The sequence below is a fragment of the Heterodontus francisci genome, chromosome 45, assembly GCF_036365525.1.
Source record: "Heterodontus francisci isolate sHetFra1 chromosome 45, sHetFra1.hap1, whole genome shotgun sequence".
NCBI lineage: Eukaryota > Metazoa > Chordata > Chondrichthyes > Heterodontiformes > Heterodontidae > Heterodontus > Heterodontus francisci.
Genome location: NC_090415.1, coordinates 16469979 through 16614157, shown reverse-complemented (window position 1 = coordinate 16614157; position 144179 = coordinate 16469979).

Below are 144179 nucleotides of genomic sequence, written 5' to 3'. Positions count from 1 at the left end.
ATCGAGGGGTTCGGGGTGGTTTATATTTAGAATAACAGACACCCGGGAGTGAGTTACAGACTGGAATCTAATCGAGGTGTTCAGGTGGTTTATATATAGAATAACAGATACCCGGGAGTGAGTTACAGATTGGAATCTAATCGAGGGGTTCGGGTGGTTTATATATAGAATAACAGATACCCGGGAGTGAGTTACAGACTGGAATCTAATCGAGGGGTTCGGGGGGTTTATTTATAGAATAACAGTTACCCGGGAGTGAGTTCCAGACTGGAATCGAATCGAGATGTTCGGGTGCTTTATATACAGAATAACAGTTACCCGGGAGTGAGTTACAGACTGGAATCTAATCGAGGGGTTCGGGTAGTTTATATCTAGAATAACAGATACCCGGGAGTGAGTTCCAGACTGGAATCTCTTCGAGGGGTTCGGGGATGTTTATATATAGAATAACAGTTACCCGGGAGTGAGTTAGACACTGCAATGTAATCGAGGGGTTCGGGTGGTTTACATATAGAATAACAGTTACCCGGGAGTGAGTTACAGACTGGAATCTAATCGAGGTGTTCAGGTGGTTTATATATAGAATAACAGATACCCGGGAGTGAGTTGCAGACTGGAATCTAATCGAGGGGTTCGGGGGTTTATATATAGAATAACAGATACCCGGGAGTGAGGTACAGACTGGAATCTAATCGAGGGGTTCGGGGTGGTTGATATTTAGAATAACAGACACCCGGGAGTGAGTTACAGACTGGAATCTAATCGAGGTGTTCGGGTGGTTTATATATAGAATAAGAGCTACCCGGGAGTGAGTTACAGACTGGAATCTAATCGAGATGTTCGGGGTGGTTTATATTTAGAATAACAGAGACCCGGGAGTGAGTTACAGACTGGAATCTAATCGAGGTGTTCAGGTGGTTTATATATAGAATAACAGATACCCGGGAGAGAGTTACAGATTGGAATCTAATCGAGGGGTTCGGGTGGTTTATATATAGAACAACAGATACCCGGGAGTGAGTTACAGACTGGAATCTAATCGAGGGGTTCGGGGGGTATATGTATAGAATAACAGATACCCGGGAGTGAGTTACAGACTGGAATCTAATCGAGGGGTTCGAGTGGATTATATATAGATTGACAGATGCCCGGGAGTGAGTTACAGACTGGATTCTAATCGAGGGGTTCAGGTGGCTATGTATAGAATAACAGATACCCGGGAGTGAGGTACAGACTGGAATCTAATCGAGGGGTTCGGGGTGGTTGATATTTAGAATAACAGACACCCGGGAGTGAGTTACAGACTGGAATCTAATCGACGTGTTCGGGTGGTTTATATATAGAATAAGAGCTACCCGGGAGTGAGTTACAGACTGGAATCTAATCGAGGGGTTCGGGGTGGTTTATATTTAGAATAACAGACACCCGGGAGTGAGTTACAGACTGGAATCTAATCGAGGTGTTCAGGTGGTTTATATATAGAATAACAGATACCCGGGAGTGAGTTACAGATTGGAATCTAATCGAGGGGTTCGGGTGGTTTATATACAGAATAACAGATACCCGGGAGTGAGTTACAGACTGGAATCTAATCGAGGGGTTCGGGTGTTTTATATATAGAATAACAGATACCCGGGAGTGAGTTGCAGACTGGATTCTAATCGAGGGGTTCGGGGGTTTATATATAGAATAACAGATACCCGGGAGTGAGTTACAGACTGGAATCTAATCGAGGGGTTCGGGGGTTTATATATAGAATAACAGATACCCGGGAGTGAGTTACAGACTGGAATCTAATCGAGGTGTTCGGGGGTTTATATATAGAATAACAGATACCCGGGAGTGAGTGACAGACTGGAATCTAATCGAGGGGTTCGGGGTTTTATATATAGAATAACAGATACCCGGGAGTGAGTTACAGACTGGAATCTAATCGAGGGGTTCGGGTGGTTTATATATAGAATAACAGATACCCGGGAGTGAGTTACAGACTGGAATCTAATCGAGGGGTTCGGGGGTTTATATATAGAATAACAGATACCCGGGAGTGAGTTACAGACTGGAATCTAATCGAGGTGTTCAGGTGGTTTATATATAGAATAAGAGCTACCCGGGAGTGAGTTACAGACTGGAATCTAATCGAGGGGTTCGGGGTGGTTTATATTTAGAATAACAGACACCCGGGAGTGAGTTACAGACTGGAATCTAATCGAGGTGTTCAGGTGGTTTATATATAGAATAACAGATACCCGGGAGTGAGTTACAGATTGGAATCTAATCGAGGGGTTCGGGTGGTTTATATATAGAATAACAGATACCCAGGAGTGAGTTACAGACTGGAATCTAATCGAGGGGTTCGGGGGGTTTATTTATAGAATAACAGTTACCCGGGAGTGAGTTCCAGACTGGAATCGAATCGAGGGGTTCGGGTGCTTTATATACAGAATAACAGTTACCCGGGAGTGAGTTACAGACTGGAATCTAATCGAGGGGTTCGGGTAGTTTATATCTAGAATAACAGATACCCGGGAGTGAGTTCCAGACTGGAATCTATTCGAGGGGTTCGGGGATGTTTATATATAGAATAACAGTTACCCGGGAGTGAGTTAGACACTGCAATGTAATCGAGGGGTTCGGGTGGTTTACATATAGAATAACAGTTACCCGGGAGTGAGTTACAGACTGGAATCTAATCGAGGTGTTCAGGTGGTTTATATATAGAATAACAGATACCCGGGAGTGAGTTGCAGACTGGAATCTAATCGAGGGGTTCGGGGGTTTATATATAGAATAACAGATACCCGGGAGTGAGGTACAGACTGGAATCTAATCGAGGGGTTCGGGGTGGTTGATATTTAGAATAACAGACACCCGGGAGTGAGTTACAGACTGGAATCTAATCGAGGGGTTCGGGGGGGTATATGTATAGAATAACAGATACCCGGGAGTGAGTTACAGACTGGAATCTAATCGAGGGGTTCGAGTGGATTATATATAGATTGACAGATGCCCGGGAGTGAGTTCCAGACTGGATTCTAATCGAGGGGTTCAGGTGGCTATGTATAGAATAACAGATACCCTGGAGTGAGGTACAGACTGGAATCTAATCGAGGGGTTCGGGGTGGTTGATATTTAGAATAACAGACACCCGGGAGTGAGTTACAGACTGGAATCTAATCGAGGTGTTCGGGTGGTTTATATATAGAATAAGAGCTACCCGGGAGTGAGTTACAGACTGGAATCTAATCGAGGGGTTCGGGGTGGTTTATATTTAGAATAACAGACACCCGGGAGTGAGTTACAGACTGGAATCTAATCGAGGTGTTCAGGTGGTTTATATATAGAATAACAGATACCCGGGAGTGAGTTACAGATAGGAATCTAATCGAGGGGTTCGGGTGGTTTATATACAGAATAACAGATACCCGGGAGTGAGTTACAGACTGGAATCTAATCGAGGGGTTCGGGTGGTTTATATATAGAATAACAGATACCCGGGAGTGAGTTGCAGACTGGAATCTAATCGAGGGGTTCGGGGGTTTATATATAGAATAACAGATACCCGGGAGTGAGTTACAGACTGGAATCTAATCGAGGGGTTCGGGGGTTTATATATAGAATAACAGATACCCGGGAGTGAGTTACAGACTGGAATCTAATCGAGGTGTTCGGGGGTTTATATATAGAATAACAGATACCCGGGAGTGAGTGACAGACTGGAATCTAATCGAGGGGTTCGGGGTTTTATATATAGAATAACAGATACCCGGGAGTGAGTTACAGACTGGAATCTAATCGAGGGGTTCGGGTGGTTTATATATAGAATAACAGATACCCGGGAGTGAGTTACAGACTGGAATCTAATCGAGGGGTTCGGGGGTTTATATATAGAATAACAGATACCCGGGAGTGAGTTACAGACTGGAATCTAATCGAGGTGTTCAGGTGGTTTATATATAGAATAAGAGCTACCCGGGAGTGAGTTACAGACTGGAATCTAATCGAGGGGTTCGGGGTGGTTTATATTTAGAATAACAGACACCCGGGAGTGAGTTACAGACTGGAATCTAATCGAGGTGTTCAGGTGGTTTATATATAGAATAACAGATACCCGGGAGTGAGTTACAGATTGGAATCTAATCGAGGGGTTCGGGTGGTTTATATATAGAATAACAGATACCCGGGAGTGAGTTACAGACTGGAATCTAATCGAGGGGTTCGGGGGGTTTATTTATAGAATAACAGTTACCCGGGAGTGAGTTCCAGACTGGAATCGAATCGAGGGGTTCGGGTGCTTTATATACAGAATAACAGTTACCCGGGAGTGAGTTACAGACTGGAATCTAATCGAGGGGTTCGGGTAGTTTATATCTAGAATAACAGATACCCGGGAGTGAGTTCCAGACTGGAATCTATTTGAGGGGTTCGGGGATGTTTATATATAGAATAACAGTTACCCGGGAGTGAGTTAGACACTGCAATGTAATCGAGGGGTTCGGGTGGTTTACATATAGAATAACAGTTACCCGGGAGTGAGTTACAGACTGGAATCTAATCGAGGTGTTCAGGTGGTTTATATATAGAATAACAGATACCCGGGAGTGAGTTACAGACTGGAATCTAATCGAGGGGTTCGGGTGGTTTATAGATAGAATAACAGATACCCGGGAGTGAGTTACAGACTGGAATCTAATCGAGGGGTTCGTTTGGTTTATATATAGAATAACAGATACCTGGGAGTGAGTTACAGACTGGAATCTAATCGAGGGTTTCGGGTGTTTTATATATAGAATAACAGAAGCCAGGGAGTGAGTTACAGACTGGAATCTAATCGAGGGGTTCGGGGGTGTTTATATATAGAATAACAGATACCCGGGAGTGAGTTACAGACTGGAATCTAATCGAGGGGTTCGGGTGGTTTATATATAGAATAACAGAAGCCAGGGAGTGAGTTACAGACTGGAATCTAATCGAGGGTTTCGGGTGGTTTATATATAGAATAACAGATACCCGGGAGTGAGTTACAGACTGGAATCTAATCGAGGGGTTCGTTTGGTTTATATATAGAATAACAGATACCCGGGAGTGAGTTACAGAATGGAATCTAATCGAGGGGTTCGGGAGGTTTATATATAGAATAACAGATACCCGGGAGTGAGTTACAGACTGGAATCTAATCGAGGGTTTCGGGTGGTTTATATATAGAATAACAGAAGCCAGGGAGTGAGTTACAGACTGGAATCTAATCGAGGGTTTCGGGTGGTTTATATATAGAATAACAGAAGCTAGGGAGTGAGTTACAGACTGGAATCTAATCGAGGGGTTCGTTTGGTTTATATATAGAATAACAGATACCCGGGAGTGAGTTACAGACTGGAATCTAATCGAGGGTTGCGGGTGGTTTACAAATAGAATAACAGAAGCCAGGGAGTGAGTTACAGACTGGAATCTAATCGACGGTTTCGGGTGGTTTATATATAGAATAACAGATACCCGGGAGTGAGTTACAGACTGGAATCTAATCGAGGGGTTCGTTTCGTTTATATATATAGAATAACAGATACCCGGGAGTGAGTTACAGACTGGAATCTAATCGAGGGTTTCGGGTGGTTTATATATAGAATAACAGAAGCCAGGGAGTGAGTTCCAGACTGGAATCTAATCGAGGGTTTCGGGTGGTTTATATATAGAATAACAGATACCCGGGAGTGAGTTACAGACTGGAATCTAATCGAGGTGTTCGGGGGGGTTTATATATCGAATAACAGAGACCCGGGAGTTAGTTACAGACTGGAATCTAATCTGGGGGTTTAATGGTTTATATATAGAATAACAGATACCCGGGAGTGAGTTACAGACTGGAATCTAATCGAGGGTTTCGGGTGTTTTATATATAGAATAACAGAAGCCAGGGAGTGAGTTACAGACTGGAATCTAATCGACGGTTTCGGGTGGTTTATATATAGAATAACAGATACCCGGGAGTGAGTTACAGACGGGAATCTAATCGAGGGTTTCGGGTGTTTTATATATAGAATAACAGAAGCCAGGGAGTGAGTTACAGACTGGAATCTAATCGAGGGTTTCGGGTGGTTTATATATAGAATAACAGATACCCGGGAGTGAGTTACAGACTGGAATCTAATCGAGGGTTTCGGGTGTTTTATATATAGAATAACAGAAGCCAGGGAGTGAGTTACAGACTGGAATCTAATCGAGGGGTTCGGGGTGTTTATATATAGAATAACAGATACCCGGGAGTGAGTTACAGACTGGAATCTAATCGAGGTGTTCAGGTGGTTTATATATAGAATAACAGATACCCGGGAGTGAGTTACAGACTGGAATCTAATCGAGGGGTTCGGGTGGTTTATAGATAGAATAACAGATACCCGGGAGTGAGTTACAGACTGGAATCTAATCGAGGGGTTCGTTTGGTTTATATATAGAATAACAGATACCTGGGAGTGAGTTACAGACTGGAATCTAATCGAGGGGTTCGGGGGGTTTATATATAGAATAACAGATACCCGGGAGTGAGTTACAGACTGGAATCTAATCGAGGGGTTCGGGGGTGTTTATATTTAGAAGAAGAGATTCCCGGGAGTGAGTTACAGACTGGAATCTAATCGAGGGGTTCGGGTGGTTTATATATAGAATAACAGATACCCGGGAGTAAGTTACAGACTGGAATCTAATCGAGGGTTTCGGGTGTTTTATATATAGAATAACAGAAGCCAGGGAGTGAGTTACAGACTGGAATCTAATCGAGGGTTTCGGGTGGTTTATATATAGAATAACAGAAGCCAGGGAGTGAGTTACAGACTGGAATCTAATCGAGGGGTTCGGGGGTGTTTACATTTAGAAGAAGAGATACCCGGGAGTGAGTTACAGACTGGAATCTAATCGAGGGGTTTAATGGTTTATATATAGAATAACAGATACCCGGGAGTGAGTTACAGACTGGAATCTAATCGAGAGGTTCGGGTGGGGGGGGTGGTTTATATATAGAATTAACATATACCCGAGAGTGAGTTACAGACTGGAATCTAATCGAGGGGTTCGGGGGGTTTATATATAGAATAACAGATACACGGGAGTGAGTTACAGACTGGAATCTAATCGAGGGGTTCGGGTGGGGGGGGGGTGGTTTATATATGGAATAACAGATACCCGGGAGTGAGTTACAGACTGGAATCTAATCGACGGGTTCGAGTGGATTATATATAGAATAACAGATACACGGGAGTGAGTTACAGACTGGAATCTAATCGAGGGGTTCGGGTGGGGGGGGGTGGTTTATATATGGAATAACAGATACCCGGGAGTGAGTTACAGACTGGATTCTAATCGAGGGGTTCGGGTGGGGGGGGGTGGTTTATATATGGAATAACAGATACCCGGGAGTGAGTTACAGACTGGATTCTAATCGAGGGGTTCTTTTGGTTTATATATAGTATAACAGATACCCGGGAGTGAGTTACAGACTGGAATCTAATGGAGGGGTTGGGGTGGTTTATATATAGAATAACAGATACCCGGGAGTGAGTTACAGACTGGAATCTAATCGACGGGTTGGGGTGGTTTATATATAGATTGACAGATACCCGGGAGTGAGTTACAGACTGGATTCTAATCGAGGGGTTCAGGTGGCTATGTAGAGAATAACAGATACCCGGGAGTGAGTTACAGACTGGAATCTAATCGAGGGGTTCGGGGTGGTTTATATTTAGAATAACAGATACCCGGGAGTGAGTTACAGACTGGAATCTAATCGAGGGGTTCGGGTGGTTTATAGATAGAATAACAGATACCCGGGAGTGAGTTACAGACTGGAATCTAATCGAGGGGTTCGTTTGGTTTATATATAGAATAACAGATACCTGGGAGTGAGTTACAGACTGGAATCTAATCGAGGGGTTCGGGGGGTTTATATATAGAATAACAGATACCCGGGAGTGAGTTACAGACTGGAATCTAATCGAGGGGTTCGGAAGGTTTATATATAGAATAACAGATACCCGGGAGTGAGTTACCGACTGGAAACTAATCGAGGGGTTCGGGTGGTTTATAACTGGAATAACAGTTACCCGGGAGTGAGTTACAGACTGGAATCTAATCGAGGGGTTCGGGGGTGTTTATATATAGAATAACAGATACCCGGGAGTGAGTTACAGACTGGAATCTAATCGAGGGGTTCGGGGGGTTTATATATCGAATAACAGATACCCGGGAGTGAGTTACAGACTGGAATCTAATCTGGGGGTTTAATGGTTTATATATAGAATAACAGATACCCGGGAGTGAGTTACAGACTGGAATCTAATCTGGGGGTTCGGGTGGTTTATATATAGAATAACAGATACCCGGGAGTGAGTTACAGACTGGAATCTAATCGAGGGTTTCGGGTGGTTTATATATAGAATAACAGATACCCGGGAGTGAGTTCCAGACTGGAATCTAATCGAGGGTTTCGGGTGTTTTATATATAGAATAACAGAAGCCAGGGAGTGAGTTACAGACTGGAATCTAATCGAGGGGTTCGGGGGTGTTTATATATAGAATAACAGATACCCGGGAGTGAGTTACAGACTGGAATCTAATCGAGGGGTTCGGGTGGTTTATATATAGAATAACAGAAGCCAGGGAGTGAGTTACAGACTGGAATCTAATCGAGGGTTTCGGGTGGTTTATATATAGAATAACAGATACCCGGGAGTGAGTTACAGACTGGAATCTAATCGAGGGGTTCGTTTGGTTTATATATAGAATAACAGATACCCGGGAGTGAGTTACAGAATGGAATCTAATCGAGGGGTTCGGGAGGTTTATATATAGAATAACAGATACCCGGGAGTGAGTTACAGACTGGAATCTAATCGAGGGTTTCGGGTGGTTTATATATAGAATAACAGAAGCCAGGGAGTGAGTTACAGACTGGAATCTAATCGAGGGTTTCGGGTGGTTTATATATAGAATAACAGAAGCTAGGGAGTGAGTTACAGACTGGAATCTAATCGAGGGGTTCGTTTGGTTTATATATAGAATAACAGATACCCGGGAGTGAGTTACAGACTGGAATCTAATCGAGGGTTGCGGGTGGTTTACAAATAGAATAACAGAAGCCAGGGAGTGAGTTACAGACTGGAATCTAATCGACGGTTTCGGGTGGTTTATATATAGAATAACAGATACCCGGGAGTGAGTTACAGACTGGAATCTAATCGAGGGGTTCGTTTCGTTTATATATATAGAATAACAGATACCCGGGAGTGAGTTACAGACTGGAATCTAATCGAGGGTTTCGGGTGGTTTATATATAGAATAACAGAAGCCAGGGAGTGAGTTCCAGACTGGAATCTAATCGAGGGTTTCGGGTGGTTTATATATAGAATAACAGATACCCGGGAGTGAGTTACAGACTGGAATCTAATCGAGGTGTTCGGGGGGGTTTATATATCGAATAACAGAGACCCGGGAGTTAGTTACAGACTGGAATCTAATCTGGGGGTTTAATGGTTTATATATAGAATAACAGATACCCGGGAGTGAGTTACAGACTGGAATCTAATCGAGGGTTTCGGGTGTTTTATATATAGAATAACAGAAGCCAGGGAGTGAGTTACAGACTGGAATCTAATCGACGGTTTCGGGTGGTTTATATATAGAATAACAGATACCCGGGAGTGAGTTACAGACGGGAATCTAATCGAGGGTTTCGGGTGTTTTATATATAGAATAACAGAAGCCAGGGAGTGAGTTACAGACTGGAATCTAATCGAGGGTTTCGGGTGGTTTATATATAGAATAACAGATACCCGGGAGTGAGTTACAGACTGGAATCTAATCGAGGGTTTCGGGTGTTTTATATATAGAATAACAGAAGCCAGGGAGTGAGTTACAGACTGGAATCTAATCGAGGGGTTCGGGGTGTTTATATATAGAATAACAGATACCCGGGAGTGAGTTACAGACTGGAATCTAATCGAGGTGTTCAGGTGGTTTATATATAGAATAACAGATACCCGGGAGTGAGTTACAGACTGGAATCTAATCGAGGGGTTCGGGTGGTTTATAGATAGAATAACAGATACCCGGGAGTGAGTTACAGACTGGAATCTAATCGAGGGGTTCGTTTGGTTTATATATAGAATAACAGATACCTGGGAGTGAGTTACAGACTGGAATCTAATCGAGGGGTTCGGGGGGTTTATATATAGAATAACAGATACCCGGGAGTGAGTTACAGACTGGAATCTAATCGAGGGGTTCGGGGGTGTTTATATTTAGAAGAAGAGATACCCGGGAGTGAGTTACAGACTGGAATCTAATCGAGGGGTTCGGGTGGTTTATATATAGAATAACAGATACCCGGGAGTAAGTTACAGACTGGAATCTAATCGAGGGTTTCGGGTGTTTTATATATAGAATAACAGAAGCCAGGGAGTGAGTTACAGACTGGAATCTAATCGAGGGTTTCGGGTGGTTTATATATAGAATAACAGAAGCCAGGGAGTGAGTTACAGACTGGAATCTAATCGAGGGGTTCGGGGGTGTTTACATTTAGAAGAAGAGATACCCGGGAGTGAGTTACAGACTGGAATCTAATCGAGGGGTTTAATGGTTTATATATAGAATAACAGATACCCGGGAGTGAGTTACAGACTGGAATCTAATCGAGGGGTTCGGGTGGGGGGGGTGGTTTATATATAGAATTAACATATACCCGAGAGTGAGTTACAGACTGGAATCTAATCGAGGGGTTCGGGGGGTTTATATATAGAATAACAGATACACGGGAGTGAGTTACAGACTGGAATCTAATCGAGGGGTTCGGGTGGGGGGGGGTGGTTTATATATGGAATAACAGATACCCGGGAGTGAGTTACAGACTGGAATCTAATCGACGGGTTCGAGTGGATTATATATAGAATAACAGATACACGGGAGTGAGTTACAGACTGGAATCTAATCGAGGGGTTCGGGTGGGGGGGGGTGGTTTATATATGGAATAACAGATACCCGGGAGTGAGTTACAGACTGGATTCTAATCGAGGGGTTCGGGTGGGGGGGGGTGGTTTATATATGGAATAACAGATACCCGGGAGTGAGTTACAGACTGGATTCTAATCGAGGGGTTCTTTTGGTTTATATATAGTATAACAGATACCCGGGAGTGAGTTACAGACTGGAATCTAATGGAGGGGTTGGGGTGGTTTATATATAGAATAACAGATACCCGGGAGTGAGTTACAGACTGGAATCTAATCGACGGGTTGGGGTGGTTTATATATAGATTGACAGATACCCGGGAGTGAGTTACAGACTGGATTCTAATCGAGGGGTTCAGGTGGCTATGTAGAGAATAACAGATACCCGGGAGTGAGTTACAGACTGGAATCTAATCGAGGGGTTCGGGGTGGTTTATATTTAGAATAACAGATACCCGGGAGTGAGTTACAGACTGGAATCTAATCGAGGTGTTCAGGTAGTTTATACATAGAATAACAGATACCCGGGAGTGAGTTAGAGACTGGAATCTAATCGAGGGGTTCAAGTGGTTTATATATAGAATAACAGATACCCGGGAGTGAGTTACAGATTGGAATCTAATCGAGGGGTTCGGGTGGTTTATATATAGAACAACAGATACCCGGGAGTGAGTTACAGACTGGAATCTAATCGAGGTGTTCGAGTGGATAATATAGAATAACAGATACCCGGGAGTGAGTTACAGAATGGAATCTTATCGAGGGGTTCGGGGGGTTTATATATAGAATAACAGATACCCGGGAGTGAGTTACAGACTGGAATCTAATCGAGGGGTTCGAGTGGATTATATATAGATTGACAGATGCCCGGCAGTGAGTTACAGACTGGATTCTAATCGAGGGGTTCGGGGTGGTTTATATATAGAATAACAGACACCCGGGAGTGAGTTACAGACTGGAATCGAATCGAGGGGTTCAGGCGGCTATGCATAGAATAACAGATACCCGGGAGGGAGGTACAGACTGGAATCTAATCGAGGGGTTCGGGGTGGTTTATATATAGAATAACAGACACCCGGGAGTGAGTTACAGACTGGAATCGAATCGAGGGGTTCAGGTGGCTATGCATAGAATAACAGATACCCGGGAGGGAGGTACAGACTGGAATCTAATCGAGGGGTTCGGGGTGGTTTATATTTAGAATAACAGATACCCGGGAGTGAGTTACAGACTGGAATCTAATCGAGGTGTTCAGGTGGTTTATATATAGAATAACAGCTACCCGGGAGTGAGTTACAGACTGGAATCTAATCGAGGGGTTCGGGGTGGTTTATATTTCGAATAACAGACACCCGGGAGTGAGTTACAGACTGGAATCTAATCGAGGTGTTCAGGTGGTTTATATATAGAATAACAGATACCCGGGAGTGAGTTACAGATTGGAATCTAATCGAGGGGTTCGGGTGGTTTATATTTAGAATAACAGATACCCGGGAGTGAGTTACAGACTGGAATCTAATCGAGGGGTTCGGGTGCTTTATATACAGAATAACAGTTACCCGGGAGTGAGTTACAGACTGGAATCTAATCGAGGGGTTCGGGTAGTTTATATATAGAATAACAGATACCCGGGAGTGAGTTCCAGACTGGAATCTAATCGAGGGGTTCGGGGATGTTTATATATAGAATAACAGTTACCCGGGAGTGAGTTAGACACTGGTATGTAATCGAGGGGTTCAGGTGGTTTACATATAGAATAACAGTTACCCGGAAGTGAGTTACAGACTGGAATCTAATCGTGGGGTTCGGGGGTGTTTATACATAGAATAACTGATACCCTGGAGTGAGTTACAGACTGGAATCTAATCGAGGGTTTCGGGTGGTTTATGTATAGAATAACAGATACCCGGGAGTGAGTAACAGACTGGAATCTAATCGAGGGGTTCGGGTGGTATATATATAGAATAACAGTTATCCGGGAGTGAGTTACAGACAGGAATCTAATCGAGAGGTTCGGGTGGTTTACATATAGAATAACAGATACCCGGGAGTGAGTTACAGACTGGAATCTAATCGAGGGGTTCGGGGTTGTTTATATATAGTATAACAGTTACCCGGGAGTGAGTTACAGACTGGAATCTAATCGAGGGGTTCGGGTGGTTTATAACTGGAATAACAGTTACCCGGGAGTGAGTTACAGACTGGAATCTAATCGAGGGGTTCGGGGGTGTTTATATATAGTATAACAGTTACCCGGGAGTGAGTTACAGACTGGAATCTAATCGAGGGGCTCGGGGGTGTTTATATATAGTATAACAGTTACCCGGGAATGAGTTGCAGACTGGAATCTAATCGAGGGTTTCGGGTGGTTTATAACTGGAATAACAGTTACCCGGGAGTGAGTTACAGACTGGAATCTAATCTGGGGGTTCGTTTGGTTTATATACAGAATAACTGATTCCCGGGAGTGAGTTACAGACTGGAATCTAATCGAGGGGTTCTTGGGTGTTTATATACAGAATAACAGATACCCGGGAGTGAGTTACAGACCGGAATCCAATCGAGGGTTTCGGGTGGTTTATATATAGAATAACAGATGCCAGGGAGTGAGTTACAGACTGGAATCTAATCGAGGGGTTCGGGGCGTTTATATATAGAAGAACAGATACCCGGGAGTGAGTTACAGACTGGAATCTAATCGAGGGGTTTAGTGGTTTAGATATCGAATAAAAGATACCTGGGAATGAGTTACAGATTGGAATCTAATCGAGGGGTTCTTTTGGTTTATATATAGAATAACAGATTCCCGGGAGTGAGTTACAGACTGGAATCTAATCGAGGGGTTCGGGGGGTTTATATATAGAATAACAGATACCCGGGAGTGAGTTACAGACTGGAATCTAATCGAGGGGTTCGGGGTGGTTTATATTTAGAATAACAGACAACCGGGAGTGAGTTACAGACTGGAATCTAATCGAGGGGTTCAGGTGGTTTATATATAGAATAACAGATACCCGGGAGTGAGTTACAGATTGGAATCTAATCGAGCGGTTCGGGTTGGTTTATATTTAGAATAACAGACAACCGGGAGTGAGTTACAGACTGGAATCTAATCGAGGGGTTCAGGTGGTTTATATATAGAATAACAGATACCCGGGAGTGAGTTACAGATTGGAATCTAATCGAGCGGTTCGGGGTGGTTTATATTTAGAATAACAGACAACCGGGAGTGAGTTACAGACTGGAATCTAATCGAGGGGTTCAGGTGGTTTATATATAGAATAACAGATACCCGGGAGTGAGTTACAGATTGGAATCTAATCAAGGGGTTCGGGGGTGTTTCTATATAGAATAACAGATACCCGGGAGTGAGTTACAGACTGGAATCTAATCGAGGTGTTCAGGTGGTTTATATATAGAATAACAGATACCCGGGAGTGAGTTATAGACTGGAATCTGATCGAGGGGTTCGGGGGGTTTATATATAGAATAACAGATACCCGGCAGTGATTTACAGACTGGAATCGAATCGAGGGGTTCGGGGGGTTTATATATAGAATAACAGATACCCGGGAGTGAGTTACAGACTGGAATCTAATCGAGGGGTTCGAGTGGATTATATATAGATTGACAGATACCCGGGAGTGAGTTACAGACTGGAATCTAATCGAGGGGTTCAGGGTGGTTTATATTTAGAATAACAGATACCCGGGAGTGAGTTACAGACTGGAATCTAATCGAGGTGTTCAGGTGGTTTATATATAGAATAACAGATACCCGGGACTGAGTTACAGACTGGAATCTAATCGAGGAGTTCGAGTGGTTTATATATAGAATAACAGATACCCGGGATTGAGTTACAGATTGGAATCTAATCGAGGGGTTCGGGTGGTTTATATATAGAATAACAGATACCCGGGAGTGAGTTGCAGACTGGAATCGAATCGAGGGGTTCGGGGATGTTTATATCTAGAATAACAGTTACCCGGGAGTGAGTTCCAGACTGGAATCTAATCGAGGGGTTCGGGGGTGTTTATATATAGAATAACAGTTACCCGGGAGTGAGTTACAGACTGGAATCTAATCAAGGGGTTCGGGGGTGTTTATACATAGAATAACAGATACCCAGGAGTGAGTTACAGACTGGAATCCAATCGAGGGGTTCGGGTGGTTTATATATAGAATAACAGATACCCGGGAGTGAGTAACAGACTGGAATCTAATCAAGGGGTTCGGGTGGTTTACATATAGAATAACAGATACACGGGAGTGAGTTACAGACTGGAATCTAATCGAGGGGTTCGGGGGGTTGAGATATAGAATAACAGATACCCGGGAGTGAGTTACCTACTGGAAACTAATCGAGGGGTTCGGGGGTGTTTATATATAGTATAACAGTTACCCGGGAGTGAGTTACAGACTGGAATCTAATCGAGGGGTTCAGGGGTGTTTATATATAGTATAACAGTTACCCGGGAGTGAGTTACAGACTGGAATCTAATCGAGGGGTTCGGGTGGTTTATAACTGGAATAACAGTTACCCGGGAGTGAGTTACAGACTGGAATCTAATCGAGGGGTTCGGGGGTGTTTATTTATAGTATAACAGTTACCCGGGAGTGAGTTACAGACTGGAATCTAATCGAGGGGTTCGGGGGTGTTTATATATAGTATAACAGTTACCCGGGAGTGAGTTACAGACTGGAATCTAATCGAGGGGTTCAGGGTGGTTTATATTTAGAATAACAGATACCCGGGAGTGAGTTACAGACTGGAATCTAATCGAGGGGTTCAGGGTGGTTTATATTTAGAATAACAGATACCCGGGAGTGAGTTACAGACTGGAATCTAATCGAGGTGTTCAGGTGGTTTATATATAGAATAACAGATACCCGGGACTGAGTTACAGACTGGAATCTAATCGAGGGGTTCGAGTGGTTTATATATAGAATAACAGATACCCGGGATTGAGTTACAGATTGGAATCTAATCGAGGGGTTCGGGTGGTTTATATATAGAATAACAGATACCCGGGAGTGAGTTGCAGACTGGAATCGAATCGAGGGGTTCGGGTGGTTTATATACAGAATAACAGTTACCCGGGAGTAAGTTACAGACTGGAATCTAATCGAGGGGTTCGGGTAGATTCTATATAGAATAACAGATGCCCGGGAGTGAGTTCCAGACTGGAATCTAATCGAGGGGTTCGGGGATGTTTATATCTAGAATAACAGTTACCCGGGAGTGAGTTGGAGACTGGAATCGATTCGAGGGGTTCGGGTGGTTTATATACAGAATAACAGTTACCCGGGAGTGAGTTACAGACTGGAATCTAATCGAGGGGTTCGGGGGGTTGAGATATAGAATAACAGATACCCGGGAGTGAGTTACCTACTGGAAACTAATCGAGGGGTTCGGGGGTGTTTATATATAGTATAACAGTTACCCGGGAGTGAGTTACAGACTGGAATCTAATCGAGGGGTTCAGGGGTGTTTATATATAGTATAACAGTTACCCGGGAGTGAGTTACAGACTGGAATCTAATCGAGGGGTTCGGGTGGTTTATAACTGGAATAACAGTTACCCGGGAGTGAGTTACAGACTGGAATCTAATCGAGGGGTTCGGGGGTGTTTATTTATAGTATAACAGTTACCCGGGAGTGAGTTACAGACTGGAATCTAATCGAGGGGTTCGGGGGTGTTTATATATAGTATAACAGTTACCCGGGAGTGAGTTGCAGACTGGAATCTAATCGAGGGGTTCGGGTGGTTTATAACTGGAATAACAGTTACCCGGGAGTGAGTTACAGACTGGAATCTAATCGAGGGGTTCGGGGGTGTTTATATATAGTATAACAGTTACCCGGGAGTGAGTTACAGACTGGAATCTAATCGAGGGGTTCGGGGGTGTTTATATATAGTGTAACAGTTACCCGGGAGTGAGTTGCAGACTGGAATCTAATCGAGGGGTTCGGGTGGTTTATAACTGGAATAACAGTTACCCGGGAGTGAGTTACAGACTGGAATCTAATCTGGGGGTTCGTTTGGTTTATATACAGTATAACTGATTCCCGGGAGTGAGTTACAGACTGGAATCTAATCGAGGGTTTCGGGTGCTTTATATATAGAACAACGGATACCCGGGAGTGAGTTACAGACTGGAATCTAATCGAGGGGTTCGGGGGTTTTATATATAGAATAACAGATACCCGGGAGTGAGTTACAGACTGGAATCTAATCTGGGGGTTCGATTGGTTTATATACAGAATAACTGATTCCCGGGAGTGAGTTGCAGACTGGAATCTAATCGAGGGGTTCGGAGAGTTTTATATATAGAATAACAGATACCCGGCAGTGAGTTACAGACTGGAATCTAATCGAGGTGTTCAGGTGGTTTATATATAGAATAACAGATACCCGGGAGTGAGTTACAGACTGGAATCTAATCGAGGTGTTCAGGTGGTTTATATATAGAATAACAGATACCCGGGAGTGAGTTACAGACTGGAATCTAATCGAGGGGTTCGGAGTGGTTTATATTTAGAATAACAGATACCCGGGAGTGAGATACAGACTGGAATCTAATCGAGGTGTTCAGGTGGTTTATACATAGAATAACAGATACCCGGGAGTGAGTTACAGACTGGAATCTAATCGAGGTGTTCAGGTGGTTTATATATAGAATAACAGATACCCGGGACTGAGTTACAGACTGGAATCTAATCGAGGGGTTCGGGTGGTTTATATACAGAATAACAGTTACCCGGGAGTGAGTTACAGACTGGAATCTAATCGAGGGGTTCGGGTGGTTTATATACAGAATAACAGTTACCCGGGAGTGAGTTACAGACTGGAATCTAATCGAGGGGTTCGGGTAGATTATATATAGAATAACAGATACCCGGGAGTGAGTTACAGACTGGAATCGATTCGAGGGGTTCGGGTGGTTTATATACAGAATAACAGTTACCCGGGAGTGAGTTACAGACTGGAATCTAATCAAGGGGTTCGGGGGTTTTATATATAGAATAACAGATACCCGGGAGTGAGTTACAGACTGGAATCTAATCGAGGTGTTCAGGTGGTTTATATATAGAATAACAGATACCCGGGAGTGAGTTACAGACTGGAATCTAATCAAGGGGTTCGGGGGTTTTATATATAGAATAACAGATACCCGGGAGTGAGTTACAGACTGGAATCTAATCGAGGTGTTCAGGTGGTTTATATACAGAATAACAGATACCCGGGAGTGAGTTATAGACTGGAATCTGATCGAGGGGTTCGGGGGGTTTATATATAGAATAACAGATACCCGGCAGTGATTTACAGACTGGAATCGAATCGAGGGGTTCGGGGGGTTTATATATAGAATAACAGATACCCGGGAGTGAGTTACAGACTGGAATCTAATCGAGGGGTTCAGGGTGGTTTATATTTAGAATAACAGATACCCGGGAGTGAGTTACAGACTGGAATCTAATCGAGGTGTTCAGGTGGTTTATATATAGAATAACAGATACCCGGGACTGAGTTACAGACTGGAATCTAATCGAGGGGTTCGAGTGGTTTATATATAGAATAACAGATACCCGGGATTGAGTTACAGATTGGAATCTAATCGAGGGGTTCGGGTGGTTTATATATAGAATAACAGATACCCGGGAGTGAGTTGCAGACTGGAATCGAATCGAGGGGTTCGGGTGGTTTATATACAGAATAACAGTTACCCGGGAGTAAGTTACAGACTGGAATCTAATCGAGGGGTTCGGGTAGATTCTATATAGAATAACAGATGCCCGGGAGTGAGTTCCAGACTGGAATCTAATCGAGGGGTTCGGGGATGTTTATATCTAGAATAACAGTTACCCGGGAGTGAGTTGGAGACTGGAATCGATTCGAGGGGTTCGGGTGGTTTATATACAGAATAACAGTTACCCGGGAGTGAGTTACAGACTGGAATCTAATCAAGGGGTTGGGGGGTTTTATATATAGAATAACAGATACCCGGGAGTGAGTTACAGACTGGAATCTAATCGAGGTGTTCAGGTGGTTTATATATAGAATAACAGATACCCGGGAGTGAGTTACAGACTGGAATCTAATCAAGGGGTTCGGGGGTTTTATATATAGAATAACAGATACCCGGGAGTGAGTTACAGACTGGAATCTAATCGAGGTGTTCAGGTGGTTTATATATAGAATAACAGATACCCGGGAGTGAGTTATAGACTGGAATCTGATTGAGGGGTTCGGGGGGTTTATATATAGAATAACAGATACCCGGCAGTGATTTACAGACTGGAATCGAATCGAGGGGTTCGGGGGGTTTATATATAGAATAACAGATACCCGGGAGTGAGTTACAGACTGGAATCTAATCGAGGGGTTCGAGTGGATTATATATAGATTGACAGATACCCGGGAGTGAGTTACAGACTGGAATCTAATCGAGGGGTTCAGGGTGGTTTATATTTAGAATAACAGATACCCGGGAGTGAGTTACAGACTGGAATCTAATCGAGGTGTTCAGGTGGTTTATATATAGAATAACAGATACCCGGGACTGAGTTACAGACTGGAATCTAATCGAGGGGTTCGAGTGGTTTATATATAGAATAACAGATACCCGGGATTGAGTTACAGATTGGAATCTAATCGAGGGGTTCGGGTGGTTTATATATAGAATAACAGATACCCGGGAGTGAGTTGCAGACTGGAATCGAATCGAGGGGTTCGGGTGGTTTATATACAGAATAACAGTTACCCGGGAGTAAGTTACAGACTGGAATCTAATCGAGGGGTTCGGGTAGATTCTATATAGAATAACAGATGCCCGGGAGTGAGTAACAGACTGGAATCTAATCGAGGGGTTCGGGGATGTTTATATCTAGAATAACAGTTACCCGGGAGTGAGTTGGAGACTGGAATGTAATCGAGGGGTTCGGGTGGTTTACATATAGAATAACAGTTACCCGGGAGTGAGTTACAGACTGGAATCTAATCAAGTGGTTCGGGGGTGTTTATACATAGAATAACAGATACCCAGGAGTGAGTTACAGACTGGAATCCAATCGAGGGGTTCGGGTGGTTTATATATAGAATAACAGATACCCGGGAGTGAGTAACAGACTGGAATCTAATCGAGGGGTTCGGGTGGTTTACATATAGAATAACAGATACCCGGGAGTGAGTTACAGACTGGAATCTAATCGAGGGGTTCGGGGGGTTGAGATATAGAATAACAGATACCCGGGAGTGAGTTACCTACTGGAAACTAATCGAGGGGTTCGGGGGTGTTTATATATAGTATAACAGTTACCCGGGAGTGAGTTACAGACTGGAATCTAATCGAGGGGTTCAGGGGTGTTTATATATAGTATAACAGTTACCCGGGAGTGAGTTACAGACTGGAATCTAATCGAGGGGTTCGGGTGGTTTATAACTGGAATAACAGTTACCCGGGAGTGAGTTACAGACTGGAATCTAATCGAGGGGTTCGGGGGTGTTTATTTATAGTATAACAGTTACCCGGGAGTGAGTTACAGACTGGAATCTAATCGAGGGGTTCGGGGGTGTCTATATATAGTATAACAGTTACCCGGGAGTGAGTTGCAGACTGGAATCTAATCGAGGGGTTCGGGTGGTTTATAACTGGAATAACAGTTACCCGGGAGTGAGTTACAGACTGGAATCTAATCGAGGGGTTCGGGGGTGTTTATATATAGTATAACAGTTACCCGGGAGTGAGTTACAGACTGGAATCTAATCGAGGGGTTCGGGGGTGTTTATATATAGTGTAACAGTTACCCGGGAGTGAGTTGCAGACTGGAATCTAATCGAGGGGTTCGGGTGGTTTATAACTGGAATAACAGTTACCCGGGAGTGAGTTACAGACTGGAATCTAATCTGGGGGTTCGTTTGGTTTATATACAGTATAACTGATTCCCGGGAGTGAGTTACAGACTGGAATCTAATCGAGGGTTTCGGGTGCTTTATATATAGAACAACGGATACCCGGGAGTGAGTTACAGACTGGAATCTAATCGAGAGGTTCGGGGGTTTTATATATAGAATAACAGATACCCGGGAGTGAGTTACAGACTGGAATCTAATCGAGGGGTTCGGGGGGTTTATATATAGATTGACAGATACCCGGGAGTGAGTAACAGACTGGAATCTAATCGCGGGGCTCGAGTGGATTATATATAGATTGACAGATACCCGGGAGTGAGTAACAGGCTGGAATCTAATCGAGGGGTTCGGGGGTGTTTATATATAGTATAACAGTTACCCGGGAGTGAGTTACAGACTGGAATCTAATCGAGGGGTTCGAGTGGATTATATATAGATTGACAGATACCCGGGAGTGAGTTACAGACTGGAATCTAATCGAGGGGTTCAGGGTGGTTTATATTTAGAATAACAGATACCCGGGAGTGAGTTACAGACTGGAATCTAATCGAGGTGTTCAGGTGGTTTATATATAGAATAACAGATACCCGGGACTGAGTTACAGACTGGAATCTAATCGAGGGGTTCGAGTGGTTTATATATAGAATAACAGATACTCGGGATTGAGTTACAGATTGGAATCTAATCGAGGGGTTCGGGTGGTTTATATATAGAATAACAGATACCCGGGAGTGAGTTGCAGACTGGAATCGAATCGAGGGGTTCGGGTGGTTTATATACAGAATAACAGTTACCCGGGAGTAAGTTACAGACTGGAATCTAATCGAGGGGTTCGGGTAGATTCTATATAGAATAACAGATGCCCGGGAGTGAGTTCCAGACTGGAATCTAATCGAGGGGTTCGGGGATGTTTATATCTAGAATAACAGTTACCCGGGAGTGAGTTGGAGACTGGAATCGATTCGAGGGGTTCGGGTGGTTTATATACAGAATAACAGTTACCCGGGAGTGAGTTACAGACTGGAATCTAATCGAGGTGTTCAGGTGGTTTATATATAGAATAACAGATACCCGGGAGTGAGTTACAGACTGGAATCTAATCGAGGGGTTCGGGGGGTTTATATATAGAACAACGGATACCCGGGAGTGAGTTACAGACTGGAATCTAATCGAGGGGTTCGGGGGTTTTATATATAGAATAACAGATACCCGGGAGTGAGTTACAGACTGGAATCTAATCGAGGGGTTCGGGGGGTTTATATATAGATTGACAGATACCCGGGAGTGAGTAACAGACTGGAATCTAATCGCGGGGCTCGAGTCGATTATATATAGATTGACAGATACCCGGGAGTGAGTAACAGACTGGAATCTAATCGAGGGGTTCGGGGGTGTTTATATATAGTATAACAGTTACCCGGGAGTGAGTTACAGACTGGAATCTAATCGAGGGGTTCGGGGGGTTTATATATAGAATAACAGATACCCGGGAGTGAGTTACAGACTGGAATCTAATTGAGGGGTTCGAGTGGATTATATATAGATTGACAGATACCCGGGAGTGAGTAACAGACTGGAATCTAATCGAGGGGTTAGGGGGTGTTTATATATAGTATAACAGTTACCCGGGAGTGAGTTGCAGACTGGAATCTAATCGAGAGGTTCGGGGGGTTTATATATAGAATAACAGATACCCGGGAGTGAGTTGCAGACTGGAATCTAATCGAGGGGTTCGGGGTGGTTTATATTTAGAATAACAGATACCCGGGAGTGAGTTACAGACTGGAATCTAATCGAGGTGTTCAGGTGGTTTATATATAGAATAACAGATACCCGGGACTGAGTTACAGACTGGAATCTAATCGAGGGGTTCGAGTGGTTTATATATAGAATAACAGATACCCGGGAGTGAGTTACAGATTGGAATCTAATCGAGGGGTTCGGGTGGTTTATATATAGAATAGCAGATACCCGGGAGTGAGTTGCAGACTGGAATCGAATCGAGGGGTTCGGGTGGTTTATATACAGAATAACAGTTACCCGGGAGTGAGTTACAGACTGGAATCTAATCGAGGGGTTCGGGGATGTTTATATATAGAATAACAGTTACCCGGGAGTGAGTTGGAGACTGGAATGTAATCGAGGGGTTCGGGTGGTTTACATATAGAATCACAGTTACCCGGGAGTGAGTTACAGACTGGAATCTAATCGAGGGGTTCGGGTGGTTTATATATAGAATAACAGATACCCGGGAGTGAGTAACAGACTGGAATCTAATCGAGGGATTCGGGTGGTATATCTATAGAATAACAGTTATCCGGGAGTGAGTTACAGACAGGAATCTAATCGAGGGGTTCGGGTGGTTTACATATAGAATAACAGATACCCGGGAGTGAGTTACAGACTGGAATCTAATCGAGGGGTTCGGGGGGTTTATATATAGAATAACAGATACCCGGGAGTGAGTTACAGACTGGAATCTAATCGAGGGGTTCGGGTGGTTTATAACTGGAATAACAGTTACCCGGGAGTGAGTTACAGACTGGAATCTAATCGAGGGGTTCGGGGGTGTTTATATATAGTATAACAGTTACCCGGGAGTGAGTTACAGACTGGAATCTAATCGAGGGGTTCGGGGGTGTTTATATATAATATAACAGTTAAACGGGAGTGAGTTACAGACTGGAATCTAATCGAGGGGTTCGGGGGTGTTTATATATAGTATAACAGTTACCCGGGTGTGAGTTGCAGACTGGAATCTAATCGAGGGGTTCAGGTGGTTTATAACTGGAATAACAGTTACCCGGGAGTGAGTTACAGACTGGAATCTAATCGAGGGGTTCGTTGGTGTTTATATATAGTATAACAGTTACCCGGGAGTGAGTTACAGACTGGAATCTAATCGAGGGGTTCAGGGGTGTTTATATATAGTATAACAGTTACCCGGGAGTGAGTTACAGTCTGGAATCTAATCGAGGGGTTCAGGGGTGTTTATATATAGTATAACAGTTACCCGGGAGTGAGTTACAGACTGGAATCTAATCGAGGGGTTCAGGGGTGTTTATATATAGTATAACAGTTACCCGGGAGTGAGTTACAGACTGGAATCTAATCGAGGGGTTCAGGGGTGTTTATATATAGTATAACAGTTACCCGGGAGTGAGTTACAGTCTGGAATCTAATCGAGGGGTTCGGGGCTGTTTATATATAGTATAACAGTTACCCGGGAGTGAGTTGCAGAGTGGAATCTAATCGAGGGGTTCGGGTGGTTTATAACTGGAATAACAGTTACCCGGGAGTGAGTTACAGACTGGAATCTAATCTGGGGGTTCGTTTGGTTTATATACAGAATAACTGATTCCCGGGAGTGAGTTACAGATTGGAATCTAATCGAGGGGTTCGTGGGTGTTTATATATAGAATAACAGATACCCGGGAGTGAGTTACAGACCGGAATCCATTCGAGGGTTTCGGGTGGTTTATATATAGAATAACAGATGCCAGGGAGTGAGTTACAGACCGGAATCCAATCGAGGGTTTTGGGTGGTTTATATATAGAATAACAGATACCCGGGAGTGAGTTACAGACTGGAATCTAATCGAGGGGTTCGGGGGTGTTTATATATAGTATAACAGTTACCCGGGAGTGAGTTGCAGACTGGAATCTAATCGAGAGGTTCGGGGGGTTTATATATAGAACAACAGATACCCGGGAGTGAGTTGCAGACTGGAATCTAATCGAGGGGTTCGGGGTGGTTTATATTTAGAATAACAGATACCCGGGAGTGAGTTACAGACTGGAATCTAATCGAGGTGTTCAGGTGGTTTATATATAGAATAACAGATACCCGGGACTGAGTTACAGACTGGAAATTAATCGAGGGGTTCGAGTGGTTTATATATAGAATAACAGATACCCGGGAGTGAGTTACAGATTGGAATCTAATCGAGGGGTTCGGGTGGTTTATGTATAGAATAGCAGATACCCGGGAGTGAGTTGCAGACTGGAATCGAATCGAGGGGTTCGGGTGGTTTATATACAGAATAACAGTTACCCGGGAGTGAGTTACAGACTGGAATCTAATCGAGGGGTTCGGGTAGATTCTATATAGAATAACAGATACCCGGGAGTGAGTTCCAGACTGGAATCTAATCGAGGGGTTCGGGGATGTTTACATCTAGAATAACAGTTACCCGGGAGTGAGTTGGAGACTGGAATGTAATCGAGGGGTTCGGGTGGTTTACATATAGAATCACAGTTACCCGGGAGTGAGTTACAGACTGGAATCTAATCGAGGGGTTCGGGTGGTTTATATATAGAATAACAGATACCCGGGAGTGAGTAACAGACTGGAATCTAATCGAGGGATTCGGGTGGTATATCTATAGAATAACAGTTATCCGGGAGTGAGTTACAGACAGGAATCTAATCGAGGGGTTCGGGTGGTTTACATATAGAATAACAGATACCCGGGAGTGAGTTACAGACTGGAATCTAATCGAGGGGTTCGGGGGGTTTATATATAGAATAACAGATACCCGGGAGTGAGTTACAGACTGGAATCTAATCGAGGGGTTCGGGTGGTTTATAACTGGAATAACAGTTACCCGGGAGTGAGTTACAGACTGGAATCTAATCGAGGGGTTCGGGGGTGTTCATATATAGTATAACAGTTACCCGGGAGTGAGTTACAGACTGGAATCTAATCGAGGGGTTCGGGGGTGTTTATATATAGTATAACAGTTAAACGGGAGTGAGTTACAGACTGGAATCTAATCGAGGGGTTCGGGGGTGTTTATATATAGTATAACAGTTACCCGGGAGTGAGTTGCAGACTGGAATCTAATCGAGGGGTTCAGGTGGTTTATAACTGGAATAACAGTTACCCGGGAGTGAGTTACAGACTGGAATCTAATCGAGGGGTTCGTTGGTGTTTATATATAGTATAACAGTTACCCGGGAGTGAGTTACAGACTGGAATCTAATCGAGGGGTTCGGGGGTGTTTATATACAGTATAACAGTTACCCGGGAGTGAGTTGCAGACTGGAATCTAATCGAGAGGTTCGGGGGGTTTATATATAGAATAACAGATACCCGGGAGTGAGTTGCAGACTGGAATCTAATCGAGGGGTTCGGGGTGGTTTATATTTAGAATAACAGATACCCGGGAGTGAGTTACAGACTGGAATCTAATCGAGGGGTTCGGGGTGGTTTATATTTAGAATAACAGATACCCGGGAGTGAGTTGCAGACTGGAATCTAATCGAGAGGTTCGGGGGGGTTTATATATAGAATAACAGATACCCGGGAGTGAGTTGCAGACTGGAATCTAATCGAGAGGTTCGGGGGGTTTAGAGATAGAATAACAGATACCCGGGAGTGAGTTGCAGACTGGAATCTAATCGAGGGGTTCGAGTGGTTTATATATAGAATAACAGATACCCGGGAGTGAGTTACAGATTGGAATCTAATCGAGGGGTTCGGGTGGTTTATATATAGAATAGCAGATACCCGGGAGTGAGTTGCAGACTGGAATCGAATCGAGGGGTTCGGGTGGTTTATATACAGAATAACAGTTACCCGGGAGTGAGTTACAGACTGGAATCTAATCGAGGGGTTCGGGTAGATTCTATATAGAATAACAGATACCCGGGAGTGAGTTCCAGACTGGAATCTAATCGAGGGGTTCGGGGATGTTTATATCTAGAATAACAGTTACCCGGGAGTGAGTTGGAGACTGGAATGTAATCGAGGGGTTCGGGTGGTTTACATATAGAATCACAGTTACCCGGGAGTGAGTTACAGACTGGAATCTAATCGAGGGGTTCGGGTTGTTTATATATAGAATCACAGGTACCCGGGAGTGAGTAACAGACTGGAATCTAATCGAGGGATTCGGGTGGTATATCTATAGAATAACAGTTATCCGGGAGTGAGTTACAGACAGGAATCTAATCGAGGGGTTCGGGTGGTTTACATATAGAATAACAGATACCCGGGAGTGAGTTACAGACTGGAATCTAATCGAGGGGTTCGGGGGGTTTATATATAGAATAACAGATACCCGGGAGTGAGTAACAGACTGGAATCTAATCGAGGGATTCGGGTGGTATATCTATAGAATAACAGTTATCCGGGAGTGAGTTACAGACAGGAATCTAATCGAGGGGTTCGGGTGGTTTACATATAGAATAACAGATACCCGGGAGTGAGTTACAGACTGGAATCTAATCGAGGGGTTCGGGGGGTTTATATATAGAATAACAGATACCCGGGAGTGAGTTACAGACTGGAATCTAATCGAGGGGTTCGGGGTGGTTTATATTTAGAATAACAGATACCCGGGAGTGAGTTACAGACTGGAATCTAATCGAGGTGTTCAGGTGGTTTATATATAGAATAACAGATACCCGGGACTGAGTTACAGACTGGAAATTAATCGAGGGGTTCGAGTGGTTTATATATAGAATAACAGATACCCGGGAGTGAGTTACAGATTGGAATCTAATCGAGGGGTTCGGGTGGTTTATGTATAGAATAGCAGATACCCGGGAGTGAGTTGCAGACTGGAATCGAATCGAGGGGTTCGGGTGGTTTATATACAGAATAACAGTTACCCGGGAGTGAGTTACAGACTGGAATCTAATCGAGGGGTTCGGGTAGATTCTATATAGAATAACAGATACCCGGGAGTGAGTTCCAGACTGGAATCTAATCGAGGGGTTCGGGGATGTTTACATCTAGAATAACAGTTACCCGGGAGTGAGTTGGAGACTGGAATGTAATCGAGGGGTTCGGGTGGTTTACATATAGAATCACAGTTACCCGGGAGTGAGTTACAGACTGGAATCTAATCGAGGGGTTCGGGTGGTTTATATATAGAATAACAGATACCCGGGAGTGAGTAACAGACTGGAATCTAATCGAGGGATTCGGGTGGTATATCTATAGAATAACAGTTATCCGGGAGTGAGTTACAGACAGGAATCTAATCGAGGGGTTCGGGTGGTTTACATATAGAATAACAGATACCCGGGAGTGAGTTACAGACTGGAATCTAATCGAGGGGTTCGGGGGGTTTATATATAGAATAACAGATACCCGGGAGTGAGTTACAGACTGGAATCTAATCGAGGGGTTCGGGTGGTTTATAACTGGAATAACAGTTACCCGGGAGTGAGTTACAGACTGGAATCTAATCGAGGGGTTCGGGGGTGTTCATATATAGTATAACAGTTACCCGGGAGTGAGTTACAGACTGGAATCTAATCGAGGGGTTCGGGGGTGTTTATATATAGTATAACAGTTAAACGGGAGTGAGTTACAGACTGGAATCTAATCGAGGGGTTCGGGGGTGTTTATATATAGTATAACAGTTACCCGGGAGTGAGTTGCAGACTGGAATCTAATCGAGGGGTTCAGGTGGTTTATAACTGGAATAACAGTTACCCGGGAGTGAGTTACAGACTGGAATCTAATCGAGGGGTTCGTTGGTGTTTATATATAGTATAACAGTTACCCGGGAGTGAGTTACAGACTGGAATCTAATCGAGGGGTTCGGGGGTGTTTATATACAGTATAACAGTTACCCGGGAGTGAGTTGCAGACTGGAATCTAATCGAGAGGTTCGGGGGGTTTATATATAGAATAACAGATACCCGGGAGTGAGTTGCAGACTGGAATCTAATCGAGGGGTTCGGGGTGGTTTATATTTAGAATAACAGATACCCGGGAGTGAGTTACAGACTGGAATCTAATCGAGGGGTTCGGGGTGGTTTATATTTAGAATAACAGATACCCGGGAGTGAGTTGCAGACTGGAATCTAATCGAGAGGTTCGGGGGGGTTTATATATAGAATAACAGATACCCGGGAGTGAGTTGCAGACTGGAATCTAATCGAGAGGTTCGGGGGGTTTAGAGATAGAATAACAGATACCCGGGAGTGAGTTGCAGACTGGAATCTAATCGAGGGGTTCGAGTGGTTTATATATAGAATAACAGATACCCGGGAGTGAGTTACAGATTGGAATCTAATCGAGGGGTTCGGGTGGTTAATATATAGAATAGCAGATACCCGGGAGTGAGTTGCAGACTGGAATCGAATCGAGGGGTTCGGGTGGTTTATATACAGAATAACAGTTACCCGGGAGTGAGTTACAGACTGGAATCTAATCGAGGGGTTCGGGTAGATTCTATATAGAATAACAGATACCCGGGAGTGAGTTCCAGACTGGAATCTAATCGAGGGGTTCGGGGATGTTTATATCTAGAATAACAGTTACCCGGGAGTGAGTTGGAGACTGGAATGTAATCGAGGGGTTCGGGTGGTTTACATATAGAATCACAGTTACCCGGGAGTGAGTTACAGACTGGAATCTAATCGAGGGGTTCGGGTTGTTTATATATAGAATCACAGATACCCGGGAGTGAGTAACAGACTGGAATCTAATCGAGGGATTCGGGTGGTATATCTATAGAATAACAGTTATCCGGGAGTGAGTTACAGACAGGAATCTAATCGAGGGGTTCGGGTGGTTTACATATAGAATAACAGATACCCGGGAGTGAGTTACAGACTGGAATCTAATCGAGGGGTTCGGGGGGTTTATATATAGAATAACAGATACCCGGGAGTGAGTAACAGACTGGAATCTAATCGAGGGATTCGGGTGGTATATCTATAGAATAACAGTTATCCGGGAGTGAGTTACAGACAGGAATCTAATCGAGGGGTTCGGGTGGTTTACATATAGAATAACAGATACCCGGGAGTGAGTTACAGACTGGAATCTAATCGAGGGGTTCGGGGGGTTTATATATAGAATAACAGATACCCGGGAGTGAGTTACAGACTGGAATCTAATCGAGGGGTTCGGGTGGTTTATAACTGGAATAACAGTTACCCGGGAGTGAGTTACAGACTGGAATCTAATCGAGGGGTTCGGGGGTGTTCATATATAGTATAACAGTTACCCGGGAGTGAGTTACAGACTGGAATCTAATCGAGGGGTTCGGGGGTGTTTATATATAGTATAACAGTTAAACGGGAGTGAGTTACAGACTGGAATCTAATCGAGGGGTTCGGGGGTGTTTATATATAGTATAACAGTTACCCGGGAGTGAGTTGCAGACTGGAATCTAATCGAGGGGTTCAGGTGGTTTATAACTGGAATAACAGTTACCCGGGAGTGAGTTACAGACTGGAATCTAATCGAGGGGTTCGTTGGTGTTTATATATAGTATAACAGTTACCCGGGAGTGAGTTACAGACTGGAATCTAATCGAGGGGTTCGGGGGTGTTTATATACAGTATAACAGTTACCCGGGAGTGAGTTGCAGACTGGAATCTAATCGAGAGGTTCGGGGGGTTTATATATAGAATAACAGATACCCGGGAGTGAGTTGCAGACTGGAATCTAATCGAGGGGTTCGGGGTGGTTTATATTTAGAATAACAGATACCCGGGAGTGAGTTACAGACTGGAATCTAATCGAGGGGTTCGGGGTGGTTTATATTTAGAATAACAGATACCCGGGAGTGAGTTGCAGACTGGAATCTAATCGAGAGGTTCGGGGGGGTTTATATATAGAATAACAGATACCCGGGAGTGAGTTGCAGACTGGAATCTAATCGAGAGGTTCGGGGGGTTTAGAGATAGAATAACAGATACCCGGGAGTGAGTTACAGATTGGAATCTAATCGAGGGGTTCGGGTGGTTTATATATAGAATAGCAGATACCCGGGAGTGAGTTACAGACTGGAATCTAATCGAGGGGTTCGGGTAGATTCTATATAGAATAACAGATACCCGGGAGTGAGTTCCAGACTGGAATCTAATCGAGGGGTTCGGGGATGTTTATATCTAGAATAACAGTTACCCGGGAGTGAGTTGGAGACTGGAATGTAATCGAGGGGTTCGGGTGGTTTACATATAGAATCACAGTTACCCGGGAGTGAGTTACAGACTGGAATCTAATCGAGGGGTTCGGGTTGTTTATATATAGAATCACAGATACCCGGGAGTGAGTAACAGACTGGAATCTAATCGAGGGATTCGGGTGGTATATCTATAGAATAACAGTTATCCGGGAGTGAGTTACAGACAGGAATCTAATCGAGGGGTTCGGGTGGTTTACATATAGAATAACAGATACCCGGGAGTGAGTTACAGACTGGAATCTAATCGAGGGGTTCGGGGGGTTTATATATAGAATAACAGATACCCGGGAGTGAGTTACAGACTGGAATCTAATCGAGGGGTTCGGGTGGTTTATAACTGGAATAACAGTTACCCGGGAGTGAGTTACAGACTGGAATCTAATCGAGGGGTTCGGGGGTGTTCATATATAGTATAACAGTTACCCGGGAGTGTGTTACAGACTGGAATCTAATCGAGGGGTTCGGGGGTGTTTATATATAGTATAACAGATACCCGGGAGTGAGTTACAGACTGGAATCTAATCGAGGGGTTCGTTGGTGTTTATATATAGTATAACAGTTACCCGGGAGTGAGTTACAGACTGGAATCTAATCGAGGGGTTCAGGTGGTTTATAACTGGAATAACAGTTACCCGGGAGTGAGTTACAGACTGGAATCTAATCGAGGGGTTCGTTGGTGTTTATATATAGTATAACAGTTACCCGGGAGTGAGTTACAGACTGGAATCTAATCGAGGGGTTCAGGGGTGTTTATATATAGTATAACAGTTACCCGGGAGTGAGTTACAGTCTGGAATCTAATCGAGGGGTTCGGGGCTGTTTATATATAGTATAACAGTTACCCGGGAGTGAGTTACAGACTGGAATCTAATCGAGGGGTTCGGGTGGTTTATAACTGGAATAACAGTTACCCGGGAGTGAGTTACAGACTGGAATCTAATCTGGGGGTTCGTTTGGTTTATATACAGAATAACTGATTCCCGGGAGTGAGTTACAGATTGGAATCTAATCGAGGGGTTCGTGGGTGTTTATATATAGAATAACAGATACCCGGGAGTGAGTTACAGACCGGAATCCAATCGAGGGTTTCGGGTGGTTTATATATAGAATAACAGATGCCAGGGAGTGAGTTGCAGACCGGAATCCAATCGAGGGTTTCGGGTTGTTTATATATAGAATAACAGATACCCGGGAGTGAGTTACAGACTGGAATCTAATCGAAGGGTTCGTGGGTGTTTATATATAGAATAACAGATACCCAGGAGTGAGTTACAGACCGGAATCCAATCGAGGGGTTCGGGGGGTTTATATATAGAATAACAGATACCCGGGAGTGAGTTACAGACTGGAATCTAATCGAGGGGTTCGGGTGTGTTTATATATAGAAGAACAGATACCCGGGAGTGAGTTACAGACAGGAATCTAATCGAGGGGTTCGGGTGTGTTTATATATAGAAGAACAGATACCCGGGAGTGAGTTACAGACTGGAATCTAATCGAGGGGTTTCGTGGTTTCGATATCGAATAACGGATACCTGGGAATGAGTTACAGATTGGATTCTAATCGAGGGGTTCGTGGGTGTTTATATATAGAATAACAGATACCCGGGAGTGAGTTACAGACCGGAATCCAATCGAGGGGTTCACGGGGTTTATATATAGAATAACAGATACCCGGGAGTGAGTTACAGACTGGAATCTAATCGATGGGTTCGGGTGTGTTTATATATAGAATAACAGATACCCGGGAGTGAGTTACAGACTGAAATCTAATCGAGGGGTTCGGGGGGTTTATATATAGAATAACAGATACCCGGGAGTGAGTTACAGACTGGAATCTAATCGAGGGGTTCGGGTGTGTTTATATATAGAATAACAGATACCCGGGAGTGAGTTACAGACTGAAATCTAATCGAGGGGTTCGGGGGGTTTATATTTAGAATAACAGACACCCGGGAGTGAGTTACGGACTGCAATCTAATCGAGGGGTACTTTTGGTTTATATATAGAATAACAGATTCCCGGCAGTGAGTTACAGACTGGAATCTAATCGAGGGGTTCGGGGGGTTTATATTTAGAATAACAGATACCCGGGAGTGAGTTGCAGACTGGAATCTAATCGAGGGGTTCGGGGTGGTTTATATTTAGAATAACAGATACCCGGGAGTGAGTTACAGACTGGAATCTAATCGAGGGGTTCGGGGTGGTTTATATTTAGAATAACAGATACCCGGGAGTGAGTTGCAGACTGGAATCTAATCGAGAGGTTCGGGGGGGTTTATATATAGAATAACAGATACCCGGGAGTGAGTTGCAGACTGGAATCTAATCGAGAGGTTCGGGGGGTTTATATATAGAATAACAGATACCCGGGAGTGAGTTACAGACTGGAATCTAATCGATGGGTTCGGGTGTGTTTATATATAGAATAACAGATACCCGGGAGTGAGTTACAGACTGAAATCTAATCGAGGGGTTCGGGGGGTTTATATATAGAATAACAGATACCCGGGAGTGAGTTACAGACTGGAATCTAATCGAGGGGTTCGGGTGTGTTTATATATAGAATAACAGATACCCGGGAGTGAGTTACAGACTGAAATCTAATCGAGGGGTTCGGGGGGTTTATATTTAGAATAACAGACACCCGGGAGTGAGTTACGGACTGCAATCTAATCGAGGGGTACTTTTGGTTTATATATAGAATAACAGATTCCCGGCAGTGAGTTACAGACTGGAATCTAATCGAGGGGTTCGGGGGGTTTATATTTAGAATAACAGATACCCGGGAGTGAGTTGCAGACTGGAATCTAATCGAGGGGTTCGGGGTGGTTTATATTTAGAATAACAGATACCCGGGAGTGAGTTACAGACTGGAATCTAATCGAGGGGTTCGGGGTGGTTTATATTTAGAATAACAGATACCCGGGAGTGAGTTGCAGACTGGAATCTAATCGAGAGGTTCGGGGGGGTTTATATATAGAATAACAGATACCCGGGAGTGAGTTGCAGACTGGAATCTAATCGAGAGGTTCGGGGGGTTTATATATAGAATAACAGATACCCGGGAGTGAGTTGCAGACTGGAATCTAATCGAGGGGTTCGAGTGGTTTATATATAGAATAACAGATACCCGGGAGTGAGTTACAGATTGGAATCTAATCGAGGGGTTCGGGTGGTTTATATATAGAATAGCAGATACCCGGGAGTGAGTTGCAGACTGGAATCGAATCGAGGGGTTCGGGTGGTTTATATACAGAATAACAGTTACCCGGGAGTGAGTTACAGACTGGAATCTAATCGAGGGGTTCGGGTAGATTCTATATAGAATAACAGATACCCGGGAGTGAGTTCCAGACTGGAATCTAATCGAGGGGTTCGGGGATGTTTATATCTAGAATAACAGTTACCCGGGAGTGAGTTGGAGACTGGAATGTAATCGAGGGGTTCGGGTGGTTTACATATAGAATCACAGTTACCCGGGAGTGAGTTACAGACTGGAATCTAATCGAGGGGTTCGGGTTGTTTATATATAGAATCACAGATACCCGGGAGTGAGTAACAGACTGGAATCTAATCGAGGGATTCGGGTGGTATATCTATAGAATAACAGTTATCCGGGAGTGAGTTACAGACAGGAATCTAATCGAGGGGTTCGGGTGGTTTACATATAGAATAACAGATACCCGGGAGTGAGTTACAGACTGGAATCTAATCGAGGGGTTCGGGGGGTTTATATATAGAATAACAGATACCCGGGAGTGAGTAACAGACTGGAATCTAATCGAGGGATTCGGGTGGTATATCTATAGAATAACAGTTATCCGGGAGTGAGTTACAGACAGGAATCTAATCGAGGGGTTCGGGTGGTTTACATATAGAATAACAGATACCCGGGAGTGAGTTACAGACTGGAATCTAATCGAGGGGTTCGGGGGGTTTATATATAGAATAACAGATACCCGGGAGTGAGTTACAGACTGGAATCTAATCGAGGGGTTCGGGTGGTTTATAACTGGAATAACAGTTACCCGGGAGTGAGTTACAGACTGGAATCTAATCGAGGGGTTCGGGGGTGTTCATATATAGTATAACAGTTACCCGGGAGTGAGTTACAGACTGGAATCTAATCGAGGGGTTCGGGGGTGTTTATATATAGTATAACAGTTAAACGGGAGTGAGTTACAGACTGGAATCTAATCGAGGGGTTCGGGGGTGTTTATATATAGTATAACAGTTACCCGGGAGTGAGTTGCAGACTGGAATCTAATCGAGGGGTTCAGGTGGTTTATAACTGGAATAACAGTTACCCGGGAGTGAGTTACAGACTGGAATCTAATCGAGGGGTTCGTTGGTGTTTATATATAGTATAACAGTTACCCGGGAGTGAGTTACAGACTGGAATCTAATCGAGGGGTTCGGGGGTGTTTATATACAGTATAACAGTTACCCGGGAGTGAGTTGCAGACTGGAATCTAATCGAGAGGTTCGGGGGGTTTATATATAGAATAACAGATACCCGGGAGTGAGTTGCAGACTGGAATCTAATCGAGGGGTTCGGGGTGGTTTATATTTAGAATAACAGATACCCGGGAGTGAGTTACAGACTGGAATCTAATCGAGGGGTTCGGGGTGGTTTATATTTAGAATAACAGATACCCGGGAGTGAGTTGCAGACTGGAATCTAATCGAGAGGTTCGGGGGGGTTTATATATAGAATAACAGATACCCGGGAGTGAGTTGCAGACTGGAATCTAATCGAGAGGTTCGGGGGGTTTAGAGATAGAATAACAGATACCCGGGAGTGAGTTACAGATTGGAATCTAATCGAGGGGTTCGGGTGGTTTATATATAGAATAGCAGATACCCGGGAGTGAGTTGCAGACTGGAATCGAATCGAGGGGTTCGGGTGGTTTATATACAGAATAACAGTTACCCGGGAGTGAGTTACAGACTGGAATCTAATCGAGGGGTTCGGGTAGATTCTATATAGAATAACAGATACCCGGGAGTGAGTTCCAGACTGGAATCTAATCGAGGGGTTCGGGGATGTTTATATCTAGAATAACAGTTACCCGGGAGTGAGTTGGAGACTGGAATGTAATCGAGGGGTTCGGGTGGTTTACATATAGAATCACAGTTACCCGGGAGTGAGTTACAGACTGGAATCTAATCGAGGGGTTCGGGTTGTTTATATATAGAATCACAGATACCCGGGAGTGAGTAACAGACTGGAATCTAATCGAGGGATTCGGGTGGTATATCTATAGAATAACAGTTATCCGGGAGTGAGTTACAGACAGGAATCTAATCGAGGGGTTCGGGTGGTTTACATATAGAATAACAGATACCCGGGAGTGAGTTACAGACTGGAATCTAATCGAGGGGTTCGGGGGGTTTATATATAGAATAACAGATACCCGGGAGTGAGTTACAGACTGGAATCTAATCGAGGGGTTCGGGTGGTTTATAACTGGAATAACAGTTACCCGGGAGTGAGTTACAGACTGGAATCTAATCGAGGGGTTCGGGGGTGTTCATATATAGTATAACAGTTACCCGGGAGTGTGTTACAGACTGGAATCTAATCGAGGGGTTCGGGGGTGTTTATATATAGTATAACAGTTAAACGGGAGTGAGTTACAGACTGGAATCTAATCGAGGGGTTCGGGGGTGTTTATATATAGTATAACAGTTACCCGGGAGTGAGTTGCAGACTGGAATCTAATCGAGGGGTTCAGGTGGTTTATAACTGGAATAACAGTTACCCGGGAGTGAGTTACAGACTGGAATCTAATCGAGGGGTTCGTTGGTGTTTATATATAGTATAACAGTTACCCGGGAGTGAGTTACAGACTGGAATCTAATCGAGGGGTTCAGGGGTGCTTATATATAGTATAACAGTTACCCGGGAGTGAGTTACAGTCTGGAATCTAATCGAGGGGTTCGGGGCTGTTTATATATAGTATAACAGTTACCCGGGAGTGAGTTACAGACTGGAATCTAATCGAGGGGTTCGGGTGGTTTATAACTGGAATAACAGTTACCCGGGAGTGAGTTACAGACTGGAATCTAATCTGGGGGTTCGTTTGGTTTATATACAGAATAACTGATTCCCGGGAGTGAGTTACAGATTGGAATCTAATCGAGGGGTTCGTGGGTGTTTATATATAGAATAACAGATACCCGGGAGTGAGTTACAGACCGGAATCCAATCGAGGGTTTCGGGTGGTTTATATATAGAATAACAGATGCCAGGGAGTGAGTTGCAGACCGGAATCCAATCGAGGGTTTCGGGTTGTTTATATATAGAATAACAGATACCCGGGAGTGAGTTACAGACTGGAATCTAATCGAAGGGTTCGTGGGTGTTTATATATAGAATAACAGATACCCAGGAGTGAGTTACAGACCGGAATCCAATCGAGGGGTTCGGGGGGTTTATATATAGAATAACAGATACCCGGGAGTGAGTTACAGACTGGAATCTAATCGAGGGGTTCGGGTGTGTTTATATATAGAAGAACAGATACCCGGGAGTGAGTTACAGACTGGAATCTAATCGAGGGGTTCGGGTGTGTTTATATATAGAAGAACAGATACCCGGGAGTGAGTTACAGACTGGAATCTAATCGAGGGGTTTCGTGGTTTCGATATCGAATAACGGATACCTGGGAATGAGTTACAGATTGGATTCTAATCGAGGGGTTCGTGGGTGTTTATATATAGAATAACAGATACCCGGGAGTGAGTTACAGACCGGAATCCAATCGAGGGGTTCACGGGGTTTATATATAGAATAACAGATACCCGGGAGTGAGTTACAGACTGGAATCTAATCGATGGGTTCGGGTGTGTTTATATATAGAATAACAGATACCCGGGAGTGAGTTACAGACTGAAATCTAATCGAGGGGTTCGGGGGGTTTATATATAGAATAACAGATACCCGGGAGTGAGTTACAGACTGGAATCTAATCGAGGGGTTCGGGTGTGTTTATATATAGAATAACAGATACCCGGGAGTGAGTTACAGACTGAAATCTAATCGAGGGGTTCGGGGGGTTTATATTTAGAATAACAGACACCCGGGAGTGAGTTACGGACTGCAATCTAATCGAGGGGTACTTTTGGTTTATATATAGAATAACAGATTCCCGGCAGTGAGTTACAGACTGGAATCTAATCGAGGGGTTCGGGGGGTTTATATTTAGAATAACAGATACCCGGGAGTGAGTTGCAGACTGGAATCTAATCGAGGGGTTCGGGGTGGTTTATATTTAGAATAACAGATACCCGGGAGTGAGTTACAGACTGGAATCTAATCGAGGGGTTCGGGGTGGTTTATATTTAGAATAACAGATACCCGGGAGTGAGTTGCAGACTGGAATCTAATCGAGAGGTTCGGGGGGGTTTATATATAGAATAACAGATACCCGGGAGTGAGTTGCAGACTGGAATCTAATCGAGAGGTTCGGGGGGTTTATATATAGAATAACAGATACCCGGGAGTGAGTTACAGACTGGAATCTAATCGATGGGTTCGGGTGTGTTTATATATAGAATAACAGATACCCGGGAGTGAGTTACAGACTGAAATCTAATCGAGGGGTTCGGGGGGTTTATATATAGAATAACAGATACCCGGGAGTGAGTTACAGACTGGAATCTAATCGAGGGGTTCGGGTGTGTTTATATATAGAATAACAGATACCCGGGAGTGAGTTACAGACTGAAATCTAATCGAGGGGTTCGGGGGGTTTATATTTAGAATAACAGACACCCGGGAGTGAGTTACGGACTGCAATCTAATCGAGGGGTACTTTTGGTTTATATATAGAATAACAGATTCCCGGCAGTGAGTTACAGACTGGAATCTAATCGAGGGGTTCGGGGGGTTTATATTTAGAATAACAGATACCCGGGAGTGAGTTGCAGACTGGAATCTAATCGAGGGGTTCGGGGTGGTTTATATTTAGAATAACAGATACCCGGGAGTGAGTTACAGACTGGAATCTAATCGAGGGGTTCGGGGTGGTTTATATTTAGAATAACAGATACCCGGGAGTGAGTTGCAGACTGGAATCTAATCGAGAGGTTCGGGGGGGTTTATATATAGAATAACAGATACCCGGGAGTGAGTTGCAGACTGGAATCTAATCGAGAGGTTCGGGGGGTTTATATATAGAATAACAGATACCCGGGAGTGAGTTGCAGACTGGAATCTAATCGAGGGGTTCGAGTGGTTTATATATAGAATAACAGATACCCGGGAGTGAGTTACAGATTGGAATCTAATCGAGGGGTTCGGGTGGTTTATATATAGAATAGCAGATACCCGGGAGTGAGTTGCAGACTGGAATCGAATCGAGGGGTTCGGGTGGTTTATATACAGAATAACAGTTACCCGGGAGTGAGTTACAGACTGGAATCTAATCGAGGGGTTCGGGTAGATTCTATATAGAATAACAGATACCCGGGAGTGAGTTCCAGACTGGAATCTAATCGAGGGGTTCGGGGATGTTTATATCTAGAATAACAGTTACCCGGGAGTGAGTTGGAGACTGGAATGTAATCGAGGGGTTCGGGTGGTTTACATATAGAATCACAGTTACCCGGGAGTGAGTTACAGACTGGAATCTAATCGAGGGGTTCGGGTTGTTTATATATAGAATAACAGATACCCGGGAGTGAGTAACAGACTGGAATCTAATCGAGGGATTCGGGTGGTATATCTATAGAATAACAGTTATCCGGGAGTGAATTACAGACAGGAATCTAATCGAGGGGTTCGGGTGGTTTACATATAGAATAACAGATACCCGGGAGTGAGTTACAGACTGGAATCTAATCGAGGGGTTCGGGGGGTTTATATATAGAATAACAGTTACCCGGGAGTGAGTTACAGACTGGAATCTAATCGAGGGGTTCGGGGGTGTTCATATATAGTATAACAGTTACCCGGGAGTGTGTTACAGACTGGAATCTAATCGAGGGGTTCGGGGGTGTTTATATATAGTATAACAGTTAAACGGGAGTGAGTTACAGACTGGAATCTAATCGAGGGGTTCGGGGGTGTTTATATATAGTATAACAGTTACCCGGGAGTGAGTTGCAGACTGGAATCTAATCGAGGGGTTCAGGTGGTTTATAACTGGAATAACAGTTACCCGGGAGTGAGTTACAGACTGGAATCTAATCGAGGGGTTCGTTGGTGTTTATATATAGTATAACAGTTACCCGGGAGTGAGTTACAGACTGGAATCTAATCGAGGGGTTCAGGGGTGTTTATATATAGTATAACAGTTACCCGGGAGTGAGTTACAGTCTGGAATCTAATCGAGGGGTTCGGGGCTGTTTATATATAGTATAACAGTTACCCGGGAGTGAGTTACAGACTGGAATCTAATCGAGGGGTTCGGGTGGTTTATAACTGGAATAACAGTTACCCGGGAGTGAGTTACAGACTGGAATCTAATCTGGGGGTTCGTTTGGTTTATATACAGAATAACTGATTCCCGGGAGTGAGTTACAGATTGGAATCTAATCGAGGGGTTCGTGGGTGTTTATATATAGAATAACAGATACCCGGGAGTGAGTTACAGACCGGAATCCAATCGAGGGTTTCGGGTGGTTTATATATAGAATAACAGATGCCAGGGAGTGAGTTGCAGACCGGAATCCAATCGAGGGTTTCGGGTTGTTTATATATAGAATAACAGATACCCGGGAGTGAGTTACAGACTGGAATCTAATCGAGGGGTTCGTGGGTGTTTATATATAGAATAACAGATACCCAGGAGTGAGTTACAGACCGGAATCCAATCGAGGGGTTCGGGGGGTTTATATATAGAATAACAGATACCCGGGAGTGAGTTACAGACTGGAATCTAATCGAGGGGTTCGGGTGTGTTTATATATAGAAGAACAGATACCCGGGAGTGAGTTACAGACTGGAATCTAATCGAGGGGTTCGGGTGTGTTTATATATAGAAGAACAGATACCCGGGAGTGAGTTACAGACTGGAATCTAATCGAGGGGTTTCGTGGTTTCGATATCGAATAACGGATACCTGGGAATGAGTTACAGATTGGATTCTAATCGAGGGGTTCGTGGGTGTTTATATATAGAATAACAGATACCCGGGAGTGAGTTACAGACCGGAATCCAATCGAGGGGTTCACGGGGTTTATATATAGAATAACAGATACCCGGGAGTGAGTTACAGACTGGAATCTAATCGATGGGTTCGGGTGTGTTTATATATAGAATAACAGATACCCGGGAGTGAGTTACAGACTGAAATCTAATCGAGGGGTTCGGGGGGTTTATATATAGAATAACAGATACCCGGGAGTGAGTTACAGACTGGAATCTAATCGAGGGGTTCGGGTGTGTTTATATATAGAATAACAGATACCCGGGAGTGAGTTACAGACTGAAATCTAATCGAGGGGTTCGGGGGGTTTATATTTAGAATAACAGACACCCGGGAGTGAGTTACGGACTGCAATCTAATCGAGGGGTACTTTTGGTTTATATATAGAATAACAGATTCCCGGCAGTGAGTTACAGACTGGAATCTAATCGAGGGGTTCGGGGGGTTTATATTTAGAATAACAGACACCCCGGAGTGAGTTACAGACTGGAATCTAATCGAGGGGTTCGAGTGGTTTATATATAGAATAACAGATACCCGGGAGTGAGTTACAGATTGGAATCTAATCGAGGGTTTCGGGTGGTTTATATATAGAATAACAGATACCCGGGAGTGAGTTACAGACTGGAATCTAATCGAGGGGTTCGGGGGGTTTATCTATAGAATAACAGACACCCGGGAGTGAGTTACAGACTGGAATCTAATCGAGGGGTTCGGGGGTGTTTATATACAGAATAACAGATACCCGGGAGTGAGTTACAGACTGGAATCTAATCGAGGGGTTCGGGTGTGTTTATATATAGAATAACAGATACCCGGGAGTGAGTTACAGACTGGAATCTAATCGAGGGGTTCGGGTGTGTTTATATATAGAATAACAGATACCCGGGAGTGAGTTACAGACTGGAATTTAATCGAGGTGTTCAGGTGGTTTATATATAGAATAACAGATACCCGGGAGTGAGTTACAGACTGGAATCTAATCGAGGGGTTCGGGGGGTTTATATATAGAATAACAGATACCCGGGAGTGAGTTACAGACTGGAATCTAATCGAGGGGTTCGGGGGTGTTTATATATAGAATAACAGATACCCAGGAGTGAGTTACAGACTGGAATCTAATCGAGGGGTTCGGGGGTGTTTATATATAGAATAACAGATACCCGGGAGTGAGTTACAGACTGGAATCTAAACGAGGGGTTCGGGGGTGTTTATATATAGAATAACAGATACCCGGGAGTGAGTTACAGACTGGAATCTAAACGAGGGGTTCGGGGGTGTTTATATATAGAATAACAGATACCCGGGAGTGAGTTACAGACTGGAATCTAATCGAGGCGTTCGGGTGGTTTCTATATAGAATAACAGATACCCGGGAGTGAGTTACAGACTGGAATCTAATCGAGGGGTTCGGGGGTGTTTATATATATAATAATAGATACCCGGGACTGACTTGCAGGCGAGAATCCTGCGAAGTGTGCTGGGGCAAATGTCATCCCTCAGAGAGCCTCACGAAAGCAGATTATCTGTTCAGGTATCTCATTGATCACTTTCGCATCCTGCTGTGAACCAATGGGTTGCACAGATCCTCCATGATCACAGTGAGAGCAGGTGCAGGTGCATCTCAAACGATGTAAATCCCTTCCGAGCTCAAGCACGTCCATGTCGCAATACAACATCTTCATTCATCTCTTTATCTCCGGCAGTGCTGGAATTGGAATTGGTTTCCATGGAAACAGCGAGATTCATGATGGGATGACCCAGACAACATATTCACTGATGATTGTGAACCGCACCCTTGCAACCATGGAGAAACTGGTGAGAAACGCAATCAGTAACGGAACCCACACATACAATCCATTGCATGGCCCATCACCACTCTCCCCATCACTGACTCTCCCCACACACATAATCACCCACAGCCCATCTCCACTCTCCCCATCACTGACTCTCCCCACACACATAATCACCCACAGCCCATCTCCACTCTCCCCATCACTGACTCTCCCCACACATATAATCACCCACAGTCCACCTCCACTCTCCCCGTCAATGACTCTCCCCACACACATAATCACCCACAGTCCATCTCCACTCTCCCCATCACTGACTCTCCCCACACATATAATCACCCACAGTCCACCTCCACTCTCCCCGTCAAAGACTCTCCCCACACACATAATCACCCACAGTCCATCTCCACTCTCCCCGTCACTGACTCTACCCACACACAGAATCACCCACAGTCCATCTCCACTCTCCCCATCACTGACTCTCCCCACACACATAATCACCCACAGCCCATCTCCACTCTCCCCATCACTGACTCTCCCCACACACATAATTACCCACAGTCCATCTCCACTCTCCCCATCACTGACTCTCCCCACACACATAATCACCCACAGCCCATCTCCACTCTCCCCATCACTGACTCTACCCACACATATAATCACCCACAGTCCATCACCACTCTCCCCATCACTGACTCTAACCACACATATAATCACTCACAGTCCATCTCCACTCTCCCCGTCACTGACTCTACCCACACATATAATCACCAACAGTCCATCTCCACTCTCCCCATCACTGACTCTACCCACACATATAATCACTCACAGTCCATCTCCACTCTCCCCGTCAATGACTCTACCCACACATATAATCACCAACAGTCCATCTCCACTCTCCTCATCACTGACTCTACCCACACATATAATCACTCACAGCCCATCACCACTCTCCCCATCACTGTCTCGACCCACACATATAATCACCCACAGCCCATCTCCACTCTCCCCATCACTGACTCTACCCACACATATAATCACTCACAGCCCATCACCACTCTCCCCATCACTGACTCTACCCACACATATAATCACTCACAGCCCATCACCACTCTCCCCATCACAGACTCTACCCACACATATAATCACCCACAGTCCATTATCACTCTCCCCATCACTGACTCTACCCACACATATAATCACTCACAGCCCATCACCACTCTCCCCATCACTCACGCTACCCACACATATAATCACTCACAGCCCATCACCACTCTCCCCATCACTGACTCTACCCACACATATAATCACTCACAGCCCATCACCACTCTCCCCATCACTGACTCTCCCCACACATATAATCACCCACAGCCCATCTCCACTCTCCCCATCACTGGCTCTACCCACACATATAATCACCCACAGTCCATCACCACTCTCCCCATCACTGACTCTACCCACACACATAATCACCCACAGTCCATCTCCACTCTGCTCATCACTGACTCTACCCACACATATAATCACCCACAGTCCATCACCACTCTCCTCATCACTGACTCTACCCACACATATAATCACCCACAGTCCATCACCACTCTCCTCATCACTGACTCTACCCACACATATAATCACTCACAGTCCATCTCCACTCTCCCCATCACTGACTCTACCCACACATATAATCACTCACAGTCCATCACCACTCTCCTCATCACTGACTCTACCCACACATATAATCACCAACAGTCCATCTCCACTCTCCCCATCACTGACTCTACCCACACACATAATCACCCACAGTCCATCTCCACTCTCCCGATCACTGACTCTACCCACACATATAATCACCAACAGTCCATCTCCACTCTCCCCATCACTGACTCTACCCACACATATAATCACCAACAGTCCATCACCACTCTCCCCATCACTGACTCTACCCACACATATAATCACTCACAGTCCATCTCAACTCTCCTCATCACTGACTCTCCCCACACACATAATCACTCACAGTCCATCTCCACTCTCCCCATCACTGACTCTACCCACACATATAATCTCTCACAGTCCATCTCCACTCTCCCCGTCGCTAACTCTACCCACACATATAATCACCAACAGTCCATCTCCACTCTCCTCATCACTGACTCTACCCACACATATAATCACCAACAGTCCATCTCCACTCTCCTCATCACTGACTCTACCCACACATATAATCACCAACAGTCCATCTCCACTCTCCCCATCACTGACTCTACCCACACATATAATCACCCACAGTCCATCTCCACTCTCCCCGTCACTGACTCTACCCACACATATAATCACCAACTGTCCATCTCCACTCTCCCCGTCACTGACTCTACCCACACATATAATCACCAACAGTCCATCTCCACTCTCCCCGTCACTGACTCTACCCACACATATAATCACCCACAGTACATCTCCACTCTCCCCATCACTGACTCTACCCACACATATAATCACTCACAGCCCATCACCACTCTCCCCATCACTGACTCTACCCACGCATATAATCACCCACAGCCCATCTCCACTCTCCCCATCACTGACTCTGCCCACACATATAATCACTCACACTCCATCTCCACTCTCCCCATCACTGACTCCACCCACACACATAATCACCCACAGTCCATCTCCACTCTCCTCATCACTGACTTTACCCACACAAAAAATCACCCACAGTCCATCTCCACTCTCCCCATCACTGACTCTACCCACACATATAATCACCCACAGTCCATCTCCACTCTCCCCATCACTGACTCTACCCACACATATAATCACCCACAGTCCATCTCCACTCTCCCCATCACTGACTCTACCCACACATATAATCACCCACAGTCCATCTCCACTCTCCCCATCACTGACTCTACCCACACATATAATCACCCACAGTCCATCTCCACTCTCCCCATCACTGACTCTACCCACACATATAATCACCCACAGTCCATCTCCACTCTCCTCATCACTGACTCTACCCACACATATAATCACTCACAGCCCATCTCCACTCTCCTCATCACTGACTCTACCCACACATATAATCACCCACAGTCCATCTCCACTCTCCCCATCACTGACTCTACCCACACATATAATCACTCACAGCCCATCTCCACTCTCCTCATCACTGACTCTACCCACACATATAATCACCCACAGTCCATCTCCACTCTCCTCATCACTGACTCTACCCACACATATAATCACTCACAGCCCATCTCCACTCTCCTCATCACTGACTCTACCCACACATATAATCACTCACAGCCCATCCCCACTCTCCCCATCACTGACTCTACCCACACATATAATCACCCACAGTCCATCTCCACTCTCCCCATCACTGACTCTACCCACACATATAATCACCCACAGCCCATCTCCACTCTCCCCATCACTGACTCTACCCACACATATAATCACCCACAGTCCATCTCCACTCTCCCCATCACTGACTCTACCCACACATAGAATCACCCACAGTCCATCTCCACTCTCCTCATCACTGACTCTACCCACACATATAATCACCAACAGTCCATCTCCACTCTCCCCATCACTGACTCTACCCACACACATAATCACCCACAGTCCATCTCCACTCTCCCCATCACTGACTCTACCCACACATATAATCACCCACAGCCCATCTCCACTCTCCCCATCACTGACTCTACCCACACTTATAATCACCAACAGTCCATCTCCACTCTCCCCATCACTGACTCTACCCACACATATAATCACTCACAGTCCATCTCCACTCTCCCCGTCACTGACTCTACCCACACATATAATAACCAACAGTCCATCTCCACTCTCCTCATCACTGACTCTACCCACACATATAATCACCAACAGTCCATCTCCACTCTCCCCATCACTGACTCTACCCACACATATAATCACTCACAGTCCATCTCCACTCTCCCCGTCACTGACTCTACCCACACATATAATCACCAACAGTCCATCTCCACTCTCCTCATCACTGACTCTACCCACACATATAATCACCAACAGTCCATCTCCACTCTCCCCATCACTGACTCTACCCACACATATAATCACCCACAGTCCATCACCACTCTCCTCATCACTGACTCTACCCACACATATAATCACCCACAGCCCATCTACACTCTCCTCATCACTGACTCTACCCACACATATGATCACCTACAGTCCATCTCCACTCTCCCCATCACTGACTCTCCCCACACATATAATCACCCACAGCCCATCACCACTCTCCCCATCACTGACTCTCCCCACACATATAATCACCCACAGTCCATCTCCACTCTCCCCGTCACTGACTCCACCCACACATATAATCAACAACAGTCCATCTCCACTCTCCCCATCACTGACTCTCCCCACACATATAATCACCCACAGTCCATCTCCACTCTCCCCATCACTGACTCTACCCACACATATAATCACCCACAGTCCATCTCCACTCTCCCCGTCACTGACTCTAACCACACATATAATCACCAACAGTCCATCTCCACTCTCCCCGACACTGACTCTACCCACACATATAATCACCAACAGTCCATCTCCACTCTCCCCGTCACTGACTCTACCCACACATATAATCACCCACAGTCCATCTCCACTCTCCCCATCACTGACTCTACCCACACATATAATCACTCACAGTCCATCTCCACTCTCCCCATCACTGACTCTACCCACACACATAATCACCCACAGCCCATCTCCACTCTCCCCATCACTGACTCTACCCACACATATAATCACCCACAGTCCATCTCCACTCTCCTCATCACTGACTCTACCCACACATATAATCACTCACAGCCCATCTCCACTCTCCTCATCACTGACTCTCCCCACACATATAATCACCACTGTCCATCTCCACACTCCCCATCACTGACTCTACCCACACATATAATCACTCACAGCCCATCTCCACTCTGCCCATCACTGACTCTACCCACACATATAATCACTCACAGCCCATAGCCACTCTCCCCATCACTGTCTCGACCCACACATATAATCACCCACAGCCCATCACCACTCTCCGCATCACTGACTCTACCCACACATATAATCACTCACAGCCCATCACCACTCTCCCCATCACTGACTCTACCCACACATATAATCACTCACAGCCCATCACCACTCTCCCCATCACTGACTCTACCCACACATATAATCACCCACAGTCCATTATCACTCTCCCCATCACTGACTCTACCCACACATATAATCACTCACAGCCCATCACCACTCTCCCCATCACTGACTCTACCCACACATATAATCACCCACAGTCCATCACCACTCTCCCCATCACTGACTCGACCCACACATATAATCACTCACAGCCCATCACCACTCTCCCCATCACTCACTCTACCCACACATATAATCACTCACAGCCCATCACCGCTCTCCCCATCACTGACTCTCCCCACACATATAATCACTCACAGCCCATTACCACTCTCCCCATCACTGACTCTCCCCACACATATAATCACTCACAGCCCATCACCGCTCTCCCCATCACTGACTCAACCCACACATATAATCACTCACAGCCCATCACCACTATCCCCATCACTGACTCAACCCACACATATAATCACTCACAGCACATCACCACTCTCCCCATCACTCACTCTACCCACACATATAATCACTCACAGCCCATCTCCACGCTCCCCACCACTGACTCTCCCCACACATATAATCACTCACAGTCCATCTCCACTCTCCTCATCACTGACTCTACCCACACATATAATCACCCACAGACCATCACCACTCTCCCCATCACTGACTCTACCCACACATATAATCACTCACAGCCCATCTCCACGCTCCCCATCACTGACTCTACCCACACATATAATTACTCACAGTCCATCTCCACTCTCCCCATCACTGACTCTACCCACACATATAATCACTCACAGTCCATCACCATTCTCCCCATCACTGACTCTACCCACACATATCATCACTCACAGCCCATCTCCACTCTCCCCATCACTGACTCTACCCACACATATAATCACCCACAGTCCATCTCCACTCTCCCCATCACTGTGTCGACCCACACATATAATCACCCACAGCCCATCTCCACTCTCCCCGTCACAGACTCGACCCACACATATAATCACCCACAGTCCATCTCCACTCTCCCCATCACTGAGTCGACCCACACATATAATCACCCACAGCCCATCTCCACTCTCCCCGTCACAGACTCTACCCACACATATAATCACCCACAGTCCATCTCCACTCTCCCCATCACTGAGTCGACCCACACATATAATCACCCACAGCCCATCTCCACTCTCCCCGTCACAGACTCTACCCACACATATAATCACCCACAGTCCATCTCCACTCTCCTCATCACTGACTCTACCCACACATATAATCACCAACAGTCCATCTCCACTCTCCCCATCACTGACTCTACCCACACATATAATCACCCACAGCCCATCTCCACTCTCCTCATCACTGACTCTACCCACACATATATTCACCCACAGTCCATCTCCACTCTCCCCATCACTGACTCTCCCCACACATATAATCACCCACAGCCCATCACCACTCTCCCCATCACTGACTCTCCCCACACATATAATCACCCACAGTCCATCTCCACTCTCCCCGTCACTGACTCCACCCACACATATAATCAGCAACAGTCCATCTCCACTCTCCCCATCACTGACTCTCCCCACACATATAATCACCCACAGTCCATTTCCACTCTCCCCATCACTGACTCTACCCACACATATCATCACCCACAGTCCATCTCCACTCTCCCCGTCACTGACTCTACCCACACATATAATCACCAACAGTCAATCTCCAATCTCCCCATCACTGACTCTACCCACACATATAATCACCAACAGTCCATCTCCACTCTCCCCGTCACTGACCCTACCCACACATATAATCACCCACAGTCCATCTCCACTCTCCCCATCACTGACTCTACCCACACATATAATCACTCACAGTCCATCTCCACTCTCCCCATCACTGACTCTACCCACACACATAATCACCCACAGTCCATCTCCACTCTCCTCATCACTGACTCTACCCACACATATAATCACCAACAGTCCATCTCCACTCTCCCCATCACTGACTCTACCCACACATATAATCACCCACAGCCCATCTCCACTCTCCCCATCACTGTCTCTCCCCACACATATAATCACTCACAGTCCATCTCCACTCTCCCCGTCACTGACTCCACCCACACATATAATCACCAACAGTCCATCTCCACTCTCCCCATCACTGACTCTCCCCACACATATAATCACCCACAGTCCATCTCCACTCTCCCCATCACTGACTCTACCCACACATATAATCACCCACAGCCCATCTCCACTCTCCTCATCACTGACTCTACCCACACATATGATCACCTACAGTCCATCTCCACTCTCCCCATCACTGACTCTCCCCACACATATAATCACCCACAGCCCATCACCACTCTCCCCATCACTGACTCTCCCCACACATATAATCACCCACAGTCCATCTCCACTCTCCCCGTCACTGACTCCACCCACACATATAATCAACAACAGTCCATCTCCACTCTCCCCATCACTGACTCTCCCCACACATATAATCACCCACAGTCCATCTCCACTCTCCCCATCACTGACTCTACCCACACATATAATCACCCACAGTCCATCTCCACTCTCCCCGTCACTGACTCTAACCACACATATAATCACCAACAGTCCATCTCCACTCTCCCCGACACTGACTCTACCCACACATATAATCACCAACAGTCCATCTCCACTCTCCCCGTCACTGACTCTACCCACACATATAATCACCCACAGTCCATCTCCACTCTCCCCATCACTGACTCTACCCACACATATAATCACTCACAGTCCATCTCCACTCTCCCCATCACTGACTCTACCCACACACATAATCACCCACAGCCCATCTCCACTCTCCCCATCACTGACTCTACCCACACATATAATCACCCACAGTCCATCTCCACTCTCCTCATCACTGACTCTACCCACACATATAATCACTCACAGCCCATCTCCACTCTCCTCATCACTGACTCTACCCACACATATAATCACCCACAGCCCATCTCCACTCTGCCCATCACTGACTCTACCCACACATATAATCACTCACAGCCCATCACCACTCTCCCCATCACTGTCTCGACCCACACATATAATCACCCACAGCCCATCACCACTCTCCGCATCACTGACTCTACCCACACATATAATCACTCACAGCCCATCACCACTCTCCCCATCACTGACTCTACCCACACATATAATCACTCACAGCCCATCACCACTCTCCCCATCACTGACTCTACCCACACATATAATCACCCACAGTCCATTATCACTCTCCCCATCACTGACTCTACCCACACATATAATCACTCACAGCCCATCTCCACTCTCCCCATCACTCACCCTACCCACACATATAATCACTCACAGTCCATCACCACTCTCCCCATCACTGACTCTACCCACACATATAATCACTCACAGCCCATTACCACTCTCCCCATCACTGACTCTCCCCACACATATAATCACTCACAGCCCATCACCGCTCTCCCCATCACTGACTCAACCCACACATATAATCACTCACAGCCCATCACCACTCTCCCCATCACTGACTCAACCCACACATATAATCACTCACAGCCCATCACCACTCTCCCCATCACTCACTCTACCCACACATATAATCACTCACAGCCCATCTCCACGCTCCCCATCACTGACTCTACCCACACATATAATCACTCACAGTCCATCTCCACTCTCCTCATCACTGACTCTACCCACACATATAATCACCCACAGACCATCACCACTCTCCCCATCACTGACTCTACCCACACATATAATCACTCACAGCCCATCTCCACGCTCCCCATCACTGACTCTACCCACACATATAATCACTCACAGTCCATCTCCACTCTCCCCATCACTGACTCTACCCACACATATAATCACTCACAGTCCATCACCATTCTCCCCATCACTGACTCTACCCACACATATAATCACCCACAGTCCATCTCCACTCTCCCCATCACTGAGTCGACCCACACATATAATCACCCACAGCCCATCTCCACTCTCCCCGTCACAGACTCGACCCACACATATAATCACCAACAGTCCATCTCCACTCTCCCCGTCACTGACTCTCCCCACACATATAATCACCCACAGTCCATCTCCACTCTCCTCATCACTGACTCTACCCACACATATAATCACCAACAGTCCATCTCCACTCTCCCCATCACTGACTCTACCCACACATATAATCACCCACAGCCCATCTCCACTCTCCTCATCACTGACTCTACCCACACATATATTCACCCACAGTCCATCTCCACTCTCCCCATCACTGACTCTCCCCACACATATAATCACCCACAGCCCATCACCACTCTCCCCATCACTGACGCTCCCCACACATATAATCACCCACAGTCCATCTCCACTCTCCCCGTCACTGACTCCACCCACACATATAATCACCAACAGTCCATCTCCACTCTCCCCATCACTGACTCTCCCCACACATATAATCACCCACAGTCCATTTCCACTCTCCCCATCACTGACTCTACCCACACATATCATCACCCACAGTCCATCTCCACTCTCCCCGTCACTGACTCTACCCACACATATAATCACCAACAGTCAATCTCCACTCTCCCCGTCACTGACTCTACCCACACATATAATCACCAACAGTCCATCTCCACTCTCCCCGTCACTGACTCTACCCACACATATAATCACCCAGAGTCCATCTCCACTCTCCCCATCACTGACTCAACCCACACATATAATCACTCACAGTCCATCTCCACTCTCCCCATCACTGACTCTACCCACACACATAATCACCCACAGTCCATCTCCACTCTCCTCATCACTGACTCTACCCACACATATAATCACCAACAGTCCATCTCCACTCTCCCCATCACTGTCTCTCCCCACACATATAATCACTCACAGTCCATCTCCACTCTCCCCGTCACTGACTCCACCCACACATATAATCACCAACAGTCCATCTCCACTCTCCCCATCACTGACTCTCCCCACACATATAATCACCCACAGTCCATCTCCACTCTCCCCATCACTGACTCTACCCACACAAATAATCACTCACAGTCCATCTCCACTCTCCCCATCACTGACTCTACCCACACACATAATCACCCACAGTCCATCTCCACTCTCCTCATCACTGACTCTACCCACACATATAATCACCCACAGTCCATCTCCACTCTCCCCATCACTGACTCTCCCCACACATATAATCACTCACAGCCCATCACCACTCTCCCCATCACTGACTCTACCCACACATATAATCACCAACAGTCCATCTCCACACTCCCCATCACTGACTCTACCGACACATATAATCACCCACAGTCCATCACCACTCTCCCCATCACTTACTCTACCCACACATATAATCACCCACAGTCCATCACCACTCTCCCCCATCACTGACTCTACCCACACATATAATCACCCATAGTCCGTCACCACTCTCCCCATCACTGACTCTACCCACACATTAAATCACTCACAGCCCATCACCACTCTCCCCATCACTGATTCTACCCACACAAATAATCACCCACAGTAGATCTCCACTCTCCCCATCACTGACTCTCCCCACACATATAATCAGCCACAGCCCATCTCCACTCTCCCCATCACTGACTCTCCCCACACATATAATCACTCATAGCCCATCACCACTCTCCCCATCACTGACTCTACCCACACATATAATCACCCACAGTCCATCTCCACTCTCCCCATCACTGACTCTACCGACACATATAATCACCCACAGTCCATCACCACTCTCCCCATCACTTACTCTACCCACACATATAATCACCAACAGTCCATCTCCACACACCCCATCACTGACTCTACCGACACATATAATCACCCACAGTCCATCACCACTCTCCCCATCACTGACTCTACCGACACATATAATCACCCACAGTCCATCACCACTCTCCCCATCACTTACTCTACCCACACATATAATCACCAACAGTCCATCTCCACACACCCCATCACTGACTCTACCGACACATATAATCACCCACAGTCCATCACCACTCTCCCCATCACTTACTCTACCCACACATATAATCACCCACAGTCCATCACCACTCTCCCCCATCACTGACTCTACCCACACATATAATCACCCACAGTCCATCACCACTCTCCCCATCACTTACTCTACCCACACATATAATCACCCACAGTCCATCACCACTCTCCCCATCACTGACTCTACCCACACATATAATCACTCACAGCCCATCTCCACTCTCCCCATCACTGACTCTACCCACACACATAATCACCCACAGTCCATCACCACTCTCCCCATCACTTACTCTACCCACACATATAATCACCCACAGTCCATCACCACTCTCCCCATCACTGACTCTACCCACACATATAATCACTCACAGCCCATCACCATTCTCCCCATCACTGATTCTACCCACACATATAATCACCCACAGTAGATCTCCACTCTCCCCATCACTGACTCTCCCCACACATATAATCAGCCACAGCCCATCTTCACTCTCCCCATCACTGACTCTCCCCACACATATAATCACTCACAGCCCATCACCACTCTCCCCATCACTGACTCTACCCACACATATAATCACCCACAGTCCATCTCCACTCTCCCCATCACTGACTCTCCCCACACATATAATCACTCACAGCCCATCACCACTCTCCCCATCACTGACTCTACCCACACATATAATCACCCACAGTCCATCTCCACTCTCCTCATCACTGACTCTACCCACACATATAATCACCAACAGTCCATCTCCACTCTCCCCATCACTGAGTCTACCCACACATATAATCACCCACAGTCCATTTCCACTCTCCCCATCACTGACTCTACCCACACATATAATCACCCACAGTCCATCTCCACTCTCCCCATCACTGACTCTACCCACACCTATAATCACTCACAGTCCATCTCCACTCTCCTCATCACTGACTCTACCCACACATATAATCACCCACAGTCCATCTCCACTCTCCCCATCACTGACTCTACCCACACATATAATCACCCACAGTCCATCTCCACTCTCCCCATCACTGACTCTACCCACACATATAATCACCAACAGTCCATCTCCACTCTCCCCATCACTGACTCTACCCACACATATAATCACCCACAGTCCATCTCCACTCTCCCCATCACTGACTCTACCCACACATATAATCACCCACAGTCCATCCCCACTCTCCCCATCACTGACTCTACCCACACATATAATCACCAACAGTCCATCTCCACTCTCCCCGTCACTGACTCCACCCACACATATAATCAACAACAGTCCATCTCCACTCTCCCCATCACTGACTCTCCCCACACATATAATCACCCACAGTCCATCTCCACTCTCCCCATCACTGACTCTACCCACACATATAATCACCCACAGTCCATCTCCACTCTCCCCGTCACTGACTCTAACCACACATATAATCACCAACAGTCCATCTCCACTCTCCCCGACACTGACTCTACCCACACATATAATCACCAACAGTCCATCTCCACTCTCCCCGTCACTGACTCTACCCACACATATAATCACCCACAGTCCATCTCCACTCTCCCCATCACTGACTCTACCCACACACATAATCACCCACAGCCCATCTCCACTCTCCCCATCACTGACTCTACCCACACATATAATCACCCACAGTCCATCTCCACTCTCCTCATCACTGACTCTACCCACACATATAATCACTCACAGCCCATCTCCACTCTCCCCATCACTGACTCTACCCACACATATAATCACTCACAGCCCATCACCACTCTCCCCATCACTGTCTCGACCCACACATATAATCACCCACAGCCCATCACCACTCTCCGCATCACTGACTCCACCCACACATATAATCACTCACAGCCCATCACCACTCTCCCCATCACTGACTCTACCCACACATATAATCACTCACAGCCCATCACCACTCTCCCCATCACTGACTCTACCCACACATATAATCACCCACAGTCCATTATCACTCTCCCCATCACTGACTCTACCCACACATATAATCACTCACAGCCCATCACCACTCTCCCCATCACTCACGCTACCCACACATATAATCACTCACAGCCCATCACCACTCTCCCCATCACTGACTCTACCCACACATATAATCACTCACAGCCCATTACCACTCTCCCCATCACTGACTCTCCCCACACATATAATCACTCACAGCCCATCACCGCTCTCCCCATCACTGACTCAACCCACACATATAATCACTCACAGCCCATCACCACTCTCCCCATCACTGACTCAACCCACACATATAATCACTCACAGCCCATCACCACTCTCCCCATCACTGACTCTACCCACACATATAATCACTCACAGCCCATCTCCACGCTCCCCATCACTGACTCTACCCACACATATAATCACTCACAGTCCATCTCCACTCTCCCCATCACTGACTCTACCCACACATATAATCACTCACAGTCCATCACCATTCTCCCCATCACTGACTCTACCCACACATATCATCACTCACAGCCCATCTCCACTCTCCCCATCACTGACTCTACCCACACATATAATCACCCACAGTCCATCTCCACTCTCCCCATCACTGACTCGACCCACACATATAATCACCCACAGCCCATCTCCACTCACCCCGTCACAGACTCGACCCACACATATAATCACCAACAGTCCATCTCCACTCTCCCCGTCACTGACTCTACCCACACATATAATCACCCACAGTCCATCTCCACTCTCCTAATCACTGACTCTACCCACACATATAATCACCAACAGTCCATCTCCACTCTCCCCATCACTGACTCTACCCACACATATAATCACCCACAGCCCATCTCCACTCTCCTGATCACTGTCTCTACCCACACATATATTCACCCACAGTCCATCTCCACTCTCCCCATCACTGACTCTCCCCACACATATAATCACCCACAGCCCATCACCACTCTCCCCATCACTGACTCTCCCCACACATATAATCACCCACAGTCCATCTCCACTCTCCCCATCACTGACTCTACCCACACATATAATCACTCACAGTCCATCTCCACTCTCCCCGTCACTGACTCCACCCACACATATAATCACCAACAGTCCATCTCCACTCTCCCCATCACTGACTCTCCCCACACATATAATCACCCACAGTCCATCTCCACTCTCCCCATCACTGACTCTACCCACACAAATAATCACTCACAGTCCATCTCCACTCTCCCCATCACTGACTCTACCCACACACATAATCACCCACAGTCCATCTCCACTCTCCTCATCACTGACTCTACCCACACATATAATCACCCACAGTCCATCTCCACTCTCCCCATCACTGACTCTCCCCACACATATAATCACTCACAGCCCATCACCACTCTCCCCATCACTGACTCTACCCACACATATAATCACCAACAGTCCATCTCCACACTCCCCATCACTGACTCTACCGACACATATAATCACCCACAGTCCATCTCCACTCTCCCCATCACTTACTCTACCCACACATATAATCACCCACAGTCCATCACCACTCTCCCCCATCACTGACTCTACCCACACATATAATCACCCACAGTCCGTCACCACTCTCCCCATCACTGACTCTACCCACACATATAATCACTCACAGCCCATCACCACTCTCCCCATCACTGATTCTACCCACACATATAATCACCCACAGTAGATCTCCACTCTCCCCATCACTGACTCTCCCCACACATATAATCAGCCACAGCCCATCTCCACTCTCCCCATCACTGACTCTACCCACACATATAATCACTCACAGCCCATCACCACTCTCCCCATCACTGACTCTACCCACACATATAATCACCCACAGTCCATTATCACTCTCCCCATCACTGACTCTACCCACACATATAATCACTCACAGCCCATCACCACTCTCCCCATCACTCACGCTACCCACACATATAATCACTCACAGCCCATCACCACTCTCCCCATCACTGACTCTACCCACACATATAATCACTCACAGCCCATTACCACTCTCCCCATCACTGACTCTCCCCACACATATAATCACTCACAGCCCATCACCGCTCTCCCCATCACTGACTCAACCCACACATATAATCACTCACAGCCCATCACCACTCTCCCCATCACTGACTCAACCCACACATATAATCACTCACAGCCCATCACCACTCTCCCCATCACTCACTCTACCCACACATATAATCACCCACAGACCATCACCACTCTCCCCATCACTGACTCTACCCACACATATAATCACTCACAGCCCATCTCCACTCTCCCCATCACTGACTCTACCCACACATATAATCACTCACAGTCCATCTCCACTCTCCCCATCACTGACTCTACCCACACATATAATCACTCACAGTCCATCACCATTCTCCCCATCACTGACTCTACCCACACATATCATCACTCACAGCCCATCTCCACTCTCCCCATCACTGACTCTACCCACACATATAATCACTCACATTCCATCTCCACTCTCCCCATCACTGACTCTACCCACACATATAATCACTCACAGTCCATCACCATTCTCCCCATCACTGACTCTACCCACACATATCATCACTCACAGCCCATCTCCACTCTCCCCATCACTGACTCTACCCACACATATAATCACCCACAGTCCATCTCCACTCTCCCCATCACTGACTCGACCCACACATATAATCACCCACAGCCCATCTCCACTCTCCCCGTCACAGACTCGACCCACACATATAATCACCCACAGTCCATCTCCACTCTCCCCGTCACTGACTCTACCCACACATATAATCACTCACAGTCCATCACCATTCTCCCCATCACTGACTCTACCCACACATATAATCACCCACAGCCCATCTCCACTCTCCCCATCACTGACTCCACCCACACATATAATCAACAACAGTCCATCTCCACTCTCCCCATCACTGACTCTCCCCACACATATAATCACCCACAGTCCATCTCCACTCTCCCCATCACTGACTCTACCCACACATATAATCACCCACAGTCCATCTCCACTCTCCCCGTCACTGATTCTAACCACACATATAATCACCAACAGTCCATCTCCACTCTCCCCGACACTGACTCTACCCACACATATAATCACCAACAGTCCATCTCCACTCTCCCCGTCACTGACTCTACCCACACATATAATCACCCACAGTCCATCTCCACTCTCCCCATCACTGACTCTACCCACACATATAATCACTCACAGTCCATCTCCACTCTCCCCATCACTGACTCTACCCACACACATAATCACCCACAGACCATCTCCACTCTCCCCATCACTGACTCTACCCACACATATAATCACCCACAGTCCATCTCCACTCTCCTCATCACTGACTCTACCCACACATATAATCACCCACAGTCCATCTCCACTCTCCCCATCACTGACTCTACCCACACATATAATCACCCACAGTCCATCTCCACTCTCCTCATCACTGACTCTACCCACACATATAATCACTCACAGCCCATCTCCACTCTCCCCATCACTGACTCTACCCACACATATAATCACTCACAGCCCATCACCACTCTCCCCATCACTGACTCTACCCACACATATAATCACTCACAGCCCATCACCACTCTCCCCATCACTCACGCTACCCACACATATAATCACTCACAGCCCATCACCACTCTCCCCATCACTGACTCTACCCACACATATAATCACTCACAGCCCATTACCACTCTCCCCATCACTGACTCTCCCCACACATATAATCACTCACAGCCCATCACCGCTCTCCCCATCACTGACTCAACCCACACATATAATCACTCACAGCCCATCACCACTCGCCCCATCACTGACTCAACCCACACATATAATCACTCACAGCCCATCACCACTCTCCCCATCACTGACTCTACCCACACATATAATCACTCACAGCCCATCTCCACGCTCCCCATCACTGACTCTACCCACACATATAATCACTCACAGTCCATCTCCACTCTCCCCATCACTGACTCTACCCACACATATAATCACTCACAGTCCATCACCATTCTCCCCATCACTGACTCTACCCACACATATCATCACTCACAGCCCATCTCCACTCTCCCCATCACTGACTCTACCCACACATATAATCACCCACAGTCCATCTCCACTCTCCCCATCACTGACTCGACCCACACATATAATCACCCACAGCCCATCTCCACTCTCCCCGTCACAGACTCGACCCACACATATAATCACCAACAGTCCATCTCCACTCTCCCCGTCACTGACTCTACCCACACATATAATCACCCACAGTCCATCTCCACTCTCCTCATCACTGACTCTACCCACACATATAATCACCAACAGTCCATCTCCACTCTCCCCATCACTGACTCTACCCACACATATAATCACCCACAGCCCATCTCCACTCTCCTGATCACTGTCTCTACCCACACATATATTCACCCACAGTCCATCTCCACTCTCCCCATCACTGACTCTCCCCACACATATAATCACCCACAGCCCATCACCACTCTCCCCATCACTGACTCTCCCCACACATATAATCACCCACAGTCCATCTCCAATCTCCCCGTCACTGACTCCACCCACACATATAATCACCAACAGTCCATCTCCACTCTCCCCATCACTGACTCTCCCCACACATATAATCACCCACAGTCCATCTCCACTCTCCCCATCACTGACTCTACCCACACAAATAATCACTCACAGTCCATCTCCACTCTCCCCATCACTGACTCTACCCACACACATAATCACCCACAGTCCATCTCCACTCTCCTCATCACTGACTCTACCCACACATATAATCACCCACAGTCCATCTCCACTCTCCCCATCACTGACTCTCCCCACACATATAATCACTCACAGCCCATCACCACTCTCCCCATCACTGACTCTACCCACACATATAATCACCAACAGTCCATCTCCACACTCCCCATCACTGACTCTACCGACACATATAATCACCCACAGTCCATCTCCACTCTCCCCATCACTTACTCTACCCACACATATAATCACCCACAGTCCATCACCACTCTCCCCCATCACTGACTCTACCCACACATATAATCACCCACAGTCCGTCACCACTCTCCCCATCACTGACTCTCCCCACACATATAATCACCCACAGTCCATCTCCAATCTCCCCGTCACTGACTCCACCCACACATATAATCACCAACAGTCCATCTCCACTCTCCCCATCACTGACTCTCCCCACACATATAATCACCCACAGTCCATCTCCACTCTCCCCATCACTGACTCTACCCACACAAATAATCACTCACAGTCCATCTCCACTCTCCCCATCACTGACTCTACCCACACACATAATCACCCACAGTCCATCTCCACTCTCCTCATCACTGACTCTACCCACACATATAATCACCCACAGTCCATCTCCACTCTCCCCATCACTGACTCTCCCCACACATATAATCACTCACAGCCCATCACCACTCTCCCCATCACTGACTCTACCCACACATATAATCACCAACAGTCCATCTCCACACTCCCCATCACTGACTCTACCGACACATATAATCACCCACAGTCCATCTCCACTCTCCCCATCACTTACTCTACCCACACATATAATCACCCACAGTCCATCACCACTCTCCCCCATCACTGACTCTACCCACACATATAATCACCCACAGTCCGTCACCACTCTCCCCATCACTGACTCTACCCACACATATAATCACTCACAGCCCATCACCACTCTCCCCATCACTGATTCTACCCACACATATAATCACCCACAGTAGATCTCCACTCTCCCCATCACTGACTCTCCCCACACATATAATCAGCCACAGCCCATCTCCACTCTCCCCATCACTGACTCTACCCACACATATAATCACCCACAGTCCATTATCACTCTCCCCATCACTGACTCTACCCACACATATAATCACTCACAGCCCATCACCACTCTCCCCATCACTCAAGCTACCCACACATATAATCACTCACAGCCCATCACCACTCTCCCCATCACTGACTCTACCCACACATATAATCACTCACAGCCCATTACCACTCTCCCCATCACTGACTCTCCCCACACATATAATCACTCACAGCCCATCACCGCTCTCCCCATCACTGACTCAACCCACACATATAATCACTCACAGCCCATCACCACTCTCCCCATCACTGACTCAACCCACACATATAATCACTCACAGCCCATCACCACTCTCCCCATCACTCACTCTACCCACACATATAATCACCCACAGACCATCACCACTCTCCCCATCACTGACTCTACCCACACATATAATCACTCACAGCCCATCTCCACGCTCCCCATCACTGACTCTACCCACACATATAATCACCCACAGACCATCACCACTCTCCCCATCACTCACTCTACCCACACATATAATCACCCACAGACCATCACCACTCTCCCCATCACTGAATCTACCCACACATATAATCACTCACAGCCCATCACCACTCTCCCCATCACTGACTCTACCCACACATATAATCACTCACAGACCATCACCACTCTCCCCATCACTGACTCTACCCACACATATCATCACTCACAGCCCATCTCCACTCTCCCCATCACTGACTCTACCCACACATATAATCACCCACAGTCCATCTCCACTCTCCCCATCACTGATTCGACCCACACATATAATCACCCACAGCCCATCTCCACTCTCCCCGTCACAGACTCGACCCACACATATAATCACCCACAGTCCATCTCCACTCTCCCCGTCACTGACTCTACCCACACATATAATCACCCACAGTCCATCTCCACTCTCCTCATCACTGACTCTACCCACACATATAATCACCAACAGTCCATCTCCACTCTCCCCATCACTGACTCTACCCACACATATAATCACCCACAGTCCATCTCCACTCTCCCCATCACTGACTCTCCCCACACATATAATCACCCACAGCCCATCACCACTCTCCCCATCACTGACTCTCCCCACACATATAATCACCCACAGTCCATCTCCACTCTCCCCGTCACTGACTCCACCCAACCATATAATCACCAACAGTCCATCTCCACTCTCCCCATCACTGACTCTCCCCACACATATAATCACCCACAGTCCATTTCCACTCTCCCCATCACTGACTCTACCCACACATATCATCACCCACAGTCCATCTCCACTCTCCCCGTCACTGACTCTACCCACACATATAATCACCAACAGTCAATCTCCACTCTCCCCGTCACTGACTCTACCCACACATATAATCACCAACAGTCCATCTCCACTCTCCCCGTCACTGACTCTACCCACACATATAATCACCCACAGTCCATCTCCACTCTCCCCATCACTGACTCTACCCACACATATAATCACTCACAGTCCATCTCCACTCTCCCCATCACTGACTCTACCCACACACATAATCACCCACAGTCCATCTCCACTCTCCTCATCACTGACTCTACCCACACATATAATCACCAACAGTCCATCTCCACTCTCCCCATCACTGACTCTACCCACACATATAATCACCCACAGCCCATCTCCACTCTCCCCATCACTGTCTCTCCCCACACATATAATCACTCACAGTCCATCTCCACTCTCCCCGTCACTGACTCCACCCACACATATAATCACCAACAGTCCATCTCCACTCTCCCCATCACTGACTCTCCCCACACATATAATCACCCACAGTCCATCTCCACTCTCCCCATCACTGACTCTACCCACACAAATAATCACTCACAGTCCATCTCCACTCTCCTCATCACTGACTCTACCCACACACATAATCACCCACAGTCCATCTCCACTCTCCTCATCACTGACTCTACCCACACATATAATCACCCACAGTCCATCTCCACTCTCCCCATCACTGACTCTCCCCACACATATAATCACTCACAGCCCATCACCACTCTCCCCATCACTGACTCTACCCACACATATAATCACCAACAGTCCATCTCCACACTCCCCATCACTGACTCGACCGACACATATAATCACCCACAGTCCATCTCCACTCTCCCCATCACTTACTCTACCCACACATATAATCACCCACAGTCCATCACCACTCTCCCCCATCACTGACTCTACCCACACATATAATCACCCACAGTCCGTCACCACTCTCCCCATCACTGACTCTACCCACACATTTAATCACTCACAGCCCATCACCACTCTCCCCATCACTGATTCTACCCACACATATAATCACCCACAGTAGATCTCCACTCTCCCCATCACTGACTCTCCCCACACATATAATCAGCCACAGCCCATCTCCACTCTCCCCATCACTGACTCTACCCACACATATAATCACTCACAGCCCATCACCACACTCCCCATCACTGACTCTACCCACACATATAATCACCCACAGTCCATCTCCACTCTCCCCATCACTGACTCTCCCCACACATATAATCACTCACAGCCCATCACCACTCTCCCCATCACTGACTCTACCCACACATATAATCACCCACAGTCCATCTCCACTCTCCTCATCACTGACTCTACCCACACATATAATCACCAACAGTCCATCTCCACTCTCCCCATCACTGACTCTACCCACACATATAATCACCCACAGTCCATTTCCACTCTCCCCATCACTGACTCTACCCACACATATAATCACCCACAGTCCATCTCCACTCTCCCCATCACTGACTCTACCCACACATATAATCACTCACAGTCCATCTCCACTCTCCTCATCACTGACTCTACCCACACATATCATCACCCACAGTCCATCTCCACTCTCCCCATCACTGACTCTACCCACACATATAATCACCCACAGTCCATCTCCACTCTCCCCATCACTGACTCTACCCACACATATAATCACCAACAGTCCATCTCCACTCTCCCCATCACTGACTCTACCCACACATATAATCATCCACAGTCCATCTCCACTCTCCCCATCACTGACTCTACCCACACATATAATCACCCACAGTCCATCCCCACTCTCCCCATCACTGACTCTAACCACACATATAATCACCAACAGTCCATCTCCACTCTCCCCATCACTGACTCTACCCACACATATAATCACTCACAGTCCATCTCCACTCTCCTCATCACTGACTCTACCCACACATATAATCACCAACAGTCCATCTCCACTCTCCCCATCACTGACTCTACCCACACATATAATCACCCACAGCCCATCTCCACTCTCCTCATCACTGACTCGACCCACACATATAATCACCCACAGCCCATCTCCACTCTCCCCATCACTGACTCGACCCACACATATAATCACTCACAGCCCATCACCACTCTCCCCATCACTGACTCTACCCACACATATAATCACCCACAGCCCATCTCTACTCTCCCCATCACTGACTCGACCCACACATATAATCACTCACAGCCCATCACCACTCTCCCCATCACTGACTCTACCCAGACATATAATCACCAACAGTCCATCTCCACTCTCCCCATCACTGACTCTACCCACACATATAATCACACACAGCCCATCTCCACTCTCCCCATCACTGTCTCTCCCCACACATATAATCACTCACAGTCCATCTCCACTCTCCCCGTCACTGACTCCACCCACACATATAATCACCAACAGTCCATCTCCACTCTCCCCATCACTGACTCTACCCACACATATAATCACCCACAGCCCATCTCCACTCTCCTCATCACTGACTCGACCCACACACATAATGACCCACAGTCCATCTCCACTCTCCTCATCACTGACTCTACCCACACATATAATCACCAACAGTCCATCTCCACTCTCCCCGTCACTGACTCTACCCACACATATAATCACCCACAGCCCATCTCCACTCTCCCCATCACTGTCTCTCCCCACACATATAATCACTCACAGTCCATCTCCACTCTCCCCGTCACTGACTCCACCCACACATATAATCACCAACAGTCCATCTCCACTCTCCCCATCACTGACTCTCCCCACACATATAATCACCCACAGTCCATCTCCACTCTCCCCATCACTGACTCTACCCACACAAATAATCACTCACAGTCCATCTCCACTCTCCTCATCACTGACTCAACCCACACACATAATAACCCACAGTCCATCTCCTCTCTCCTCATCACTGACTCTACCCACACATATAATCACCCACAGTCCATCTCCACTCTCCCCATCACTGACTCTCCCCACACATATAATCACTCACAGCCCATCACCACTCTCCCCATCACTGACTGTACCCACACATATAATCACCAACAGTCCATCTCCACACTCCCCATCACTGACTCTACCGACACATATAATCACCCACAGTCCATCTCCACTCTCCCCATCACTTACTCTACCCACACATATAATCACCCACAGTCCATCACCACTCTCCCCCATCACTGACTCTACCCACACATATAATCACCCACAGTCCGTCACCACTCTCCCCATCACTGGCTCTCCCCACACATATAATCACTCACAGCCCATCACCACTCTCCCCATCACTGATTCTACCCACACATATAATCACCCACAGTAGATCTCCACTCTCCCCATCACTGACTCTCCCCACACATATAATCAGCCACAGCCCATCTCCACTCTCCCCATCACTGACTCTACCCACACATATAATCACTCACAGCCCATCACCACTCTCCCCATCACTGACTCTACCCACACATATAATCACCCACAGTCCATCTCCACTCTCCCCATCACTGAATCTCCCCACACATATAATCACTCACAGCCCATCACCACTCTCCTCATCACTGACTCTACCCACACATATAATCACCCACAGTCCATCTCCACTCTCCTCATCACTGACTCTACCCACACATATAATCACCAACAGTCCATCTCCACTCTCCCCATCACTGACTCTACCCACACATATAATCACCCACAGTCCATTTCCACTCTCCCCATCACTGACTCTACCCACACATATAATCACCCACAGTCCATCTCCACTCTCCCCATCACTGACTCTACCCACACATATAATCACTCACAGTCCATCTCCACTCTCCTCATCACTGACTCTACCCACACATATAATCACCCACAGTCCATCTCCACTCTCCCCATCACTGACTCTACCCACACATATAATCACCCACAGTCCATCTCCACTCTCCCCATCACTGACTCTACCCACACATATAATCACCAACAGTCCATCTCCACTCTCCCCATCACTGACTCTACCCACACATATAATCATCCACAGTCCATCTCCACTCTCCCCATCACTGACTCTACCCACACATATAATCACCCACAGTCCATCCCCACTCTCCCCATCACTGACTCTAACCACACATATAATCACCAACAGTCCATCTCCACTCTCCCCATCACTGACTCTACCCACACATATAATCACTCACAGTCCATCTCCACTCTCCTCATCACTGACTCTACCCACACATATAATCACCAACAGTCCATCTCCACTCTCCCCATCACTGACTCTACCCACACATATAATCACCAACAGTCCATCTCCACTCTCCCCATCACTGACTCTACCCACACATATAATCACCAACAGTCCATCTCCACTCTCCCCATCACTGACTCTACCCACACATATAATCACCCACAGCCCATCTCCACTCTCCTCATCACTGACTCGACCCACACATATAATCACCCACAGCCCATCTCCACTCTCCCCATCACTGACTCGACCCACACATATAATCACTCACAGCCCATCACCACTCTCCCCATCACTGACTCTACCCACACATATAATCACCCACAGCCCATCTCCACTCTCCCCATCACTGACTCGACCCACACATATAATCACTCACAGCCCATCACCACTCTCCTCATCACTGACTCTACCCAGACATATAATCACCCACAGTCCATCTCCACTCTCCCCATCACAGACTCTACCCACACATATAATCACCCACAGCCCATCTCCACTCTCCCCATCACTGACTCTACCCACACATATAATCACTCACAGCCCATCACCACTCTCCCCCATCACTGACTCTACCCACACATATAATCACTCACAGCCCATCTCCACTCTCCTCATCACTGACTCTACCCACACATATAATCACCCACAGCCCATCTCCACTCTCCCCATCACTGACTCTACCCACACATATAATCACTAACAGCCCATCTCCACTCTCCTCATCACTGACTCTACCCACACAGATAATAACCCACAGTCCATCTCCACTCTCCCCATCACTGACACTACCCACACATATAATCACCCACAGTCCATCACCACTCTCCCCATCACTGACTCTACCCACACATATAATCACCCACAGCCCATCACCACTCTCCCCATCACTGACTCTACCCATACATATAATCACCCACAGTCCATCACCACTCTCCCCATCACTGACTCTCCCCACACACATAATCACCCACAGCCCATCTCCACTCTCCCCATCACTGACTCTACCCACACATATAATCACCCACAGCCCATCTCCACTCTCCTCATCACTGACTCGACCCACACATATAATCACGCACAGCCCATCACGACTCTCCCCATCACTGACTCTACCCACACATATAATCACTCACAGTCCATCTCCACTCTCCCCATCACTGACTCTACCCACACATATAATCACCCACAGCCCATCACCACTCTCCCCATCACTGACTCTACCCACACATATAATCACTCACAGTCCATCTCCACTCTCCCCATCACTGACTCTACCCACACATATAATCACCCACAGCCTATCACCACTCTCCCCATCACTGACTCTACCCACACATATAATCACCCACAGTCCATCTCCACTCTCCTCATCACTGACTCTACCCACACATATAATCACCAACAGTCCATCTCCACTCTCCTCATCACTGACTCTACCCACACATATAATCACCCACAGCCCATCTCCACTCTCCCCATCACTGACTCTACCCACACATATAATCACCCACAGCCCATCTCCACTCTCCCCATCACTGACTCTCCCCACACATATAATCACCCAAAGCCCATCTCCACTCTCCCCATCACTGACTCAACCCACACATATAATCACCAACAGTCCATCTCCACTCTCCCCATCACTGGCTCTACCCACACATATAATCACTCACAGTCCATCACCACTCTCCCCATCACTGACTCTACCCACACATATAATCACCCACAGTCCATCTCCACTCTCCTCATCACTGACTCTACCCACACATATAATCACCCACAGTCCATCTCCACTCTCCCCATCACTGACTCTACCCACACATATAATCACCCACAGTCCATCTCCACTCTCCTCATCACTGACTCTACCCACACATATAATCACCAACAGTCCATCTCCACTCTCCTCATCACTGACTCTACCCACACATATAATCACCCACAGTCCATCTCCACTCTCCTCATCACTGACTCTACCCACACATATAATCACCAACAGTCCATCACCACTCTCCCCATCACTGACTCTACCCACACATATAATCACCCACAGCCCATCTCCACTCTCCTCATCACTGACTCTACCCACACATATAATCACCAACAGTCCATCTCCACTCTCCCATCACTGACTCTACCCACACATATAATCACCCACAGCCCATCTCCACTCTCCCCATCACTGACTCTACCCACACACATAATCACCCACAGTCCATCTCCACTCTCCTCATCACTGACTCTACCCACACATATAATCACCCACAGGCCATCTCCACTCTCCCCATCACTGACTCTCCCCACACATATAATCACTCACAGTCCATCTCCACTCTCCCCATCACTGACTCTACCCACACATATAATCACCCACAGTCCATCTCCACTCTCCCCATCACTGACTCTACCCACACATATAATCACTCACAGTCCATCTCCACTCTCCTCATCACTGACTCTACCCATACATATAATCACCCACAGCCCATCTCCACTCTCCCCATCACTGACTTTACCCACACATATAATCACTCACAGTCCATCTCCACTCTCCTCATCACTGACTCTACCCACACATATAATCACCCACAGCCCATCTCCACTCTCCCCATCACTGACTCTCCCCACACATATAATCACTCACAGTCCATCTCCACTCTCCTCATCACTGACTCTACCCACACATATAATCACCCACAGTCCATCACCACTCTCCCCATCACTGACTCTACCCACACATATAATCACCCACAGTCCATCATCACTCTCCCCATCACTGACTCTACCCACACATATAATCACCAACAGTCCATCTCCACTCTCCCCATCACAGACTCTACCCACACATATAATCACCAACAGTCCATCTCCACTCTCCTCATCACTGTCTCGACCCACACATATAATCACTCACAGTCCATCTCCACTCTCCCCATCACTGACTCTACCCACACATATAATCACCCACAGTCCATCTCCACTCTCCCCATCACTGACTCGACCCACACATATAATCACTCACAGCCCATCACCACTCTCCCCATCACTGACTCCACCCACACATATAATCACTCACAGCCCATCACCACTCTCCCCATCACTGACTCCACCCACACATATAATCACCCACAGTCCATCTCCACTCTCCCCATCACTGACTCCACCCACACATATAATCACCCACAGTCCATCACCACTCTCCCCATCACTGACTCCACCCACACATATAATCACTCACAGCCCATCACCACTCTCCCCATCACTGACTCCACCCACACATATAATCACCAACAGTCCATCTCCACTCTCCCCATCACTGACTCTACCCACACATATAATCACCAACAGTCCATCTCCACTCTCCCCATCACTGACTCTACCCACACATATAATCACCCACAGTCCATCACCACTCTCCCCATCACTGACTCCACCCACACATATAATCACTCACAGCCCATCACCACTCTCCCCATCACTGACTCCACCCACACATATAATCACCAACAGTCCATCTCCACTCTCCCCATCACTGACTCTACCCACACATATAATCACCCACAGTCCATCTCCACCCTCCCCATCACTGACTCTCCCCACACATAAAATCACTCACAGCCCATCTCCACTCTCCCCATCACTGACTCTACCCACACATATAATCACCCAATGTCCATCACCACTCTCCCCATCACTGACTCTCCCCACACATATAATCACCCACAGTCCATCTCCACTCTCCCCGTCACTGACTCTACCCACACATATAATCACCCACAGTCCATCTCCACTCTCCCCATCACTGACTCTCCCCACACATATAATCACCCACAGTCCATCTCCACTCTCCCCGTCACTGACTCTACCCACACATATAATCACCCACAGCCCATCTCCACTCTCCCCACCACTGACTCTCCCCACACATATAATCACCCACAGCCCATCTCCACTCTCCCCACCACTGACTCTCCCCACACATATAATCACCCACAGCCCATCTCCAATCTCCCCACCACTGACTCCACCCACACATATAATCACTCACAGTCCATCTCCACTCTCCCCATCACTGACTCTCCCCACACATATAATCACCCACAGCCCATCTCCACTCTCCCCACCACTGACTCTCCCCACACATATAATCACCCACGGCCCATCTCCACTCTCCCCACCACTGAATCTACCCACACATATAATCACTCACAGTCCATCTCCACTCTCCCCATCACTGACTCTTCCCACACATATAATCACTCACAGTCCATCACCACTCTCCCCATCACTGACTCTCCCCACACATATAATCACCAACAGTCCATCTCCACTCTCCCCATCACTGACTCTCCCCACACATATAATCACCCACAGCCCATCTCCACTCTCCCCACCACTGACTCTCCCCACACATATAATCACCCACAGCCCATCTCCACTCTCCCCACCACTGACTCTCCCCACACATATAATCACCCACAGCCCATCTCCACTCTCCCCACTACTGACTCTCCCCACACATATAATCACCCACAGCCCATCTCCACTCTCCCCATCACTGACTCTACCCACGCATATAATCACTCACAGTCCATCTCCACTCTCCCCATCACTGACTTTACCCACACATATAATCACTCACAGTCCATCTCCACTCTCCCCATCACTGTCTCGACCCACACATATAATCACTCACAGTCCATCACCACTCTCCCCATCACTGACTCTCCCCACACATATAATCACCAACAGTCCATCTCCACTCTCCCCATCACTGCCTCTACCCACACATATAAGCACCAACAGCCCATCTCCACTCTCCCCACCACTGACTCTCCCCACACATATAATCACCCACAGCCCATCTCCACTCTCCCCACTACTGACTCTCCCCACACATATAATCACCCACAGCCCATCTCCACTCTCCTCATCACTGACTCTACCCACACATATAATCACCAACAGTCCATCTCCACTCTCCTCATCACTGACTCTACCCACACATATAATCACCCACAGTCCATCTCCACTCTCCTCATCACTGACTCTACCCACACATATAATCACCAACAGTCCATCACCACTCTCCCCATCACTGACTCTACCCACACATATAATCACCCACAGCCCATCTCCACTCTCCTCATCACTGACTCTACCCACACATATAATCACCAACAGTCCATCTCCACTCTCCCATCACTGACTCTACCCACACATATAATCACCCACAGCCCATCTCCACTCTCCCCATCACTGACTCTACCCACACACATAATCACCCACAGTCCATCTCCACTCTCCTCATCACTGACTCTACCCACACATATAATCACCCACAGGCCATCTCCACTCTCCCCATCACTGACTCTCCCCACACATATAATCACTCACAGTCCATCTCCACTCTCCCCATCACTGACTCTACCCACACATATAATCACCCACAGTCCATCTCCACTCTCCCCATCACTGACTCTACCCACACATATAATCACTCACAGTCCATCTCCACTCTCCTCATCACTGACTCTACCCATACATATAATCACCCACAGCCCATCTCCACTCTCCCAATCACTGACTCTACCCACACATATAATCACTCACAGTCCATCTCCACTCTCCTCATCACTGACTCTACCCACACATATAATCACCCACAGCCCATCTCCACTCTCCCCATCACTGACTCTCCCCACACATATAATCACTCACAGTCCATCTCCACTCTCCTCATCACTGACTCTACCCACACATATAATCACCCACAGTCCATCACCACTCTCCCCATCACTGACTCTACCCACACATATAATCACCCACAGTCCATCATCACTCTCCCCATCACTGACTCTACCCACACATATAATCACCAACAGTCCATCTCCACTCTCCCCATCACAGACTCTACCCACACATATAATCACCAACAGTCCATCTCCACTCTCCTCATCACTGTCTCGACCCACACATATAATCACTCACAGTCCATCTCCACTCTCCCCATCACTGACTCTACCCACACATATAATCACCCACAGTCCATCTCCACTCTCCCCATCACTGACTCGACCCACACATATAATCACTCACAGCCCATCACCACTCTCCCCATCACTGACTCCACCCACACATATAATCACTCACAGCCCATCACCACTCTCCCCATCACTGACTCCACCCACACATATAATCACCCACAGTCCATCTCCACTCTCCCCATCACTGACTCCACCCACACATATAATCACCCACAGTCCATCACCACTCTCCCCATCACTGACTCCACCCACACATATAATCACTCACAGCCCATCACCACTCTCCCCATCACTGACTCCACCCACACATATAATCACCAACAGTCCATCTCCACTCTCCCCATCACTGACTCTACCCACACATATAATCACCAACAGTCCATCTCCACTCTCCCCATCACTGACTCTACCCACACATATAATCACCCACAGTCCATCACCACTCTCCCCATCACTGACTCCACCCACACATATAATCACTCACAGCCCATCACCACTCTCCCCATCACTGACTCCACCCACACATATAATCACCAACAGTCCATCTCCACTCTCCCCATCACTGACTCTACCCACACATATAATCACCCACTGTCCATCACCACTCTCCCCATCACTGACTCTCCCCACACATATAATCACCCACAGTCCATCTCCACTCTCCCCGTCACTGACTCTACCCACACATATAATCACCCACAGTCCATCTCCACTCTCCCCATCACTGACTCTCCCCACACATATAATCACCCACAGTCCATCTCCACTCTCCCCGTCACTGACTCTACCCACACATATAATCACCCACAGCCCATCTCCACTCTCCCCACCACTGACTCTCCCCACACATATAATCACCCACAGCCCATCTCCACTCTCCCCACCACTGACTCTCCCCACACATATAATCACCCACAGCCCATCTCCAATCTCCCCACCACTGACTCCACCCACACATATAATCACTCACAGTCCATCTCCACTCTCCCCATCACTGACTCTCCCCACACATATAATCACCCACAGCCCATCTCCACTCTCCCCACCACTGACTCTCCCCACACATATAATCACCCACGGCCCATCTCCACTCTCCCCACCACTGAATCTACCCACACATATAATCACTCACAGTCCATCTCCACTCTCCCCATCACTGACTCTTCCCACACATATAATCACTCACAGTCCATCACCACTCTCCCCATCACTGACTCTCCCCACACATATAATCACCAACAGTCCATCTCCACTCTCCCCATCACTGACTCTCCCCACACATATAATCACCCACAGCCCATCTCCACTCTCCCCACCACTGACTCTCCCCACACATATAATCACCCACAGCCCATCTCCACTCTCCCCACCACTGACTCTCCCCACACATATAATCACCCACAGCCCATCTCCACTCTCCCCACTACTGACTCTCCCCACACATATAATCACCCACAGCCCATCTCCACTCTCCCCATCACTGACTCTACCCACGCATATAATCACTCACAGTCCATCTCCACTCTCCCCATCACTGACTTTACCCACACATATAATCACTCACAGTCCATCTCCACTCTCCCCATCACTGTCTCGACCCACACATATAATCACTCACAGTCCATCACCACTCTCCCCATCACTGACTCTCCCCACACATATAATCACCAACAGTCCATCTCCACTCTCCCCATCACTGCCTCTACCCACACATATAAGCACCAACAGCCCATCTCCACTCTCCCCACCACTGACTCTCCCCACACATATAATCACCCACAGCCCATCTCCACTCTCCCCACTACTGACTCTCCCCACACATATAATCACCCACAGCCCATCTCCACTCTCCCCATCACTGAATCTACCCACACATATAATCACTCACAGTCCATCTCCACTCTCCCCATCACTGACTCTACCCACACATATAATCACTCACAGTCCATCTCCACTCTCCCCATCACTGTCTCGACCCACACATATAATCACTCACAGTCCATCACCACTCTCCCCATCACTGACTCTCCCCACACATATAATCACCAACAGTCCATCTCCAATCTCCCCATCACTGACTCTCCCCACACATATAATCACCAACAGTCCATCTCCACTCTCCCCATCACTGACTCTACCCACACATATAATCACTCACAGCCCATCACCACTCTCCCCATCTCTGACTCTCCCCACACATATAATCACCAACAGTCCATCTCCACTCTCCCCATCACTGACTCTACACACACATATAATCACCCACAGTCCATCACCACTCTCCCCATCACTGACTCTACCCACACATTTCATCACTCACAGCCCATCTCCACTCTCCCCATCACTGACTCTACCCACACATATCATCACCCACAGTCCATCACCACTCTCCCCATCACTGACTCTACCCACACATATAATCACTCACAGCCCATCACCACTCTCCCCATCACTGACTCTACCCACACATATAATCACCCACAGCCCATCACCACTCTCCCCATCACTGACTCTACCCACACATATAATCACTCACAGTCCATCTCCACTCTCCCCATCACTGACTCTACCCACACATATAATCACCCACAGTCCGTCACCACTCTCCCCATCACTGACTCTACCCACACATATAATCACTCACAGCCCATCACCACTCTCCCCATCACTGACTCTCCCCACACATATAATCACCCACAGCCCATCACCACTCTCCCCATCACTGACTCTACCCACACATATAATCAATCACAGTCCATCTCCACTCTCCCCATCACTGACTCTACCCACACATATAATCACCCACAGTCCATCTCCACTCTCCCCATCACTGACTCTACCCACACATAATATCACTCACAGTCCATCTCCACTCTCCCCATCACTGACTCTACCCACACATATAAGCACCAACAGCCCATCTCCACTCTCCCCACCACTGACTCTCCCCACCCATATAATCACCCACAGCCCATCTCCACTCTCCCCACTACTGACTCTCCCCACACATATAATCACCCACAGCCCATCTCCACTCTCCCCATCACTGAATCTACCCACACATATAATCACTCACAGTCCATCTCCACTCTTCCCATCACTGACTCTACCCACACATATAATCACTCACAGTCCATCTCCACTCTCCCCATCACTGTCTCGACCCACACATATAATCACTCACAGTCCAACACCACTCTCCCCATCACTGACTCTCCCCACACATATAATCACCAACAGTCCATCTCCACTCTCCCCATCACTGACTCTCCCCACACATATAATCACCAACAGTCCATCTCCACTCTCCCCATCACTGACTCTACCCACACATATAATCACTCACAGCCCATCACCACTCTCCCCATCTCTGACTCTCCCCACACATATAATCACCAACAGTCCATCTCCACTCTCCCCATCACTGACTCTACCCACACATATAATCACCCACAGTCCATCACCACTCTCCCCATCACTGACTCTACCCACACATTTCATCACTCACAGCCCATCTCCACTCTCCCCATCACTGACTCTACCCACACATGTAATCACCCACAGTCCATCACCACTCCCCCCATCACTGACTCTACCCACACATATAATCACTCACAGCCCATCACCACTCTCCCCATCACTGACTCTACCCACACATATAATCACCCACAGCCAATCACCACTCTCCCCATCACTGACTCTACCCACACATATAATCACTCACAGTCCATCTCCACTCTCCCCATCACTGACTCTACCCACACATATAATCACCCACAGTCCGTCACCACTCTCCCCATCACAGACACTACCCACTCATATAATCACTCACAGCCCATCACCACTCTCCCCATCACTGACTCTAACCACACATATAATCACCCACAGTCCATCTCCACTCCCCCCATCACTGACTCACCCCACACATATAATCACCCACAGCCCATCTCCACCCACCCCACTACTGACTCTCCCCACACATATAATCACCCACAGCCCATCTCCACTCTCCCCATCACTGACTCTACCCACGCATATAATCACTCACAGTCCATCTCCACTCTCCCCATCACTGACTTTACCCACACATATAATCACTCACAGTCCATCTCCACTCTCCCCATCACTGTCTCGACCCACACATATAATCACTCACAGTCCATCACCACTCTCCCCATCACTGACTCTCCCCACACATATAATCACCAACAGTCCATCTCCACTCTCCCCATCACTGCCTCTACCCACACATATAAGCACCAACAGCCCATCTCCACTCTCCCCACCACTGACTCTCCCCACACATATAATCACCCACAGCCCATCTCCACACTCCCCACTACTGACTCTCCCCACACATATAATCACCCACAGCCCATCTCCACTCTCCCCATCACTGAATCTACCCACACATATAATCACTCACAGTCCATCTCCACTCTCCCCATCACTGACTCTACCCACACATATAATCACTCACAGTCCATCTCCACTCTCCCCATCACTGTCTCGACCCACACATATAATCACTCACAGTCCATCACCACTCTCCCCATCACTGACTCTCCCCACACATATAATCACCAACAGTCCATCTCCACTCTCCCCATCACTGACTCTCCCCACACATATAATCACCAACAGTCCATCTCCACTCTCCCCATCACTGACTCTACCCACACATATAATCACTCACAGCCCATCACCACTCTCCCCATCTCTGACTCTCCCCACACATATAATCACCAACAGTCCATCTCCACTCTCCCCATCACTGACTCTACACACACATATAATCACCCACAGTCCATCACCACTCTCCCCATCACTGACTCTACCCACACATTTCATCACTCACAGCCCATCTCCATTCTCCCCATCACTGACTCTACCCACACATATCATCACCCACAGTCCATCACCACTCTCCCCATCACTGACTCTACCCACACATATAATCACTCACAGCCCATCACCACTCTCCCCATCACTGACTCTACCCTCACATATAATCACCCACAGCCCATCACCACTCTCCCCATCACTGACTCTACCCACACATATAATCACTCACAGTCCATCTCCACTCTCCCCATCACTGACTCTACCCACACATATAATCACCCACAGTCCGTCACCACTCTCCCCATCACTGACTCTACCCACACATATAATCACTCACAGCCCATCACCACTCTCCCCATCACTGACTCTCCCCACACATATAATCACCCACAGCCCATCACCACTCTCCCCATCACTGACTCTACCCACACATATAATCACTCACAGTCCATCTCCACTCTCCCCATCACTGACTCTACCCACACATATAATCACCCACAGTCCATCTCCACTCTCCCCATCACTGACTCTACCCACACATAATATCACTCACAGTCCATCACCACTCTCCCCATCACTGACACTACCCACACATATAATCACCCACAGCCCATCACCACTCTCCCCATCACTGACTCTCCCCACACATATAATCACCAACAGTCCATCTCCACTCTCCCCATCACTGACTCTACCCACACATATAATCACTCACAGCCCATCACCACTCTCCCCATCTCTGACTCTCCCCACACATATAATCACCAACAGTCCATCTCCACTCTCCCCATCACTGACTCTACACACACATATAATCACCCACAGTCCATCACCACTCTCCCCATCACTGACTCTACCCACACATTTCATCACTCACAGCCCATCTCCATTCTCCCCATCACTGACTCTACCCACACATATCATCACCCACAGTCCATCACCACTCTCCCCATCACTGACTCTACCCACACATATAATCACTCACAGCCCATCACCACTCTCCCCATCACTGACTCTACCCACACATATAATCACCCACAGCCCATCACCACTCTCCCCATCACTGACTCTACCCACACATATAATCACTCACAGTCCATCTCCACTCTCCCCATCACTGACTCTACCCACACAGATAATCACCCACAGTCCGTCACCACTCTCCCCATCACTGACTCTACCCACACATATAATCACTCACAGCCCATCACCACTCTCCCCATCACTGACTCTCCCCACACATATAATCACCCACAGCCCATCACCACTCTCCCCATCACTGACTCTACCCACACATATAATCACTCACAGTCCATCTCCACTCTCCCCATCACTGACTCTACCCACACATATAATCACCCACAGCCCATCTCCACTCTCCCCATCACTGCCTCTACCCACACATATAAGCACCAAGAGCCCATCTCCACTCTCCCCACCACTGACTCTCCCCACACATATAATCACCCACAGTCCGTCACCACTCTCCCCATCACTGACTCTACCCACACATATAATCACTCACAGCCCATCACCACTCTCCCCATCACTGACTCTACCCACACATATAATCACCCACAGTCCATCTCCACTCCCCCCATCACTCACTCTCCCCACACATATAATCACCCACAGCCCATCTCCACTCTCCCCACTTCTGACTCTCCCCACACATATAATCACCCACAGCCCATCTCCACTCTCCCCATCACTGACTCTACCCACGCATATAATCACTCACAGTCCATCTCCACTCTCCCCATCACTGACTTTACCCACACATATAATCACTCACAGTCCATCTCCACTCTCCCCATCACTGTCTCGACCCACACATATAATCACTCACAGTCCATCACCACTCTCCCCATCACTGACTCTCCCCACACATATAATCACCAACAGTCCATCTCCACTCTCCCCATCACTGCCTCTACCCACACATATAAGCACCAACAGCCCATCTCCACTCTCCCCACCACTGACTCTCCCCACACATATAATCACCCACAGCCCATCTCCACTCTCCCCACTACTGACTCTCCCCACACATATAATCACCCACAGCCCATCTCCACTCTCCCCATCACTGAATCTACCCACACATATAATCACTCACAGTCCATCTCCACTCTCCCCATCACTGACTCTACCCACACATATAATCACTCACAGTCCATCTCCACTCTCCCCATCACTGTCTCGACCCACACATATAATCACTCACAGTCCATCACCACTCTCCCCATCACTGACTCTCCCCACACATATAATCACCAACAGTCCATCTCCACTCTCCCCATCACTGACTCTCCCCACACATATAATCACCAACAGTCCATCTCCACTCTCCCCATCACTGACTCTACCCACACATATAATCACTCACAGCCCATCACCACTCTCCCCATCTCTGACTCTCCCCACACATATAATCACCAACAGTCCATCTCCACTCTCCCCATCACTGACTCTACACACACATATAATCACCCACAGTCCATCACCACTCTCCCCATCACTGACTCTACCCACACATTTCATCACTCACAGCCCATCTCCATTCTCCCCATCACTGACTCTACCCACACATATCATCACCCACAGTCCATCACCACTCTCCCCATCACTGACTCTACCCACACATATAATCACTCACAGCCCATCACCACTCTCCCCATCACTGACTCTACCCACACATATAATCACCCACAGCCCATCACCACTCTCCCCATCACTGACTCTACCCACACATATAATCACTCACAGTCCATCTCCACTCTCCCCATCACTGACTCTACCCACACATATAATCACCCACAGTCCGTCACCACTCTCCCCATCACTGACTCTACCCACACATATAATCACTCACAGCCCATCACCACTCTCCCCATCACTGACTCTCCCCACACATATAATCACCCACAGCCCATCACCACTCTCCCCATCACTGACTCTACCCACACATATAATCACTCACAGTCCATCTCCACTCTCCCCATCACTGACTCTACCCACACATATAATCACCCACAGTCCATCTCCACTCTCCCCATCACTGACTCTACCCACACATAATATCACTCACAGTCCATCTCCACTCTCCCCATCACTGACTCTACCCACACATATAATCACCCACAGCCCATCTCCACTCTCCCCATCACTGCCTCTACCCACACATATAAGCACCAAGAGCCCATCTCCACTCTCCCCACCACTGACTCTCCCCACACATATAATCACCCACAGCCCATCTCCACTCTCCCCACTACTGACTCTCCCCACACATATAATCACCCACAGCCCATCTCCACTCTCCCCATCACTGAATCTACCCACACATATAATCACTCACAGTCCATCTCCACTCTCCCCATCACTGACTCTACCCACACATATAATCACTCACAGTCCATCTCCACTCTCCCCATCACTCTCTCGACCCACACATATAATCACTCACAGTCCAACACCACTCTCCCCATCACTGACTCTCCCCACACATATAATCACCAACAGTCCATCTCCACTCTCCCCATCACTGACTCTCCCCACACATATAATCACCAACAGTCCATCTCCACTCTCCCCATCACTGACTCTACCCACACATATAATCACTCACAGCCCATCTCCACTCTCCTCATCACTGACTCTACCCACACATATAATCACCCACAGCCCATCTCCACTCTCCCCATCACTGACTCTACCCACACATATAATCACCCACAGTCCATCTCCACTCTCCTCATCACTGACTCTACCCACACATATAATCACTCACAGTCCATCACCACTCTCCCCATCACTGACTCTCCCCACACATATAATCACCAACAGTCCATCTCCACTCTCCCCATCACTGACTCTACCCACACATATAATCACCCACAGTCCATCACCACTCTCCCCATCACTGACTCTACCCACACATTTCATCACTCACAGTCCATCTCCACTCTCCCCATCACTGACTCTACCCACACATATAATCACCCACAGTCCATCACCACTCTCCCCATCACTGACTCTACCCACACATTTCATCACTCACAGCCCATCTCCACTCTCCCCATCACTGACTCTACCCACACATGTAATCACCCACAGTCCATCACCACTCCCCCCATCACTGACTCTACCCACACATATAATCACTCACAGCCCATCACCACTCTCCCCATCACTGACTCTACCCACACATATAATCACCCACAGCCCATCACCACTCTCCCCATCACTGACTCTACCCACACATATAATCACTCACAGTCCATCTCCACTCTCCCCATCACTGACTCTACCCACACATATAATCACCCACAGTCCGTCACCACTCTCCCCATCACTGACTCTACCCACACATATAATCACTCACAGCCCATCACCACTCTCCCCATCACTGACTCTACCCACACATATAATCACCCACAGTCCATCTCCACTCCCCCCATCACTGACTCTCCCCACACATATAATCACCCACAGCCCATCACCACTCTCCCCATCACTGACTCTACCCACACATATAATCACTCACAGTCCATCTCCACTCTCCCCATCACTGACTCTACCCACACATATAATCACCCACAGTCCATCTCCACTCTCCCCATCACTGACTCTACCCACACATATAATCACTCACAGTCCATCTCCACTCTCCCCATCACTGACTCTACCCACACATATAATCACCCACAGCCCATCTCCACTCTCCCCATCACTGACTCTACCCACACATATAATCACTCACAGTCCATCTCCACTCTCCGCATCACTGACTCTAGAAACACATATAATCACCCACAGTCCATCTCCACTCTCCCCATCACTGACTCTCCCCACGCATTAACCACTCACAGCCCATCACCACTCTCCCCATCACTGACTCTACCCACACATATAATCACCAACAGTCCATCTCCACACTCCCCATCACTGACTCCACCGACACATATAATCACCCACAGCCCATCTCCACTCTCCCCATCACTGACTCTCCCCACACATATAATCACCCACAGCCCATCTCCACTCTCCCCACCACTGACTCTCCCCACACATAAAATCACCCACAGCCCATCTCCACTCTCCCCACCACTGACTCTACCCACACATATAATCACTCACAGTCCATCTCCACTCTCCCCATCACTGACTCTCCCCACACATATAATCACCCACAGCCCATCTCCACCCATCCCACCACTGACTCTCCCCAAACATATAATCAGCCACAGCCCATCTCCACTCTCCCCACCACTGACTCTCCCCACACATATAATAACCCACAGCCCATCTCCACTCTCCCCACCACTGACTCTACCCACACATATAATCACCCACAGCCCATCTCCACTCTCCCCACCACTGACTCTCCCCACACATATAATCACCCACAGCCCATCCCCACTCTCCTCATCACTGACTCTACCCACACATATAATCACTCACAGCCCATCTCCACTCTCCCCATCACTGTCTCGACCCACACATATAATCACCCACAGCCCATCTCCACTCTCCTCATCGCTGACTCTACCCACACATATAATCACCCACAGTCCATCACCACTCTCCCCGTCACTGTCTCGACCCACACATATAATCACCCACAGTCCATCTCCACTCTCCCCATCACTGACTCTGCCCACACATATAATCACTCACAGTCCATCTCCACTCTTCCCATCACTGTCTCGACCCACACATATAATCACCCACAGCCCATCACCACTCTCCCCATCACTGACTCTACCCACACATATAATCACTCACAGCCCATCTCCACTCTCCCCATCACTGTCTCGACCCACACATATAATCACCCACAGCCCATCTCCACTCTCCTCATCGCTGACTCTACCCACACATATAATCACCCACAGTCCATCTCCACTCTCCCCATCACTGACTCTACCCACACATATAATCACTCACAGTCCATCTCCACTCTTCCCATCACTGTCTCGACCCACACATATAATCACTCACAGCCCATCACAACTCTCCCCGTCACTGACTATCCCCATACATATAATCACCAACAGTCCATCTCCACTCTCCCCATCACTGACTCTCCCCACACATATAATCACCAACAGTCCATCTGTACTCTCCCCATCACTGACTCTACCCACACATATAATCACTCACAGCCCATCACCACTCTCCCCATCACTGACTCTCCCCACACATATAATCACCCACAGTCCATCACCATTCTCCCCATCACTGACTCTACCCACACATATAATCACTCACAGCCCATCTCCACTCTCCCCATCACTGACTCTACCCACACATATAATCACTCACAGTCCATCTCCACTCTCCCCATCACTGACTCTCCCCACACATATAATCACCCACAGCCCATCACCACTCTCCCCATCACTGACTCTCCCCACACATATAATCACCCACAGTCCATCTCCACTCTCCCCATCACTGACTCTCCCCACACATATAATCACCCACAGCCCATCACCACTCTCCCCATCACTGACTCTCCCCACACATATAATCACCCACAGTCCATCTCCACTCTCCCCGTCACTGACTCTACCCACACATATAATCACCCACAGTCCATCTCCACTCTCCCCATCACTGACTCTACCCACACATATAATCACCCACAGTCCATCTCCACTCTCCCCGTCACTGACTCTACCCACACATATAATCACCAACAGTCCATCTCCACACTCCCCATCACTGACTCTACCCACACATATAATCACCCACAGCCCATCTCCACTCTCCCCATCACTGACTCTCCCCACACATATAATCACCCACAGCCCATCTCCACTCTGCCCACCACTGACTCTCCCCACACATATAATCACCCACAGCCCATCTCCACTCTCCCCACCACTGACTCCACCCACACATAATCACCCACAGCCCATCTCCACTCTCCCCACCACTGACTCTCCCCACACATATAATCACCCACAGCCCATCTCCACTCTCCCCACCACTGACTCTCCCCACACATATAATCACCCACAGCCCATCTCCACTCTCTCCACTACTGACTCTCCCCACACATATAAGCACCAACAGCCCATCTCCACTCTCCCCACCACTGACTCTCCCCACACATATAATCACCCACAGCCCATCTCCACTCTCCCCATCACTGACTCTCACCACACATATAAGCACCAACAGCCCATCTCCACTCTCCCCATCACTGACTCTACCCACACATATAATCACACACAGTCCATCACCACTCTCCCCATCACTGTCTCGACCCACACATATAATCACTCACAGTCCATCACCACTCTCCCCATCACTGACTCTCCCCACACATATAATCACCAACAGTCCATCTCCACTCTCCCCATCACTGCCTCTACCCACACATCTAAGCACCAACAGCCCATCTCCACTCTCCCCACCACTGACTCTCCCCACACATATAATCACCCACAGCCCATCTCCACTCTCCCCACTACTGACTCTCCCCACACATATAATCACCCACAGCCCATCTCCACTCTGCCCACCACTGACTCTCCCCACACATATAATCACCCACAGCCCATCTCCACTCTCCCCACCACTGACTCCACCCACACATATAATCACCCACAGCCCATCTCCACTCTCCCCACCACTGACTCTCCCCACACATATAATCACCCACAGCCCATCTCCACTCTCCCCACCACTGACTCTCCCCACACATATAATCACCCACAGCCCATCTCCACTCTCCCCACTACTGACTCTCCCCACACATATAAGCACCAACAGCCCATCTCCACTCTCCCCACCACTGACTCTCCCCACACATATAATCACCCAAAGCCCATCTCCACTCTCCCCATCACTGACTCTCACCACACATATAAGCACCAACAGCCCATCTCCACTCTCCCCATCACTGACTCTACCCACACATATAATCACCCACAGTCCATCACCACTCTCCCATCACTGTCTCAACCCACACATATAATCACTCACAGTCCATCACCACTCTCCCCATCACTGACTCTCCCCACACATATAATCACCAACAGTCCATCTCCACTCTCCCCATCACTGCCTCTACCCACACATCTAAGCACCAACAGCCCATCTCCACTCTCCCCACCACTGACTCTCCCCACACATATAATCACCCACAGCCCATCTCCACTCTCCCCACTACTGACTCTCCCCACACATATAATCACCCACAGCCCATCTCCACTCTCCCCATCACTGTCTCGACCCACACATATAATCACTCACATTCCATCTCCACTCTCCCCATCACTGTCTCGACCCACACATATAATCACTCACAGCCCATCACCACTCTCCCCATCACTAACTATCCCCACACATATAATCACCAACAGTCCATCTCCACTCTCCCCATCACTGACTCTACCCACACATATAATCACTCACAGCCCATCACCACTCTCCCCATGACTGACTCTACCCACACATATAATCACCCACAGCCCATCTCCACTCTCCCCACCACTGACTCTCCCCACACATATAATCACCCACAGCCCATCCCCACTCTCCTCATCACTGACTCTACCCACACATATAATCACTCACAGCCCATCTCCACTCTCCCCATCACTGTCTCGACCCACACATATAATCACCCACAGCCCATCTCCACTCTCCTCATCGCTGACTCTACCCACACACATAATCACCCACAGCCCATCTCCACTCTCCCCACCACTGACTCTCCCCACACATATAATCACCCACAGCCCATCTCCACTCTCCCCACCACTGACTCTCCCCACACATATAATCACCCACAGCCCATCTCCACTCTCTCCACTACTGACTCTCCCCACACATATAAGCACCAACAGCCCATCTCCACTCTCCCCACCACTGACTCTCCCCACACATATAATCACCCACAGCCCATCTCCACTCTCCCCATCACTGACTCTCACCACACATATAAGCACCAACAGCCCATCTCCACTCTCCCCATCACTGACTCTACCCACACATATAATCACACACAGTCCATCACCACTCTCCCCATCACTGTCTCGACCCACACATATAATCACTCACAGTCCATCACCACTCTCCCCATCACTGACTCTCCCCACACATATAATCACCAACAGTCCATCTCCACTCTCCCCATCACTGCCTCTACCCACACATCTAAGCACCAACAGCCCATCTCCACTCTCCCCACCACTGACTCTCCCCACACATATAATCACCCACAGCCCATCTCCACTCTCCCCACTACTGACTCTCCCCACACATATAATCACCCACAGCCCATCTCCACTCTGCCCACCACTGACTCTCCCCACACATATAATCACCCACAGCCCATCTCCACTCTCCCCACCACTGACTCCACCCACACATATAATCACCCACAGCCCATCTCCACTCTCCCCACCACTGACTCTCCCCACACATATAATCACCCACAGCCCATCTCCACTCTCCCCACCACTGACTCTCCCCACACATATAATCACCCACAGCCCATCTCCACTCTCCCCACTACTGACTCTCCCCACACATATAAGCACCAACAGCCCATCTCCACTCTCCCCACCACTGACTCTCCCCACACATATAATCACCCAAAGCCCATCTCCACTCTCCCCATCACTGACTCTCACCACACATATAAGCACCAACAGCCCATCTCCACTCTCCCCATCACTGACTCTACCCACACATATAATCACCCACAGTCCATCACCACTCTCCCCATCACTGTCTCAACCCACACATATAATCACTCACAGTCCATCACCACTCTCCCCATCACTGACTCTCCCCACACATATAATCACCAACAGTCCATCTCCACTCTCCCCATCACTGCCTCTACCCACACATCTAAGCACCAACAGCCCATCTCCACTCTCCCCACCACTGACTCTCCCCACACATATAATCACCCACAGCCCATCTCCACTCTCCCCACTACTGACTCTCCCCACACATATAATCACCCACAGCCCATCTCCACTCTCCCCATCACTGTCTCGACCCACACATATAATCACTCACATTCCATCTCCACTCTCCCCATCACTGTCTCGACCCACACATATAATCACTCACAGCCCATCACCACTCTCCCCATCACTAACTATCCCCACACATATAATCACCAACAGTCCATCTCCACTCTCCCCATCACTGACTCTACCCACACATATAATCACTCACAGCCCATCACCACTCTCCCCATCACTGACTCTACCCACACATATAATCACCCACAGCCCATCTCCACTCTCCCCACCACTGACTCTCCCCACACATATAATCACCCACAGCCCATCCCCACTCTCCTCATCACTGACTCTACCCACACATATAATCACTCACAGCCCATCTCCACTCTCCCCATCACTGTCTCGACCCACACATATAATCACCCACAGCCCATCTCCACTCTCCTCATCGCTGACTCTACCCACACATATAATCACCCACAGTCCATCACCACTCTCCCCGTCACTGTCTCGACCCACACATATAATCACCCACAGTCCATCACCACTCTCCCCATCACTGACTCTCCCCACACATATAATCACTCACAGTCCATCTCCACTCTTCCCATCACTGTCTCGACCCACACATATAATCACCCACAGCCCATCACCACTCTCCCCATCACTGACTCTACCCACACATATAATCACTCACAGCCCATCTCCACTCTCCCCATCACTGTCTCGACCCACACATATAATCACCCACAGCCCATCTCCACTCTCCTCATCCCTGACTCTACCCACACATATAATCACCCACAGTCCATCTCCACTCTCCCCATCACTGACTCTACCCACACATATAATCACTCACAGTCCATCTCCACTCTTCCGTTCACTGTCTCGACCCACGCATATAATCACTCACAGCCCATCACAACTCTCCCCGTCACTGACTATCCCCATACATATAATCACCAACAGTCCATCTCCACTCTCCCCATCACTGACTCTCCCCACACATATAATCACCAACAGTCCATCTCCACTCTCCCCATCACTGACTCTACCCACACATATAATCACTCACAGCCCATCACCACTCTCCCCATCACTGACTCTCCCCACACATATAATCACCCACAGTCCATCACCATTCTCCCCATCACTGACTCTACCCACACATATAATCACTCACAGCCCATCTCCACTCTTCCCATCACTGACTCTACCCACACATATAATCACTCACAGTCCATCTCCACTCTCCCCATCACTGACTCTCCCCACACATATAATCACCCACAGCCCATCACCACTCTCCCCATCACTGACTCTCCCCACACATATAATCACCCACAGTCCATCTCCACTCTCCCAATCACTGACTCTCCCCACACATATAATCACCCACAGCCCATCACCACTCTCCCCATCACTGACTCTCCCCACACATATAATCACCCACAGTCCATCTCCACTCTCCCCGTCACTGACTCTACCCACATATATAATCACCCACAGTCCATCTCCACTCTCCCCATCACTGACTCTACCCACACATATAATCACCCACAGTCCATCTCCACTCTCCCCGTCACTGACTCTACCCACACATATAATCACCAACAATCCATCTCCACACTCCCCATCACTGACTCTACCCACACATATAATCACCCACAGCCCATCTCCACTCTCCCCATCACTGACTCTCCCCACACATATAATCACCCACAGCCCATCTCCACTCTGCCCACCACTGACTCTCCCCACACATATAATCACCCACAGCCCATCTCCACTCTGCCCACCACTGACTCTCCCCACACATATAATCACCCACAGCCCATCTCCACTCTGCCCACCACTGACTCCACCCACACATAATCACCCACAGCCCATCTCCACTCTCCCCACCACTGACTCTCCCCACACATATAATCACCCACAGCCCATCTCCACTCTCCCCACCACTGACTCTCCCCACACATATAATCACCCACAGCCCATCTCCACTCTCTCCACTACTGACTCTCCCCACACATATAAGCACCAACAGCCCATCTCCACTCTCCCCACCACTGACTCTCCCCACACATATAATCACCCACAGCCCATCTCCACTCTCCCCATCACTGACTCTCACCACACATATAAGCACCAACAGCCCATCTCCACTCTCCCCATCACTGACTCTACCCACACATATAATCACACACAGTCCATCACCACTCTCCCCATCACTGTCTCGACCCACACATATAATCACTCACAGTCCATCACCACTCTCCCCATCACTGACTCTCCCCACACATATAATCACCAACAGTCCATCTCCACTCTCCCCATCACTGCCTCTACCCACACATCTAAGCACCAACAGCCCATCTCCACTCTCCCCACCACTGACTCTCCCCACACATATAATCACCCACAGCCCATCTCCACTCTCCCCACTACTGACTCTCCCCACACATAAAATCACCCACAGCCCATCTCCACTCTGCCCACCACTGACTCTCCCCACACATATAATCACCCACAGCCCATCTCCACTCTCCCCACCACTGACTCCACCCACACATATAATCACCCACAGCCCATCTCCACTCTCCCCACCACTGACTCTCCCCACACATATAATCACCCACAGCCCATCTCCACTCTCCCCACCACTGACTCTCCCCACACATATAATCACCCACAGCCCATCTCCACTCTCCCCACTACTGACTCTCCCCACACATATAAGCACCAACAGCCCATCTCCACTCTCCCCACCACTGACTCTCCCCACACATATAATCACCCACAGCCCATCTCCACTCTCCCCATCACTGACTCTCACCACACATATAAGCACCAACAGCCCATCTCCACTCTCCCCATCACTGACTCTACCCACACATATAATCACCCACAGTCCATCACCACTCTCCCCATCACTGTCTCGACCCACACATATAATCACTCACAGTCCATCACCACTCTCCCCATCACTGACTCTCCCCACACATATAATCACCAACAGTCCATCTCCACTCTCCCCATCACTGCCTCTACCCACACATCTAAGCACCAACAGCCCATCTCCACTCTCCCCACCACTGACTCTCCCCACACATATAATCACCCACAGCCCATCTCCACTCTCCCCACCACTGACTCTCCCCACACATATAATCACCAACAGCCCATCTCCACTCTCCCCACACATATAATCACCCACAGCCCATCTCCACTCTCCCCACTAATGACTCTCCCCACACATAAAATCACCCACAGCCCATCTCCACTCTGCCCACCACTGACTCTCCCCACACATATAATCACTCACAGTCCATCACCACTCTCCCCACCACTGACTCCACCCACACATATAATCACCCACAGCCCATCTCCACTCTCCCCACCACTGACTCTCCCCACACATATAATCACCCACAGCCCATCTCCACTCTCCCCACCACTGACTCTCCCCACACATATAATCACCCACAGCCCATCTCCACTCTCCCCACTACTGACTCTCCCCACACATATAAGCACCAACAGCCCATCTCCACTCTCCCCACCACTGACTCTCCCCACACATATAATCACCCATAGCCCATCTCCACTCTCCCCATCACTGACTCTCACCACACATATAAGCACCAACAGCCCATCTCCACTCTCCCCATCACTGACTCTACCCACACATATAATCACCCACAGTCCATCACCACTCTCCCCATCACTGTCTCGACCCACACATATAATCACTCACAGTCCATCACCACTCTCCCCATCACTGACTCTCCCCACACATATAATCAGCAACAGTCCATCTCCACTCTCCCCATCACTGCCTCTACCCACACATCTAAGCACCAACAGCCCATCTCCACTCTCCCCACCACTGACTCTCCCCACACATATAATCACCCACAGCCCATCTCCACTCTCCCCACTACTGACTCTCCCCACACATATAATCACCCACAGCCCATCTCCACTCTCCCCATCACTGTCTCGACCCACACATATAATCACTCACATTCCATCTCCACTCTCCCCATCACTGTCTCGACCCACACATATAATCACTCACAGCCCAGCACCACTCTCCCCATCACTAACTATCCCCACACATATAATCACCCACAGTCCATCACCACTCTCCCCATCACTGACTCTACCCACACATATAATCACTCACAGCCCATCACCACTCTCCCCATCACTGACTCTACCCACACATATAATCACCCACAGCCTATCACCACTCTCCCCATCACTGACTCTACCCACACATATAATCACTCACAGTCCATCTCCACTCTCCCCATCACTGACTCTACCCGCACATATAATCACCCACAGTCCGTCACCACTCTCCCCATCACTGACTCTACCCACACATATAATCACCCACAGTCCATCTCCACTCCCCCCATCACTGACTCTACCCACACATATAATCACCCACAGCCCATCTCCACTCTCCTCCTCACTGACTCGACCCACACATATAATCACCCACAGCCCATCTCCACTCTCCCCATCACTGACTCTACCCACACATATAATCACTCACAGTCCATCTCCACTCTCCCCATCACTGACTCTACCCACACATATAATCACCCACAGTCCATCTCCACTCTCCCCATCACTGACTCTCCCCACGCATATAATCACTCACAGCCCATCACCACTCTCCCCATCACTGACTCTACCCACACATATAATCACCAACAGTCCATCTCCACACTCCCCATCACTGACTCCATCGACACATATAATCACCCACAGCCCATCTCCACTCTCCCCATCACTGACTCTCCCCACACATATAATCACCCACAGCCCATCTCCACTCTCCCCACCACTGACTCTCCCCACACATATAATCACCCACAGCCCATCTCCACTCTCCCCACCACTGACTCTACCCACACATATAATCACTCAGTCCATCTCCACTCTCCCCATCACTGACTCTCCCCACACATATAATCACCCACAGCCCATCTCCACTCTCCCCACCACTGACTCTCCCCAAACATATAATCACCCACAGCCCATCTCCACTCTCCCCACCACTGACTCTCCCCACACATATAATCACCCACAGCCCATCTCCACTCTCCCCACCACTGACTCTCCCCACACATATAATCACCCACAGCCCATCTCCAATATCCCCACTACTGACTCTCCCCACACATATAATCACCCACAGCCCATCCCCACTCTCCTCATCACTGACTCTACCCACACATATAATCACCCACAGCCCATCTCCACTCTCCCCACTACTGACTCTCCCCACACATATAATCACTCACAGCCCATCTCCACTCTCCCCATCACTGACTCTACCCACACATATAATCACTCACAGCCCATCTCCACTCTCCCCATCACTGACTCTACCCACACATATAATCACTCACAGCCCATCTCCACTCTCCCCATCACTGACTCTCCCCACACATATAATCACTCACAGTCCATCACCACTCTCCCCATCACTGACTCTACCCAAACATATAATCACCCACAGCCCATCTCCACTCTCCTCATCACTGACTCTACCCACACATATAATCACCAACAGTCCATCTCCACTATCCCCATCACTGACTCTGCCCAGACATATAATCACCCACAGCCCATCTCCACTCTCCCCATCACTGACTCTACCCACACACATAATCACCCACAGTCCATCTCCACTCTCCTCATCACTGACTCTACCCACACATATAATCACCCACAGGCCATCTCCACTCTCCCCATCACTGACTCTCCCCGCACATATAATCACTCACAGTCCATCTCCACTCTCCCCATCACTGACTCTACCCACACATATAATCACTCACAGTCCATCTCCACTCTCCCCATCACTGACTCTACCCACACATATAATCACTCACAGTCCATCTCCACTCTCCTCATCACTGACTCTACCCACACATATAATCACCCACAGTCCATCTCCACTCTCCCCGTCACTGACTCTCCCCACACATATAATCACCCACAGCCCATCTCCACTCTCCCCGTCACTGACTCTACCCACACATATAATCACTCACAGTCCATCTCCACTCTCCCCATCACTGACTCTCCCCACACATATAATCACCCACAGCCCATCTCCACTCTCCCCACCACTGACTCTACCCACACATATAATCACTCACAGTCCATCTCCACTCTCCCCATCACTGACTCTCCCCACACATATAATCACCCACAGCCCATCTCCACTCTCCCCACCACTGACTCTACCCACACATATAATCACCCACAGCCCATCTCCACTCTCCCCATCACTGACTCTACCCACACATATAATCACCCACAGTCCATCTCCACTCTCCTCATCACTGACTCTACCCACACATATAATCACTCACAGCCCATCTCCACTCTCCCCATCACTGACTCTCCCCACACATATAATCACTCACAGTCCATCACCACTCTCCCCATCACTGACTCTACCCACACATATAATCACCCACAGTCCATCACCACTCTCCCCATCACTGACTCTACCCACACATATAATCACTCACAGTCCATCTCCACTCTCCCCATCACTGACTCTACCCACACATATAATCACTCACAGTCCATCTCCACTCTCCCCATCACTATCTCGACCCACACATCTAATCACCCACAGTCCCTCTCCACTCTCCCCATCACTGACTATCCCCATACATATAATCACTGACAGCCCATCACCACTCTCCCCGTCACTGTCTCGACCCACACATCTAATCACCCGCAGTCCATCTCCACTCCCCTCATCGCTGACTCTACCCACACATCTAATCACCCACAGTCCATCTCCACTCTCCCCATCACTGTCTCGACCCACACATATAATCACTCACAGCCCATCACCACTCTCCCCATCACTGACTATCCCCATACATATAATCACTCACAGCCCATCACCACTCTCCCCATCACTGACTCTCCCCACACATATAATCACCAACAGTCCATCTCCACTCTCCCCATCACTGACTCTCCCCACACATATAATCACCCACAGTCCATCACCACTCTCCCCATCACTGACTCTACCCACACATATAATCACCCACAGTCCATCTCCACTCTCCCCATCACTGACTCTCCCCACACAAATAATCACCCACAGTCCATCTCCACTCTCCCCGTCACTGACTCTCCCCACACATATAATCACCCACAGCCCATCTCCACTCTCCCCATCACTGACTCTACCCACACATATAATCACCCACAGCCCATCTCCACTCTCCCCATCACTGACTCTACCCACACATATAATCACTCACAGTCCATCTCCACTCTCCCCATCACTGACTCTGCCCACACATATAATCACCCACAGCCCATCTCCACTCTTCCCATCACTGACTCTCCCCACACAAATAATCACCCACAGTCCATCTCCACTCTCCCCGTCACTGACTCTCCCAAACATATAATCACCCACAGCCCATCTCCACTCTCCCCATCACTGACTCTACCCACACATATAATCACCCACAGCCCATCTCCACTCTCCCCATCACTGACTCTACCCACACATATAATCACTCACAGTCCATCTCCACTCTCCCCATCACTGACTCTGCCCACACATATAATCACCCACAGCCCATCTCCACTCTTCCCATCACTGACTCTACCCACACATATAATCACTCACAGCCCATCTCCACTCTCCCCATCACTGACTCTACCCACACATATAATCACCCACAGCCCATCTCCACTCTTCCCATCACTGACTCTACCCACACATATAATCACTCACAGTTCATCTCCACTCTCCCCATCACTGACTCTCCCCACACATATAATCACTCACAGTCCATCACCACTCTCCCCATCACTGACTCTACCCACACATATAATCACCCACAGCCCATCTCCACTCTCCCCATCACTGACTCTACCCACACATCTAATCACTCACAGCCCATCTCCACTCTCCCCATCACTGACTCTACCCACACATATAATCACTCACAGTCCATCTCCACTCTTCCCATCACTGTCTCGACCCACACATATAATCACTCACAGCCCATCTCCACTCTCCCCATCACTGACTCTACCCACACATATAATCACTCACAGTCCATCTCCACTCTCCTCATCACTGTCTCGACCCACACATATAATCACCCACAGCCCATCACCACTCTCCTCATCACAGACTCTCCCCACACATATAATCACCCACAGCCCATCTCCACTCTCCCCATCACTGTCTCGACTCACACATATAATCACTCACAGCCCATCACCACTCTCCCCGTCACTGACTATCCCCATACATATAATCACCCACAGTCCATCTCCACTCTCCCCATCACTGACTCTCCCCACACATATAATCACCAACAGTCCATCTCCACTCTCCTCATCACTGTCTCGACCCACACATCTAATCACCCACAGTCCATCTCCACTCTCCCCATCACTATCTCGACCCACACATCTAATCACCCACAGTCCCTCTCCACTCTCCCCATCACTGACTATCCCCATACATATAAACACTGACAGCCCATCACCACTCTCCCCGTCACTGTCTCGACCCACACATCTAATCACCCGCAGTCCATCTCCACTCCCCTCATCGCTGACTCTACCCACACATCTAATCACCCACAGTCCATCTCCACTCTCCCCATCACTGTCTCGACCCACACATATAATCACTCACAGCCCATCACCACTCTCCCCATCACTGACTATCCCCATACATATAATCGCTCACAGCCCATCACCACTCTCCCCGTCACTGACTATCCCCATACATATAATCACCAACAGCCCATCACCACTCTCCCCATCACTGACTCTCCCCACACATATAATCACCCACAGCCCATCTCCACTCTCCCCATCACTGACTCTACCCACACATATAATCACTCACAGCCCATCTCCACTCTCCCCATCACTGACTCTACCCACACATATAATCACCCACAGCCCATCACCACTCTCCCCATCACTGACTCTACCCACACATATAATCACCCACAGCCCATCTCCACTCTCCCCATCACTGACTCTACCCACACATATAATCACTCACAGTCCATCTCCACTCTCCCCATCACTGACTCTACCCACACATATAATCACCCACAGCCCATCTCCACTCTGCTCATCACTGACTCTACCCACACATATAATCACCCACAGCCCATCTCCACTCTCCCCATCACTGACTCTCCCCACACATATAATCACCCACAGCCCATCTCCACTCTCCCCATCACTGACTCTACCCACACATATAATCACCCACAGCCCATCTCCACTCTCACCATCACTGACTCTACCCACACATATAATCACCCACAGCCCATCTCCACTCTCCCCATCACTGACTCTACCCACACATATAATCATTCACAGTCCATCACCACTCTCCCCATCACTGACTCTACCCACACATATAATCACCCACAGCCCATCTCCACTCTCCCCATCACTGACTCTACCCAGACATATAATCACCCACAGTCCATCACCACTCTCCCCATCACTGACTCTACCCACACATATAATCACCCACAGCCCATCTCCACTCTCCCCATCACTGACTCTACCCACACATATAATCATTCACAGTCCATCACCACTCTCCCCATCACTGACTCTACCCACACATATAATCACCCACAGCCCATCTCCACTCTCCCCATCACTGACTCTACCCAGACATATAATCACCCACAGTCCATCACCACTCTCCCCATCACTGACTCTACCCACACATATAATCACCCACAGCCCATCTCCACTCTCCCCATCACTGACTCTCCCCACACATATAATCACCCACAGCCCATCTCCACTCTCCCCATCACTGACTCTACCCACACATATAATCACTCACAGCCCATCTCCACTCTCCCCATCACTGACTCTACCCACACATATAATCACCCACAGCCCATCACCACTCTCCCCATCACTGACTCTACCCACACATATAATCACCCACAGCCCATCTCCACTCTCCCCATCACTGACTCTACCCACACATATAATCACTCACAGTCCATCTCCACTCTCCCCATCACTGACTCTACCCACACATATAATCACCCACAGCCCATCTCCACTCTGCTCATCACTGACTCTACCCACACATATAATCACCCACAGCCCATCTCCACTCTCCCCATCACTGACTCTCCCCACACATATAATCACCCACAGCCCATCTCCACTCTCCCCATCACTGACTCTACCCACACATATAATCACCCACAGCCCATCTCCACTCTCACCATCACTGACTCTACCCACACATATAATCACCCACAGCCCATCTCCACTCTCCCCATCACTGACTCTACCCACACATATAATCATTCACAGTCCATCACCACTCTCCCCATCACTGACTCTACCCACACATATAATCACCCACAGCCCATCTCCACTCTCCCCATCACTGACTCTACCCAGACATATAATCACCCACAGTCCATCACCACTCTCCCCATCACTGACTCTACCCACACATATAATCACCCACAGCCCATCTCCACTCTCCCCATCACTGACTCTACCCAGACATATAATCACCCACAGTCCATCACCACTCTCCCCATCACTGACTCTACCCAGACATATAATCACCCACAGCCCATCTCCACTCTCCCCATCACTGACTCTACCCAGACATATAATCACCCACAGTCCATCACCACTCTCCCCATCACTGACTCTACCCAGACATATAATCACCCACAGTCCATCACCACTCTCCCCATCACTGACTCTACCCACACATATAATCAACCACAGCCCATGTCCACTCTCCCCCATCACTGACTGTGAGGGATATGGGGTGACGTTGGATAGGTGGGGAATGAGGGAAATGGGGAGAAGGTGGTTAGATGGCGAGTGAGGGATAGGGGAAGAAGCTGGGTAGGTGGGGACTTTGGGATATGGGGAGGAGGTGGGTCGATGGCGAGTGTGGAATACGGGGATAAGGTGGGTAGGTGGGGAGTGAGGGGTATGGGGAGAAGGTGGGTAGATGGGGAGTGAGGGATATGCGAAGAAGCTGGGTAGGTGGGGAGTGAGGGATATGGGGAGAAGGTGGGTAGGTGGGGAGTGAGGGATATGGGGGGGAGGTGGGTAGGTGGGTAGGTGGGGAGTGAGGGATATGGCGAGAAGGTGAGTAGGTGTGGAGTGAGGGATATGGGTAGAAGGTGGGTAGGTGGGGAGTGAGGGGTATGGGGAGAAGGTGGGTAGGTGGTGAGTGAGGGATATGGGAAGAAGCTGGGTAGGTGTGGAGTGAGGGATATGTTGAGAAGGTGGGTAGGTGGGGAGTGAGGGATATGGGGGGGAGGTGGGTAGGTGGGGAGTGAGGGATATGGGGAGAAGGTGGGTAGGTGTGGAGTGAGGGATATGGGGAGAAGGTGGGTAGGTGGGGTGTGAGGGATATGGGGGGAAGGTGGGTAGGTAGGGAGTGAGGGATATGGGGAGAAGGTGGGTAGGTGTGGAGTGAGGGATATGGGGAGAAGGTGGGTAGGTGGGGAGTGAGGGGTATGGGGAGAAGGTGGGTAGGTGGGAAGTGAGGGATTTGGGTAGAAGCTGGGTAGGTGGGGAGTGAGTAATATGGGAGGGATGTGGTTAGGTGGGGAGTGAGGGATATGGGGAGGAGGTGAGGAGTGAGGAATATGGGGAGATGGTGGGTAGGTGGGGAGTGAGGGATATGGGGAGAAGCTGGGTAGGTGGGGAGTGAGGGATATGCGAAGAAGCTGGGTAGGTGGGGAGTGAGGGATATGGGGAGAAGGTGGGTAGGTGGGGAGTGAGGGATATGGGGGGGAGGTGGGTAGGTGGGGAGTGAGGGATATGGCGAGAAGGTGGGTAGGTGTGGAGTGAGGGATATGGGCAGAAGGTGGGTAGGTGGGGAGTGAGGGATATGGGGAGAAGGTGGGTAGGTGTGGAGTGAGGGATATGGGGAGAAGGTGGGTAGGTGGGGAGTGAGCGGTATGGGGAGAAGGTGGGTAGGTGGGAAGAGAGGGATTTGGGAGGGATGTGGTTAGGTGGGGAGTGAGGGATATGGGGAGGAGGTGAGGAGTGAGGAATATGGGGAGATGGTGGGTAGGTGGGGAGTGAGGGATATGGGGGGGAGGTGGGTAGGTGGGGAGTGAGGGATATGGGGAGAAGGTGGGTAGGTGTGGAGTGAGGGATATGGGGAGTAGGTGGGTAGGTGGGGTGTGAGGGATATGGGGGGTAAGGTGGGTAGGTAGGGAGTGAGGGATATGGGGAGAAGGTGGGTAGGTGTGGAGTGAGGGATATGGGGAGATGGTGGGTAGGTGGGGAGTGAGGGGTATGGGGAGAAGGTGGGTAGGTGGGGAGTGAGGGATATGGGGAGAAGGTGGGTAGGTGTGGAGTGAGGAATATGGGGAGAAGGTGGGTAGGTGGGGAGTGAGGGGTATGGGGAGAAAGTGGGTAGGTGGGAAGTGAGGGATTTGGGAAGAAGCTGGGTAGGTGGGGAGTGAGGAATATGGGAGGGATGTGGTTAGGTGGGGAGTGAGGGATATGGGGAGGAGGTGAGGAGTGAGGAATATGGGGAGATGGTGGGTAGGTGGGGAGTGAGGGATATGGGGAGAAGCTGGGTAGGTGGGAAGCGAGGGATGTGGGAAGCGGTGGGTAAGTCGGGACTGAGGGATATGGGGAGAAGGTGGTTAGGTGGGGAGTGAGGGATATGGTGAGTAGGTGGGTAGGTAGGGAATGAGGGATATGGTGAGAAGGTGGGTCGGTGAGGAGTGAGGGATATGGGGGGTGGTGGGTGGTTGAGAGTGAGGGATTTGGGAAGACGGAATGTGTTTTGCCTGCCTTACTGTTGATGGTTCTCACTCTCCATCCTCCATCGCCATGTTGCTCCTTCAATCCATATTTCAATCTTTCACCAGGTCTCGAATGCCACGGGAATCCTCGAGAGGGCCGTGCGGGAGGAACTGACTCGTCTGGAGGAGGTCTTCACCGAGCGACCAGAATTCTTGATCATCACCCGGAACTGTCGAAGGCAGGCTGAGGCTCTGCTGCTCCACATTCGCAGCCTGGCCTTCTGGAAAGGGTTCAGGTTCAGTCTCCTGGAGATGGCTGAGCTGGGGAGCTATACTGAGGACTATAGGTGTGCTGATGTCAGGGCTGCAAGGGTGTTAGATACAGAGTAAATCTCCCTCTACACTGTCCCCATCAAACACTCCCACGACAGGTACAGCATGGGTGTTAGATACAGAGTAAATCTCCCTCTACACTGTCCCCATCAAACACTCCCACGACAGGTACAGCATGGGTGTTAGATACAGAGTAAATCTCCCTCTGCACTGTCCCCATCAAACACTCCCACGACAGGTACAGTACGGGCGTTAGATACAGAGTAAAGCTCCCTCTACACTGTCCCCACTAAACACTTGCAGGAGGTACAGCACGGAGTTAGATACAGAGTAAAGCTCCCTCTACACTGTCCCCCATCAAACACTCCCCAGGACAGGTACAGCACGGAGTTAGATACAGAGTAAAGCTCCCTCTACACTGTCCCCCATCAAACACTCCCAGGACAGGTACAGCACGGAGTTAGATACAGAGTAAATCTCCCTCTACACTGTCCCCCATCAAACACTCCCAGGACAGGTACAGTACAGGAGTTAGATACAGAGTAAAGCTCCCTCTACACTGTCCCCCATCAAACACTCCCAGGACAGGTACAGCACGGGGGTTAGATACAGAGTAAGGCTCCCTCTACACTGTTCCCCCATCAAACACTCCCAGGACAGGTACAGTACGGGGGTTTGATACAGAGTACCGTATCTTATGCTCTGTCTGTTGTATCATCTCTCCCTGTCTCACTCTCTCTGTCTCTATATCTCTGACACTTTCTCTCTCTTTTTTGTTGTTTCCATCTGTCTCTCTCTCTCTCCATCTGCCAGTTTTTCTCTTGATTTGTCTCTCTCTCTCTCACTCTCTGTCTCCCACTTTTTTTCCATATGAACATACAAACATTCGAATTAGGAGCAGGAGTAGGCCACTCGGCCCTTCGAGCCAACAAGATCATGACTGAACTGATTACTCCACATTTCCACCTACCCCTCGATAACCTTTCACCCCTTTGCTTATCAAAGCCTCAGTTTCCACCGCCTTTTGATGAAGAGAGTTCCAAAGACTCACAACCCTCTGTGACCCCTTATTTTTAAACAGTGACCCCAAGTTGTAGATTCTCCCACAAGGGGAAACATCCTTTCCACATCCACCCTGTCAAGACCCCTCAGGATCTTAAATGTTTCAATAAAGTCGCCTCTTACTCTTCTAAATTCCAGTGGATACAAGCTTGGCCTGTCTAACCTTTCCAAGTATCAGTCTAGTTAACTGAACTGCTTCAAACACATTTACATCCTTCCTTAAATAAGGAAACCAGTACTGTACACTGTACACCAAATGTGGTCTCACCTGTATAACTGAAGCATAACCTCCCTACTTTTATATTCAATTCCCCTCGCGATAAATTATAACATTCTATTAGCTTTCCTAATTACTTGCTGTACCTGCATACTAACCTATTGTGACCCCTCTGCAATCTCTCACCGTTTAAATAACATGCTTTTTTTTACTCTTCCTGCCAAAAGTTCCCACTTTCCCACATTGTACTCCATTTGCCAGATCTTTGCCCACTCACTTAACCTATCTATATCCCTTTGTAGCCTCCTTATATCCTCTTCACAACTTACTTTCCTGCCTATCTTTGTGCCATCAGCAAATTTAGCAACCAGACCTTCGGTTCCTTCATCCAAGTCAGTCATATAAATTGTAAAAAGTTGAGGCCCCAGCACAGATCCCTGTGGTACACCACTCGTTACACCTTGCCAACCAGAAAATGACCCGTTTATGCCTACTCTCTGTTTCCTGTTCGCTAGCCAATCTTCTATCCATGCCAATATGTTATCCCCTACACCATGAGCTTTTATTTATTGCAATAACCTTTGATGTGACACCTTATTAAATGCCTTCTGGAAATCTAAGTACAATACATCCACCAGTTTCCCTTTATCCACAGCACATGTAACTCCCTCAAAGAACTCCAATAAATTGGTTAAACATGATTTCCCTTTCACAAAACCATGTTGATTCTGCCTGATTACCTTGATTATTTCTCAGTGCCCTGCTATAACGTCTTTAATAATAGCTTCTAACATTTTCCCTAAGACAGATGTTAAGCTAACTGGCCTGTAGTTTCCTGCTTTCTGTCTCCCTCTCTTTTTGAATAAAGATGTTACATTCACTATTTTCCAATCTAAAGGAACCTTCCCTGAATCGAGGGAATTTTGGAAAATTAAAACCAACACATCAACTATCTCACTGGCCACTTCTTTTAAGACCCTAGGATGAAGTCCATCAGGACCCGGGGACTTCTCAGCCTGCAGCTCCAACAATTTGTTCAGTAATACTCCCTGGTGATTGTAATTTTCTTGAGTTCCTCCCTCCCTTCCATTTCCTGATTTACAGCGATTTCTGGGATGTTTCTTGTATCTTCTATAGTGAAGACCCTACAAAATACCTGTTCATCTGCCATCTCCTTACTAACCATTATTATTATTATTTGTTCTCTCTCTCTCCCTCTCTGTCTTGCTCGGTCTCTCTCTTTCTCTCTCACTCTCTTTCTTGATCCATCTCTCTCTCTCTCCCCCGTCTTTCTTCCTCTCTCTCTCTCTGTTACGAGCTCACAGGACACCAGTCTGGCGCGTGCTTTGTCTTTAATGAAACTGAACTGTAATGGCTGCCCCCAGTCAGAGTACCTCATGGTAGAGGTCACATGACACCAGGAGGCACATTGGCACAGGATTGCATTTCCATCCTAAACATCCCCATTTTCACACAAAACAAAACGCAAAAAAAAAAGAAACATTTGCATGCACTATCATTGACGGTGAGTTGCCCAAGTCACCCACGATGCACACAACTGTTCTCATGCATCAGTAGTTCGAAATTCCCATCAGTCTCTGCCCTTGCATTGCAGACATAGTCATTAAATCATGCCAGTTTCTTAATGGTGTGCGTGTGTGTTGTCATTGGCTGCTCATCTGGGTGGCTGTCATTGGCCGCTCACCAGCGAGCGTCGTTCCCTCGTCACTTGTTGCTGCGGTAACTGCCGTTGCTCCATTTCCGTTGTCGAGGTGCTGCGGACCTCAGCGGCTGACGGCTGCTCCGCGGACTTGCTCTGGCTGAGATGCGTGGCTTTTGCTTGCCGTCTACGATTCGGAACGCCCGATCTTCGCTCCCGCCATTGCGTTGGACTTCTCAGAGTAACTTACCCTCTTGGCACTGGTATGGTGCCATCATATAGCCTCAACCTTCCTTTTCGAGGGCTTCATTTTTTTGGCTCGCCACTTCGCGCGGGTCTGTGAAAGTCCTGATGTTGACACCTCATGTTGGTTCGATATTCTCCTCCTGCAGGCATCATTCCAACAGTCACAAACCATTGATCACTGGTCGACCTGACTGAACCACCCCGTTGTACGTTGCAGAGTGATTCCTCAGGATCTTCAGCTGATATCTTTCCAGTGGCCGTCTGTACCTGTTTGTTGTGCTTCCTTCTAGCCAAGCGCTTGTGTGCAGAATGATTCAGCTTCATGCAGTGAGAACACTGCTTTCCCCACGCTGGACATGCCTTCTTCTCCTGTGTGTGATGTCCTCTGCAGTATCTGCATCCTACCCTTTTGTCTGTGATCTTTCTGCCCTTTCAGCCTGGAATGTCTATCAGCGTAATGCAAAGCCTGGTCTGTTCTGCCGTGAATATGCTCCAGCTGCTGATTTTCAATCTCAGTGCTTCTGCACACACTTCCCTGACAGTCAGTTTCTCCTCTATCAGTGGACGTGCGCTCACTGCGGGATCTCTTCTGCCTAATCCAATCCTGTCTTTCATTAGATCATCTTTTCGACGCGCAAATTCACAGGATTCTGCGAGCCGTGTTAATAGGTGGACTCTTTTTCACTTTGGGCCCTAATATTGAACACATACCATTCATAAGTTACGTTCACTTGGGGTTCAAAGCGTGCTTTCAAAGCTGTCAAAATTTCTGCTGTCTGTTTATTTCATTCTTCAGAGAGGTTTAGGGTGGAATACACTTTGTAACAGTCTCTCCCCAACAGTGATAAAAGTGCAGCTACTCGCAGCTGCTCTGGTTTGTTCACAAAATCTGTCGCAATTTCATAGTTTTGCCACTGCGAGTGGAAAAACTGCCAGTTCTGCTTCGTATCACCTTTCGTTTTGACCGTTGCGGGCAGAGGAAAATTTGCAGCCACTGCCTGTGCTTTCAGATGTTTCTTTGTTCCTTTTCTGTGGCTTTTAGCAGCTCTGACCATTCCTGTAGCTGTGCTTCTAAACAGCTCAACACTCACCTCAGCTCCACTCTGACGCCATGTTACGAGCGCACAGTCTGGTGTGTACTGAGTCTTTATTGAAATTGACTGTAATGGCTACCCACAGTCAGAGTTCCCCATGGTAGAGGTCACATGACTTGGGCACGCCAGGGGCCACATTGGTATAGTATTACATTTCTATCCCAAATATTCTCACTTTCTCTCTGTCTCTTTCTCCAACTCTGTTTCTTTCTCTCTCCCTGGCTGTGTCTCTCCCTTTCTGTCTCCCCTTCTGTCTCTCTCTTTCTCTCTCCCTGTCGCTCTCTCCCTCTCTCTTTTGGGATCACTCTCTGCCTCTCTCTCTATCATTCTCAGACGCTGCCTCTCTCACTCTGCCTGTCTCTAGCTCTCTCCCTCTCTATCCCTCTCTTGCTCTTTGTCTCTCGCTCTCTCTGTCACACTCTCTCTCTCTCTCTCTTTCTGGATCACTCTCTGCCTCTCTCTCTATCGCTCTCAGACGCTGCCTCTCGCACTCCGCCTGTCTCTAGCTCTCTCCCTCTCTATCCCTCTCTTGCTCTTTGTCTCTCGCTCTCTCTGTCACACTCTCTCTCTCTCTCTCTTTCTGGATCACTCTCTGCCTCTCTCTCTATCATTCTCAGACGCTGCCTCTCTCACTCCGCCTGTCTCTAGCTCTCTCCCTCTCTATCCCTCTCTTGCTCTTTGTCTCTCGCTCTCTCTGTCACACTCTCTCTCTCTCTCTCTTTCTGGATCACTCTCTCTCTCTCTCTCTATCGCTCTCAGACGCTGCCTCTCGCACTCCGCCTGTCTCTAGCTCTCTCCCTCTCTCTCTCTCTCTCTCTTTCTGGATCACTCTCTCTCTCTCTCTCTATCGCTCTCAGACGCTGCCTCTCTCACTCCGCCTGTCTCTAGCTCTCTCCATCTCTGTCTCTCCCTCTCTGACATTCCCTCTCTCTCTCTCTCTCCCCAGGTGGCTGACCTACATCCTATTGCTGCTGCTGCACCTATTAATCTGCCTGTTGGTTCTACTGGGATTGGTCAAACATGGAAAATTGCTGCTGATGGGGTGAGTATTCAGAGGAGAGAACATACAGTCAGGATAGAGGGACACGGAGAGCGACACAGAGAGCAAAAGTGAGAGGGATACGGAGAGGGACAGAGGGACACTGAGAGGGACAGGGAGAAATTGAGAGAGACAGGGGAAAACTGAGATGGACAGAGGGAGACTGAGTGAGGCAGAGAGAGACTGAGCGGGGCAGAGGGAGACTGAGCGGGACAGAGGGAGACTGAGCGGGACAGAGGGAGACTGAGCGGGACAGAGGGAGACTGAGCGGGACAGAGGGAGACTGAGCAGGAGAGACTGAAAGGGGCAGAGAGAGACTGAGCGGGACAGAGAGAGACTGAGCAGGAGAGACTGAGAGGGGCTGAGAGAGACTGAGCGGGACAGAGAGAGACTGAGAGGGGCAGAGAGAGACTGAGAGGGGCAGAGAGAGACTGAGCGGGGCAGAGGGAGACTGAGCGGGGCAGAGGGAGACTGAGAGGGGCAGAGGGAGACTGAGCGGGGCAGAGGGAGACTGAGCGGGGCAGAGGGAGCCTGAGCGGGGCAGAGGGAGACTGAGCGGGGCAGAGGGAGACTGAGCGGGGCAGAGGGAGACTGAGAGGGGCAGAGGGAGACTGAGCGGGGCAGAGGGAGACTGAGCGGGGCAGAGGGAGACTGAGAGGGACAGAGGGAAACTGGGAGGGACAGAGGGAAACTGGGAGGGACAGAGGGAAACTGACAGGTACCGAGGGAGACGGAGGTTGACAGAATATCACTTGTTCCTCTACAATCACACTCCCAAGATGGCTGCAGTGTTGGGAGAATACCTGTGTCCGGGACCAGTGGAATGTGATAGTGATGCATCCCATGGCCAAATATCCACTGCTGACTCTCCCAGTTCAATGCCGGAGTGGCTGTTCAGGACAAGTACTGACAGGATGCACTGGCTGGAGACCCTGCTGAGTGAAAGCAGCACAAAAACATCAGTATCTGTCTCTACTTATCTGTGTCTCTCTGTCTGACTGTCTCAGTCTGTCTCTCTTTCTCTGCCTGTCTGTCTCTGTCTGTCTGTCTGGCTGACTGTCTGTCTGTCTCTACTTGTCTGCATCTGCCTGGCTCTCTTTCTTTCTGTCTGTCTGCCTGACTGTCTCTGTATGTCTCTCTTTCTCTACCTGTCTCTGTCTGTCTCTACATATCTGTATCTATCTGTCTGTCTTTCTGACTGTCTGACTGTCTCTGTCTGTCTCTGCATATTTGTCTTTATCTGCCTACCTCTGTCTCTGTAGCTATCGATCTATTGAGCTGACATCCTGTATGACTGTAACTTTCGCTCCTCATCCTTCTCGACCTGTCTGCAGCCTTTGACATGGTTGACCGCATCATCCTCCTCCAACGCCTCTCCACTGTCGTCCAGCTGGGTGGGACTGCTCTCACCCAGTTCCATTCTTATCTACCTAATCGTAGACAGAGAATCACTTGCAATGACATCTCTTCCTGCCCCCGCACTGTTACCTCTGGTGTCCCCCGAGTATCTATCCTTGGCTCCCCTCCTGTTTCTCATCTACGTGCTGCCCCATGGCCACATCATCTGGAAGCACGCCATTGATTTGCACATTGGGGTGGCGGCGTAGCGGTATCGTCACTGGACTCGCACCCCAGAGAGCCAGGGTATTGCTCTGGGACACGGGTTCAAATCCCACCACAGCAGAAGGTGGAATTTGAATTAAATTGATAAATCCGGAATTAAAAACTAGTCTAATGATGGCCACGAAACCATTGTCGATTGTTGTAAAAACCCACCTGGTTCACTAACGTCCTTTCGGGAAGGAAATCTGCTGTCCTTACCTGGTCTGGCCGACATGTGACTGCAGACCCACAGCCATGTGGTTAACAGTTACATGCCCTCTGAAATGGCCTAGCAAGTCACTCCGTTGAATCTACCCGCTACGAAGTCAATGAAGAATGAAACCGGACGGACCAGCCGGCATCGACCTAGGCACCGGAAACGACAATGTCAAACCCAGCCCTGTCGATTCTGCTTACTACCGCCCTCCCTCAGCCGATGAGTCAGTACTCCTCCATGTTGAACACTACTTGGAGGAAGCACGGAGGGTGGCGAGGGCACAGAATGTACTCTGGGTGGGGGACTTCAGTGTCCATCGCCAAGAGTGGCTCGGTAGCATCATGACTGGTTGAGTTCCCCTTGCCCTCTCGCTGTCTCTGTAAGCTCCTCCAGCCCCTACAACCCTCCGAGATCTCCGCCCTCCTCCGATCCCGGCCTCTTGAACATCCCCCGATTCCCATCGCTCCGACATTGGTGGCCGTGCCTTCAGCTGTCCTGGGGGGCCCTAATCTCTGGAATTCTATCTCTCCGCCTCTCTCTCTCTCTCTCTCTGTCTATCTGTGTCCTGTCTCTGTCTGTGAACGGTCTCTGTCTCTGTCTCCCTGACTCTGTGAGTCAGTCAGTCTTTGCCTGTGGAGGGTCTGTGTCTGTCTCTGTCTGACTGTCTCTGTGGCTCTGTTTGTATCTGTCTGTCGATTTCTATCTGTCTCTCTCTGGTTCTGTCTCTGACTATGTCTCTCTCTCTCCGTCTGCCTGTCTCTACCTCAGTCTGTGCCCATTTCTGTCTCTATCTGCCACTTTTTGTGTCTGTCCTTGTCTCTCCCTCTCTGTCTTGGTCTCTGTCTCTCTGCCTGTACCCATCTCCCTGCCAGTCTTTGTCTCCCTGCCGGTACCCATCTCCCTGCCGGTACCCATCTCCCTGATGGTACCCGTCTCCCTGCCTGAACCCATCCCTATGCCTGTACCTGTCTTTCTGCCAGCCTGTCTCTCTCCCTGTACCCGTGTCTCTCCCTGTACCCGTGTCTCTTCCTGTACCCGTCTCTCCGCTTGTGCCCATCTCTCCGCCTGTACCCATTTCTCTGCCAGTCTCCGTCTCTCTGCCAGTCTCCGTCTCTCTGCCTGTACCTGCCTCGCTCTCTCTGTTTGTGATTGTGTCTCTGTTTGCCTGTCCCTTCCTGCCTGCACTGTGTTTGTCTCTCTCTGTCTGTCACTGATCGTGTCTGGGTCTATGTTTCTGCCTGTCTCGCTCTTTACCTGTCTGTCTGTTTCTGCCTGTCCTTGTGTCTGTCTCTGCCTCTGCCTGTCTCATTTTGTGTCTATACCTCTGTCTGCGTATTGTCTGCCTGTCTCTGTGCCTCTGTCTGTCTATCACGGTCTCTGTCTCTGTCTGTCTCTGTCGGTCTGTGTCTCTGTCTGCATCTCTGTCTACCTGTCTGCCTCACTCTGTCTGTTTCAGTCAGACTTTCTGCCTGTCTCTCTCTCTCTCTCTCGCTGCCGCTCCACATGCCCACAGTTAGTCACTTGTTGATTCTGACTGTGCAGCTCATTAACAGGCTTATCAGCAGCAGCTTGGGATTTTCAATGGAAGGACACGGGGAGAGACATCGTGTCTGGAACGCGGCAGGGGTTTAGAAGACGTGAGTTGTGCGGAGGTGGGTGGGGGGGGGGGGGTGGTGGCAGGGGAGGCGATGAGGGCTACGGGAGGGGCTGATTAACATGACGCAGAGGCACAGAATAAAACCCAGCTGCTCCAAAGGTGCCACAGAGTGGCCACTGCTGCAGCCAATAGACCTGCCCCTCTCAGTGGGGAGTGGCAGGAATCCGGAGAGAGGGATGTGAGACGACGGGCGACAGTAGGCAATAGCCCCCCTGGAGACCCGCTAAGAGAATTCAACAGCGTGGCCCCTTCAACTCCCTCACACGTCTACAGGGTGCATCCGTGTCGTTGTCTGTGTCCCTGTCTATCTGTCTCTGCCCGTCTCGGTGTGCGTGGCTGCGTCTCCATTTGCCTTTCTGTCTGCTCGGCCTGTCCCCCTTTGCAACCGTGAGCGCTGAAAGAAATCTTTTATAATTCTCGACCACTATACATTCCACTGAAATCGAAAAACTCTGCGGGTTAAATGATCAATCTCTGGCCAGCTAAAGAGGTTAAGGGTAGTAATAGATTAAACAGCAGCGGTTTAGAACTGTGCCGAGAGCAGTGATAAGCCTGGGGATGGTGAAAGTCCCGGAAACTAGCAAAGAGTCACCAAGAAATTGACCAAGAGAGAAAAAATAAAACAAGAGAGTAAACATAGCCAGGAATACATAAACAGATTGCAAGAGTTTTTACAAGGATATTAAAAGAAGGAGAGTAGCTAAAGTAAATGTCGGCCCCTGAGAGGCAGAGACAGGAGAGATTATCATGGGGAATGAGGAAATGGCAAAGAGACATTGGACAAATATTTTGTGTCTGTCTTTACAGTAGAAGACACAAATTACATACCAGAAATAGAGGGCCAATAAGAGTGAGGAATTTAAAGTAAATAACATCAGCAGAGAGAAAGTACTGGAGAAACTCAAAGGACTAAAATCTGACAAATTCCCGGGACCGGGTGGCCTATATCCCAGAATTCAATAGCTGCAGAGATAGTGGATGCGCTGGCTATGATTTTCCAGAATTCCCTAGATTCTAGAATGGTGCAGGCAGCTGGAAGTCAGCAAATGTCATGCTGCTTTTCAAGGAAGGAGGTAGAGAGAAAACAGGGAACTACAGGCCAGCTAGCCCAACATCAGTCCTCAGGAAAATATTGGAAACTATTAGTAAGAAACTCTTAACAATATACTTAGAAAATCACAGTCAACATGGTTTTACGAAAGGGAAATCATGTTTGACAATTTCATTAGATTTATTTGAGGGTATAACTAATAGGGTAGATAAAGGGGAACCAGTAGATGTAGTATACCTAGATTTCCAAAAGACATTCGATAAGGTGCCACACAAAAGGTTAATTGACAAGACAAGAACATAGTTGTCAGTGATATATTAACATGGATAGAGGATTGGTTAGCAGACAGGAAGAAGGGAATAAGGATGAACGGGGCATTTTCAAGTTGGCAGGCTGTAGCTAGCATGCAGGTACAGCAAGGAATTAAGAGAGGCAGGAGGCATGTTGACCTTTATTGCAAGGGGATTGGAGTACAGGTCTTGCTACAATTGTACGGGCTTTTGGTGAGACCACATCTGCAATATGGTGGGCAGTTTTGGTCTCCATATCTAAGGAAGGATATACTTGCACTGGAGGCAGTGCAGTGAAGATTCACTAGATTGGTTCTCGGGCAACACAGCCTCCTGAACTCCTGGCCGTACCTGTCCCTTTCTCACTGTCTGTGTCCCGTCCTGTCGCTGACTGCCAGTCGCTGCCTGTCTGTCCATGCCTCGCTCACTGCCCATCCCCCCCTCTCTGTCCGTCCCTCTCTCTGTGCCTGTCCCCCTCTCCCTGACCCTCTCCCACTGTGCCCATCCCCCACTCTCTCTGTTTGTCCTGTTCTCTGTGCCCATCCCCCACTCTCCTTCTCTCTCTGTGCCCATCTCCCACTCTCCTTCTCTCTCTGTGCCCATCCCCCACTCTCCTTCTCTCTCTGTGCCCATACCCCAGTCTCTCTCTCTCTCTCTCTCTCTCTCTGTCCATCCCCCACTCTCTCACTGTGCCCATCCCCCACTCTCTGTCCGTCCCTCTCTCTGTGCCTGTCCCCATCCCCCACACTCTCTGTCTGTCCCTCTCTCTGTGCCTATCCCTCACTCTCCCTCTCTTTCTGTGCCCATCCCCCACTCTCTCTGTTGCCATCGCCCACTCTCACTCTGTGCCCGTCCCCCACTCTCTCTCTCTCTCTCTGTCCATCCCCCACTCTCTCTCTGTGCCCAACCTCCCACTCTCTCTCTCTCTGCCCATCCCTCACTATCTCTGTTGCCATCGCCCACTCTCGCTCTGTGCCCATCCCGCACTCTCTCTCTCTCTCTGTGCCCATCCCCCACTCTCTCTGTGCCCATCCCCCACTCTCTCTCTCTGTGCCCATCCCCCACTCTCTCTCTCTGTGCCAATTCCCCACTCTCGCTCTGTGCCCATCCCCCACTCTCTCTCTCTCTCTCTGTCCATCCCCCACTCTCTCTCTCTGTGCCCATCCCCCACTCTCTCTCTCTCTGTCTGTCCATCCCCCACTCTCTCTCTCTGTGCCCATCCCCCACTCTCTCTCTCTCTGTCTGTCCATCCCCCACTCTCTCTCTGTGCCCAACCTCGCACTCTCTCTCTCTCTGCCCATCCCTCACTATCTCTGTTGCCATCGCCCACTCTCGCTCTGTGCCCATCCCGCACTCTCTCTCTCTCTCTCTGTGCCCATCCCCCACTCTCTCTGTGCCCATCCCCCACTCTCTCTCTCTGTGCCCAACACCCCACTCTCTCTCTCTGTGCCAATTCCCCACTCTCGCTCTGTGCCCATCCCCCACTCTCTCTCTCTCTCTCTGTCCATCCCCCACTCTCTCTCTCTGTGCCCATCCCCCACTCTCTCTCTCTCTGTCTGTCCATCCCCCACTCTCTCTCTCTCTGTCTGTCCATCCCCCACTCTCTCTCTCTGTGCCCATCCCCCACTCTCTCTCTGTCTCTCTCTCTGTCCATCCCCCACTCTCTCTCTCAGTGCCCATCCCCCACTCTCTCTCTCTCTCTCTCTCTGTCCATCCCCCACTCTCTCTCAGTGCCCAACACCCCACTCTCTCTCTCTGTGCCCATCCCCCACTCTCTCTCTCTCTGTCTGTCCATCCCCCACTCTCTCTCTCTGTGCCCATCCCCCACTCTCTCTCTCTCTCTGTCCATCCCACACTCTCTCTCAGTGCCCAACACCCCACTCTCTCTCTCTGTGCCCAACACCCCACTCTCACTCTGTGCCCATCCCCCACTCTCTCTCTCTGTATCCATCCCTCTCTCTCAGTCTGTCTCTCATTCTATCTCGGTGATTTTTCTCTCATTGTGAAGCCTCTCTCTCTCTCTCTTTCTCTGTCTCTCCTCTACAGGGTGATTGTGCTGGCCATGCTGGGCCTGGTGCTGAGCTGGATGTCCCTGGGAGTGGAGAGTGTCACAGTGCTGGTGAGTGTGCGAGGGGAGAGTGATGGATTCTTCCAAGGTACCTCTTTGAGCCTTGCCCATTACAGTCTTAAACTACGATCCGCACGTGTTGGTTTGTTAGCTGAAGAATCCTTCTGGGGTCCTGGACACTGTCTGCTGGTAACTGCACTGTTCCTGCTGGGGGTTCTAGATACTGTCTGCTGATAGTCGCACTGTTCCTGCTGGGGGTCCCAGACACTATCTGCTGGTAACTGCACTGTTCCTGTCAAGGGTCCTGGATACTGTCTGCTGGTAACTGCACTGTTCCTCCTGTGGGTCCCAGACACTGTCTGCAGATAGCTGCACTGTTCCTGCTGTGGGTCCCAGACACAGTCTTCAGATAGCTGCACTGTTCCTGCTGTGGGTCCCAGACACTGTCTGCTGATAGCTGCACTGTTCCTGCTGGGGCGCCAGACACTGTCCACTGGTAACTGCACTGTTCCTGCTGGGGCCCCAGACAATGTCTACTGGTAACTGAACTGTTCCTGCCAGGGGTGCCGGACACTGTCTGCTGGTAACTGCACTGTTCCTGCTGGGGGTCCCAGACACTGTCTGCTGATAGCTACACTGTTCCTGCTGGGTGGCCCAGACACTGTCTGCTGGTAACTGCACTGTTCCTGCTGGGGGTCCCAGACACTGTCTGCTGATAGCTGCACTGCTCCTGCCAGGCGCCCCAGACATTGTCTGCTGGTAACTGCACTTTTCCTGCTGGGGCCACAGACACTGTCTTCTGGTAACTGAACTGTTCCTGCCAGGGGTCCCGGACACTGTCTGCTGGTAACTGCACTGTTCCTGCTGGGGGTCCAAGACAATGTCTGCTGACAGCTGCACTGTTCCTGCTGGGTGACCCAGTCTGCTGGTAATGGCACTGCTGTTGCTGGGGGCCCCAGACATTGTCTGTTTAATGATGCACTGTTCCTGCAAGAGGTCCCTGATGCTGTCTGCTGGTAACTACACTGTTCCTCCTGGGGGTCCCAGATACTGTCTGCTGATAGCTGCACTGTTCCTGCTGGGGGGGGAGGCAGACACTGTCTGCTGGTAACTGCACTGTTCTTGCTGGGGGTCCCAGACACTGTCTGCTGATAGCCTCACTGTTCCTGCTGGGGGGGATTGTGGGGCAGATACTGTCTGCTGGTAACTGCACTGTTCCTGCTGGGGGTCCCAGACACTGTCTGCTGATAGCTGCACTGTTCCTGCAGGGAGTCCCAGACACTGTCTGCTGATAGCTGTACTGTTCCTGCTGGGTGACCCAGTCTGCTGGTAATGGCACTGCTGCTGCTGGGGGTCCCAGACACTGTCTGCTAGTAACTGCACTGTCCCTGCTGGGGGGGAGGCAGACACTGTCTGCTGGTAACTGCACTGTTCTTGCTGGGGGTCCCAGACACTGTCTGCTGATAGCTTCACTGTTCCTGCTGGGGGGGGTTGTGGGGCAGATACTGTCTGCTGGTAACTGCACTGTTCCTGCTGGGGGTCCCAGACACTGTCTGCTGATAGCTGCACTGTTCCTGCAGGGAGTCCCAGACACTGTCTGCTGATAGCTGCACTGTTCCTGCTGGGTGACCCAGTCTGCTGGTAATGGCACTGCTGCTGCTGGGGGTCCCAGACACTGTCTGCTAGTAACTGCACTGTCCCTGCTGGGGGTCCTAGACATTGTCTGCTGATAGCCGCACTGTTTCTGCTGTGTGTTTGGGGGGGCAGATACTGTCTGCTGGTAACTGCACTGTTCCTGCTGGGGGTCCTGGACACTGTCTGATGATAGCCGCACTGTTCCTCTTGGGGGTCCCAGACACTGTCTGCTGTTCGCTGCACTGTTCCTGCTGGGTGGCCCAGACACTGTCTGCTGATAGCCGCACTGCTCCTGCTGGGGGTCCCAGACACTGTCTGCTGTTAGCTGCACTGTTCCTGCTGGGGGCCCCAGACACTGTCTGCTGGTAACTGCACTGTTCCTGCTGGGGCCCCAGACACTGTCTGCTGTTAACTGCACTGTTCCTGCTGGGGATCCCAGACACTGTCTGCTGATAGCTGCACTGTTCCTGCTGGGGGTCCCAGACACTGTCTGCTGATAGTTGCACTGTTCCTGCTGGGGGGTCCCAGATACTGTCTGCTGATAGCTGCACTGTTCCTGCTGGGGGGGAGGCAGACACTGTCTGCTGGTAACTGCACTGTTCTTGCTGGGGGTCCCAGACACTGTCTGCTGATAGCTTCACTGTTCCTGCTGGGGGGGGTTGTGGGGCAGATACTGTCTGCTGGTAACTGCACTGTTCCTGCTGGGGGTCCCAGACACTGTCTGCTGATAGCTGCACTGTTCCTGCAGGGAGTCCAAGACACTGTCTGCTGATAGCTGCACTGTTCCTGCTGGGTAACCCAGTCTGCTGGTAATGGCACTGCTGCTGCTGGGGGTTCCAGACACTGTCTGCTAGTAACTGCACTGTCCCTGCTGGGGGTCCTAGACATTGTCTGCTGATAGCCGCACTGTTTCTGCTGTGGGTTTGGGGGGGCAGATACTGTCTGCTGGTAACTGCACTGTTCCTGCTGGGGGTCCTGGACACTGTCTGATGATAGCCGCACTGTTCCTCTTGGGGGTCCCAGACACTGTCTGCTGTTCGCTGCACTGTTCCTGCTGGGTGGCCCAGACACTGTCTGCTGATAGCCGCACTGTTCCTGCTGGGGGTCCCAGACACTGTCTGCTGTTAGCTGCACTGTTCCTGCTGGGGGCCCCAGACACTGTCTGCTGGTAACTGCACTGTTCCTGATGGGGCCCCAGACACTGTCTGCTGTTAACTGCACTGTTCCTGCTGGGGGTCCCAGACACTGTCTGCTGACAGCTGCACTGTTCCTGCTGGGGGTCCCAGACACTGTCTGCTGATAGTTGCACTGTTCCTGCTGGGTGGCCCAGACACTGTCTGCTGGTAATGGCATTGCTGCTGCTGGGGGTCCCAGACACTGTCTGCTGATAGCTGCACTGCTCCTGCCAGGGGCCCCAGACATTGTCTGCTGATAGCTGCACTGTTCCTGCTGGGGGTCCCAGACATTGTCTGCTGGTAACTGCACTTTTCCTGCTGGGGCCACAGACACTGTCTTCTGGTAACTGCACTGTTCCTGCCAGGGGTCCCGGACACTGTCTGCTGGTAACTGCACTGTTCCTGCTGGGGGTCCAAGACAATGTCTGCTGACAGCTGCACTGTTCCTGCTGGGTGACCCAGTCTGCTGGTAATGGCACTGCTGTTGCTGCGGGCCACAGACATTGTCTGTTTAATGATGCACTGTTCCTGCAAGAGGTCCCTGATGCTGTCTGCTGGTAACTACACTGTTCCTCCTGGGGGTCCCAGATACTGTCTGCTGATAGCTGCACTGTTCCTGCTGGGGGGGAGGCAGACACTGTCTGCTGGTAACTGCACTGTTCTTGCTGGGGGTCCCAGACACTGTCTGCTGATAGCTTCACTGTTCCTGCTGGGGGGGGTTGTGGGGCAGATACTGTCTGCTGGTAACTGCACTGTTCCTGCTGGGGGTCCCAGACACTGTCTGCTGATAGCTGCACTGTTCCTGCAGGGAGTCCCAGACACTGTCTGCTGATAGCTGCACTGTTCCTGCTGGGTGACCCAGTCTGCTGGTAATGGCACTGCTGCTGCTGGGGGTCCCAGACACTGTCTGCTAGTAACTGCACTGTCCCTGCTGGGGGTCCTAGACATTGTCTGCTGATAGCCGCACTGTTTCTACTGTGGGTTTGGGGGGGCAGATACTGTCTGCTGGTAACTGCACTGTTCCTGCTGGGGGTCCTGGACACTGTCTGATGATAGCCGCACTGTTCCTCTTGGGGGTCCCAGACACTGTCTGCTGTTCGCTGCACTGTTCCTGCTGGGTGGCCCAGACACTGTCTGCTGATAGCCGCACTGTTCTTGCTGGGGGCCCCAGACACTGTCTGCTGGTAACTGCACTGTTCCTGATGGGGCCCCAGACACTGTCTGCTGTTAACTGCAATGTTCCTGCTGGGGATCCCAGACACTGTCTGTTGATAGCTGCACTGTTCCTGCTGGGGATCCCAGACACTGTCTGCTGATAGTTGCACTGTTCCTGCTGGGGGTCCCAGACACTGTCTGCTGATAGTTGCACTGTTCCTGCTGGGGGTCCCAGATACTGTCTGCTGATAGCTGCACTGTTCCTGCTGGGGGGGAGGCAGACACTGTCTGCTGGTAACTGCACTGTTCCTGCTGGGGGTCCCAGACACTGTCTGCTGATAGCTGCACTGTTCCTGCTGGGTAACCCAGTCTGCTGGTAATGGCACTGCTGCTGCCGGCGGTCCCAGACACTGTCTGCTAGTAACTGCACTGTCCCTGCTGGGGGTCCTAGACATTGTCTGCTGATAGCCGCACTGTTTCTGCTGTGGGTTTGGGGGGGCAGACACTGTCTGCTGGTAACTGCACTGTTCCTGCTGGGGGTCCTGGACACTGTCTGATGATAGCCGCACTGTTCCTCTTGGGGGTCCCAGACACTGTCTGCTGGTAACTGCACTGTTCCTGCTGGGGGTCCTGGACACTGTCTTCTGGTAACTGCACTGTTCCTGCCAGGGGTCCCGGACACTGTCTGCTGGTAACTGCACTGTTCCTGCTGGGGGTCCAAGACAATGTCTGCTGACAGCTGCACTGTTCCTGCTGGGTGACCCAGTCTGCTGGTAATGGCACTGCTGTTGCTGGGGGCCCCAGACATTGTCTGTTTAATGATGCACTGTTCCTGCAAGAGGTACCTGATGCTGTCTGCTGGTAACTACACTGTTCCTCCTGGGGGTCCCAGATACTGTCTGCTGATAGCTGCACTGTTCCTGCTGGGGGGGAGGCAGACACTGTCTGCTGGTAACTGCACTGTTCTTGCTGGGGGTCCCAGACACTGTCTGCTGATAGCTTCACTGTTCCTGCTGGGGGGGGTTGTGGGGCAGATACTGTCTGCTGGTAACTGCACTGTTCCTGCTGGGGGTCCCAGACACTGTCTGCTGATAGCTGCACTGTTCCTGCAGGGAGTCCCAGACACTGTCTGCTGATAGCTGCACTGTTCCTGCTGGGTGACCCAGTCTGCTGGTAATGGCACTGCTGCTGCTGGGGGTCCCAGACACTGTCTGCTAGTAACTGCACTGTCCCTGCTGGGGGTCCTAGACATTGTCTGCTGATAGCCGCACTGTTTCTGCTGTGGGTTTGGGGGGGCAGATACTGTCTGCTGGTAACTGCACTGTTCCTGCTGGGGGTCCTGGACACTGTCTGATGATAGCCGCACTGTTCCTCTTGGGGGTCCCAGACACTGTCTGCTGTTCGCTGCACTGTTCCTGCTGGGTGGCCCAGACACTGTCTGCTGATAGCCGCACTGTTCCTGCTGGGGGTCCCAGACACTGTCTGCTGTTAGCTGCACTGTTCCTGCTGGGGATCCCAGACACTGTCTGCTGATAGCTGCACTGTTCCTGCTGGGGATCCCAGACACTGTCTGCTGATAGTTGCGCTGTTCCTGCTGGGGGCCCCAGACATTGTCTGCTGATAGTTGCACTGTTCCTGCTGGGGGTCCCAGACACTGTCTGCTGACAGCTGCACTGTTCCTGTTGGGGATCCCAGACACTGTCTGCTGATAGTTGCACTGTTCCTGCTGGGGGTCCTAGACTCTGTCTGCTGGTGTGCCTGCTGGGGCCCCAGATACTGACTCCTGACTCTCCTGGTCTGTTGCTCTTTAAACTCAAGGCCCCTGCTCCTCACTTCCTAGGAGGGCAGTAAGAAAGAATCGCATTTCTATAGCACCTTTCACAACCTCCCAAAGGGCTTGACAGCCAATGAACTACTTTCAAAGTGGACTCACTGTTCTAATACAGTAGAAACAGCAGTAAACTACACACAGCAAGATCCCACAGATTGCAACAAGATAAAGACCAGAGCGTCTGTTTTAGTGATGTTGCTTGAGGGATTAATATTGGGCCCAGAACACCAGGGAGAACTCACACCCCTGGAGTATGGAGCTCAAGTCCGAGAGTATATACATCTCCCTCCGACAGTGCAGCACTCCCTCAGTACTGGCACCGGGGGAGTGTCGGCCTGGATTATGGAGATCAAGTCCTAGAGTATATACATCTCCCTCCGACAGTCGGCGTTCCCTCAGTACTGACCCTCCGACAATGCAGCGCTCCCTCAGTACTGACCCTCCGACAAACGACAACATCTCTCCTGCCTCTCAGGGCTAGCATATGTGTCGGGAACGGCTAGGGAGGGGATCAGGGCCAAAGTGCGATGCCCCTATGGTTGAATAGCTGGGTTCTGGAAATTCTGCGGAAGAAATGGGAGAAGCAGATCGGTAGATGGAGTTAATGTCTGGGTTCTGTACACATCTACCCGCCCCCGCCCCACCCCACCCCCCCCCCGCCCCCAAATCCCTGATGGTCTCCTGTTTTGCTTCTCAGGCTGTGAGCGACTTCTGCATTGATCCAGCTACATTCATCCTCAATCAGACGGAGCCCGAACTGGGAGTCAGTGCAGGTGAGGAGAGGAGGAGGGGGACAAGGGGACAGAGAGAGCTAGAGATCCCACACACTGAACCATCTCCCCAGATCCCACATCCCTGCCTCACACAAACCCACCGCATGTCCCTCAGACTCACCAAAAGACATATACCTCACTACTCACCTACCCACCTTCTCCCCATATCCTTCACTGCCCACCTCCCCACCTTCTCCCCATATCCCTCAATCCCCACCTCCCCACCTTCTCCCCATATCCCTCAATCCCCACCTTCTCCCCATATCCCTCAATCCCCACCTCCCCACCTTCTCCCCATATCCCTCACTCCCCACCTACCCACCTTCTCCCCATATCCTTCACTCCCCACCTACCCACCTTCTCCCCATATCCCTCAATCCCCACCTACCCACCTTCTCCCCATATCCTTCACTCCCCACCTCCCCACCTACTCCCCGTATCCCTCACTCCCCACCTCCCCACCTACTCCCCGTATCCCTCAATCCCCACCTCCCCACCTTCTCCCCATATCCCTCACTCCCCACCTCCCCACCTTCTCCCCGTATCCCTCAATCCCCACCTCCCCACCTACTCCCCATATCCCTCACTCCCCACCTCCCCACCTTCTCCCCATATCCCTCACTCCCCACCTCCCCACCTTCTCCCCGTATCCCTCAATCCCCACCTCCCCACCTTCTCCCCATATCCCTCACTCCCCACCTCCCCACCTTCTCCCCATATCCCTCACTCCCCACCTCCCCACCTACTCCCCGTATCCCTCACTCCTCACCTCCCCACCTTCTCCCCATATCCCTCACTCCCCACCTCCCCACCTTCTCCCCATATCCCTCAATCCCCACCTACCCACCTACTCCCCATATCCCTCACTCCCCACCTCCCCACCTACTCCCCGTATCCCTCACTCCCCACCTCCCCACCTACTCCCCGTATCCCTCACTCCCCACCTCCCCACCTACTCCCCGTATCCCTCACTCCCCACCTCCCCACCTTCTCCCCATATCCCTCACTCCCCACCTCCCCACCTTCTCCCCATGTCCCTCACTCCCCACCTCCCCACCTACTCCCCGTATCCCTCACTCCCCACCTCCCCACCTACTCCCCGTATCCCTCAATCCCCACCTCCCCACCTTCTCCCCATATCCCTCACTCCCCACCTCCCCACCTTCTCCCCATATCCCTCACTCCCCACCTCCCCACCTACTCCCCGTATCCCTCACTCCTCACCTCCCCACCTTCTCCCCATATCCCTCACTCCCCACCTCCCCACCTTCTCCCCATATCCCTCACTCCCCACCTCCCCACCTACTCCCCGTATCCCTCACTCCTCACCTACCCACCTTCTCCCCATATTCCTCACTACTCACCTCCCCACCTTCTCCCCATATCCCTCACTCCCCACCTCCCCACCTTCTCCCCATATCCCTCACTCCCCACCTCCCCACCTTCTCCCCATATCCCTCACTCCCCACCTCCTCACCTACTCCCCGTATCCCTCACTCCTCACCTACCCACCTTCTCCCCATATTCCTCACTACTCACCTCCCCACCTTCTCCCCATATCCCTCACTCCCCACCTCCCCACCTACTCCCCGTATCCCTCACTCCTCACCTCCCCACCTTCTCCCCATATCCCTCACTCCCCACCTCCCCACCTTCTCCCCATATCCCTCACTCCCCACCTCCCCACCTACTCCCCGTATCCCTCACTCCTCACCTACCCACCTTCTCCCCATATTCCTCACTACTCACCTCCCCACCTTCTCCCCATATCCCTCACTCCCCACCTCCCCACCTACTCCCCATATCCCTCACTCCCCACCTCCCCACCTTCTCCCCATATCCCTCACTCCCCACCTCCCCACCTACTCCCCGTATCCCTCACTCCTCACCTCCCCACATACTCCCCGTATCCCTCACTCCTCACCTCCCCACCTACTCCCCGTATCCCTCACTCCCCACCTCCCCACCTTCTCCCCATATCCCTCACTCCCCACCTCCCCACCTACTCCCCGTATCCCTCACTCCCCACCTCCCCACCTTCTCCCCATATCCCTCACTCCCCACCTCCCCACCTTCTCCCCATATCCCTCACTCCCCCCCTACCCACCTACTCCCCGTATCCCTCACTCCTCACCTCCCCTCCTACTCCCCGTATCCCTCACTCCTCACCTCCCCACCTACTCCCCGTATCCCTCGCTCCTCACCTCCCCACCTACTCCCCGTATCCCTCACTCCTCACCTCCCCACCTTCTCCCCATATCCCTCAATCCCCACCTCCCCACCTTCTCCCCATATCCCTCACTCCCCACCTCCCCACCTACTCCCCGTATCCCTCACTCCCCACCTCCCCACCTTCTCCCCATATCCCTCACTCCCCACCTCCCCACCTTCTCCCCATATCCCTCACTCCCCCCCTACCCACCTACTCCCCGTATCCCTCACTCCTCACCTCCCCACCTACTCCCCGTATCCCTCACTCCTCACCTCCCCACCTACTCCCCGTATCCCTCACTCCTCACCTCCCCACCTACTCCCCGTATCCCTCACTCCCCACCTCCCCACCTACTCCCCGTATCCCTCACTCCTCACCTCCCCACCTACTCCCCGTATCCCTCACTCCCCACCTCCCCACCTACTCCCCGTATCCCTCACTCCCCACCTCCCCACCTACTCCCCGTGTCCCTCACTCCCCACCAACCCAACTCCTCCCCGTATCCCTCACTCCCCACCTACCCACCTCCTCCCCGTATCCCTCACTCCCCACCTACCCACCTTCTCCCCATATCCCTCACTCCCCACCTCCCCACCTTCTCCCCATATCCCTCACTCCCCACCAACCCATCTGCACCCCATATCCCTCACTCCCCACCTCCCCACCTTCTCCCCATATCCCTCACTCCCCACCTCCCCACCTTCTCCCCATATCCCTCACTCCCCACCTACCCACCTTCTCCCCATATCCCTCACTCCCCACCTCCCCACCTTCTCCCCATATCCCTCACTCCCCACCAACCCATCTTCACCCCATATACCTCACTCCCCACCTACCCACCTTCTCCCCATATCCCTCACTCCCCACCTACCCACCTCCTCCCCGTATCCCTCACTCCCCACCTACCCACCTCCTCCCCGTATCCCTCACTCTCCACCTACCCACCTCCTCCCCATATCCCTCACACCCCACCTCCCCACCTTCTCCCCATATCCCTCACTCCCCACCTCCCCACCTTCTCCCCATATCCCTCACTCCCCCCCTACCCACCTACTCCCCGTATCCCTCACTCCTCACCTCCCCACCTACTCCCCGTATCCCTCACTCCTCACCTCCCCACCTACTCCCCGTATCCCTCACTCCTCACCTCCCCACCTACTCCCCGTATCCCTCACTCCCCACCTCCCCACCTACTCCCCGTATCCCTCACTCCTCACCTCCCCACCTTCTCCCCATATCCCTCAATCCCCACCTCCCCACCTTCTCCCCATATCCCTCACTCCCCACCTCCCCACCTACTCCCCGTATCCCTCACTCCCCACCTCCCCACCTTCTCCCCATATCCCTCACTCCCCACCTCCCCACCTTCTCCCCATATCCCTCACTCCCCCCCTACCCACCTACTCCCCGTATCCCTCACTCCTCACCTCCCCACCTACTCCCCGTATCCCTCACTCCTCACCTCCCCACCTACTCCCCGTATCCCTCACTCCTCACCTCCCCACCTACTCCCCGTATCCCTCACTCCCCACCTCCCCACCTACTCCCCGTATCCCTCACTCCTCACCTCCCCACCTACTCCCCGTATCCCTCACTCCCCACCTCCCCACCTACTCCCCGTGTCCCTCACTCCCCACCAACCCAACTCCTCCCCGTATCCCTCACTCCCCACCTACCCACCTTCTCCCCATATCCCTCACTCCCCACCTCCCCACCTTCTCCCCATATCCCTCACTCCCCACCTACCCACCTCCTCCCCGTATCCCTCACTCTCCACCTACCCACCTTCTCACCATATCCCTCACTCCCCACCTACCCACCTTCTCCCCATATCCCTCACTCCCCACCTACCCACCTCCTCCCCGTATCCCTCACTCCCCACCTACCCACCTCCTCCCCATACCCCTCACTCCCCACCTACCCACCTTATCCCCTATCCCTCACTCGCCATCTAACCACCTTCTCCCCATTTCCCTCAATCCCCACCTCCCCACCTACTCCCCGTGTCCTTCACTCCCCACCAACCCATCTTCACCCCATATCCCTCACTCCCCACCTCCCCACCTACTCCCCGTATCCCTCGCTCCCCACCAACCCACCTTCTCCCCATATCCCTCACTCCCCACCCACCCACCTTCTCCCCATATCCCTCAATCCCCACCTCCCCACCTACTCCCCGTGTCCCTCACTCCCCACCAACCCAACTCCTCCCCGTATCCCTCACTCACCACCTACCCACCTCCTCCCCATATCCCTCAATCCCGACCTACCCTCCTTCTCCCCGTGTCCCTCACTCCTCAGCTACCCATCTTCTCCCCGTATGGCTCACTCCCCACCTACCCACCTCCTCCCCGTATCCCTCACTCTCCACCTACCCACCTTCGCCCCGAATCCCTCAATCCCCACCTACCCACCTTCTCCCCATGTCCCTCACTCCCCACCCACCCACCTTCTCCCCTTATCCCTCACTCCCCACCAACCCACCTTCTCCCCATGTCCCTCACTCTCCACCTACCCACCTTCTCCCCATATCCCTCACTCCCCACCAACCCACCTTCTCCCCATGTCCCTCACTCTCCACCTACCCATCTTCTCCCCATATCCCTCAATCCCCACCTCCCCACCTACTCCCCGTATCCTTCACTCCCCACCAACCCACCTTCTCCCCGTATCCCTCAATCCCCACCAACCCATCTTCTCCCCATATCCCTCACTCCCCACCTCCCCACCTACTCCCCGTGTCCCTCACTCCCCACCAACCCAACTCCTCCCCGTATCCCTCACTCCCCACCTCCTCCCCGTATCCCTCACTCACCACCTACCCACCTCCTCCCCATATCCCTCAATCCCGACCTACCCACCTTCTCCCCGTATCCCTCACTCCCCACCTACCCACCTTCTCCCCGTGTCCCTCACTCTCCACCTACCCACCTTCTCCCCATATCCCTCACTCTCCACCTACCCACCTTCTCCCCGTATCCCTTACTCCCCACCTACCCACCTTCTCCCCGTGTCCCTCACTCTCCACCTACCCACCTTCTCCCCATATCCCTCACTCTCCACCTACCCACCTCCTCCCCGTATCCCTCACTCTCCACCTACCCACCTCCTCCCCATATCCCTTACTCCCCACCTACCCACCTCCTCCCCATATACCTCACTCCCCACCTACCCACATTCTCCCCATCTCCCTCACTCCCCTCCTACCCACCCTCTCCCCATATCCCTCACTCCTCACCTACCCACCTTCTCCCCATATCCCTCAGTCCCCACCTACCCACCTTCTCCCTGTATCTAACCCCATTTTTTTTAGTGTAGAGGGAGCTTTACTCTGTATTTAACCCCCCGTACTGTACCTGTCCTGGGAGTGTTTGATGGGGACAGTGTCGAGGGAGCTTTACTCTGTATCTAACCCCCGTACTGTACCTGTCCTGGGAGTGTTTGATGGGGACAGTGTCGAGGGAGCTTTACTCTGTATCTAACCCCGTGCTGCACCTGTTTTGGGAGTGTTTGATGGGGACAGTGTAGAGGGAGCTTTACTCTGTATCTAACCCCGTTTTTTTTTACTCAGTTTCACATGTATTGTGCAGAAAAAAAGGATTACAAACATGTAACTCCTCACTCAAACCCTCCCCCAGACTCAATAAGTGTTTGCTTATAAGTGCTCAAGTAAGACCCAAATTAACACCTTACACTGGCATATAATCAAACCATTTACACACAATTAACAGTGTAGAAGGAGCTTTACTCCAAATCTAACCCCTGTGCTGTACATGTCCTGGGAGTGTTTGATGGGGGACACAGTAGAGGGAGCTTTATTCTGTATCTAACCCCTGTACTGTACCTGTCCTGGGAGTGTTTGATGGGGACAGTGTAGAGGGAGATTTACTCTGTATCTAACCCCTGTGCTGTACCTGTCCTGGGAGTGTTTGATGGGGGACACTGTAGAGGGAGCTTTACTCTGCATCTAACCCCTGTGCTGTACCTGTCCTGGGAGTGTTTGATCGGGGACAGTGTAGAGGGAGCTTTACTCTGTATCTAACCCGTGCTGTACCTGTCCTGGGAGTGTTTGATCGGGGACAGTGTAGAGGGAGCTTTACTCTGTATCTAACCCGTGCTGTACCTGTCCTGCGACTGTTTGATGGGGACAGTGTAGAGGGAGATTTACTCTGTATCTAACTCCGTGCTGTACCTGTCCTGGGAGTGTTTGATGGGGACAGTGTAGAGGGAGATTTACTCTGTATCTAACCCGTGCTGTACTTGTCCTGCGACTGTTTGATGGGGACAGTGTAGAGGGAGATTTACTCTGTATCTAACCCGTGCTGTACTTGTCCTGCGACTGTTTGATGGGGACAGTGTAGAGGGAGATTTACTCTGTATCTAACCCGTGCTGTACCTGTCCTGCGACTGTTTGATGGGGACAGTGTAGAGGGAGATTTACTCTGTATTTAACCCCGTGCTGTACCTGTCCTGCGACTGTTTGATGGGGACAGTGGAGAGGGAGATTACTCTGTATTTGATCTATCTAACTCTATTCCACTATGCAGACCTCATGGACTATTATTTAACCTGTGATGAAGGAGCTTTTCACCCTTTATATCAGGTACATTTACAACAGATCATTCCTTTCTGTGACATTCTCCCTTTGTCTCCCTTCATCCCTGTCCCTTTTTCTCATTCTCCCTGTGCCTCTCCCTCACTACCCCTCCCTCTCACTCCCTCAGTACCCTCTCACCGGAGGAGAAGGGGCGGGCGGAGTGCCTCACTGCCGGAGGTGCCGTCTTCGGGATGAGACGTTAAACCGAGTGGGGCCCCCCGGTCTGCCCTCTCGGGTGGGTGCGAATGGTCCGCCCTGTCGGATGAGGTGCGCTGGCGGGGAGCCCTCCCCAAGAGGGCTGAAGCAGAGTGGGAGGCCCAGTCGACCTGCGAGTCCTGCCTTGTCTCGAAACACCAGTCCCCAGGTGGTTAATGTTCTCCCCGTGCTGCCCGGTTACCAGCAGCGGGCACCTCTGCGCACCCACCTCGCCCGCCCCCCCCCCCCCCCCCGCCCTCAACACAACACTAGACGTTTCTCTAAGCCGCCTGTCTCTCGGTGTTCTCCTGGCAGACTCTGACCCTGTCGCAGCGAGCAGCCAGCCTCATCCACGTCCAACTCCAGGAGCTGCAGACGGCAGCAATCGGTGAATTCCCCACTGCTCAGGTAAGGGTGGGCTCACCGGCGTGGGGGGGGGGAGGGGAGGGGCAGGACACGGGCGGAGGGTGGGGAACAGAGATCGAAGGGCCTGCAGCTGGAGGGTTCGGTCAGAGGTCTACAACAGGGAGTGCAGCGAGTGGGTGGAGAATGGGAGTGATGGACACTGCCAATCCAGACATTGCCCCCTGGATTACACTCGGCAAGGAGAGAGAGGGAGTAAATTCGGGAAGGCCTCCCTGTACAATTGTCACTGACGCCCCTCCTCCCCCAACCCCTAATCCTCCTCCCCCTCGCCCACCCTGCCCACACCCTGTACCATTAACTCAGTAACCCCACATTGTATAATCATGAGGGTCCCCTCTGCTCTGTCCCAGGCGAATCTGCTCTCAGCTCAACAGACCTTGCAAACGACCGAGGGGATCTTCCAACACCTCATGGCCCTGCTACACTGCCAAGCGTCCAACCAGGTCAGCGGCTGGGAACGCGGAGCAGGCAGAGAGGGGAGAGGAATGAGGGGAGATGGTGTGGGGGAGTGAGGGATATGGGAAGAAGGTGTGGGGGAGTGAGGGATGTGGGGAGACGGTGTGGGGGAGTGAGGGATATGGGGAGAAGGTGTGGGGGAGTGAGGGATATGGGGAGAAGGTGTGGGGGAGTGAGGGATATGGGGAGAAGGTGTGGGGGGAGTGAGGGATATGGGGAGACTGTGTGGGGGAGTGAGGGATGTGGCAAGAAGGTTTGAGGAGTCGGGGATATGGGGAGAAGGTGTGTGGAGTGAGGGACATGGGGAGAAGGTGTGTGGAGTGAGGGATATGAGGAGAAGGTGTGAGGAGTGGGGATATGGGGCGAAGGTGTGAGGAGTGGGGGATATGGGGCGAAGGTGTGAGGAGTGGGGGATATGAGGAGAAGGTGTGAGGAGTGGGGGATATGAGGAGAAGGTGTGAGGAGTGGGGGATATGGGGCGAAGGTGTGAGGAGTGGGGGATATGGGGCGAAGGTGTGAGGAGTGGGGGATATGAGGAGAAGGTGTGAGGAGTGGGGGATATGGGGCGAAGGTGTGAGGAGTGGGGGATATGGGGCGAAGGTGTGAGGAGTGGGGGATATGGGGAGAAGGTGTGTGGAGTGAGGGATATGAGGAGAAGGTGTGAGGAGTGGGGGATATGGGGCGAAGGTGTGAGGAGTGGGGGATATGGGGCGAAGGTGTGAGGAGTGGGGGATATGAGGAGAAGGTGTGAGGAGTGGGGGATATGGGGCGAAGGTGTGAGGAGTGGGGGATATGGGGCGAAGGTGTGAGGAGTGGGGGATATGGGGAGAATGTGTGTGGAGTGAGGGATATGGGGAGAATGTGTGTGGAGTGAGGGATATGGGGAGAAGGTGTGGGGGAGTGAGGGATATGGGGAGACGGTGTGGGGGAGTGATGGACATGGGGAAAACGTTTGAGGAGTGAGTCGTATGGCGAGAAGCTGTGGGGGAGTGAGAGATATGGAGAGAAGGTGTGGGGGAGTGAGGGTCATGGGGAGAATGTGTGGGGGAGTGAGGAATATGGGGAGAAGGTGTGAGGGAGTGAGGGATGTGGGGAGAAGGTGTGGGGGAGTGAGGGATGTGCGGAGAAGGTGTGAGGAGCGGGGGATATGGGGAGAAGGAGTGAGGAGCGGGAGATATGGGGAGAAGGTGTGGGGGAGTGAGGGATATGGGGAGAAGGTGTGGGGGAGTGAGGGATGTGGGGAGAAGGTGTGAGGAGCGGAGGATATGGGGAGAAGGTGTGGGGGAGTGCGAGATATGGGGAGAAGGTGTGGGGGAGTGAGGGATGTGGGGAGAAGGTGTGAGGAGTGGTGGATATGGGGAGAAGGTGTGGGGGAGTGAGGGATGCGGGGTGAAGGTGTGGGGGATGCGAGGGATATGGGGAGACGGTGTGGGGGATGCGAGGGATATGGGAGAAGGTGTGGTGGAGTGAGGGATGTGGGAAGAAGGTGTGAGGAGTGGGGGATATGGGGAGAAGGTGTGGGGGAGTGTGGAATATGGGGAGGAGGTGTGGGGGAGTGAGGTATGTGGGGAGGAGGTGTGGGGGAGTGAGGGATATGGGGAGAAGGTGTGAGGAGTGGTGTTTTTGGGGAGAAGGTGTGGGGGAGTGAGGGATATGGGGAGACGTTCTGGGGGAGTGAGGGATATGGGGAGACAGTCCGGGGAAGTGAGGGATATGGGGAAGACATGTGAGGAGTGGGCCGTATGGGGAGAAAGTGTGGGGGAGTGAGGGATGTGGGGGTTATTTGTGAGGAGTCGGGGATATGGGAAGAAGTTATGGGGGAGTGAGGGACATGGGGAGATGGTGTGGGGAGTGAGGGATATGGGGAGAAGGTGTGAGGAGTGAGGGATATGGGGACATTGTGTGAGGAGTGGGGGATATGGGGAGAAGGTGTGAGGTGTCAGGGATATTGGGAGAAGGTGTGGGGCAGTGACGGATATGGGAGAAGGTGTGGGGGAATGAGGGATGTGGGGAGAAGGTGTGGGGGAGTGAGGTAATGTGGAGAAGGTGTGTGGAGAGAGGGATATGGGGAGACGTTGTGTGGAGTGAGGGATATGGGGAGAAGGTGTGGGGGAGTGAGGGATATGGGGTGAAGGTGTGGGGGAGTGAGGGATATGGGGTGAAGGTGTGGGGGAGTGAGGGATATGGGGAGAAGGTGTGGGGGAGTGAGGGATATGGGGAGACGTTCTGGGGGAGTGAGGGATATGGGGTGAAGGTGTGGGGGAGTGAGGGATATGGGGAGAAAGTGTGGGGGAGTGAGGGATGTGGGGATTATTTGCGAGGAGTCGGGGATATGGGAAGAAGTTATGGGGGAGTGAGGGACATGGGGAGATGGTGTGGGGAGTGAGGGATATGGGGAGAAGGTGTGAGGAGTGAGGGATATGGGGACATTGTGTGAGGAGTGGGGGATATGGGGAGAAGGTGTGAGGTGTCAGGGATATTGGGAGAAGGTGTGGGGCAGTGACGGATATGGGAGAAGGTGTGGGGGAATGAGGGATGTGGGGAGAAGGTGTGGGGGAGTGAGGTAATGTGGAGAAGGTGTGTGGAGAGAGGGATATGGGGAGACGTTGTGTGGAGTGAGGGATATGGGGAGAAGGTGTGGGGGAGTGAGGGATATGGGGTGAAGGTGTGGGGGAGTGAGGGATGCGGGGTGAAGGTGTGGGGGATGCGAGGGATATGGGGAGACGGTGTGGGGGATGCGAGGGATATGGGAGAAGGTGTGGTGGAGTGAGGGATGTGGGAAGAAGGTGTGAGGAGTGGGGGATATGGGGAGAAGGTGTGGGGGAGTGTGGAATATGGGGAGGAGGTGTGGGGGAGTGAGGTATGTGGGGAGGAGGTGTGGGGGAGTGAGGGATATGGGGAGAAGGTGTGAGGAGTGGTGTTTTTGGGGAGAAGGTGTGGGGGAGTGAGGGATATGGGGAGACGTTCTGGGGGAGTGAGGGATATGGGGAGACAGTCCGGGGAAGTGAGGGATATGGGGAAGACATGTGAGGAGTGGGCCGTATGGGGAGAAAGTGTGGGGGAGTGAGGGATGTGGGGGTTATTTGTGAGGAGTCGGGGATATGGGAAGAAGTTATGGGGGAGTGAGGGACATGGGGAGATGGTGTGGGGAGTGAGGGATATGGGGAGAAGGTGTGAGGAGTGAGGGATATGGGGACATTGTGTGAGGAGTGGGGGATATGGGGAGAAGGTGTGAGGTGTCAGGGATATTGGGAGAAGGTGTGGGGCAGTGACGGATATGGGAGAAGGTGTGGGGGAATGAGGGATGTGGGGAGAAGGTGTGGGGGAGTGAGGTAATGTGGAGAAGGTGTGTGGAGAGAGGGATATGGGGAGACGTTGTGTGGAGTGAGGGATATGGGGAGAAGGTGTGGGGGAGTGAGGGATATGGGGTGAAGGTGTGGGGGAGTGAGGGATATGGGGTGAAGGTGTGGGGGAGTGAGGGATATGGGGAGAAGGTGTGGGGGAGTGAGGGATATGGGGTGAAGGTGTGGGGGAGTGAGGGATATGGGGTAAAGGTGTGGGGGAGTGAGTATATGGGGAGAAAGTGTGGGGGAGTGAGGGATATGGGGACATTGTGTGAGGAGTGGGGGATATGGGGACATTGTGTGAGGAGTGGGGGATATGGGGAGAAGGTGTGAGGTGTCAGGGATATTGGGAGAAGGTGTGGGGCAGTGACGGATATGGGAGAAGGTGTGGGGGAATGAGGGATGTGGGGAGAAGGTGTGGGGGAGTGAGGTAATGTGGAGAAGGTGTGTGGAGAGAGGGATATGGGGAGACGTTGTGTGGAGTGAGGGATATGGGGAGAAGGTGTGGGGGAGTGAGGGATATGGGGTGAAGGTGTGGGGGAGTGAGGGATATGGGGTGAAGGTGTGGGGGAGTGAGGGATATGGGGAGAAGGTGTGGGGGAGTGAGGGATATGGGGAGACGTTCTGGGGGAGTGAGGGATATGGGGTGAAGGTGTGGGGGAGTGAGGGATATGGGGAGAAAGTGTGGGGGAGTGAGGGATGTGGGGATTATTTGCGAGGAGTCGGGGATATGGGAAGAAGTTATGGGGGAGTGAGGGACATGGGGAGATGGTGTGGGGAGTGAGGGATATGGGGAGAAGGTGTGAGGAGTGAGGGATATGGGGACATTGTGTGAGGAGTGAGGGATATGGGGACATTGTGTGAGGAGTGGGGGATATGGGGAGAAGGTGTGAGGTGTCAGGGATATTGGGAGAAGGTGTGGGGCAGTGTCGGATATGGGAGAAGGTGTGGGGGAGTGAGGGATGTGGGGAGAAGGTGTGGGGGAATGAGGGATGTGGGGAGAAGGTGTGGGGGAGTGAGGTAATGTGGAGAAGGTGTGTGGAGAGAGGGATATGGGGAGATGTTGTGTGGAGTGAGGGATATGGGGAGAAGGTGTGGGGGAGTGAGGGATATGGGGTGAAGGTGTGGGGGAGTGAGGGATACGGGGAGAAGGTGTGGGGGAGTGAGGGATGTGTGGAGAATTTGTGAGGAGCGGGGGCTATGGCGAGAAGGAGTGAGGAGCGGGAGATATGGGGAGAAGGTGTGGGGGAGTGAAGGATATGGGGAGAAGGTGTGGGGGAGTGAGGGATGTGGGGAGAAGGTGTGAGGAGCGGAGGATATGGGGAGAAGGTGTGAGGATCGGGGGATATGGGGAGAAGGTGTGAGGAGCGGGAGATATGGGGAGAAGTTGTGGGGGAGTGAGGGATATGGGGAGAAGGTGTGAGGAGTGGTGGATATGGGGAGAAGGTGTGGCGGAGTGAGGGATGCGGGGTGAAGGTGTGGGGGATGCGAGGGATACGGGGAGACGGTGTGGGGGATGTGAGGGATATGGGAGAAGGTGTGTTGGTGTGAGGGATGTGGGAAGAAGGTGTGAGGAGTGTGGGATATGGGGAGAAGGTGTGGGGGAGTGTGGGATATGGGGAGAAGGTTTGAGGAGTGGGGGATATGGGGAGAAGGAGTGAGGAGTGGTGTGTATGGGGAGAAGGTCTGGGGGAGTGAGGGATATGGGGAGAACGTCTGGGGGAGTGAGGGATATGGGGAGACGTTCTGGGGGAGTGAGGGATAAGGGGAGGCAGTCTGGGGGAGTGAGGGATATGGGGATTATTTGTGAGGAGTCGGGGATATGGGAAGAAGGTATGGGGGAGTGAGGGATATGGGGAGAAGGTGTGAGGGATATGGGGACATTGTGTGAGGAGTCGGGGATATGGGGAGAAGGTGTGAGGTGTCGGGGATATTGGGAGAAGGTGTGGGGGAGTGAGGGATATGGGAGAAAGTGTGAGGAGTGGGGGATCTGGGGAGAAGGTGTGAGGGGTGCGGGATATTGGGAGAAGGTGTGGGGGAGTCAGGGATATGTGGAGAAGGTTTGAGGAGTGGGGGATATGGGGAGAAGGTGTGGGGAGAGAGGGATATGGGGAGAAGGTTTGAGGAGTGGGGGATATGGGGAGAAGGTGTGGGGAGAGAGGGATATGGGGAGAAGTTGTGGGGGAGTGAGGGATATGGGGAGAAAGTATGAGGATTGGGGGATATGGGGTGAAGGTGTGAGGAGTGGGGGATATGGGGAGAAGGTGTGGGGGAGTCAGGGATATGTGCAGACGGTGTGGGGGAGTGAGGGACATGGGGAAAACGTTTGAGGAGTGAGTCGTATGGGGAGAAGGTGTGGTGGAGTGAGAGATATGGGGAGAAGGTGTGGGGGAGTGAGAGATATGGGGAGAAGGTGTGGGGGAGTGAGGGATATGGGGAGAAAGTATGAGAATTGGGGGATATGGGGTGAAGGTGTGAGGAGTGGGGGATATGGGGAGAAGGTGTGGGGGAGTCAGGGATATGTGCAGACGGTGTGGGGGAGTGAGGGATATGGGGAGAAGGTGTGGGGGAGTGAGGGATGTGGGGAGAAGGCTTGAGGAGCGGGAGATATGGGGAGAAGGTGTGGGGGAGTGAGGGATATGGGGAGAAGGTGTGGGGGAGTGAGGGATGTGGGAAGAAGGTGTGAGGAACGGGGTATATGGGGAGAAGGTGTGAGGTGCGGGGGATATGGGGAGAAGGTGTGGGGGAGTGCGAGATATGGGGAGAAGGTGTGGGGGAGTGAGGGATGTGGGGAGAAGGTGTGAGGAGCGGGAGATATGGGGAGAAGGTGTGGGGGAGTGAGGGATATGGGGAGAAGGTGTGGGGGAGTGAGGGATGTGCGGAGAAGGTGTGAGGAGTGGGGGATATGGGGAGAAGGTGTGGGGGAGTGAGGGATGTGGGGAGAAGGTGTGAGGAGTGGTGGTTATGGGGAGAAGGTGTGAGGAGCGGGAGATATGGGGAGAAGGTGTGGGGGAGTGAGGGATATGGGGAGAAGGTGTGGGGGAGTGAGGGATGTGCGGAGAAGGTGTGAGGAGTGGGGGATATGGGGAGAAGGTGTGGGGGAGTGAGGGATGTGGGGAGAAGGTGTGAGGAGTGGTGGATATGGGGAGAAGGTGTGGGGGAGTGAGTGATGTGGGCTGAAGGTGTGGGGGATGCGAGGGATATGGGGAGACGGTGTGGGGGATGTGAGGGATATGGGAGAAGGTGTGGTGGAGTGAGGGATGTGGGAAGAAGGTGTTAGTAGTGGGGGATATGGGGAGAAGGTGTGGGTGAGTGAGCGATGTGGGGAGGAGGTGTGGGTGAGTGAGGGATATGGGGAGAACGTCTGGGGGAGTGAGGGATATGGGGAGACGTTCTGGGGGAGTGAGGGATATGGGGAGACAGTCTGGGGGAGTGAGGGATATGGGGAAGACGTGTGAGGAGTGGGCCGTATGGGGAGAAGGTGTGGGGGAGTGAGGGATGTGGGGAGAATTTGTGAGGAGTCGGGGATATGGGAAGAAGGTATGGGGGAGTGCGAGATATGGGGAGAAGGTGTGGGGGAGTGAGGGATGTGGGGAGAAGGTGTGAGGAGTGGTGGATATGGGGAGAAGGTGTGGGGGAGTGAGGGATGCGGGGTGAAGGTGTGGGAGATGCGAGGGATATGGGGAGACGGTGTGGGGGATGTGAGGGATATGGGAGAAGGTGTGGTGGAGTGAGGGATGTGGGAAGAAGGTGTGAGGAGTGGGGGATATGGGGAGAAGGTGTGGGGGAGTGTGGAATATGGGGAGAAGGTGTGGGGGAGTGAGGTATGTGGGGAGGAGGTGTGGGGGTGTGAGGGATATGGGGAGAAGGTGTGAGGAGTGGGGGATATGGGGAGAAGGTGTGAGGAGTGGTGTTTTTGGGGAGAAGGTGTGGGGGAGTGAGGGATATGGGGAGACGTTCTGGGGGAGTGAGGGATATGGGGAGACAGTCCGGGGGAGTGAGGGATATGGGGAAGACATGTGAGGAGTGGGCCGTATGGGGAGAAGGTGTGGGGGAGTGAGGGATGTGGGGAGAATTTGTGAGGAGTCGGGGATATGGGAAGAAGGTGTGGGGGAGTGAGGGATGTGGGGAGAAGGTGTGAGGAGCGGGGGATATGGGGAGAAGGTGTGGGGGAGTGAGGGATGTGGGGAGAAGGTGTGAGGAGCGGTGGATATGGGGAGAAGGTGTGAGGAGCGGGAGATATGGGGAGAAGGTGTGAGGAGCGGGGAATATGGGGAGAAGGTGTGAGGAGCGGGAGATATGGGGAGAAGATGTGGGGGAGTGCGAGATATGGGGAGAAGGTGTGGGAGAGTGAGGGATATGGGGTGAAGGTGTGGGGGAGTGAGGGATGGGGGAGAAGGTGTGAGGAGCGGTGGATATGGGGAGAAGGTGTGAGGAGCGGGGAATATGGGGAGAAGGTGTGGGGGAGTGAGGGATGTGGGGAGAAGGTGTGAGGAGCGGTGGATATGGGGAGAAGGTGTGAGGAGCGGGGGATATGGGGAGAAGGTGTGAGGAGCGGGAGATATGGGGAGAAGATGTGGGGGAGTGCGAGATATGGGGAGAAGGTGTGGGGGAGTGAGGGATATGGGGAGAAGGTGTGAGGAGTGGGGGATATGGGGAGAAGGTGTGGGAGAGTGAGGAATGTGGGGAGAAGGTGTGGGGTAGTGAGGGATATGGGGAGACGGTGTGGGGGAGTGAGGGATATGGGGAGACAGTCTGGGGGAGTGAGGAATATGGGGAAGACGTGTGAGGAGTGGGTCGTATGGGGAGAAGGTGTGGGGGATTGAGGGATGTGGGGAAAAGGTGTTGGAGAGTGAGGGATGTGGGGAGAAGGTGTGGGGGAGTGAGGGATGTGGGGAGAAGATTGTGAGGAGCAGGATTATGGGGAAAAGGTGTGGGGTAGTGAGGGATATGGGGAGACGGTGTGGGGGAGTGAGGGATGTGGGGAGAAGGTTGTGAGGGAGTGAGGGATATGGGGAGACTGTGTGACGAGTGAGGGTTGTTGGGAGAAGGTTGTGAGGAGTGGGGGATATGGGAAGAAGGTATGGGGGAGTGAGGGATATGTGGAGAAGGTGTGGGGGAGTGAGGGATATGGGGAGACGGTGTGGGGGAGTGAGGGATGTGGGGAGAAGTTTGTGAGGAGCGGGGTTATGGGGAAAAGGTGTGGGGTAGTGAGGGATATGGGGAGACGGTGTGGGGGAGTGAGGGATGTGGGGAGAAGGTTGTGAGGGAGTGAGGGATATGGGGAGACTGTGTGACGAGTGAGGGTTGTGGGGAGAAGGTTGTGAGGAGTGGGGGATATGGGAAGAAGGTATGGGGGAGTGAGGGATATGGGGAGAAGGTGTGGGGGATTGAGGGATGTGGGGAGAAGGTTGTGAGGGAGTGAGGGATATGGGGAGACTGTGTGACGAGTGAGGGTTGTGGGGAGAAGGTTGTGAGGAGTGGGGGATATGGGAAGAAGGTATGGGGGAGTGAGGGATATGGGGAGAAGGTGTGGGGGAGTGAGGGATATGGGGAGAAGGTTGTGAGGAAGTGAGGGATATGGGGAGACCGTGTGGGGGAGTGGGGGATGTGTGGAGAAGGTTGTGAGGGAGTGAGGGATATGGGGAGACGGTGTGACGAGTGAGGGTTGTGGGGAGAAGGTTGTGAGGAGTGGGGGATATGGGAAGAAGGTATGGGGGAGTGAGGGATATATGGAGAAGGTGTGGGGGAGTGAGGGATGTGGGGAGAAGGTGTGGGGAGTGAGGGTTGTGGGGAGAAGGTTGTGAGGAGTGGGGGATATGGGAAGAAGGTATGGGGGAGTGAGGGATATGTGGAGAAGGTGTGGGGGAGTGAGGGATGTGGGGAGAATGTGTGGGGGAGTGAGGGATATGGGGAGAAGGTGTGGGGGAGTGAGGGATAAGTGGAGGTGTGTGGACTGAGGGATATGGGGCGAAGGTGTGAGGAGTGGGGGATATGGGGCGAAGGTGTGAGGAGTGGGGGATATGGGGAGAAGGTGTGAGGAGTGGGGGATATGGGGAGAAGGTGTGAGGAGTGGTGTGTATGGGGAGAAGGTGTGGGGGAGTGAGGGATATGGGGAGAACGTCTGGGGGAGTGAGGGATATGGGGAGACAGTCTGGGGGAGTGAGGGATATGGTGAAGACGTGTGAGGAGTGGGTCGTATGGGGAGAAGGTGTGGGGGATTGAGGGATGTGGGGAGAAGGTGTTAGAGAGTGAGGGATGTGGGGAGAAGGTGTGGGAGAGTGAGGAATGTGGGGAGAAGGTGTGGGGGAGTGAGGGGTGTGGGGAGAAGATTGTGAGGAGCGGGATTGTGGGGAAAAGGTGTGGGGTAGTGAGGGATATGGGGAGACGGTGTGGGGGAGTGAGGGATATGGGGAGAAGGTTGTGAGGGAGTGAGGGATATGGGGAGACGGTGTGGGGGAGTGAGGGATATGGGGAGACGGTGTGGGGAGTGAGGGTTGTGGGGAGAAGGTTGTGAGGAGTGGGGCATATGGGAAGAAGGTATGGGGGAGTGAGGGATATGTGGAGAAGGTGTGGGGGAGTGAGGGATGTGGGGAGAAGGTGTGGGGTAGTGAGGGATATGGGGAGAAGGTGTCTGGGAGTGAGGGATAAGGGGAGAAGGTGTCGGGGAGTCAGGGATAAGGGGGGAAGGTGTGAGGAGTGGGGGATATGGGGACATGGCGTGGGGGAGTGTGGGATTTGGGGAGAAGGTGTGGGGGAGTGAGGGATATGGAGAGAAGGTGTGGGGGAGTGAGGAATATGGGGAGAAGGTGTGGAGGAGTGAGGGATGTGGGGAGAAGGTGTGAGGGGGAGGGATATGGGGAGAGGGTTTGGGAATTGAGTGATATAGTATGGGGGAGTGGGGGACGTGGGGAGGTGTGGGGATTGAGGGATACGGGGTTAAGATTTGGGAATTGAGGTATATGATGTGTGGGTCCGAGGGATATTATGGGACGGGCTAAATTGAGATCGGGACAATGCTTGTTCCTGGGTTACCTTGTCCTCTCTTTCCTCCTGTCCTCTCGCCAGCGTTACCTGGAGGTTTTGAGGGGACTCTGTTACACTGGAGTGGAGGGATTGCTGTATCTCTGTCTGTACTCCTTCCTCACCGCTGTGGCTCTCTCCTCCATTGTCTGCGGGCTGGCCCAAATCTGGAGGAAGACGGGCCGTCCGAGGTGAGTACATTGCCAGGCCTGTTGGGGAAGAGGAGGAGAGGGGTGGAAGAGAGGGGAGGCGGAGGGACGGAGTGTGGGAGGCGGAGGGGGAGCCCAATCGGTTTCACGCCCACTGACATCTCCCTTTTCCTCTGACCCCCGCCTCTCCCACCCCTTCCTCCCCTCACTGTTCCTGTCCCTCTGCAGGGCACCCGCACTCGAAGGCCTGGACGATGAAGACCTCTTCGGTGCCCAGGGGATCGGGCAGCCCTTCAGCTACCTTGCTCGGGCACCCCTGCCCACCTTCTATGGCCGCGGGTGCAAACCCAGGCCCACAGCACCCCCAGACTGCAGCGCCCACTACATGTGACTCCCTCCCCGGTCAGAAACCACGCTCATCGGGGTGGGTTGGCGGGGCGCTCTATTCAAGGGTCGGGTGGGGGGGGGGGGGCGGGTCAAACCACCCCCTAACATTGAAGGGGGTTCAGAGGGCAAAGGGGCCAAGCCTCCTGCAGGGGAGGTCGAAGATAACAGCTGATGCCAAAGAACGGGCGAGGCCAGAAGGCGAGAGGAGTCCCAAAACCGGCCCAAAATCGATTTCAAATTGTCTCATCATGTCGGCCCGGGGGAACGTTGCTCAATCCTTGACACTGGCTTTCAGTCAGGGAACATTGTGGTGAGGCTCCCACTCAGATATCACCCGATCGAGTCACAAAATAACTCACAACAATAAACTAATGTATGCTGTTACCTTTGGCCTTCTCTCATTGATACAACAAAGACTGACCCTCCGACAGCGCGGCACTCCCTCAGTATTGACCCTCCGACAGCGCGGCACTCCCTCAGTACTGACCCTCCGACAGCGCGGCACTCCCTCAGTACTGACCCTCCGACAGTGCGGCACTCCCTCAGTACTGACCCTCCGACAGTGCGGCACTCCCTCAGTACTGACGCTCCGACAGCGCGGCACTCCCTCAGTACTGACCCTCCGACAGCGCGGCACTCCCTCAGTACTGACCCTCCGACAGCGCGGCACTCCCTCAGTACTGACCCTTCAACAGCGCGGTGCTCCCTCAGTACTGACCCTCCGACAGCGCGGCGCTCCCTCAGTACTGACCCTCCGACAGCGCGGCGCTCCCTCAGTACTGACCCTCCGACAGCGCGGCACTCCCTCAGTACTGACGCTCCGACAGCGCGGCACTCCCTCAGTACTGACCCTCCGACAGCGCGGCACTCCCTCAGTACTGACCCTCCGAAAGCGCGGCACTCCCTCAGTACTGACCCCCCGACCGTGCGGCGCACCCTCAGTACTGACACCCTGACCGTGCGGCGCACCCTCAGTACTGACACCCCGACCGTGCGGCGCACCCTCAGTACTGACCAACCGACCGTGCGGCGCACCCTCAGTACTGACCCACCGACCGTGCGGCGCACCCTCAGTACTGACACCCCGACCGTGCGGCGCACCCTCAGTACTGACACCCCGACCGTGCGGCGCACCCTCAGTACTGACACCCCGACCGTGCGGCGCTCCCTCAGTACTGACACCCCGACCGTGCGGCGCACCCTCAGTACTGACCCACCGACCGTGCGGCGCACCCTCAGTACTGACACCCCGACCGTGCGGCGCACCCTCAGTACAGGCCCTCCGACCGTGTGGCGCACCCTCAGTACTGACACTCCAACAGTGCAGCGCTCCCTCAGTACTGACCCTCCGACCGTGCGACGCTCCCTCAGTACTGACCCAAGGACCGTGCGGCGCACCCTCAGTACTGACCCTCCGACCGTGCGGCGCACCCTCAGTACTGACACTCCAACAGTGCAGTGCTCCCTCAGTACTGACCCTCCGACCGTGCAGCACTCCCTCAGTATTGACCTTCCGACAGTGCGGCACTCCCTCAGTACTGACGGAAAATGCTTGAACTTCTCAGCAGGTCAGGCAGCATCTGTGGAGAGAGAAACAGTTAACTTTTCATATCAATTACCTCTCATTTGAATAGATGAATGGGATGCAGACCTTATCTCCAGGGAGCTGGATTATAAAGTGGGGTGAATTATATTACAACTGTATAAAGTTTTGTTAGACCCCATCTGGAATCACTGCATCCCAACCCCGTACCTCAGGAGGAGCCTGGAGTGGGGGCTGAATGGGATCCTCCTGTTCCTGTGTAACAGACTCAAGAGGGGCTGAATGGGCCTCCTCCTGTTCCTGTGTAACTGACCCGAGGGGAGGGGGCTGAATGGAATCCTCCTCTTCCTGTGTAACAGACTCAAGAGGGGCTGAATGGGCCTCCTCCTGTTGCTGTGTAACAGACCCGAGGGGAGGGGGCTGAATGGGATCCTCCTCTTCCTGTGTAACAGACTCAAGAGGGGCTGAATGGGCCTCCTCCTGTTCCTGTGTAACAGACCCGAGGGGAGGGGGCTGAATGGGATCTTCCTGTTCCTGTGTAACAGACTCGAGGAGGACATAGACAGACTGGTGGAATGGGCAAACACAGTTTAATGCAGAGATATCTGAAGTGATTCATTTGGGAAAGAAGAATGAAGAGTGACAATATAAATGAAATGGGACCATTTTAAACAGTGTAGAGAAACGGAGAGTCCTGGAGTTAAACAAATTCACGTTTCTAAAGATGGTCGAACAAGTTGAGAACACTATTAAAATAAGGCTCACGTGATTCTTGGCTTTATAAGCACTGGTGTCGAATACACAAGCAAGGATTTTACGTTAAACTCTTTACAAAACACTGGTCCGACCCCCAGCTGGAATATTGTGTCCCAATTCTGAGCACCGCACTTTGGGAATGATGTCAGGACCTTGGAGAGGGTGCGGAGGAAGATTTGAGCTGAATGGTCCCAGGGGTGAGGGACTTCAGTTAACGTGGAGAGACTGGGAGAAGCTGGGATTGTTCTCCTTCGAGCAGAGAAGGCTAAGAGGGAGATTTATTCGGGACGTTCACTATCAGGAGGGGTTTGGACGGAGTAAATGAGGAGAAACGGTTCCCAGTGGCGGGAGGGTGAGAAACCAGAGGGAGAGGAGACAGGGAGGGGGAGATGGGTAGATGGAGAGGGGGAGGGGGAGGTGGATGGGGGAATGGGGAGAGGCAGGTGGAGACAAAGACAGGGAGGGGGCGGGGAAGGCGGTAAGGGGGAGAGGGAGACGAGAGGGGGAGGGGGGGATAAGGAGATGGAGACAGGGAGGTGGAGACGGGGAGGGGGAGGGGTGACAGGGTGGTTGAGATGGGGAGGGGGAATGGGACACAGGGAATGGGAGTGGGAGACAGGGTGGGGGAGAGGAGAGGAGAGGGGGAGGGGGAGACAGTGAGGGGCAGAGGGAGACAGGGAGCTGGAGATGGAGATGGGGAGGGGCAGGGGGAGACAGGGTGTTGGAGATGGGGAGGGAGAGACAGGATGGTGGAGACGGGGATGGGGAGACAGGGAGGTAGAGACTGGAAGGGGCAGGGGGAGACAGGGAGGGGGAGACAGGGTGGTGGAGACGAGGATGGGAAGTCAGCAAGGTGGAGACGGCGAGGGGAAGACAGGAGGTGGAGGGGGAGATGGGGAGGGGGGAGGTGGTGACAAGAAGGTGGAGACGGGGAGGGGCAGGGGGAGACAGGGTGTTGGAGATGTGGAGGGAGAGACAGGATGGTGGAGACCGGGGGGTGGGGGGGGTAAGACAGGATGGTGGTGACGGGGATGGGGGGACAGGGAGGTGGAGACGGGGAGGGGGAAACAGGATGGTGGAGACGGGGAGGCGGAGGGGGCGATGGGGAGGGGGGAGGTGGAGACGGGGAGGGTGAGACAGGGTGGTGGAGACAGGGAGGGGGAAACAGGATGGTGGAGACGGGGAGGTGGAGGGGGCGATGGGGAGAGGGGAGGTGGAGACAGGGCAGGGGAGACAGGGAGGGGGAGACAGGGAGGGGGAGACATGGCGGGGGAGACATGGCGGGAAAGACGGGGAGGGGGAGACAGGGTGGGGGAGGCAGGGAGGGGGAGAGACGAGGAGGGGGAGGCGGAGATGGTGATGGGGAGATAGGGTGGGGGAGACAGGGAGGGGGAGACGGGAGGGGGAGATGGGGTGGTGGAGACGGGGTGAGGCAGGGGCAGACAGCGTGGTAGAGACGGGGAGTGGGGGGAGACAGGGTGCTGGAGCTGGGGAGAGGAAAAGGGTGCTGGATATAGGGGAGGGGGTGGGAGGTAGGGTGGTGTTGTCTCAAAGAGTTTTTATTTTTGTACTAAAATCTTGGACTTCTATGTGTTTCAAAAAAACTGAAAAAAGGATGTTGCTTAGCGAAAGATACCCGCAAAAATAATTGGAATTCCAGCAATGTTCTGAAAGGAGGTTCAGTACAAAGAATTAGAATTAGAACATTGCAGCGCAGTACAGGCCCTTCGGCCCTCGATGTTGCGCCGACCTGTGAAACCATCCGACCTACACTATTCCATTTCCATCCATATGTCTATCCAATGACCACTTAAATGCCCTTAAAGTTGGCGAGTCTACTACTGTTGCAGGCAGGGCGTTCCACGCCCCTACTACTCTCTGAGTAAAGAAACTACCTCTCACATCTGTCCTATATCTTTCACCCCTCAACTTAAAGCTATGTCCCCTCGTGTTTGCCATCACCATCCGAGGAAAAAGACTCTCACTATCCACCCTATCTAACCCTCTGATTATCTTGTATGTCTCTATTAAGTCACCTCTCCTCCTCCTTCTCTCCAACGAAAACAACCTCAAGTCCCTCAGCCTTTCCTCGTAAGACCTTCCCTCCATACCAGGCAACATCCTAGTAAATCTCCTCTGCACCCTTTCCAAAGCTTCCACATCCTTCCTATAATGCGGTGTCCAGAACTGCACGCAATACTCAAGGTGCGGCCTCACCAGAGTTTTGTACAGCTGCATCATGACCTCGTGGCTCCGAAACTCGATCCCCCTACTAATAAAAACTAACACACCATATGCCTTCTTAACAGCCCTATTAACCTGGGTAGCAACTTTCAGGGATTTATGTACCTGGACACCAAGATCTCTCTGTTCATCTACACTACCAAGAATCTTCCCATTAGCCCAGTACTCTGCATTGCTGTTACTCCTTCCAAAGTGAATCACCTCACACTTCTCCGCATTAAACTCCATTTGCCATCTCTCAGCCCAGCTCTGCAGCCTATCTATGTCCCTCTGTACCCTACAACACCCTTCAACACTATCCA